This window comes from Phoenix dactylifera, chromosome 16 (assembly GCF_051530095.1).
Source record: "Phoenix dactylifera cultivar Ajwa chromosome 16, Ajwa_hap1_PhDact_Kaust_v1.1, whole genome shotgun sequence".
NCBI lineage: Eukaryota > Viridiplantae > Streptophyta > Magnoliopsida > Arecales > Arecaceae > Phoenix > Phoenix dactylifera.
The window spans coordinates 20,546,391-20,675,305 of NC_143205.1; the positions used below are offsets into that span (position 1 = coordinate 20,546,391).

General features: G+C 38.8%; 10 protein-coding genes, 1 long non-coding RNA gene and 2 pseudogenes across 19 annotated transcripts; 7 read left to right on the top strand and 6 right to left on the bottom strand.

Moving 5' to 3' along the window:
- Positions 1-380: 380 nt before the first annotated feature.
- On the top strand, positions 381-12,108 carry LOC103721861 (MLO-like protein 14). Its single transcript, XM_088712617.2, has 15 exons — positions 381-1,080; positions 2,712-2,769; positions 2,970-3,211; positions 3,438-3,554; positions 5,501-5,561; positions 7,674-7,768; positions 7,986-8,060; positions 8,782-8,867; positions 9,562-9,611; positions 9,808-9,848; positions 9,942-10,106; positions 10,235-10,270; positions 10,483-10,550; positions 10,686-10,746; positions 11,519-12,108. The coding sequence occupies exons 1-15, from the start codon at positions 955-957 to the stop codon at positions 11,921-11,923; spliced, it is 1,686 nt and encodes a 561-aa protein (XP_088568743.2). The 5' UTR covers positions 381-954; the 3' UTR covers positions 11,924-12,108.
- A 1,587-nt stretch (positions 12,109-13,695) lies between these two features.
- On the top strand, positions 13,696-17,983 carry LOC103721872 (stem-specific protein TSJT1-like). The gene is made up of 4 exons (XM_039115170.3): positions 13,696-13,931; positions 16,089-16,326; positions 17,031-17,151; positions 17,642-17,983. The coding sequence occupies exons 1-4, from the start codon at positions 13,735-13,737 to the stop codon at positions 17,878-17,880; spliced, it is 795 nt and encodes a 264-aa protein (XP_038971098.2). The 5' UTR covers positions 13,696-13,734; the 3' UTR covers positions 17,881-17,983.
- A 1,988-nt stretch (positions 17,984-19,971) lies between these two features.
- Positions 19,972-28,913, bottom strand: LOC103721863 (choline transporter protein 1-like). 3 transcript variants are annotated; one of them, XM_039115171.3, is made up of 12 exons: positions 28,598-28,850; positions 28,295-28,404; positions 28,138-28,192; positions 27,135-27,493; positions 26,370-26,515; positions 25,772-25,955; positions 24,402-24,475; positions 24,213-24,326; positions 23,528-23,884; positions 22,526-22,783; positions 21,572-21,799; positions 19,972-20,366 (listed from the first exon to the last, which is right to left on the bottom strand). In XM_039115171.3, exons 4-12 carry the CDS (start codon positions 27,325-27,327, stop codon positions 20,175-20,177), a joined length of 1,746 nt encoding a protein of 581 aa, XP_038971099.2. In that variant the 5' UTR covers positions 27,328-27,493; positions 28,138-28,192; positions 28,295-28,404; positions 28,598-28,850; the 3' UTR covers positions 19,972-20,174. The 3 variants fall into 3 exon arrangements, with proteins under 3 accessions (XP_038971099.2, XP_008810450.3, XP_008810449.3); XM_008812228.6 differs by having other exon boundaries at positions 27,948-28,192; positions 28,598-28,702; XM_008812227.6 differs by lacking the exons at positions 28,138-28,192; positions 28,295-28,404 and having other exon boundaries at positions 28,598-28,913.
- Positions 28,914-36,651: 7,738 nt separating this feature from the next.
- LOC103721864 (E3 ubiquitin-protein ligase RMA1H1-like) lies at positions 36,652-39,740 on the bottom strand. 3 transcript variants are annotated; one of them, XM_039115172.3, is made up of 2 exons: positions 39,567-39,740; positions 36,652-37,716 (listed from the first exon to the last, which is right to left on the bottom strand). In XM_039115172.3, exon 2 carries the CDS (start codon positions 37,690-37,692, stop codon positions 36,928-36,930), a length of 765 nt encoding a protein of 254 aa, XP_038971100.2. In that variant the 5' UTR covers positions 37,693-37,716; positions 39,567-39,740; the 3' UTR covers positions 36,652-36,927. The 3 variants fall into 3 exon arrangements, with proteins under 3 accessions (XP_038971100.2, XP_008810454.2, XP_026666126.2); XM_008812232.6 differs by having other exon boundaries at positions 36,652-37,734; positions 39,567-39,737; XM_026810325.4 differs by lacking the exon at positions 39,567-39,740 and adding an exon at positions 37,892-39,560 and having other exon boundaries at positions 36,652-37,734.
- A 4,204-nt stretch (positions 39,741-43,944) lies between these two features.
- Positions 43,945-48,579, bottom strand: LOC103721865 (uncharacterized). Its single transcript, XM_008812234.6, has 2 exons — positions 48,146-48,579; positions 43,945-44,509 (listed from the first exon to the last, which is right to left on the bottom strand). The coding sequence occupies exons 1-2, from the start codon at positions 48,405-48,407 to the stop codon at positions 44,190-44,192; spliced, it is 582 nt and encodes a 193-aa protein (XP_008810456.2). The 5' UTR covers positions 48,408-48,579; the 3' UTR covers positions 43,945-44,189.
- Positions 48,580-51,809: 3,230 nt separating this feature from the next.
- Positions 51,810-54,912, top strand: LOC103721873 (Calcium-binding EF hand family protein). The gene is made up of 6 exons (XM_008812244.5): positions 51,810-52,320; positions 52,987-53,089; positions 53,251-53,316; positions 53,823-53,993; positions 54,249-54,345; positions 54,537-54,912. Exons 1-6 carry the CDS (start codon positions 51,810-51,812, stop codon positions 54,684-54,686), a joined length of 1,098 nt encoding a protein of 365 aa, XP_008810466.3. The 3' UTR covers positions 54,687-54,912.
- A 294-nt stretch (positions 54,913-55,206) lies between these two features.
- On the top strand, positions 55,207-58,036 carry LOC103721874 (luminal-binding protein 5-like; annotated as a pseudogene).
- A 332-nt stretch (positions 58,037-58,368) lies between these two features.
- On the top strand, positions 58,369-63,952 carry LOC103721875 (luminal-binding protein 5-like). The gene is made up of 7 exons (XM_089927693.1): positions 58,369-58,966; positions 61,449-61,677; positions 61,785-62,002; positions 62,088-62,363; positions 62,822-63,301; positions 63,514-63,656; positions 63,809-63,952. The coding sequence occupies exons 1-7, from the start codon at positions 58,369-58,371 to the stop codon at positions 63,950-63,952; spliced, it is 2,088 nt and encodes a 695-aa protein (XP_089783819.1).
- A 4,561-nt stretch (positions 63,953-68,513) lies between these two features.
- LOC103721866 (acyl-CoA-binding domain-containing protein 1) lies at positions 68,514-79,386 on the bottom strand. The gene is made up of 6 exons (XM_008812235.6): positions 78,335-79,386; positions 75,546-75,651; positions 75,333-75,436; positions 73,447-73,538; positions 70,032-70,129; positions 68,514-68,813 (listed from the first exon to the last, which is right to left on the bottom strand). Exons 1-6 carry the CDS (start codon positions 78,850-78,852, stop codon positions 68,646-68,648), a joined length of 1,086 nt encoding a protein of 361 aa, XP_008810457.2. The 5' UTR covers positions 78,853-79,386; the 3' UTR covers positions 68,514-68,645.
- A 1,541-nt stretch (positions 79,387-80,927) lies between these two features.
- Positions 80,928-92,489, top strand: LOC103721867 (WD repeat-containing protein PCN-like). Its single transcript, XM_008812236.5, has 11 exons — positions 80,928-81,479; positions 81,564-81,707; positions 84,451-84,760; positions 84,872-84,935; positions 85,177-85,290; positions 85,401-85,563; positions 87,901-88,054; positions 88,176-88,765; positions 89,073-89,254; positions 89,685-89,945; positions 91,870-92,489. The coding sequence occupies exons 1-11, from the start codon at positions 81,312-81,314 to the stop codon at positions 92,171-92,173; spliced, it is 2,454 nt and encodes an 817-aa protein (XP_008810458.1). The 5' UTR covers positions 80,928-81,311; the 3' UTR covers positions 92,174-92,489.
- A 1,238-nt stretch (positions 92,490-93,727) lies between these two features.
- LOC103721868 (cysteine protease ATG4B-like) lies at positions 93,728-101,049 on the bottom strand. Of its 4 annotated transcripts, none has more exons than XM_039115174.3 (9): positions 100,548-101,049; positions 98,731-99,159; positions 98,431-98,516; positions 98,265-98,315; positions 97,732-98,117; positions 95,976-96,114; positions 94,618-94,673; positions 94,426-94,496; positions 93,728-94,335 (listed from the first exon to the last, which is right to left on the bottom strand). In XM_039115174.3, exons 2-9 carry the CDS (start codon positions 98,921-98,923, stop codon positions 94,103-94,105), a joined length of 1,215 nt encoding a protein of 404 aa, XP_038971102.1. In that variant the 5' UTR covers positions 98,924-99,159; positions 100,548-101,049; the 3' UTR covers positions 93,728-94,102. The 4 variants fall into 4 exon arrangements, with proteins under 4 accessions (XP_038971102.1, XP_008810459.1, XP_088568970.2 ...); XM_008812237.6 differs by having other exon boundaries at positions 98,731-99,196; positions 100,548-101,036; XM_088712844.2 differs by having other exon boundaries at positions 94,618-94,712; positions 98,731-99,196; positions 100,548-101,036.
- Positions 101,050-102,873: 1,824 nt separating this feature from the next.
- LOC103721869 (molybdate transporter 1 pseudogene) lies at positions 102,874-104,661 on the top strand (annotated as a pseudogene). The gene has a single exon (XR_015974129.2). The product of XR_015974129.2 is annotated as a molybdate transporter 1 pseudogene (transcript).
- Positions 104,662-109,414: 4,753 nt separating this feature from the next.
- On the bottom strand, positions 109,415-114,659 carry LOC113463722 (uncharacterized). The gene is made up of 3 exons (XR_015974057.2): positions 111,530-114,659; positions 111,229-111,398; positions 109,415-111,065 (listed from the first exon to the last, which is right to left on the bottom strand). It is a non-coding gene; the product is annotated as an uncharacterized LOC113463722 (long non-coding RNA).
- Between the last annotated feature and the right edge of the window lie 14,256 nt (positions 114,660-128,915).

Sequence of the window (128,915 nt, forward strand, 5' to 3'; positions counted from 1 at the left end):
TTATTGCGAGACAAGACAAAATGCTCTAATTAATCCATTATCCATGGATTGCTTTGTCCACCACATATATAACGACATTATCCAAACATTCTACAATGGTTATTAACATGCGATGCAGCTGTATCTTAGCAATGCAAGTTGGTGGCCTAGACCCTCAGTATCTCTGGCTCCAGGCTGCAAATTTGGATTTTGCAAAGCTAGAGTTAACAATAAGATTTAATTAATGATACCTGAAGACCTTGAGACAGCAAACAAGATTCAGACCACATCTGACTTCTGCCGTGATCTAGGATCATTTGGGTCGGCAAGGCTTTTTCTCATGGAAGTTGAATACTGCCCAAATTAAATTATAATAACCCAGGGACACTCCTGCCATGCGAATCCCAGAGGCACCTTTGGCAAATACTAAATTATAATGACTTTCTTTTTGTCGTCGACTCCTTGTCCTAGAGAGTGAGACCTGGTGTGAGCCCAAGTTGAGTTCTTGGGATCTCCATTGTCTTGGCTGCGGTTTTTCAGTGGTCCTTCGTCGAGACGCGGAGAGAGCTCTTTTGGGCAATGGCGGTCTCAGAGAAGAGTTTTTGGGCTCTTCTTGTTCGTCCTGTAGTTCTCCCGTAGGAGGGGCTTTTTTTGTCTGGGAATTTGTTAATATTTATGATTTTCCGTAAAAATAGGTGAAAGTTGCGACTTTTGGTGTGGGTTCAGCTGCGGCGTCTAATAGTGTTGTGATTTTGCGGGAAAAATTCAACAAAAAGTTGCGATTTTGGATGCATGCTTTTCTTTTTCTTAGCTGCGGTTTTAGGTTTTTGAGATATTAGAAGGTAGAGGGCCTTCTTAAGCTAGTTTGGTAGGAGGCTAGTGAGGGGAAAAGGAGAAGAGGGATACTGAGTCTTGCTTGGTATTGTAGAGCTGCTGTTTAATGCCTAAGAGGCCCTACAGTAATTAGATATCTAAATGGTGGAACAATCTGAAGAAATGCGGTCACTGGCACTGACCCCCACATGGTCGGTGGCCGCCGTGTTGACAATCTTTGTTGCAGTTTCTTTGCTTGTGGAAAGATCCATTCATCGCCTAAGCAATGTAAGTGGTTCACTAGTCTTGCTTTGTGAATTATTCTGTTGCTTCGATAATTTTTCTTTCTTGAATGCTTGGGCTAATTCTAGCCAAAAAAAATAAAAATGCTTGGGTTAATGGTTTTTCCAGCAATTTTAATGTTTTATGTGGGATTTTCCTTGGTTATTGAAATAGGAACAGGGAAAATGTCTTTACATGTTACTTCTGGGACGTGTTTTTTTTTTTTTTTAATCAGAGTTTTTGCTTCATGGGATGGTAGGGGAATTTAGATCTCTTTGGTAGTTCCTCAAGGTTTGCTTTTCTAGAGGTCACTTGGTTCTTCTTGGACGGCCTTCAGTTGCGTTGGTGCTCTTGATGATTAGTGGGATTCCATTGGTCTGGCCAAGAACAGGACAGGGTGAGGAGAGGTATGGAATAGCCCAATGCCTGACCGCTCGTAGCAGCGTAGTTCAGATGTGTTGAAGTTCCAGACCAACTTGAGTATGTTAGTAGTTTTATTACATCCAAAAGTGAGGTAGCTTCTGTTGGTATGGAATTTGAAGTAATGCTCCTTTCCTTTCAGAAAAAGAGCTGGTTGCTAGATTTCCTTCTCTCTTTTTTTTTCTTTTCATTTTTTCCTTTTTTTGAGGAGGGGAATTGAAGGTTCAACTCACTGCTTTATTGCAAAAAAATGCTAGATTTTCACTATAGAATGCTAGATTTTCACAATAGTTCTTTCCTCTTTACAATTGAATTATTGGAATAACCTTCCTCAATCTTGATTTCCTGATCTGAGAACAAAGATCTGAGATGTCTTTCTGTTCCCCAGGTTTGAATTTCTTCCCCTCACCTGTTGCAATATCTATGAAAATCTCTTTCTTCCAAAGATCTTTCAAATTTTTTATCTTCAAATACAACGCAGGATTTGTTGGTTCTGATGGAGTAAATGATGGTATAACTGATTCTTTGTCTTGTTTATTTTGTTTCAAATTACATTTTCCTGGAAGAAAATTTCTAATTTTCTCTTTTGCTAGGTCCAAACTTGGGATGCTCTATTTTTTCGTTTATCCCAATAGAGGTTTTTTTTTTCCACCAAAAAGTCAAAAAAAAAAATTAACTTCAAGGAATAGCTCAAACATTATTCTGTTTCTACATGATATTATACATCCTCCTCATTTTTATGTTGCATTCTATTACGGAATAAATGTCTCACAGTCGCATTCTGGTATTTCTTAGTTATTGTTTAGGCTTCTCTACTTTAGTTATTATTTAGTGGATCAGAGGTAAGAATGCTACAGTGATGTATTACATTTTCTGGGGTTTGGTATGTTGGATTTCAAGATTTTCTTTCCTTATGGCCCAAGGATATTTTCATTTAGAAGAACTCAAAATCACTGCAATACAACATGGGCATGCTAGCTAATTTGAATTATGATGAAAAGAACCATCTTGTTCTACCAATCATTTTGTTTATTCTTTGCCTCTAATTTGAATTATAAGACCAATCACCAGTGCAATATACCTTAATTAAGGTACACTTAAATGATGGTGCTTTCTCAACCTATTACTATCATAGCATTGGACTAGAAAATCATTTTCTCCAGGCCGCCTCCATTTTGTTCAAGGAAAAGCTAACGGTGTGTCATTTTTTTTCATAGTGGTTGAGGAAAACCCATAGGCACCCACTTTTTGAAGCATTGGAGAAAATGAAAGGAGGTATGCAGTTTTTACTCAGCAGAGGATCCTTCAGGTTTCCTGACAAATGAATCTTATTCACTTCAATTAATCAACGAGAAACAATTGCAACTATATAAAGCTGCAATTCTCCCTGCCCCTTACATATTTGCCAGTTAGTGCATGCTCTTCTTATTATCACAAGGCTTTATTGTCTGACACATTCATCTCCTGTGCTGCAGAACTAATGCTATTAGGCTTTATATCACTGCTTCTGACGGCCACCTCAAGAACAATTTCAAATATTTGCATTGACTCAAAGTTCTATGATGGTAATTTTTCTCCATGCGCCAGAGATGAGGTCAAGGATGCCAAAGATGCAGAGAATGACTCACCCCAATATCACAGGAGACTAATGGCCTTTGTTCTTCACCATTCAGTTAAGAGGACACTGTCTGAAGACAATCAGAAGACATGTACAGAGGCACGTGATTAAATCTATTAAATTATCAAGATCTTATCAGTTACAGATCAAATTCTATAACTTGTTTGTTTCTTATGTCATTAAAAACATCACCGTTCATAGTTACGGTTTGAATTTGTTCTACTTAGAAGCCTGCAGGCACTAAGCTTCAATTATTTTGGTTACTCATGCTTTTGAGCCATCTTTATTACATATCAAAAATTAAAAAAGAAAATCCACTGTGCAGGGTCATGAGCCATTTGTATCGTATGAGGGTCTGGAACAGCTTCACCGGTTTATATTTGTCATGGCCATAACTCATGTATCCTACAGCTGCTTAACAATGTTGCTGGCTATTATTAAGGTTTGCAATTAAGATGTCTTTTTGATTACCACATTCAACAAAATTTGGCAGTCTAAAATGTAGCATCTTTAAATCAGATGATAAAAAGGTTTTTTTGTCTATTACTTGCATACATTTTCTATCCACATATATTTCCTTTTATATTTCCTAAACCAAGCATTCCTTTTTCCTTTTATCCTATTCTCTAGCTTCATAAGTCATGTAGTTGGTGGCATGAGCCTCCAGAGAATGATGTACACAGAGAAAGATGATTCTATGATAAGGCAACCAGGCCAATGTCTACATCTCTAGGTCAAAAAAAGATGATCCTATGATTACAGGAGACTTTGTTTACAAATTCATGACATGAATATGTTCATTCTTATGCATGTCTATGTTCAAAAAGTAGACTCTAGATTAGGTTGTGGATGAGCAAAATTCTTGTTAAAGATTAGTGGGGGTTCTATAACCTTATGATCTCACCACCCATATTTTTACACACAAAGATGAAAATGTGCAGAAATGAATTTATATTTTTGATATTACAGTTTACTTACATGTGTATCAATCTTCATACCCAACTTAACTTGGGGGAACTGAACGATTTTTTTCTTCTTTTCTTCCCCCTCTTTTTTCAGTTGTCACTTGTTGGTGTTTTTTGCAATTTATTTCTCTTGCGGTCTTGCAACATTCACCGGTATGTCTTGCTATGCATCTTGTAGTAGTGGAATGATTGATGGCAAGGTTTGCCAAACTAGTGTCAAGGCTTGTACCGGCTGGCGATTGTTTCGGTACAATACCAATATGTATCGTACTGAGCCAAGGTGTACTAGAGATGAAAGATCAAGAGAAGTGGAGAGGAGAGAGGAAGAAACTCTAATCCTGACCCTAACCCTAGAAGGAGGAAACCAGAGGGGGGAGAGAGAGAAGATGAAGGGGAGATAGAGGGAGAGGGAGGGGGAGGGGAGAGAAGTGTACAGAGGTAGAGGCGCAAGTGTTGGCATCGATTGAGGGTGATGGCATTGTCTTCGACATTGTTTGAGGGCAATGGAGGAGACGAAGGAAGCGAGAGAGAGGGAGAGAGGGAGAGGGAGGGAGGGAGAGAGAATGTGGGGCTTACAGAGAGAGGGGAAAAGGAGAAGGAGAGGGAGGGAGGAGGAGGGGGGAAAGAGAGGGGCTTGTCTTGTCGGTGGCGGTAGCCAGAAGCCCCAAACCCCTAACTGTCGATTGGGGTTAGAGATGTTGGTGAGGGCCTCCATGGCATCGATCGAGAATAACAGCATCGGTCGGCATCGGTTAATATCAAAGAGAGGAGAGAGAGAGAGAGCAAGAGCAGTTGAAGTAGCTGAAAGAAGGGACGAGGCTTTTTATAAGTCGAACCATCCAGATTTCACATCGGCTCAGTTCGGTATGGGAGTTTGGGTCAATTCAGCAAATATTGGTAATTGGTTGGTAGCTTAGGTTCAGTATTAATTTATTCTGGTCTTTCATAAGGAACGAGATACGTGCAACATGAAAATCTTCATTGCAATGCAGCTGCAGCTATTCCCAACTGAATTTGCAGCAGTGCAACCGCTGCTGCTACTTCATTTCTCTACTATTTTAATTCAAAATCTTTTGCCCTGGACTTTGGATGTTTTAAGCTATGGCATGTAACTACATACCAACAACTTGCTAATTTCATGTATACTACTCATCTATACTTCTGTCTGATTTTCAATCCTTTCTTGCTTGAGATTCGATGGATGCAGCTTCCATCATTCGCTAGGGTACATGTGTGACTAAGTGTAGGATCCTTACCAAGCTTATGATTTTGAAACCATGCTACCATCATTTTATTGAGCAATAGTGAAGTGCTCTTAGTATCTCCTTATAAGAAAACATTTTCATAGTTGCAGCCATCTTTTACAATTTCAGATCAATACTTGTATAGGGGCCTAAAGTGGTATGTTCTATGTTATTCTCAGATACATACATGGAGAAAATGGGAAGAAGAGGCTCATCGAGATCAGCATGATTCATATTCTGGTAAGTATTTTTAATGGTGTCCAAAATACTGGCGATAGAGTCTTCTAACAAAATAAAAAACTGTCATAATATTCAAAATGTAATTTATGATACTTTCAATAAATCAGTTAGCAGATGGTGACTTGATGTAACAAGCACAAAAAGCACAGCCATAACATACTAATAATCTACATTAGCAGGCAAGCTAGCATTATCTTGAGCCTTTTTTTTGATTTTAATTCTAGACAACATATCTGAGTAAGAGGAAGGAACAGCATATGTTACATTTCTATTTAGGTTTATCCTTCATAGTCTTGTCTTGCTAACTATATCAAACACCTTGAACAGATGAAGCATTAACTGTATATATGAGTCCGTTGATGATTGTATAGAACAAAGCAAGGTCCGCCGTATCGGGTCCGGTAGGCGTACCGGTTGCCTACCGGACCGGTACGGGCCAGTTCGTACCGTGCTCCGGGCGGTACGAACCGGGAAGCTCTTCCCTGCCGGAACCGGGGAAGAAGAAGAGAACCAGAGAGAACGCGGGGAAGAGAGGGAGGGAGCCCACCTTTGGCCGCCATCGGAGAGCCGCGGAGGGGCGTCGGAGGCTGGTGGGGGGCGGCGGAGCCCGGAGGGGGACGGGGGAACCCGCGGGGGCACTGCGGAGGCCGCGGCCGCGTTTTTTAATTTAGGAATTTTAAGTGAAGTCGGCAAATCGGTTGCCGACTTCACTTAAAAATCCCCAATTTTTTTAATTTGGGAATTTTTAAGTGAAGTCGGCAACCCGCCCCCCACCGGCCTTCGACGCCCCTCCGCGGCTCTCCGATGGCGGCCGAAGGTGGGCTCCCTCCCTCTCTTCCCCGCGCTCTCTCTTTTTCTCCTCGTCTTCTTCATCTCCGGCGAGGAACCGGCCTGTACCGGTTTCAACGGCTCCGGCGTACCGGTAGATGGCCGGACCGGTACGGGCCGGTTCGGCATACGCTGGAACAAAGTTTAATTAGTTGAAGTTAATTACGTGTTAGCATATTACTTCGGCCTTATGCTTATTGCAGCAAGTAGGTTGACAAACATGCGTTTCATTTGTCACAGTCTGTTTCCGGTCAAGAAAGCAAAACTCTTGTAAATATTGCATGCTTATGTGTCAGAATATATTGTTGCAAATGGCACCACCTAAGAGTCCATATTTGTTCTCTCAAGTAATTTTGATTTCCTTGTGAAACCTTCCATCATGGCACTAAATCTAAGATTATCATGTTTGGTTAAAATATCTCCAAAAATTGCACAAAGTTGGAGAGTATTTCCCTATGCTCACCCCCTATGCTTGATTGGACCTTTCTGTGTCAAATCGCCATCCTTGAAGTTCTTTTTTCACTAGATAAAATTCTTGTGGATGCAATAGCCATTAAAGTTATCTGAAGTTTGTCCTCATTTTGATTGGTTGTAGCTTTTATTTCAAGCATTCTTTGTTGGGACTAAGAATGACTGTTTATCTCATTTGAAGAAATGGCCAGATCTTATAGAAGCAATTGCTACAATAATAAGTCTACCTCTGATTTGAGTCCCCCTCTTACAAAGTGCAGGGATCATAGAATGGAAGTGTGGTGCTTTGGCATCACATTATAATTTATTTATCATGAAATGCATATTTATTTCATGACACATTGATTTTTTTTTTTTGGTCAAGAGTCCATATCTACCTTGCAGGCCGGTTGAAATTGCCTGAAATGAGGTTACCATTCTCATAAGAGTGCTTTGGAAATTTTCTTTTGATATGGATGGCATGGATAGTATTGTTTAGTTGCCTTACAGTTGGTGGAAGGTTGTCTCGCAGAATATTGTGCCAGTTCTCTGGTTCAACCACCAATTCTGCTACTTTTTTCACTTGCTCTTGGAGATCTCCTTCGACATAATGCTTCTACTGTCAAGTGGCGATCGCCTGGAGTTTCTAATTGAATGAATTTTTCTTGTAATCAAGGCATTGTTTGAGCTTTTTGCTAGTTGATGTCCTGGGAGTACTAGGAAAATTCTGTTTCTTCCATCTGAAGACAAACAATTTGGAGGGTCATTGGCAGCAATTTTTGTAATCCTCTGTTTTCTTCAATCATCTTTATCTTCTGGTTTATGTATTGACAGAAATCACCAGAACATTGACAATGAGAAGGCAGTCAACATTTGTAAAGTTTCACTTGTCAAGTGCTTGGAGCAGAAATAACTTTGTCGTTTGGATGGTAGGTTTAGTTATGTTCATGATGGTAGTTTAAAGTCTTTGATGATTTAGAAGCCATAGACAATGTCCTGTAATATAGTAGAGAGATCGATCCGAAGAAAATAATCAAATTTAGAAATATTAGGCACATAATGTTGCTTAAATTGTTTATCTTTCAAATTTACTGTTTGCAAGTAACAGTGGTAATGAGAGTTTGATTTATCATGTTTTCTGTGCAGACCTGTTTTTTCCGCCAGTTTGGACAATCTGTTGTACGAGCAGACTACCTTACCCTCCGTAGAGGTTTTATATTGGTAAGCCATCTTCTAACTAGTGAAGATGCTTGGTGGCAGTTTTATAGTCTTCTGTACATTTAGGAAGTAAATTTTGCATATCAGATTTTCAATACTTTATCTATACTCGTGCTCTTTTTATTCTAACAATAAAGAGAAGCTTCTAAGGCAAACTGGTCTCTGCTGTTCCCTTAATTATTTTCCATGAGATTGAGATTGAGGTTGCACCAATCTTGGAATAGGACTCAAGCATATCTTATACATTTCTTAGTTTTGCTCCGTGAAATTTTATTATGTGCTTCTTTCTACTTAAGCATATCTTTTGGTAATAATGTGCTCATTTGGAAATCTTTGATGTTACTTTTGGTCATGTAATTCCTTTTAAATATTTACTGTTTCAGCTAAGGTAATAGAAAATCTCTTCCCTATTCATTTACTGAACTATATCCATTATAAGCCAAAGAAAATATAGAAAAAGAGAAGAAAAGCTTCAAGATTTTATTATGCTTTGGCAAGTCTCCTGGTTAGTTGGCCTAGAGAGCTTTATATCACATATCCTGAAAATGGAAGCTTTCATCATTTCTGATAAGGATGAGCTTGGCTTGTTCAAGTCTAATCTTCTATATTAAATGTATACTTTATTTGCTTATGGCAGAACCACCATCTTCTATATTAAAGATGGGCTTGGCTTGTTGAAGTCTAATCTTCTATATTAAAAGTATACTTTATTTGTTTATGGCAGAACCACCATCTTACATCAAGATATGATTTTCATAGCTATATGATACGCTCCATGGAAGAAGAGTTTAAGAGGATCGTTGGTGTGAGGTAGGTCATAAGTTATTGAGATATTACAATTTCACACAAAATTGGTCTGAGTACCTTTTCTTGTACATCTATTGATGTTCACATAAAACACATATTCATATAATTGGATCTGTAGTTTCTTTAATTTTTTATGTTTACCTCTGAAAATCATCCAACATTTCCATTAGAGCCACAGCCAATCTGGATATTGGGTATTCTTCATCTTTCTTCCATGAATAAATTGTAAATTTTGCAAAATGGCACTTGACCATTTTGAGTGTGAGGTATCCTTGAGAGTAGTAACTTTTACATCATTGAACTGAGAATGATCTAAATATTCTGCCAGCCAGTTTATACTTTTGTAAAAAAGAAAAGATAAATTATTACATTTCAGATCCTGATTAACAGTTGATTTAGCTGACTTTGGACTAGGATCATTAAAATTATAGACATATTTCTCGATTGTTCACGCATGATTTTGGGACCTGGATCCATTAAGTTTTGCACATATTCTTTCCTGGCTAGTTGTTTTTTTTAATCAGTATATTTCTTGTTGATCTTTTTTTAATTGGTCGTCTCTAACAAAACTTGGAATCATGTGTAGAAAGTCAAATACATTGTTTCAGTATTGTATTGAATTATCAGCTTCCTTCATAAACTACCAATTGTCAATTAATAATTTGTTTTTTTCCTCCTTATTTTCTTGCTCTTGCAGTGCACCACTTTGGGGTTTCGTTGTTGCTTTCATGTTATTCAATGTAAAGGGTTAGTTGTGTTCTACTTATGACACATTTTGCCGAACATTTTTTCCTTCTCTGGTGCCACGAGGTTCATAATCTCCAAATATAAAGAAAAATGTTTTTTCTTCTTTTTTTTTTTACTTTTTGAAAGCTCAATTTCATTTTGGCACTCACCTTAGTTTTGTGGTTGCTTATTGTGACAAAAACCACTCACATTGCAGGAGTTAATCTTTATTTCTGGATAGCCATCATTCCTGTCACTGTGAGTACTGGATTGCAGTGTTTTCTATCTATTGATTAAGCAGAATTTCAAATTTAATGCACGATTCTGATATATACCTGTCTGCTTGTGCAGATTGTACTTCTGGTTGGTGCAAAGTTACAGCATGTCATTGCAACCCTGGCATTGGAGAATGCTGGCTTGAGTGGATTTGGGGCTAGATTAAAACCTCGAGATGATCTTTTCTGGTTTAAGAAGCCAGAACTCTTATTATCTCTAATCCATTTCATTCTTTTCCAGGTTAGTTTTTCTTTGCACTTGAAAAGGTTATTATACGTGGAAGTCATCTCTTCCAGCCTTTTGACATGCAAATGCGAAGTAGACAGTATTACTTAAAAAAATTGTTTTTGAATTGTTCATGTCTGCAGAATGCCTTTGAGTTGGCTTCATTCTTCTGGTTTTGGGTACATTTCTTGGCCCTCTCTTCATTTTTTTTCTTCCAACACATCAGATGCTTCCACTTGGAATATGTTATACCTCATTGACTACTCCATATAGATAGCTGGTTTTAGAACTCTTGTTGGGACAGATAACATGACAAGCTTGATTTTGCACACTGCCTACATTGGAGCTTATGTCTGCATGAAGCTGATTGTGTTATCTTATTTATGGACAGTGGCAATTTGGATATAATTCCTGCTTCATCAGGAACCATTTTCTGGTCTATGCACGCCTTATCTTGGGGTACGCTATTGCTGAAAGCAGTAATATTAATATTTTATAATAGTTGAAATCGGTTTGATGTGAAATCTTCAACAAGTAATCCAAAGTTCTCGGATGATTGATTTTATCACTGGCTAAAGCTCTTTTTCTGTTCAGGTTTGCTGGGCAGTTCCTCTGCAGTTATAGCACACTGCCCCTCTATGGATTGGTCACACAGGTATTAAATCATAAAGTGCTTGTTAATTTTTCAGTTCTGGTCATTAACTGCTTTAGCTGTTAAACGAATTTGTATGAGAACGCTGACGGCTGAATCAGTATAATCACAAAACTTTTAAATTTCCATTTTTGGTAACAAATAAAGGGGTGTGAATTGCAAAGCAAAATGCTGGGATGTTTTGGAAAATGATAGGAATCATGGTATGATGAGAATGTCATGATAAAATATTGGAACGGTTGAGAGTATGTAGTTTGGCTTTGCATGAAATGGCAAGGTACTCATATTAAATTACAGATCTGGCAGTTCTTCACATTCATCTCACATTCATTGCTGGTGCTATCGCTCGTCAATGAACTGCCTGTACTGACTCTAACAAGAACTGCCTATAAAATAAACAAGTCCTGATAAATATATTCATGTATGCATAAAACTTTAAGCCCTGTATATCTGCTTTATCCATCCAATTTTAATAGCCGATTCTATACATTTCTTGCAAGATTAACTAATTATAGGTCATGAATAAGATATGTATATACTTATTTACGGGATAATCATCGTACATATTCATTTCTTTACCGCCATTACTTTGTTGATATTTCAACTAGAGATATCTGTGGAATCTTCCAGATGTTTGATTTATTTCAATACACAGCAATTTGAGTTTCTACTCCTTTTTACTGTTTGTGCTTGTCCATCGTCTTGATGAGAGAATTGCTGGAATTTTCCATATGGTCAAGTTCTTTTTACTGACTAGTTTCATTTTGCAAACCAGATGGGTTCAAACTATAAAGCTGCACTTATTCCGCAAAGAATCAGGGAGACTATCCATGGATGGGGAAAGGAAGCAAGGAAGAGGAGGAAGCACCGGTGCGGCATTGGTGATTCAACAATTCATACAGAAACAAGTACGGTGTGCTCTATTGAAGAAGACGAGGAGCTGCTTATGGATCCCTCTGTTAACTCTTACATAAATATTGAGTTGCAACCATCATCTACCACAACTACTACTGACATCATCAGCAATCACTCTACAATTCGTAATGGACATTCTAACTATAGCAGTGCTGAAGCACCTCTTCTCCGGTCCTCAGTGTCTGAACCCTCGTCTCCAGCTCTTTCACTCCTTCGAGGACATGGGATTTCACGGTCAGCTTCTATGCCAATATGGAGGGGATGAATAGAATACACGTGTAAAGATGACGGTTGCAGGAATCTTTGATAACTCTGGGTCTTGAATCTCTTTCCCTCGCCATTTTTCTGTACTTGTATATGAACAAATGAAATTAAAACTAAAACTAAATTCTTGTAAAAAAGAGAGAAACAAAAAAAAAAATGAACATCTCTTATCTTTAAACCTTCTCATACATCCCTGACCTCAAACTGTCTTCTATCTTGTCATGAATATCATCATCATCATCATCATCGTTGCGGCCTTTTACCATCAAAGGCCTGGATGTGGAGCACAAGACCGGTAAACCTCATTGTACTTGAAATTAAGAACCATGAAATGTACGGTTGATATTATCCTTAAGAGCAAGGACTTGTGTTCTAGAGTAAAAAATATTTTGGCTTTAATTATGTTCTTATTGATTAGGGTGAACTGTGAAGACCACAAGGGGTGGCATGCTTGGTTAGATGTACAAGATATACAGAACTGCAGTAATTGTTTCAACAGTGGGAAAGGCTAATCTTGTTCAAAAGGAATGCAAGTTGCGATGGTGAGGGTATAGGGGCAGCGGACTAACTATTAATTTCATGACTTTCTTGGTTATGGTGCTCGACGGCAACACTAGTTCAAGCAGCAACAACAACAATGGAGAGAGGAAGGGAACGGGTTTCCCAGTGGGGTTTGCCATGATGTAAGAAGTTGCGGTGGTGAGAGAAACTTTCCAATTGCATGCACGGGGAAACCATATATTAATTATAGTATATTGATACTAGCAACTAAATAATTCTATGTTATTATATAGGAAAAATTAATAGTTGATCCATCCTTGGACCAGACTATAATTTTTAGTCTCTGTCGGCCAGTTCTATAACAACCAGTCTAGCCGATATTTAACCAGCTTTACTTTTGAGACAAAAATACCCCTTTGTCTTCCACCCTCTCTCTTTTTTCCTGTTTCCAATCCTAAATCCGATTCTCTAACCCACCGGCAATCTGTTTTTTATTTTTTCCACTGTTAATCCGTTTTTCTCGTCGGAAGAGAAAATCCTTCCGCTCTTCCCCTCTTCCTGTAATCTCTAGTTTTCTACTGTAATTTTGCAAGTTCGACTTTATTTTCCTCAGTTGTTCGAGTGAGAATTGAGACTCTAGGGCATTTTGCCGAAGTTATGGTTCTATATCTTTTTGGGACTATCATGTTCCATACTTTGTATTAGGGTAATTTATCATAAATAATTAGAATTTTTATCTTATTTCATATATTAGAATATGTATTCTCTTCATGTGAAAATTGTTATGGTTTATGTGCGATGGATTTATTTTTAAAAAGTTGGCATATATATATATATATATATATATATATATATATATATATATATATATATATACAAATATTGTTGGCCCATGATATGATATGCCAGCGACTAATTTCCTAAACTATATCATCAAACAATGGGCTCACTTTTCTCCACATTTAATGTGGACAAAACATGATACATGGGTAAGTAGTAACTAACTTCATGGAAAAAGGAAAACGCGAATGATACCAAGCTCTACTGCCAGTATGGATCTTTAGTTGAGACTGTTTAATGCTGCTCACGAAAAAAAGGCTTCTCCTTGAACAACCGTGTGTCTTTCTCTGATTACAAGACAAAGGATTCAGTTCAGATGAGTCACTACGTACATCACACGTGTCCGTGTAGAGCTTACGTCGGCAGTATTATGAGTATCGTCTCCTTGTATAAAGAAGGACAAATAGCGAGTCCATCCTGCCATCTTTCCCCTGCTCATCCTTGGAGGCATCGTCGTGGAAAGGAGGAAGGATGCTGGCGGTGTTCGAGAGATCAGTGGCGAAGCCGCCGGCGGAGCTCGACATGAGCCCTGTGTGGCCTGTCCCCTTCGACCGCTTCGAGGCAGAACAGCTCTTCAACGCCATCTTCCCCGATGCCGTCATCTATAATTTCTCCAATGGTAGCTTCATGGCCATCTCTCACTGCATGGATAACACCCAGCATCCCAGGTCTCTCTCTCTCTCTCTATATATTTCTTCTTCAATGGTTTTTTTGATTCTCTAGCTCTATCTTTTTATTCTCTTTTTCTCCCCTGAGTACCTTTGCGTCTGTCCCTTGCAAAGGCGGAGAGTGTCTTTAGTCCCGTATCGATTATTCGTCAATTTTTTTTGAATATTTATACACGACTAATAAATTTAAAAAATATCTTTCAGCTAACTATTTTAGATGAGATCTTGAGATATCACAAATGATATTAGAGCAAACTCAGCATAAAATATGCGAAAATTCGAGCGGATATGGAAGATATTAGGTACTTATACAGAACTAAGGAACGATAATTAATGAGTAGTTATATAAGATTAAAAAATCAAAAATACATTTTGACTGGCTATTTTGGATGAAGTTTTGAGTTAGGTTTTTACAAACATATATTGGAAAACATGCTTACAACACATGATAATCCAATGGAGTTTTTTTAACATTATAAGGTTTATGATTTTTTCCTTTTTTATCATGAAGCAATGCAGCCAAATGCCATCTTTAGGGCTGGAAATCAAAACCTCTTCCGAGCAAATGTCGCAAGAAGATGGGTGTAGCAGTAGACCAAAATTCTCTTGGCATAGTATGGTTGATTTTAACCCATCAAAAGTGATCTTGAAATATGTGGAACATATGGTTGATTAATTTTCTCAAATTTTAGAAAGAAATCATTTAATCCGTATCAAAACAAGAAATTAATGTTCAGAAAAGCTATTAGTTTTCAATAGTGCCTGAACGTTTTCCGCATCTTTTTTTTCATCATATGTATCCAATTTCTACATCCAAATCATAATCGTTACCCCTTTCACGCATAATTTCCCCCATAAAATTCTTAGCATGTTTCGTTCGGGTAATACTTCCAATCCCCATCTCGTCATCATATATGCCCAAAGTGGCACCTGCACCTGTGATGCAGGCGTTTTTTTTTAACTCGATTGGACGTGGCAATCGTGCAAACTGACAAAAATTATGGTCAAACACCGACGCAGCAATTATGCGGACTGACACGTTGAACAGTGTCCAAAAGACCAAAAATAAAAACATAAATTTCCATAATTTTGGATATGTACAGATGAAATTAGGAGAGACTCGAACAAGGCAAGATACTGCTAATAAATAATATATGAGCACATTGATTCTTACGTTTGAATTTCAATTTTGTTAAGCTACATATTGGTAATAGCATTTAGAGGAGAACAAAAGAGAGAGAAAATAGAGGCATTGCCAAAGCCAAGTTAAAAGAAATAGAATAAATAGATTGGTTATGACATTTTGGTTGACAGTTTTGTTGGTTTGGTATTTTTCACTTAATTCAATTAGTGTGGATATGTAGCTTAAATTTTTCGGACTAGTCCTCTTAAAAAATAAGAATAAATTTAAATTATAGTCCGATATCGTAACTATTATAGTGATAAAGAATCAAAGAGCTTAGTTGGTGCAGTTACTTGATATTGGATAGGACTTAGATTTAGAACTCAAAATTTGTATTTATTTATATATATTGGCCATAGTATCGTAAATTATACTAAAATTTTCTCAAAAAAGAATTATACTAGAATTTTGAAAATTTCTAGTATCATACCTCAGATAAGATAATTTGCTCCCTTGAACTATAATAGTTGGCCATTTAAATTAGTTTGGTTGGATATTGTTTGCTAACATATGAAAGCTAACCTGTTAACATCCTTTGCAAATTGCAAATGAAATCAAGAAGTAGATGATCATCATAAAAAGACAGTTTACTAAGATCAAAATTACATGATTTGGATCACAATTGATGGCAATTATATATATATGCTAGTACTAATATAAACAGGTAGACAGATACCAAATAACCTATCAACTTGATCCTTTTTTGGTGCGCGGTGGAAACATACATCAACGTACATATGAGGAAGAGGAAAAATAAAATCTAGAGGATACATCTTAGGTGTTTAAGGAATGGTTTCAAAAACTTAGAAAAAGAAAAAAAAAACCCTATTTTTTTTATTATTTAGGTTAGGTTAGAGAGATGGAGTTCTCTGAAGTCTAAACTTTTCTTGGTGGCTTTTTCTTACTTTGCTGTTTGTTCCTCTTTTCTCAATAATATTTTTAGAGATCTCCATTTCTTTAAGTACTGCAACCAGGTCAGCGGTTGTGGACGACATATATTGTCTCTTTGCCGGATCTTTCAACAACCTTGGTGAGCTCCGTCGACACTACGGCCTCGGCCGGAGCACAACGGAAGCTATGCTAGTTATTGAAGCATACAAAGTTCTACGAGACCGAGCACCTTACCCTCCTGATCAAGTCATCAAGGACTTCAGTGGAAAGTTTATGTTTGTGCTGTTTGATCTGAAAAATGGAACCATCTTTGCAGCAAGAGTAAGTTTGCCTGCAAAAGATATGTTACATGGTAACACTTTCTGATTAAATATGTCTAGCTCTTAAGAAAGTGAGGAAGGAAGATTGTGATATATATATTTATATATATCTTTGAACAAATGAGAAATCTCTAAATTCATGGAATGACGATATTTTTATCATAGCTTAATATATAATTCATGATAACATCTAAAAGATAAACTAGGATATATATGATTTTCTATAGATAAAATATAGGATAATTAATTAGGTAAAATTCATTATTTCAGGGCTTAACAAAATTTTGCAAGAAGAATATTTTTACTTAGACAGTTACCTGGATGGAAAAATTATCAAAATATGGATTATATCGTATAAATTGAAGTTTTTATCGAGCATATAGAATATGCAATTCATATGATTTCATTTCTCTTACTCGTACTTTTTCTTGACTTTTCAACCAAATATATGTTAATGTTCTTCAAATTCTTTCGAAACTTTTGAAAAATTTATGTTTTTTTTTTCTTTCAAATTTGATATGTTTTTCCCTAAATGCATTAGAGGATGATGTCGGACTTGTAACTATGCTCACCATCAATTGCACTAACCTTTCTCCAAAATTTAGTACCAAATTTCTGAAGGAAAGGATGAAGCTTGGCACCGAAGATATTTCAATATCATGATTTATGATGCTTTGCCTAATATCCTCTTTTGCGCATGCTAAGGACCGTGATAGCGACTTGAACTTTGCATGGGGTAAGGTATTGGATGGGTCGCTTGCATTCTCGGATGACCATCAAGTTATACTGGATATGTGTGGGAGATCAAGCACTTTTTTCCCTGCAGGTAAATCCATTTGTCTAAACTTCAATCATCCGTCGAGTTAAAATTGGATTGGAGACAAATATCTCTAGCTAGTGTGCTCGAAAACATTGTGATATTTTCATAGATTCTACAAAAACCATGCGAACTTGAGATGTCTTATATATAATTTCTTTTTGTCATGTATATGATACAAACATACATATATGCAACAATAGAATAGGCAACACCTTTCAACAATTTTATCATATGTCATAATTATATTCTTTTGTCAAAAAAAAGCTTTTCTGTTGATTTTCTTCACTTATTATGCATATTATAGCAATTATTCCATCTTTATTAAAGAATTTTCTCTAAAAAATCAAAAAAATCTTCGTTCTTAAAACATCCTGAGGTTTTGCTTTGCCAACAAAAGTACAAAACAAGATTTGCTGCTGTATTTTATTCAACTCACATACTTATTAGCAAATGAGTAACTGGAAGTTCTCATTCCATTATATGGGAATTTATGCAGGGTGCTTCTATATGAATACTACTGGGCTGGTTAGCTTCGAGCAACCCCTGCACAAGGTGAAGGCGATTAGGTGCACGATGGAGGAACTTTGTGCACCTGGTATCGTCTTCGTGGTGGATCGGTGGTATCGGCGACCTGGCAATATTCCTCGTGTTGGCAGTGAATCGAACTGGAGTGATGCATGCAATACCAGAGAAGATGACATTGAGGAGCCACTCGGATTTGGATGGGGTGAATGACATGGAGAGTGTGGGAGTAGAAGAGAATAACACTTGTGTGCCAGTGAGAACAAATATATTAAGTACTGAGAAGTGATAATAAAGCGCACAGTTTTATTTCATATATCATGGTTACTTTCATGCCTCAGCTAGTTCATCATGAGTAGAATATTTAGCTAATGATTTCATATCTGCTCTTGCATGCAAATTAATTTGATCGAACATCCCTTCGAGCATGCGAGAGAGAGAGAGAGAGAGAGAGAGAGAGAGAGAGAGAGAGAGGATGGGAAAATCGCAATAGAATAACTTGGGAGCACCATCATGCATTGGCTAACACTTTTACGTATCAAAGAGAAAAGTTTTAGAATTGGGCATGCGACGCCAGACTAGTAAGATGATGAAGCTACAGGGTTCATGCTTTCCAACCCTTCTTTTTTCTTAGAAGGCACGTACATCACATGATAAGTGGCTGATATCTAATGGCTGTCTTAACTTTGAGATGGAATAGTTGCAACTACGGCAAATTTTGGTGCCGAAGCCAAAATTACCAATGCTTCTATCTAACGTCGTCAGTCAGCAAAGGTAATTTTTTCTGTAGTGTTGGGATCCTTTCTAATTCAAGATAGAACCAAGAAGGTCTAGATTATAAACGTCAGCTGGTTCATATATTGCAAAGAGATAGGTTATTAAACAGAGTAGAGACAACAGCGAGCATCTAACGACAATAAAGATCAACATTACCGATAACATCGAGATAGTTTCGATGCTCACAATTTGATGATCTCATGCAGCACTAGCCATCAACCACACGCTGAGGCCCACAAGATTACGTAGCCAAACGTTATAGAGTCGTAGTATCTTACGGAGATTCTCGGTGCATGATATGCGGCCTAACCAGCATTCCTGTGCGAAAGCTGTGGCTGCAACGGCTAATAGCTTTTTTAAGGTGGTGACTAAGCTGGTTAGATTGGTGGATTGGACCAAGTAGCTCTACTTACACCCTGTTCCAATTCAATTCAATCCAACTCCACCACTCGTTACGGTGTTCCAAAGACACCAAACAACCCCGTAGAGGATGGAAATCTAGAGGTGGTGGATCATCTATGGCCTCCTATATATAGAGTAATAAATATACGAGATCTCTCACGACGGGAAAGGCCACGGAGGAGGAGGACGAGAAGAAGAGGAAGGGAGAGGAGAGGGGAAGCAGAGCCCCTCACCCTGACCCTATCTTCTCCTGTTCTCCGTCTATTTTGTTGGTCGGCATGGGGGACTTGGAGAGGAAGGTGAAGGAGAAGGCGAGGGAGGTGAAGCTTTATCTCAAGTCCAAGGAGTTCAAGCGTTTCCTGAAGAAGGCAAAGAAGGTGGTGGGGAAGACATGCAAGATGGGCTGGAAAAAGGTCCAAAAGCACTCCAACTGATGGCCTTCTGCATTGTTCGCTAGAGCTCTCCCTTCCTGCATTTATTTTGAAGGTTCTGGTCATGTAAACATCCACCTATCTTGATTGATTCTATTAATATCAGCCTCCATTATTTCCTTTGATCTGTTTATTATCTTTTTTGGGGTGGATCCATTATCTCTCTTTCAGGGGGCTCTGCAGTGCTGCTAGTCTCTCTTTCTTTCATTGGTCAGATTAATCTCTGTCGATGCTTATTAAGAGCACCAACAATGTTAGAAATAACAGCAGCTATTATCTTCATTTTATCGAGGGCCTTGATTTTTCTTTCAATTATCTAGAAAGATTATGTTTGCTCTTTCCAGGGTCATGCAAAAAAATTTGTCTCATCAATGCAGGCAGAAATATATTATCTGCCCTAAGTGTCTTATGAACTGATGCGATGCAATAATTATATCATCAATGTTTCTAAATTCCTATGAAATATAAATACTGAACATCTATAGCTTCAAATTCATGCAAGCTGGTGGGTCCCAGCTAGCCTGTCCAATAGTTTATTTTGAGGATGGCGTATGCACAATTCCATTCTAGCAATCCGGAACTTTATGCTGAGCCCAAAATAACCTTCATACACTGTAAAAAGAGTACCTAGGAGCGAAAGGCTGTTACCACAGCTAGAGGGAAACGAAGATGCAAAAGCTGAAAACTGAGCAAATTGTAGAAAGATCATCCTTACTTCTGGATCAATGGTTATAACTCATGAAATTAATTGACAAGGATGTAATTTAGTATAGGAAGGTGAACTTCCGCAACAAACAGCAAAAAAGAAAAATGAGCGGAAGACGCCGGGTAAAGGGATGAAGCTTTCCCTTTTGGATTGCTGATCTGAACAACATAACAAGAAAAACACACATGTGCTCAAGATCCTTGGGTTAGTCTCTGCGTTTCTCCTTCGCCATCGAGCGTCTCCATGAGAAGGGGAGGTGCGCATTGTGCAGTCCCTTGATGCTCTTCTGCATCTTGGCAGAAGGAGAGGATGATTGTGTCGATCGACATCTCCACAACTGCAAAGAAGAGGGCTGCGACTATATAACCAAGGGCCCAGCATACCTACAGCAGAATGCATGCACATTTAATTTAGGTCTTCCTGGATGGCAGAACATGTCAGAGAGAGCATGTTTATTGCAAATTCTAATAAATTCAGCACAATTCAGTCCATGTGATGTTTGGTTGCTGAAGTTATTGCAGTAAGTGCTGAAGCCATCTGAAAGTCAACCCATAGATAAACAACACAAATGATCATGAGATAAGTGTAGTTGATTTGCCTGTCTTTGCTGCTTAAGTTCAAGTCATCTATGACAGACTCCACTAGTGTCTTGCCCACTTTAATGCCTTCCTCCTTTTTACTTCACTATTAAACTTAAATGTTTTGAAGGACTAGGTCTTGAATCCACCATGACAAGAGGCGTCAGTTACAAGTTTCTCTAGTTCCCTTGATTTTCAATTTCTGAAAAATTCCTATCTACCTCATCCTTATTTTTGCTACAAAAGGAGTTTCATCCTTGCCAAACTGATTTTAAGCCTGCTACTTTTGTGTCATACGACCTGACAATTATCTTATAGATAATATATAGTTAAAATATCTGATTAGTTTCAGCATACAAGTTTGATGGGGATTTCTCCACTAAGTTGTGTATCATGCATATTTATTGAATAGCAAACTATGCTTGCAAAAACAGCTTTTTAGATTCACTAGTTTGCTCGAATGACTTCTCCCTCCATTTTTTTCTGACTCGCATATGAGGTACTGTTAATTAACGCATGCAGTTCCCAAGAGGACATCCAAGTTAATGATGAAGATCAATCTGTTACATATGTTAGTTCCCCATTCATCAAACTTGCTTCCAAAATTTTCACTCAATTTCATGTCCACCTATCTATTCCTTAAATAATGATCTTACCGTCACAGAGTCAAAGAAACCCTCAACGACCTCTACTAACTTTTCAAGTGAAATATTTTATTCTAGCCTAGTTTTAAGGCATTAACTTACTGAACTCACTGATCAGTGGACTACCATCCCATCTAAAACAGCACCCCTACTTGCTATCTTTTTTCCTTTGCTGCTTCATGATTCTCCAGAATTTGTAAGCTCACTCATGGCTCATCTTTCCCGGTCAAAGATCCAGATAAAAGTCTTAAGTCAATTTCTACTATAAAAAAGTAGCTTTAAAAGAAGCAGCAGTAATTTTTTTAAAGTTCAGACAAACGGATGAAGGAAAAGTTAATTGCTACAAACTGGATTCAGGAGCCTTACCAGAACAGGGAACAAAGGGGATGAAATCCTGTTGTGGGCAGATTTATATTTGTGAGTATCCAACATGAGGAATGCAAACAGTGCACAGAAGAGACTGACACACAACTTCCCAAGAAAGAGAATAACATCTCCAATGACATTCACTTTTCCTATGCGCAATATATTATTCATAATTAGACCTGTAGCAATTGCAGATGCTTTGCAGAACCCTTTGCCAGTAATGGCAATCTGTTTGAAATAAGCAAAATTGTCAGTTGTAATGCATGCAATTCAAAGGAAAGTGAGAAAACACAAATTCTGGAACTCATTAAAAAAGAAATCTTGGTATCGATTGTCTTCATTATACTCAAAAGTTCCACATCGCAGGGGATTCACCAATATGGCATTGATATCAATAATAAGAATTAACTAAGAAGTTTCAAAGCCTCGAAAGATTTACTATTCAGGATTTTACAATTCTCCAGCTACTCTGTTATGAGGCACATTAAGACAACATAATACATACTACCGAGTAATACTCAAACTCAGACTTTCTTCAATATTGTAAAATGCTGAAGAGTTTGTTGAGATTTTCAGACATGGAGACATCACTGCCTCCAAGTTTTCTTGTCTAAACTAAATTACCTGTTCTTTTTTTCATCAACATTGTATAACTAAAGCTTGCCATTTCTTCTAAACAAGAGGTTCAAATGCTAAAATGCAGTGTTAACCATGTGCCTGAAAAGCCCATTGATACTTAAAAATGCAAAGGAAAATCAAATATAATCCAAATCTATAAATGTATTGATGTTTACATTTAAAGTCTCACCAAGATAAACCGTAGTGTATCAAAGTTACATATAACTATAAAAGGAAACCATAAAAACAGGAAAAAAATTCAGACTTTATTTTGAAAAAGATGACAAAATTTTCCCGTGCGCCAGATGTAAATTACAGATTTAATCAGAACCTTACCATAATATATGCATTCCGATTCACAGAATTGATGGTCCAATCAATGCACCCTAGGCAGCACTGTGAAGAAGAGGACATCATTTTTCCCATACAGCTTACAGGAGCAGTATCTGCAAGTTTTAACCTGCGGCGGAGTGACTCAAGTATAAACCGAAACCATTCAACAATGGATACAACCAGTGAACCAAGAGCCACAGATCCGAGACTGTAACATAGAAGGCGCTTCATAGAAGAAAATACAGGGAGAAATGGAATCTCCTGCTTTAAGCAATGCAACATCAGCCACTAAGTCAAAAAGGAAAGGAAGAGAAGTTCCTCTTTAAAAGTCTAAAAGAAACATTTAAGATAGGTTTACACAATGCACAGCCCTACATTTCTTTTCCATGTTTTCACCTTTCTGCCTCATAGTATTGCCAATGTTAAGAAATAAAATAAATCATAATATTTCAACATATACTATACGCCCTGCACACACATAAAAGTGGAAGAAAGAATTTTGGCTACCCACATAGGCATTGACTTATACAACGTAAATTGTGTAGCTATCTTTATAAGTAGATAACGTAAAATGAAGAATAAGATTTCTTGCTATAACCCACCTGGAATTCAGTTACTTCAGTAAATAAAGTACATCTACAATTTCAAGAAAAACAAAGAAATCCTTGAATTCCGTGTCCATATAAACGAATCAAAAGGTTTACCAAGCATTAAAAAGCCCATATGTGAATTGACTTCATTCTCAGATATCAATGAAGTACTCTTATAAAAAAGTTCAAAAAAAAAAGAAGCTAAATTGACTAAATGATCAGATAATGATTGGAGCAATTAAGAAAGTCGCTCGATACTATGTAAGGCTTTCCCTCTGGAGAAACCTCCAAGAAACATTACCATATTTTTGGCAAAATATACCCAAAGTGAGTTTATTTTAGGCCTCCTAATTTTCTAACTTTACAAGCATGTACATGAGCCCCATACAGCTTTCAGGTACATAATTTTACTTACCGAAATTTCACCACGAGCCCAGTAATAAGAGGCAACTGATCCAGCAATAACAGTTGACGAGCATGCAATGATGAACTGAGTTGCCCAGTAACACCCAAATAGGTGAAAAAGGATGGAGATTCCAATATGGGGGGTGTAATGGATGCTGTAGCCACAACAACTATCACAATTCACCCTGTTGGACTTAAGGTCATATGAACAGCAATTGGCATTGCAATCATTTCTGATGATCTCACCAGAGCTGAAAAGATGGAGTGCAGCAGAAAACCAAAACATATAGAAGATTGCAAGGATAGAATATGGCAAAATTGGAAAAACAATAAGAGCCTGAACTTCGCCTATGACCTTTGCAGCAACCTGCATACAGATTACAGAGGTTAGACATTGATTTAAGTGATCCGACTAGACCTTTTCTACAGATGCATTAAGAAGATACTGACAATATCATTTTTTTCAATCCACTGTTTTTAAGAAATTATCAAGTCGACTTGGTATTGCCAGCTCGAAAGAGCAAGCAAAAGTCTTAATTTATAAATTTAGAACAATATTCCATTTCCAAAGTGCACGCATGTTTTCAGCTCGATGCATCTGTGTTAAATAAAGGAAGCGTAGAAAGGCCCTACGTATATGGGCACCTGTGTTAAGTGATATTACAGTTGACAGGTAGTTTATACACTATGCTTACCTTCAGAACAGATGTTGCTATAAGAATACGGCGGACAATGGCTATTGAAGAAAGAAATGTGATGATCATTACAACCGTCATAAGAACAGCTACAGCACGAATGTGATTTATTTCCTGGAATAAAATCAGGTGGTAAGCCAGAGGAGAGCAAGTTTTCCTTAACAATTATGCTTACTGGTACAAACTTACCCTCCCACTTATGTTGACATATGGATCACTTTCATCAATGACAACTGAGATGGCATCATGTCCAATCCATCCAGCTAAAAACATGAAGTGGTTGATAAGAAGCAGTGATAAGTCATACAACATGCATCTCTTAAAATAAATACACAAACAAGAAACTCTCATTCAAAATGAAATTTTCATAGTTGAGGCCAAAAGACCTAATCACCTAAGGGTAATAAATAAAAACAACTAAGTTTTCACTAAGACCTGGGATGTATCTTCTTCATCGATCATTTGTTCTCAGGTATCTTAGCATGCTAATATTTACTAGTCTTGGAAACAGAAAATGCATGTTAAAAAGCATGCTGGTCAAGACTAACCTGAACGATCAATGGGTTAACCAAAAAGAATAGTTCAACTAACTAAAAAATCAATTGTTAAACTATGCCAAACATGATCTAGGTTCCAACTTTAGATGGTGTTAAACTCGAATCATGTTCCAAACACCGAAAAGGACACTATAAGATTTTTCAGCTCAATCCAGTAGGAAAATCTAAACAAGCCCTTAGTGTGATGGACGCTTCTATTTTGCACCACAACAGAGATGAAGGTAAAATTGAGTGTATAAGATGAATTTGCAGCAATCAGTGATCATGGGAAAGACATTCTTTAATTTGGTGTTTCTTTACAAAATAAGTCCAACAAAAGGATAGGATAACATAGGATGATTGAATGGCATTTTCTTGGCTCTTCCCTGCCAATGATTTTCCTCAGCTTATAAGAAACCTAGGCAAAGTCAAGCCCCCAGCCTACATGTTTGGGGCCCAAGGAAACTTTATAGAACAGCCCTATTAAATGTCGAGTTTTCAAACAGCTTTAATTTTATTCTCCAAGTTACTCTTCTGACAAGGTATTCTATATTGATAATTGTTAGATTATTATGAGAGCGCTGTGTACTTGAATTATACAAAGAATGTTCTGTGACTTTTCACAGAATGCAAAAACTGTGTACCAATACTAAATAGATGAATAGATGTATTTCTGATTTTTCAAGATAAATTATGGGACCCAAGGTTCGCCGTACCGGTACCGAACCCCGTACCGGTGCCGCACTAGTATAGGCGTACCGAGTGTCGGTACGGTACCGTACGCTCGGTACCGACCGTATCGACATTGGTGTACCGATACCGGTACCCATCGGTACGGATACGGTACGCTCGGTGCCGACCGGTACCAACCGGTACAGCGAACCTTTATTGGGACCCAACTATTATTTATTAGAGTATTAAAGACATTCACATCAAAAGATATATACCAGATGGAAAAAGCCAATTTGTCTGTAAAGAAAAAAAATAAAAGGAAAAAAACATATAAGGCACAGCATATCAGACCTTTTGTGTAGTAAAACATTGTAACAGATATTATAAGGGCATTGAAGAGAATCACTGTTATCCATGTCATTCCAGCAACAAAGTGGCGAATCATTAATAGCCAAATCACAGATAAAAATAGTGGCAGGATTCCCCCACAAACGATCAACACAGGCCATGCCTTTCCAATATCCGCCACATATCTCTGCAGATCACGCAATAGAGCATGAGTGAAGTTTTTCAATCAAATATTGAGGTTCAAAGTGAATGCAAATAAATGCAACTTATATGTCCAGAAATGTCATTTGAGTTTCACCTTGAAAAGGCATGGAGAGGCACCATAAAATGTCTAATAGGCACTTTGCAAAAATCAGTTTGGAGATTTGAGATAGAACTTTTGACAATAGTCCATAAGCATTTTCTTTAAATAAGAAAAAAAAAAAAGGCTGTAAAGCTATTTATGTTTATCTCAAATAATTTCAATTAAAACTGAGCTAGCAAAGGGCACTAAATCAAATTATTTATTTATACTGATAGATAAAGAGCAAAACCAAAAGCAAAAAAATGTAGTCATCAACAATATATGTTTTGGTTATGACTTTCTAAAAGAGTAACCGACCTTTAAGACAGCAGATGGAGAATTGATGGCCCTGTGAATAGTTTTATCTATTAATATGTTCTCCTCAATGGTAACTCCACCCATCTGCTGCCAATGCCTCAAAGAAATGTTGGATGGACGTGCTATGAACTGGCAGCTCCAATAAACTAAAAATATAAAAAGAACAAAAAAATAATTAAATATTCCACAGAAAACTGAGATGAAAATCAAAATTTGAAATGGATGTGTTGAAGGTGGGACTTCATGCATGTTCAGTTGGCACATATAAGTGGAAAGAAAAATAAATGATCCTTCATTTCACTCATGTTGCATTACTTAAGAACATAAGGCAACCAATACTTCCTTTTCACAAAAAAAAAGGGGATATCTGATGTTGGATGCAGAAATGGAAGAAAACCATGCAGATAATTTAAAATCATTATTTCTAGAAAGCATAAGTTCAGACACAGTCTTGAATTATCCCTTCACTTGCGATAAACGACTGCAAAATTGTCCATCTGTTTTCTTGGATTCTTTACCAAGAAACATGTCTTTGCATTAAAAACTCATGAAACCAAAAGAACTGGCCAGTTTAGCTGACAGCAATAAGCCAGTTTAGTTGACAGCAGTAATTTTTTTTACTGAGAAGAATTAACAGCAAGTAACTCTGACCAATGCATTTCTATATTTTGATCCGTTCCAAGTCTTACCTTTTCAGAATAGAGAATCATTACAATTCACAAAGCAAGTTATAACTGCTATAGGTTACAGATCTACCATACTTACCATTTACACTTGGAAATATTATAGGGTAACATGGACCTTGGAGTTGAAGGGAGCTATTCCTCATCTCTGGTGTAAGAAACTCAAAATAATCATAGTCCCTGTCAATCCAATCATCCACTGAGAGGCTAATGTCACCCTCTGGATAATCACAGATGAAGTTGAGGCCATCTTCCGAAGGAATGGGACATTCCATCAAGCAGATACTCTTAGCATCAGCCAGACTGAAATGGCTACTCTTCAAACCACTTTGATAGACCTGGTTAGGATTCAACCAGTACCTAACCTCCAGTTCACGTAAATCCGGGTTAGCATGTTTGTTGCCACAAACATTTCCTTTGTAGTCCAGTCCATAGGTGAGCCTGCACGAGATGTTTTCCTTTGATTAATCAGTCAATCATCAACAAAAAGCAACTCCCAGAAAGACATACTGACTAAAACAAACAACAAGATTTAAAAAAAAAAAAAATCATGTACACATATTAAACCAGAAATTTATTTTGTTTGTACATTTCTCGATTAGTGATAAAGATGTAGACTCAAAAATGAGAAGGAAAAGAAAATTATCTTCTATCTGCAAATGGGTGTATCTGACCTATTACTTGATCATTTGAAAGGTGCAAAGGGAAATAAAAAGGAATAACTCTAGGGCATAAACCGTAAAAAATAAATCTTGTAGATTAATCTTGAATTTTCTCGAGAGCTGCAGAAATTTTTTTAAATAGTCGAAATAAACCCTAAATTTGAGAAGAGGAAACGAAACTACTTCTTATCACCACTAATAGAATGCATCAGCACAATGACCCAAGCCTTTACCCTTGAAAATGGGGTCAAATATCAAGAACAAGTCTCAACCAAGAAGGCTACGGCAGCCATCAAACATAGTCTCCATAAAAAAATGGTGAGATTGATCAACGTGATGCAGCTTGTGCCATATTTGGATCTCCGAACGGATTAGATAAATTCCAAAAGTTCGCATTTTCTGGCACTCAGGTTTACTCGTTACCTAACGAAACAATTGGCGTTACTCCAAGACCTCCCAGATAAATCCGGCAATGCCGCTGCAAAATACTCACAAGTTTCAGTCTTTCTAACATAATCTTGAAGACAAGCCATCTAACACGACAACCAAAGTAAGAAGACACTCAATCAGAGATACAAACCCTTTTCCTCCCATCTTAGGCCATCTTCACCTCAACTTAGAAAATTCTTTCAAAGAATGCAGGACCGAGTTCGTACATAAGTCTCCATTCCCAGAAAGGAAATATCCGAGCTTCCGAAATCAGCAATTCCACCATATAATGAAACCGAAAAACACTCAATCAAAGCAAATTAAGGAAGGCCCATCGGAGGAACCAAAATGGACGTTCAAAAAAGTCGCCTTTTTTTATTAAAAAAAATTCCTTTTTGGTGGGTTTGGGTCTTAAAAAGGGAAAGGGGGGAGGGGAAGGCAAAGAGATTACTACCGAACTGGGTTTCCTTGGTTGAATCCGAAGCTGGAGTTGACGATCATGGCCACCCAGAAGGCGATGAAGATGACGAGGAACACCAAATCCCTGCACTTCCGGTTGTGCCTTATGATCCCATCTCCCATCTCGCCCTCGCTTCCTCCGCCGCCGACGCCGCCCCCCTCCGTCGGTTACCTCCCTATGATCGCCCCAAGCGGCCCCCTCCTCGCCAATCTTTCTTCCTCCAGAGCACGAGAGAGAGAGAGAGAGCAATCGGGAGCGGGGAGCGGCGGGCTGAAGGGAAAGCGACTTCGGTCCGGTGTTCCTGAAGAACATTTTTATTTTGGAAAAGACGGAGGAATTTGTTTCTAGGTGTACTTCTTGACGTTTGTCTTGTTCTGGGGAAGTTCTTAGTGATGTTGTGCGGAGAGTATAGGGTCATAAAAAGGCATGGCTTCTTGGGACGCCATAAAGACCGGGGTTTTGGTGTGACCAAATAAATCTTTTTTTCAAAAAAGTTCTCGTATCTTTTGTCAGATGGCTTTCAAGAATCCGTTATCTTGTCTTGTTTCACTTTCTCTAGGGACAGAACTCGGTGGAGTTGCTCAATCCTAGCCTGGCCAGCTCCTTGAGGAAGTTGGGCGGGTCCAGCTCCTTCAATTTTGATTAGAAAAGAGTCGATTCAAATGTTTGTTGGCCCCTGAGCTGAGCTTTTGCCTTTTGCCTTGGTAAGTTGCCTCCAAGGAATTGTCATTAGCTATCATATATATCAGTGGTTAGTGTTTGTTATTGTTTTATTATTGATCAAACTAGTTTCAAAGCACAGGGCTTAATCAAAGATTGTGGTTCAAAAAAAAGCAAATGATGATGATTTTCTGTTTATATTTTTATTAGGAGGTCCCATGCGAGTGGATAAGGTCTTACCTTGAAAGTAATAGCTGTGCAATGACATGATATGGAACCAACATGGCCTTTGTGAATCTAACGTGGAATCAACTCACCAAACTTGGATTTTAGGCCAACGACGGTTATTAATAGCGGGCAATGGTTGGGATTGATATATTATAAGGATCCATACAGGCGTGTATTTAGTCTCACAATGGTTATTCGCTGGAATGATCTTGACTATTTGTATAGTAACTAAAGAATTCAAAAAAAATTTATGCCAAACCATTTTGAATGAGGTTCCGTATTATGACGCATGATATCAGAGCGGACTCGGCCCATAACTTATGTGGATTAGAGGACAATGTAGCACAGACTCTGAGACAAATCAAAATGCTTATGATTAAAAATTTTGAATAGATTTGAACTCTTAGCCTGACAGACGAGTGTGTTGCTTCGATTGTTAGCATGTGACTGTCAAAAATTTATGCATGTTGCTTATCGAAATCATCTCAATTCAAAATGAAACATAAAAATTAGGGGCTTGCATGTAGCAGGCATGTAGTATTTATATACAACAGCTTTCTTCTTAGGCACATGCTGACCAACTTAATTACCCAACCAACACAGGGAGCAATTCAAAAGGTTGTGGTGTGCTTGCATACGAATCATCCAGTGTCATGTATGAATCAAGATTTGCCACAAATTGCATCTTGCTTCATTGGAAATTAAGTGTACCATCGACATAAATCATTCCTTGATCAAAATAACATGCTTGAATTGTGAAACATTAGCTAAAGGCTATGATGATCATTTGAATGCACTCAGGGATCCACCAACAGTTTTTTTCTTTTTTTCTTTTTTTTTCTTTTTTTTTTTTTTTGCTAATGCGGGTGGATCAGACCTGACGAGACCAGATACACCCAATAAAGTCAGAAAATAAAATACCTCGGAGTGCCAAAGGCAACTCCCCATCGCCACTCCATAAGGTGCCTCCGGAGTGAGAAGTTACATACGCAGCTACCCAATCCGCAGCACCATTACCTTCACGGTAAATATGCTTGGCCTGAAAGGCCCATCCATCCCTCGCCATAACCCAAATGTCACGGAGCAAGGGATGGTCACACCCGCAATGCCTTGGACCCCCCTGGATCCAACTGACAATGGTGGCTGAGTCACCCTCCAGGATAATGGACCTAGCCCGTAAGACACACCGGGCATGGCGAAGGCCTGCCCAGGCTGCTGTCAGCTCCGCGCTGGAAACTGAAGTGTCAAATAACTGACTGCCACCGGCAGCCACAACCCTGGCACACGGGTCCCGGATAACGAAACCCGCGCCTCCCCGCATGCCACCATCCAAAACAGACCCATCAAAGTTGACCTTGAGGAAGCTCGGGGGTGGGGGCTCCCAGGTGAAAAACACCGTACGAGAGGCTGCCGAAGCAGAGTGGGAACCCCAGGTGTCCCGAGCTATCAAGGTCCCTCCAACAGGGATAGTGTAACACAGCTCCGCCGCTTGAGCGCGGGCACTCTCGACAACAAATCGCGGCAACATACGTCGTTCGCTGAAGGTACGAGCATTCCTGGCCAACCAGATCTGGTAGGCAATACAGGTAGCTCGGACAGCCTCCTGACGCAGCACCAAGGACTCCGATCCCTGACGCATGGCCTGTAAGAACAGGTCCCTACATCGCCATACCACCGGTGGAACCCCTGCCAACCGCCAAGTGCCCCTAGCCCATGTGCACCGAAACAGGGCATGGTCCACCGTCTCGGCCACACCACAAGCCCCACACACCAATGGGATCCTCACTCCTCGACCTGCGAGTACAGCTCTTGTAGGAAGACGGTCCCAGGCCACCTTCCAGAGGAACAACGCGACCCTCGGGTGGAGCCCCAATCGCCAGATCCAGGCAAAATTCGGGCCAGGCTCATAATCCTGCCGCAGGATATGGGAGAGATCGCCCATCCTGACCCTGGATCTGGTCGAGGAACCCCACACACGTACATCTGGTCCGCCACTCTGTGGTAACGGTAGTGAACGAACCCGCTCCGCCAAAAACTGCCCGAACAAACGGGCCAACTGAATCTCATCCCAACCAGCCACCCCGGGGGTCATGAGATCACAAACCTGTAGACCCTCCCCAGCCTCGACACTAACCATAGTCGGCCAAAGCCGCAGCGGGAGGCCGTCGACCCATGGGTCTCCGGCTACATCGATGCTACGTCCGTCGCCTATCAGCCATCGGGTGTGACTCGACACCAATGGCAAGTACGTCGCTATCTCACGCCATAGAAAGGAGCATCTCCGCCCTCCTCGGGCCCAGCCCTCCGGGCTTGCCCCCCCATAGCGGATAGTCATAATCCGGCTCCAGAGCCCCTGCGGCTCCAGGATGAGACGGGAAGCATGTTGGGCAAGAAGTAGCTCTCGTCTCTCCAGGAGAGACACCACCCCTAGACCACCCTCCCTGAGGGGAAGACAGATACGCTCCCATGCCACCATGTGCACCCCACGACCCCCTCCATGTGAGCCCCATAAGAAGCCCCGAAGAAGTCGCTCAATCTTCAATAAAACAGACCTTGGCACCACCGTATTTGCCATAAGATAGATGGGCATGGAGCCCAGTACAGCTCGAATCAGCATGACTCTGCCCATCATAGACAGGGACGCTGCCCGCCAGCCCTCTAGTCTGCTCTGAACCCGCTGCACCACCCGGTGCACTCAGAAACTCGCAATCTCCTGCCCGAGATCGGAACACCCAGGTAGGTCCAGGTCCCATCCTGCTCGGGCATCTCCAGAATCCTCCGGATCCCCCGTCGAACCCCGAGTGATGTGCTAGGGCTAAAGGAGATGGAGGATTTCTGGCCATTCACTCTCTGACCGGATACCGTGCAATAGGCAACCAAAACCCTCCTGATAGCCTGAGCATCAGCTACGCGAGCCCGGGTCAGGAGGAGACAGTCATCGGCAAATAGTAAGTGTGATATCGGCTGGGCCCCCGGAGCTGGGACATAGGCCCCCAACTCACCGGCGGCACACGCAGCCCGCAATGCCCGAGACAAGACATCAGAGTAAAAAAACTTAGTAGAAATTTCCCCTAATATTTAAGGTGTGCAGTCCTCTTCCTTTGGACCTGTAGAACATTAATAGTTTATTCAAATACCTTTTAATAATTATTTTGGTAAAATTATACGTAATTTTTCACTCATGAAACCCATAAATAATAATGGTTTATCTAAGAATCTTTATATAATTTTTTTAGTACAGTCAGCCTAGTTTTACAACTTGAGTTGCGGACTGGGCATACTTATGTTCATTTGCCACTGTGTAGTTTAGTTTCTAGTGATTCAACAGGTTATACTCATGTAAAATTGGTATAAGCAGCTGATGACTGATGTACCAAAAAAAAAAATTCTGTAAAATAAATTTTCTGATAAAGTCGGCCAGATGCCGACTAGGCGTGAGACCTGCAACTATTTTTGTTTTATTTAGAGAAATGTATCATTAATGGGTACTTGTTACCTGCAAGAGTACCACAAATGAAAACAAAACTTTGCTTATTAATTCAACTAAGATATGCGACAATTTGATCTCTAGTCACAAACATATCCTTGATATATAAACTACGGATTACTGCTATCCATTAAATATCAGCAACCTACATAACTTACAATCATTAGACATGCTGAAAACAAGTTGTTTTGATGGAATTAGCTAAAACCACATATCATCTATGTGTGACTTCCCACACTGGATTGAGTGTCGTGGTGATCTAAATTTCTCTCGCTTACAAATAACTAGCTGAACAGGAGGCTGGGATTAGCTCAAACTTCATGCTTAAGACTTCCCGTAAATATTGTACAAAATAATGGCTGTAGTTTAAAAAGTCTTCACGTTCAGTTTTAACTGCTCCCGGCATGCGGCCTGCCGGAATTCGATAGTTTTAGACTACTGAACTCGTGCCGCGATTTGAAATCCCGTAACTAGTTCGAACTACGCAATGGACACTTACTTGTAAATTTTGCATTAGATAGGGGGTTACATGAGAAAAGCTTGACGTGATGTTTTAACTGGTCCCCATCATGAGGCCTGCCGGGTGCCGAGCCCTGGTTAAAGTTTGAATCAGGGCGTTTTGCCTGATATACTTTTATAAATATTGAGTTAGTTCCGTCACTCCGATTGCCGATACTAGTTAAGGGGTCTCATATTAAGTTTCAACTATTGCCGTCATTTGGCGTGCCGAGACTGGTTCAAGCTTCTGTCACTGTAATTTTGCCGAAAACCCCCTTTCGAGAGTAATACGGTATTTGAGTTTCTTAGCTTTTAAGTTTTTTTTTTTTTTCCGCTAAATGTATGGTTCATAGAGTTTTCGTATGGATACATTCAAAAAAGTCAAAGAACAGCAGGTCACAAAGCTTTTAAGTCATTTTAGCGCCATCTTTTTGTGGCCTAGATGAGGCCACGCGTCCATATGGATTCCGGTCCCATCAAACTTTATATTAGGCCTTCTCGTGGATGATTTATTATCGTGAAAGCTAGTGTCATCATTGTCTTAAAAAATATTGGATGATGGTTGGCAGCAATACTGGCATCCACAATTTTATCAAACATATTCTTAGACTTAGGGACATAAGAAATGCAATGAGACTGTCCAATGACTATGAGAAATGGGTAATTTTAATCATGTATTGATCTATCTTATAATTCTATATGAATAATCTTAATATTGTACGGAGCAACTAGTAATGCCCTAGCACGATGGTGTACTCACTCCTAGCTGCTCATTATAATCCCTACAACAAACTCTTTTTTTTTCTTTTTTTTTGCGCTAAATGGATGATTCATACAGTTTTAGTATGGATGCATCCAAAAAATTAAAGAACAACAGATCACAAAGCTTTTAAGCCATTTTAGTGCCATCTTTTTGCGGCCTAGACGAGGCCACGGATTACGGTCCATCAAACTTTGTATTAGGCCTTCTCATGGATGATTTATTATCGTGAAAGCTAGTGTCATCCTTTTTCTAAAAAACATTGGATGATGGTTGGCAGCAATACTGACATCCACAATTTTATCAAACATATTCTTGGACTTAGGGACATAAGAAATGCAATAAGACTGTCCAATGACTATGAGAAATGGATAATCTTAATCATGTACTGATCTATCTTATAATTCTAAATGAATAATCTTAATATTGTATGGAGCAACTAGTAATGCCCTAGCACGATGGTGTACTCACTCCTAGCTGCTCATTATAATCCCTACAACAAACTCTTTTTTTTTTGTAAATAGGATATATTACATTATCCTTGAGTAAAATGATAGTGTACCCTTTAATGTCCGGCAAAGTGTTCTAATATGGTATGCAATACTTGTACACTAACCACGTGGATTTTCTTCAAAGTGGGGGAATATCCTGCTAAATGCCCCAATGAAAGGGAGAATAGTCTTATGCTATGTGGGAGTACATGTGAGCCAGTAAGTTATAACTAGAGGTACAAATGGGTCAGATCGGATCACGAGTGACCGGATCTGATTTCTTGTTTGGATTCTAATTTTAAACCCAGACTCGACCCAATAGAAAATCGGATCGGGTTGAGTCCATTGCTACAATCTTTGACCCAACGGATCATTCGGGTCAAGTCAGATCCATGTATAATTCAGACCCAATCCGAAAAATTCGGATTCGATTTGGGTTCGGGTCAACCCATCTATGGCTTCAGAACTTGTTTGCACCCCCGTGGGCCCAAATAATTTTACAAATTCGGATCGAATTGGGTCGTAGGATTAAAATCCCAAAATTATCCAATTTTCAAAAGGTCGGGTCGAGTCGGGTTGGGTCTAAATTCGGTAAACCAAGACCTAACCTGGATAATGGAATAGGTCCAATTTTAGGATCCGACCCGGCTCCACAAATCCTCCAAAACAGATCGGGTCAGGTTTGGGCACGAGTCAACCCGACCCATTTGCAGCTTTAGTTATAACTCTATTCTATCATTTTAGTGGAACTTTATCGTGGAAGAGAGGAAGCTTATCCTCTTCTAATTACTATTTTCTCCCTATTCAATATCTCAGCACTGGAAAAAAAAAAAGAGAGAGCAATTTGATAAAATCCAAACTATCATGAAATCCAATACACATTAAGTGCTCCTATCTCCTATATTTATTTTTGCTCTTATCATGAATAGATATATCCTTCTAATGGCAAAAGAAATATCCCTTTCAAGATCTATTTTGCAACCAAACGCCATTTAAAACTTTGAGGAGCAAGCATGGACCGGATTGAAGTGAGTGCAACAACTCAGTAGGGCACCTAATCAAACTAAATGGGAGATTAATATGAATAATTGGTGTTGTACCAGGTGGAGAAAGTATAGAGTCCCTGCCTGGGTTCTATATCACATAGCCAGTCCGATCTCGCATACCATTTAACTTGTACAGACTGGATCTGCTGTTAAATTTTTTTTCATGGTGAAATATTTTCTCAAACATGATTCTGAGGCCTTCAGAATTCCATCCGGTAAGCCTGCCCCTGTAATCTACCAAAGACCTAAGAATTAGAAGCAGAAAACCCACAAAATGGTTTCATAGGAGACTGCAAAATGCTATCACAAGATCTTGTACTGAATGTTATTCTAAAAGGATCAAAGAAGTGCAATGACATGACATAGAAGTTCCTCTTTGCTCACCCATGATTTTCCCTGGATCCTACCCTGTCAACTCCACACTTCCAATGGTCTCTCCAAGAAATCCTTGCCTATGGCTGGTAGAACCAAATAAACTAACATGTCCACACTTGTAGGAAGACCAAAAAAAGTTTAGATTTTTCTCCAACAACAACAACAACAACAACACACAAAGAAAGAAAAAAAAACTTCAGATCAGTTTAACTTACTTTTCTACGGTCCTTTCAATACGTTGACATTCGAATTAAGGAGTCTTATCATCAGGTCAGTACCAACAGGCATGTCCGCATCTGACGGAGACTTTGTTGCCACATGCAGCGAACAGTCAAAAAAGTTTTTTTTTTAGGTACATAGCAGTCAAAGTTTCAAGGTGAAACACTAGAGCAAATGAGGCTAGTATATTCCCCATCAAATCCTAAACCAATTTCCAATAGTAAATCCAACGTTGACAACAAAAATCCCCACACATAAAGAAAAAGGCAATGGCAGACTGGAAGTGAGCGAAACCCTTTGCATCAATATTTCGTATATTTACATATTCTGGCTTAGGATACAACTTGTCTTTTGAACAGGCCATGAAGTCACTCTGGAAATTCTGGCTAATTTATAATCTTCTCCAGAAATTCTCTCCCTCTGTTTACAAATGCCTGTACTTATCTAAATAGAGCTAAGAACAAGTGGCGATAGAAGGTAATTGCATTTGATTCCTATGGCAGTTATGTACGTGTCTATGGCAAAGGTGTTATATAAGAAAGTATGGAACTTGTAGTCCTTCAGAACAATAACAGGCATAGAACTGCACAGCAGAAGAGGAAGAGCCATAGCTGGTGCAGCGAGCTCTCCACCTGCATCTGCTGCCTCCTCCACCTTGGGCTGTTCATACTTGCTGTTAAATCATACTGGCGGCTCCTATAATACAATCCGGCCTCCTGATTCCGGAACACTGAGGGAAAGACTGCAACAGCTAACTCCCCAAGCACACCACCTGCAGTAGAATGGAACACGGGCGCTGCCAGCAGCGACGAAGGTGCTGACATGAAACCAAAACTGTAAGGATAGTATTGTCGGTGGTGATGGTGATGGGGAAGTTGTGGCTGCGGCATCGGTGGATGGATATCAAAGTGTTCCTCCTCATGAGCACGAGAGGAGGACTGGTGTTCGATAACCGAAGAAATCAGAGCATGGTCTCGGTAAATGGAAGGTCGGTGGGGGATCTCGAGGCTCCGATCAGATTCCTTCTTGTTACCGAGACCACGGCCATAGAGCGGGACAAGAGTGTCCTCCGAGAGAGGGGCCTTGCAGACGGGACACTGCTGAGGGGAAGTAGTCTGGACATGCAACCACTTGTAGATGCAGGGCCAGCAGAAGAGGTGGCCACAGAGGGTGACAACGGGTTCCGACACAAAATCCAGGCAGATGTTGCAGTCGAAGCAGCTATTCGCAGAAGGCAAAGGAGCATCCACCCTGCACTTCTTCGATGGTTCTTTCTCAACCTGAGATTCCTTAATATACCCTTGCATAGTCCCTTCTGCCTCCATGAGCTCTCGAGCACTCTCCAGTATCTGGCAATTGGGAGCAGTCTGTCAAACAAAATGTAGCAGGGAAACTTTAGTCTTCGAAATGCTGGAAGAGTTCTACTAGTAGAGTGGGTTAACAGAGTTATATTCTTCAAAGAGGGCGATATAAATAGTGCCAAAGATCGGCACGCCTATAAGATGCCCATGACACTAAGCTAACCTTCAAACGGGGACCGCAAAGGCTGGCAGAATTTCTAAGGCATAAGTTCAGGAGATGAGGCTGTCTAGCTGATGGACTGTTTGAGGTAAAAGAGTTGCCACGAATGGAGCTAGACTTTGCCGAACTAAGGGTTTAGCATAAAGAAGAAAGTCTTGTTTCTTGCCTGACGGGGACACCATAAAAGCTGATGTAATATAGATAAGATCTCACTTGTCCTGTTCTCCCAAATTGCGTATAAATCTGAATGGAATATAGATATTTCAGGCATGAACGTTGGATGATCAGTTTGCCCTCCAACAAACCATCAAAGACACAGCCATGAAAATGAAAGATTTGGAAGCTCATGCAGAGTTTATCCAAAGGTGGAGTGAGCAAATTTATCTGTTTTGTATGAGATAATGGAAAGGTGAGGATAAAGTGGCTCCTATTATCACTCTGATGTGCTCTCTGTATGGTTCCTTTGTTTACAACAGAAGACAATACCATAGGGAACTTACCTCACTTCTTTAATGCTTCAAAAAACAACATGTTTGTTTCTTTGAGATAGAGATATGGGCATCTTTCTGCCGAGAAAAAAAATTTCTGCTACAGACTTTATTCTTATACTTATATTTTTGTTTTGATGTAGTGCTGTTGGAGATTTTAGAGTTTTTGTCAGGCAGACAACTAATCCTAGAGCTTAACAATTCAAAATATTGACTACAATCAGATATGCTTTTTCAGTAAAAAAAAAAGAGTGCACATAAAAGGTTTCAAATACAGCTGCTAGTTTAACTCTAATTGGAAGGATGGTATTACTTTCATCAAACAAGAAGCAGAGATTAGCATTAGCATAAGTGATATAGACTCCATATATGAGAGGAAAAAAAAAATAGAATCAGACAATTGTAGAAAGATGAAACACCACGATTTCGGGGATGTTGCGAGTAGTAGTAGTTGCTAAGTTCTTGACCGACTATCCGGAGAAATAAACTCTACCAGGGGATGGAAAAAGAAAAGGGAAAACAGATAAAGAACAGTCCTTTTTTTTCCATCAAAAAGAAAAAGTCCCCCCCCCCCCAAAAAAAAAGACATGGCGGCAAAAGTTTAGGTGAAAAGAGAAAGAAGATATTAGTGACCCACGGTTTCTAGAGATCAAGTGACCGAGAAAAGAGCAAGAAAATAATCAAAACCTTTTTTTTTTGTTTGGGGCGGGGAGGATTAACACTTTAATAGAAATTTCTATCTTTTATGTTCTCTTCCGCCCCTCGCCGGCTAATCTCGATTGCTGTTATCAAAACCCCTAGATCCAACGAAATTTGGAATTTCTTGGACGAGAAATGGAAAAGGGAACGAATCCCATCAAACCGAACGCGAAGATGAGCAACGTGTTTCTTAGGAATTAATTAAAGCTCAAACCGCTTCACCACCGGAAAAATTAAAAAAAAAAAAAAAAAACTCAAGTTCCATCATTTCCTTCTCCTTGTGCTCCTTCATCTAAATCAAAACTCTTCTTTTTTCTGGCGATCGACCCAACGGACCATTCAACACTAACAAAAGTAATCAAAATCTAAACTTTCCCCTCAATCGCAAGGAGTTTGCTCACAAAGATCAATCATCAAAGCTGAAAGAAACCAAAAACAACAGCGAAACCCCCCCAACAAGAAAAGGAAACGGAAGCTTCAGAAGAACATACCGATTTAGAAGAAACCAGCGGCTAATCCCCTCTCTCTTTATCTCTCTCCCTATCTATTCCTCAATGCAGAGCTCTTGTGGACGTCAGCAAGGAGGGGCGGCGGATAGTTCCGGCGACGGTGGCGGCAGCGGATAGAGGGCGATTCAGGCGAGCAATGGGCAGCCCCCCTCTTAATTTATCGGCCGTGGACGAGACGTACCGTATCGTAACCATCGCTGGCATCCGGTTCCCATTCAACGTGCCGACAACTCGTGCGCGCATCCGGTTTACTTTGACCGCGGGAAACTGAGTATTATTTATGACTTCTATCTTTTTTTACAGAAGTCCACGCGGATCCGGGTGGCATTAAAAAGTAAAAACCAAAAATCCCAAGCAGATGAAACTACTTTTATATATATATATATATATATAAACAAATGACATACGCCTGTAGCAAATCGGACGCCTAAAAATAAAAAATAAAAAATTTTAGAATATTTTAGATAATAAAGCTACTGTGATCGGTTGGATTCAGGAAGATCTGAGAAATATGAGCACGGACCACTTTTTGCTTCAGAACATACAGATGATGATGAAGGATGGAATGATTTTTCAGACCAAGCATGTATTTAGAGAGACCAACGAGGCATTGAACTAGATGGCTGCCTACACGGTATATATCTTGTAGTTAGAAGAAGGAGAGTTGCCTCGGATATCCTGTGAATTTGTATTTTCTGATTTTATTGAATGTATTCATACACGTATTATATGATGAACTTGCCAAAAAAAAATTCTTCTAATCTATAGCTCTATTAGCCTTCTTATGCTTGATTTGAAAAATAACATAGCCACTTGCCGTGGCCCGCAGGGATAAGCTTGAGTATGGTGTGGTGTTACCTACCTTATTGACAAAAAAAAAAAAAAAAAAAAACTGCATGCTTGCCCGGAGAAATAAGTTATTATTATATCGTGGAAACGCCTCGGACTGCGGGGTTCGAGAATTTGGAAAACAGTACAACGGAAAAGCCGTGGGTTAGGTCCAGTTTTCTTTTCCAGGAACAGCTCTTCTAGAAACAGCTCTTCTAGATATTTTCCACCAAAGAAGGAAACTAATCGCAGAACGTTTCATTTAAGATATTTGCTCTTCTAGAAACAGCTCTTCTAGATATTTGCCCTTGGTTCCCGGATGAGGATTCCGTAGAACGTTTGAGTTGGCAACAATCGCAGAACGTTGCATTTAAGATGTGAGGACCATCATTAAATGCTGAACTTTTTAGATCTTGCCCTTAACCTATGTGGGAAAAAATTTATAATTACCTTGCTGCTAGACTTGTACCAAAATTTAGCAATGAGCGTCCACAGAATGTGTGGTGATGAAGATACCTACTATGTAGTTATATAAAAATATAATTTGAAAAATCCAGGATTCCATATTTTGTCCCATGACCATCTTCAACTAGGGAATGTAAAAACTCCATGAATGATTCTTATATGCTTGATTATTATCCGGAGACCTAACATATCACCCTTGGCCATCACCTACATTAGGTACTGTGTATATGTGCACACAAATCTTGTTCAATTTAGTGTTGACATGATATTGGCCACTATTTTTGAGCTTTAAACTCTAATATATTATTTGTACAAAAGTACGTCATACTATGCTAAATTGAATGGCATAGAATGTATGTTCCGATTTCGTACCAGTAGGCGGTATGAAAATATATCAATTGAGTTGGCTTCCACGCCAAATATATTGATATAATAATAAAATGGTACTGGTGTAGGACCCGATGTCAAGACGACGTGCTTAGTTTGTATAGGCATTAAGTACTTCTCTCTCCATCAAGAGGGATGGAGAGAAACAACAATGAAGCTTCCGGTCGAAGTTGCAAAGAATCAATCAAGAAATGTTATTTAACAGGTAGTTACGAGACCAAGTAAAAGATGTGCATATGAAACATATCATTGTTTTTTTTTTCGGTCTCCCTGCAAGAATTGTCTGTCGGCGGAGTCATCAGTCAAAATTGTTGGGTGGTTTTTTTTATTATTCGCGTTTAAGATGGGATTCCAATTTCATTCTGTTTTTCTCTTTGTTTAACCAACTTGGCACCCCCAAATAAGATAAGCTCATGACGTGTCTCCGAGTCTGGTTCAGCTGCAATTCGACAAGTGGAAACTCGTAATCTGAAAAGGAGTCGATGGATCTCTCAAGGAATCGATTATCCATCCACGCAACACGCTTTTTATGGCACTTAGAGCGATGCATTCCTTTTTTAGGTGCCAAGATGAAAAAATAAGAATCTTCTAAAAAGAGATGAAATCTCTAGAAAATGCTAAAATATCAATTTGTAATACGTGTACCTCACACATCACGACAAGAGGCTTCTCCTTGAGCATGTGGATTGGGCGGCCGGTGGTGAGGACTTTCTTACAAGCGTATTGAAATTTGACATCTCTCAAAAGATGGCTTTTTTTCACCGAGCATCATTAAGCGTCACTAAGAATATGAAGCACATGCAGTTTTTGCGTTAGATTCATTTTTTTTCCTAATATTTTATCAACTATTGCGCGCGATAATTATTATCATATAATTTGCTAAAAATCATAAGTGTATTAAGAACGACGAGCTATGTTCCTAAATAATGGGTTCTCCTATAGGTCGAACAATTGGCAAAAGCAAAAAAATTGCAACATAGATGTTGAAGTTAATTATTGTGGTAGTTCCAAATTTATATGCAGGAAGAAATAATAGAATAATAAGCATATGTTGCAAGTGGTTGATGCATATGATTCAATTTGTTCAAACTTGACGTCCATTAGAATATCTTTGATCTGTCCATTCCTACCCCATGTAGATTGGGCTTAGTTTTCTTTTTTGTCTATTAGTATAGTGCTACAATATCTAATATTAGGGTCAAAAAAGATGTTATTTGCACTTCATTATATTTGAGATACATCATATCCAGAACCAGAACATAGATCAAATTTTCTAGAGCAGCGGTTGCTAAAAGTAGAGATTGTGATAAAATAATAGGGTTGGTGTAAGAATTTATCTATTTTCTTATATTCTTAATTCATGAGAATTGAGAATACATAAAAAAATCTTCTTAGCATATATTATAGGTATTTTTAGTATTATATCGCCAATAATTTTGGATCTCATGGTACACCAAACAAGTTACATGTGGATGTCCAAGGATCTTTAATCACTAGACCATAACATACAATAATCTTAGATCACCATGGATTAGATTATCCCAGAATGAAAATCACCAATAAGTTTATATAACCAAGGCGATCCCCTCTAGATCATCAAAGGCCCCCTAAAACTCTTACATATAAAATATTATATAATAAGGAGATCTCTGGCCAATGCATCAAGTGGTCAAAAAATTAGACAGTCTGATGCATAAGCTAGAAGAACTCCAAATCATATAATTTTTAGTAATGCAAACAGTTTAAACATAATAGATTATATCCAATGACTTGGACCATCAATATGAAACCCCCGTCATCTAATATAGATCTGACCAAATTTGAATAGAGATCCACTCAAGTATAGTCGAATCTCTCTCTCTCTCTCTCTCTCTCTCTCTCTACACACACTTTGTGATGAACTCTTCATTCGCAATAAAAATACCTATTCTATTATTTATTTTATATTATATTTTAAAGCAATTGAAAAAATAGAAAAAACAGCATCCCTGCACAAGTTACATGGTAGTATCACCCTATTTTTCTCCTAATATAGAGAGACAGGAAGACTTCTCAAATCGCCATTTCCGGTTCTTGCTGCCGCACATGCTACGTCATAGTCCTACAGGAAGACAAAAGAAAAGCTCGGTCCCTTTTCAAAGAAAGAGCCCCGCTTTTGGCCCCTCTTACAGCTTCATGCACAGAGATCTCGAACTTTTCTAACGTTGATTCAGGCCTTGGTATAGCTAACTGGTCCAAAGTCTAATGAAGAGGACATTAAGAGATCCCAACCACATTTGTTCCTGTACCAGGTAATGACACAAGATCTACAAAGGCCAAGGACGGGTAACCTCTTAAATGGCACCATACATCAATTATCCTGACAGGCAATACATCGCCTCTAAAAACAACAATAGCAACTGCAATAAAAGAAATATTCTCATATGACAAAACCAAGAATAAGAACATCTAATTGCAGTATTACACAAAGCTGGTCTTCTTCCACATTAATAGATTCAAGCAGATCATATAGCAAGATGAATCAAGTATGTTAGGTGTCATCTGAGGCAAAAAAAAGGGGGTGAGAGAGAGAAACTCGCACAGAACATGTCCGACGCCAACCATGAAATGCACCCAAGAACGCAAGCACATTGCAATTCAAGTAGTTTGGCATGTCTCCAGTATATTTCAATCAAAAACATGTAAACTGGCGGCAGAGAAGCCCAGTTCTTATTTTAATTTCAATTCAAGCATTGTAACTTGCCAATTCTGACATCCCCTAAAGTGAATTGAAGTAATATTGTCACAGGAATGCGACAGCAGTTGTAACCTCCATAACTATATACAAGCCTAAAGAGCAGTAAGGGACAGCAGAGAGAGTATAAACTTCACAAATCTTCTATGACATGTTGAAATAGTCTGGCTACAGGAAAACAAAACAACCACTTACTTCTCTATGAATTTCTCAATGCATGTGACTAGAGTACTCTCAGGCACAGCCCCGATAACTGTATCTTTCTTCTCACCATTCTTAAAAATCATGATAGTTGGAATGCTTCTAACTCCATACTTGGTTGCAATGTCCTGGTTCTCATCAGTGTTGAGATTCAAGCATTTAAGCTTTCCATTGTATACCTTTGACAAGTTGCCAACAATAGGATGAATCATTCGGCAGGGTCCACACCATGGGGCCCAAAACTCAACAAGCACTGGAGTATCACACTCCATGACAAGCGACTGCCAAGTTGATTTTGTCACTTCTGGAACTGTAATTCAAATGACCAAAAATATGCATAGTCAAAATTTGCAGAGCAACAGAAAGTGATCAGGGATCCATGCATATACCTGTGTGTGCACCATATGCACGGCTAATGTACACATTTCATATCGGAGATGGAAAAGAAAGGTTACAGGAAAGAATGGATTTAACATGAAAATACTGTAAAATAACTAAATTGGCCGCTACATTATCTACCTCTAACAAAGAATAAACATATATCAAGCACATGAAAAGAAACCTGCATAAGATATGAAATAGGCTGCCAGGTGAGAATGCCAACCCCAAAAAGATCCTTGGTAGATACAATCTACCCACCTAAGAAAAAGAGTTTCTTGCTATCATATCGTCATCAAACAAAATTTCATTAATATGATTTATCACTAATGATAACCAAACCAAATTTCTAACCTACATCAAATGCAGCCAACCAATCTGAAACCCAACTCTACAATTTCTAACCTAGACATAGTTCAAGTTCAGTCAGGTGAGGTAGACTTGTGTTGGATCAGATCTAGCATGGTCAGGTCTAATCAAGTTAGATCTCACACAGTAAGTCAATTCATGTTACATTGAGCATTGCCGACTTGTTTGGGGCAAGGATTCAGTAGAGTTTGGAAGAAACACAAAGTTTGGTGGTGGGTCAAGAGAACAGTTGGTTAATTTGGTTGTCTTTGGGCTGCTCGAGTTTCCAACTCCAAAACAACTTATTACATTGAGTTAATTTTTAGCAAGCATAGCAATATCTAGGCCCTCCCATTCATATTAACATGGCCCAACTTGTTCCCTAATTAAAAAATCCCATTGAAATATAAAAATAAGTTATAACCTATCCAGTAAAATTTGTTCACAACCATATTTTCAATAAACTTCGAAGTTAAAGACTTTCAAATGGTTTATAAAGAGATTTTTCATCTGCAGGCAGCATGGTTGCACTTTTAAAAGTGCAATATACACAAAGATCCACATGCAAAATTTTTGAAAATTTTTCATCGACTGGGACCTACCAACCTTCACTTGTTTGCCGACGATGTATGCTGTTAGTCCACTATCACTGTTAAACACAGATGCAATTGCTAGCCTTGGCAATGCAGTGCCAAGAATCAGGCTTTGACTTCCAAGAAAGCTACGCAGGCCCTGCACCTATGAAGATCATCACACTCACAAATGACCTCAACCACGTTTTTGATGGGTGGGAACTACAAGACAACAGCCTATCTGAATGGGATTTTTGTGTTAACTTTCCACTCCCTCAGTCGTTGGTCCATTGTAGTTCCCAGCAAAACGTGGTTGAATAGCACATGGGAAGATATTCTTTGCACGAATCTTATATAGATATGAAAGAGACAGAAGACAACATGGATGACCATTTCAGTCCTTCCCTCTCCTTAGCAAGATTAGTATTAGCATTAGGGCTGTGTCGGGCTCAAATAACTCCTGCAAACATTTAATGCAGGGGAAACTACCAGTTCTCCAGCAAACGTTGTGTGAGTGTAGTGTGGAAAAAAAAACAATTGATAGACACCCAACCTGAACTTGGCCCAACTAATGGTCTCTCTCTCTCTCTCTCTCTCTCTCTCTCTCTCTCTCTCTCTCTCACACTCACTCTCACTCTCACTCTCACTCTCTATCTCTATCTCTATCTCTATCTCTATCTCTCTCCTTAACCCAATTCACAGTGCATGGCCGTTGGCCTAGATGCACAATTAATCATCTCTTCCTCTAAGATTGGCATAAAAAGATAACCTCCCACATGCCATTCAACTCTGCTGTACCAGTACTACCAAAACACCAACAACAAAGAAGAGTGGAAAGTTGTCACAAGAGACCCTTCTAGATGGGCTTCTACCTTGGAGTCCCCGGCCATTAAAAATAACCTCTCTTTTATATCTTTCACTAATATGATAATCTTGGTTGATGTTGGGCTTGAAAGATCCCTTGGTGTTCAAAGCTCCACATTGGAGAATTTTTCATCAAAGGATCAAAGCCAGCACCTGCACTTACGCATTCAATGAAACAGACAACCTTACTGTACAAGGGTGACATATAAGGGAATATTGGATTTGCCTGCATTTATGAAAACTCTCAAAATACCTGTATTTTGGTTTTTATGCTTTTCGTACTTTTTGGTGCTATCCATAACCTAGCAAGCCAATGGTGACGTGTGCTGCCTGCGAATAGACATCTCTTTATAGATAATCCAAAAGTCTTTTGTAAGTTTGTTGAAAAATTAATTCTGAACAAATATATTATACCAGATAAACTAGTGTAGATTGTTTTATTACTTCAATAATATTTTTCAATAATTTGATAGATTATTTAATCCACACACTAATGATAACTAGTTAAAGAGACTTCTGTCACGACCATAATCCGAAATTTTAATGCCTCTCCTCTTGTACGTTCAGTGAGTTGCCGGCGCTATTGTTATAAATTCATAATAGTTGTTGCTCTTGCCCCATCTGGAGCAAATTTGTAGCACTGACTACAATCATATACAAGTATAAACTGCATAAGTACATGAAATTGGCCACAAGCATGGATGCATATATACATACCACAAAAGCACTCTTAACATTTTTCCGATATTTGCCAACACCTAGTAACCTATCTAGCTCCTACTATAATCACAGTGGTTTTATAAGATCTTTTCTTGATTTAAAGTGAATAGCAACAGAAACCTCAAGTGGGCATTATTTGTCTTAAATCAGCTAAATCAGATGTATAAAAAATGATAATATTTTAATGTCTTTCTAAAGATATTTAAATTAATATATTCATATATAGAGATTTAATTTTTGTTTTAATCTGTGATCCAATCAAATGCATCATAATTAGCAAATGTCCTACCTTGTATACTTGCTCCTCAGCTTCTCCTTCCCTATCTCTCTACCTTTATCTAAACACGGGTGAGGAAGTGAGGGATAAAAGACAGTTCTCTTTCGAACCAGAACAATGGGTTGATGCAACACATATTGCTTAAGAGAAGAGGTGAATAGCTTCAAAGCAACACATATTGCTAGCCAACTGAAACCAGCTCTTAGGAGGGAAAAAAAAAATAAGAAAAAAGAAACACCAACATTATCAAGTAGCCAAGAGAGTTACACTAAGTTATGAGCACAATTGCTTAAGGAATTGCTGCCAGGATTTACATATCAAACGAGGCTGCAATAAATTTAAGTGCTTGACTTCACTTGAAAGATGCCAATATCACCATGAAATTCCCATATCAGAACAAGATAAAAGGAATCAACGGAGACAGCAAAACACCTTTAACTTTAATCCCCTAAAAACTAAAGGAATATAAGAAAAAAAATCAATATTTATGTGATTAGCTTGACTATCATAATATGCAACAGCAATTATTATCTAACTAATGGCATAAGTATAAAAGGAATCCTAGATATTTGATCATTTAACCATTAAAAGTCATGACCCAATCATTCGAGAAATTATCGTATATATCTAAATTCATTACAACATCAAAAGCTATAAAATATTCTACAACATTCAGCTCTCCATCACTAATCAGTCAAACAAATCAGTAAATAACAAGAAAGCAAAATCCAGGTACAGTTCTCGAAATAAGCTTTCTAAAAGGTACCAAAAAAGTTACGAACTTTACCCTCTATAGCGGCCCGTGGCGCCTCACAAACCACCGATCCATGGCGGAGACCCTTACCGATCGCCACGTTGGAGGCTGACAGAGCCTTTGGACGGCGCGGAGCGATCCTCAAACCCCTAAATTCCGGCAAAAGTCCCATGCTGCGGCGGATAAGAGAGGTGGAAACCGGCGCCGTCGCCGCCCACGGTGCGGATGCCCCAATGATGCTGGTGCGAGGGCGGGGAACCGCGAGCGACTCGAGAACGGCGGCGGCAGGGGCCATTGGAGGAGGTCGAAGGGGGCAAATTTAGAGAAGCGAACCCTGCAGATTTATGGGGGGAAATGAACGAACCCTCGAGAAGCAATGAATTCTAGGGTTGTTGGATTCGAGGGGAGAGATGGGAGAGCAGCGGAATAGAGAGGAAGAGAGAGAGAGAGAGGCGCTGTTGTGAAATGGAGTGCTGACCGAATCCTGATCCTGATAGCGATAATTGTGGTCGGGTTTGGTTTGGGTCTGGATCAGAATCTGCGTTGGGACCCACATCCGGCTACGTTGTGTCGGCTACGGAGGAGTGATTTGAAAATAATGCCGTTATATCTCTATAACAGTCATTATAAGAATTATTATTTTAATCTTGCAACAATTATTTTCATATTAAAAAAGTGCAAACTGATGATTTTAATATTAAAATATGAAATTTTATATGATACGGTAAGTAGCAATATTATAATCACTACGTTGATCCATTTTGCATCATTATATGCGCTACAAAAGGCCCTTTCTTTTTATTGCCAACCCATTTTCATTTTGGATGTGAAAGAATGAAAAGCCATCAACCTGTTTATTGCGAAGATAAAAAACATTATTGCTCACCAATTTAATTCATTCCATCATGTATGAGAATTATATGCAAGGAGAGAAAAAATAGGACCATAGAAAAATACATACAACATTATCGTATTAGCAATCTAGAGCAATTCGCATTATATAAATATGAGCTGGACTTGTCTATACTTAAGTAGATTCCTATTCAGATTAGGTCAAGTTTGGATCGAATGATGGAGATCCCACATTAAAGATCTGAGTTGTTGAATATGATATACTATCAAATTATTTGGATATCATATAACTTGAAGATCCATAGGCTATACATCAATTGGTCAAAAACTCAAATGGTATGAAATTGTGCATTTTTTTTACCACTTGATGCAATAGGCTAAAATTTTTAAAATATATAATTTTTAGTTTACAAGCAGTACAAAAGCAGTAGATCACATCTAATAATTTGAATCATTGATGTAGCACTATAATTTTTTAATCTGGACTCGATTGGATCCAAGTGGGAAACCACTCGAGTGTAACCAAAATTTACCTCGTATAAATATATAGAATAGAATAAAATAGTTAGGTTCAACATGGTTCTTTTTGTTAGAAGCTTGAGGTTTGCTGACGACCGTTTCTCATTCAATATCAACTCAGATAGGTATAAATGGTAATAGATACTATTGAAACTAAATAAAAACAATATCATCCCAAGATAGTGAAAAATGTCCAGTTTCTGATATTGCTTGGGACTTTCTAAGCGAACTTACAACAAACCGATATTTTTAACAAATTGTATAAATACGAAATTGAAATTTGATATAATATTAGAGAGCATGCATAATGAACATGAATGCTATCAATGGTAATCTTTCGATAACACCATATTTTTCCATCCAAAGCACTCTTTCGACTATTTTTGCTTCCAAACAGCAGAAGTTCCATGGCTTTGTTTCAGAATTAGTGTAAGAAAACACAAGTCCCTATCTTGGAAGTGGGAACAAGTTAGAGCATAATCTCCGACAACTTCTTTTATCAACAGTAAATAAAAATAGACCGGCACACAGCCAATGACATGTAACATAAACATAATCCTAGGTGCACAAACAAAAACAAAACCAATGTAGAATGTTTCCTATAATTAAAACAAAAATTAGTACAGAGTTTCGATTGATTGATCAAACGCATGAGAGGTTCTCCATGTACTGAAATGCATTAAGCTATCTAAATTGCATTCCATACTCAACCAAGTCCCGGAGTTTCTTGAAACTCTCATCTCTCAGATTATAAGAGATGATCTCACCAGGTATACGTAAGATTAGTGACTCCTCCCCACTTCCTCCTCTAACATAAACAAAACCAATATTTTTATCCTCCTAATGGCAATCTTAGTTGGGTGGGCAATTACGGGCTCTGGACAAAAGAAAGTGGCTCATTAATGACACTATTAGTTTCATGTAGGCGCCCCAGTTCAGTATAGTTTTTAGGTTCTTTTCTTTTCCTTTCCCTTTTTTGTTGTTGTTGTTGTTAATAGTGATGGTGGTAGTTAAGTGATGTCTACGCCATTGTTCATGGGCATATTAGTATAAATCATGGGCTACGTGCTTTAATTGCTTATTAGCCATGTTTATGGGGGCCCCCTTAAGTGAGGAACACAATTCCCTTAGATCTCAACTGAAAATATCATGTATGGATATCAAAATTATGCACAATATGTCCTCTTGTGCTGAGCCATCTGAATCTCCCAAACACCTAAGCTCAAGCTCCACCGGAAACGGGTGGCTTCAACTCAGGATTATTTAGTAGACCAGTTCAAGGCGAAAATGCTTGATTTCAAGAAACATTAGCTGGTCTGGGAGGTTGCCCGGAAGCTCTCAGCCATTTCCGATCTACAGGGAAGTTTAAGTGGTATTTGGACTAATAATGTTGAAGCTCAAATGCTGCACAACCTGAGGGTGAGTGAGCAGAAAGAATGGGTTCATCAAACAATGGAAGTTCTCATCCAGATGAGAGAGCTCCAATAGTATTATTATGCTATCAAAGTTCTTAACCATATGAGGTTTTATTCTTTTCCCCTAGTATGTTGCCGTGAATCTCCCAGATAACATAGAGAACAACCGGTTCAGGCTTACACACTGCTATACTCATCCGTATGCATTAATTCCAGGTGACCCCGTCCACTGTCTGGATGAAATCTCTCATAAATTATCCCCCATGCTTCCCTCTATTGAGCAAAGATTTTGGTTGGGATGCAACGTATTCACGGAGTGGATGCATGCGTAAAAGAAAGCTTGCATGGCTTTGATATCCAAACTCACTACAAACCTTCATTATTTATGAAACATGGGACACATCATTGCCACCTTCTGGTGTATTTCTTTAGCCTATCTATCTCAGAAAGAGTTAAAAACTGAGCTCAAAGACGTGTATCCATTACGGATGAGACTTAATGAGAGGGAGAGGAAATGCGAGAAGAATGGAGAGAGATGAGGGAGGACCAGTAGAAATATGAGGCCACTTGGTCTCCAGGAATGTGCCAAGCACGTGAGCTGACAATGCTTGCAACCATCCAATGAAATAGATTTCTTGAACGGCTCGAGTCGTTTGACTTCAATTACCCCAATAAAAACCTGTCAACTTTAGTCAATCATGGCATCGAATCCTTCTCTTGGTGCTAATTTAGAATTCCTCTCATCCATTCGCCGGCCGTTTATAACGGTCATATTTGGCGGGAGGCATAAAACGGTCCCAAAGGCGCAATCCCTCCCTCCCGCCACCAGGCAAGCTCCCAAAGTAGCCGGCCCCTCGCCCAGAGAGCCGAATCCTCCTCCACCTCCGGCCAACACCGCCGCCGTCGGAAAAATGGTGAAGCCGGGGGTGGTTTACCTCCTCCTAGCCATCGCCTTCGTCATCCTCCTCTCCTTCTCCCATACGCCTCATGCCAGCCAAAAACGCCGCCATGGCCGCCGTCTGGCCCACCACCATGCCTCCTTCGATCCATTGGTGGATAAGCTCGAGCGGCGGGCCGAAGAGCAGGGCTTGCTCGACCCCGATACCTTTCAGGAGAAGTTGAACGCCATTTTCGATGACCGGGACTGGAGCAAAGTGCCAGAGTTTGGGGTGTTTGAGGAGTACTTCGGCGAGGAGGGCCGGCTCAATGTAACAGAGCGGTTGACGTATCTCTTCCCATTGTTAGATAGGTATCCAGAGGATGGGACAATTAGCTTCCAAGAGCTCGAGGTTTGGAACCGGAGGCAGGCGCTGGACCGACTGATCTACAGCACCGAGAGGCAGATCAAATTGCATGACAAAGATGGCGATGGAGCAGTTACCCTTGAAGAGTTTTTGTCTCATCTTTCCAAAGAAGAGATAGGTCTGCATGATTCTTTCATCTGGCTGTTATAAAGTTTGAATTGCATCTTGTTTATTCTTCTCCTGACATTATTTATGGAAATTTCTTGTGCTTTAAATATTTGGGATCATCAAGAGATGTTCCCTTCCCTTCTGATTAATTATAGCTTTATAGTCAATTCATTATAATCTCCTTCTAGCAAAAAAAAAATTAGAATCTCCACCATAAATTTTTTTGATATTCGTTTAATAACAGCCACATCAGACATTCAACCAGAACATAAGGTCTTAAGAGGAATTATTTGTCTTAGATTCTTCTTCCGATATCAAAATTTAATTGCATAGAACTTTAATTATGAGTAGATCGGAGCTCCACTGTCTTTTGAATAAGTTTCTCCATAGAACTTTTTCATCCCTTGGTTTTCTTTTCCGTTCTATTGATTTTTTTTCATTTTATCTTGCTTCTCTATGAATCATAATTTAATTTTCTTACCTATATGTCTCTTCATAGTTTATGGATATCTAATTAATGCATCATATTTGTGGTTGCATTTGGTTTCAAAATAAGATCGTTTTTAAGTGAAAGGAATAATGAAGTCAAGTTACTGAGAAAAGTTTCTAACAATGTCCTAGCTAATAATTTAGGCACGTTATGATGCTGCTCATTTGGAATGTTTCCATGGTACAGATTGGGACAACAAGGAACGTGGTAAAGGAGGGTGGTGGAAGGAGCAGTTTCTGAATGCAGATAAAGATGGCAGTGGATCGCTTGATAGCACCGAATTTAGGGAGTAAGAGCAGTACCTTCTTTTGTTAAAGGAACTTTGATCAAATACTACTTCATTTTCTTACAAATAATTTATGCATTGTAGTAAGAGCAGTACCTTCTTTTGTTAAAGGAACTTTGATCAAATAATACTTAATTTTCTTACAAATAACTTATGCTTTGTAGCTTCTTACACCCTGAAGATAGTAGAAATCCAGCAATCCAATTGTGGCTGCAGAAGGAAAAACTAAGGTAAATGATGCCAACCCATGAAACATACTGGACATTCAATGTTTTATTAGGTAACTTGCTGTTTCTCGTTATTCTTATGTTTCAAGTTATTTATGCAAAATTTCTATGGCACCAAAATTCAAAATTGATGAAGGTTAATGATATTGGTGTCAATCAAGTTTAAGAGTGCAAAGAAATACCACTAGAGAAGCAAGAGATGTGGCCTCCACGACCTCCACGAGAAAAGATATTTAGGAGTTTCCTGAATAACACTTTGCACAAATAAACGAACAATGAATTATGTGTCTGGCTTTTCTTCTTTTTTTTTGGTAATTGAAGAATGTGTTTCCCCCCTTCTTTGCTAGGAAAAGCATGAACTTTTGGTAGATTTCGTAAAGTTGGCTACCTAATCATCAGTATCTTTGTTCTCCACATTGTTGATGATGGTTCTGATATAGTCTCTATATCTCTTCATTTCAAAAGTCTATTTTTTTTTTCTCATGTTATCTGTGGTTTATGAGGAATAGAGAAATGGATCAGAATGAAGATGGGAAATTGAGTTTCGTGGAGTTTCGTGATCGACTTGATGGCATCTATCTGAGTTTTGCTTCATCTGAAACTGATGGGGCAGATGACTCCAAGCATCATCAAGATTATGCCAAAAGAAAATTTGGAGAGCTTGATGTCAACAAAGACAAGTATGTAATTTAAGATTCCTAGCTCATAATACAATAGATAGAGCCTATTAGTCCTTCAAAATTTTTTATTAAATATTATTCAATCCAATATTTGATGAAGTAATCTGTGCATTGCATGAAGATTTTAGCCCTGATAGGTATCGCTGGCAAATAAGGATCCGTAAACCTTAATAAACTAACTAATTAAATAAGATAAAGCATGTTTGTTTTGGTCCTGGTTATTCACTAATTCTAGGATTCTATAATATCTTTCAGAGTTTTGACAGCAGAAGAACTGAAGCCCATAATTCATCACCTTCAACCAGGGGAGTTTTCTTATGCCATGCATTTCACAAAGTACTTGATGCATGAGGTTAGAATTTATGTTTCTTAATCCGATAGTTCGCTATAACACAACTTAGAAAACGATAATTTGGCATAAATAATCTGAAATTCTCATGTCTATGTTCACTAAAAAAGGATATAAAAGTATATTTTAGTTGTGATTTCGTTCCCTCGAAGTGACTTAACTGCTGAACTTTTCCATTTGCAAATGTGATCTAGGCTGATGATGACAGAGATGGCAAATTGACACTGAAGGAGATGCTAAACCACCATCAGGCATTCTATAGTGCTGTTTTCGAGGAAGGGCCCTTTGATGACTATGATGATGTTGATGATGATTATGATGATGTCCATGATGAGTTCCGGTGACAATCACCATTTGAGATCCCTTTTTTTTTTCAAGAGGGATTTTTGGTGGGACTGTACTACCTTAACAATTTTTGCAAAGAAAATGACGGTTATACCTTTCTCAGAAGCTTGTTTTGTGTCAAGTGTATGAGCATACTGACCTCTTCAGCCAAAAATCATAGCATTAGGATTCTTTTCCAAAACATCTATGTAGCAGGTTGCTAGAAAAAAGAGGCTTTGACAGCAACTAGAAACTCCATTTAGGCTGAGAGCATCTTTTTGTGTTACTTTCAGTTTTTCCTTCTTCCCCTTGTCTTCTTAGATAAAGGGTTGGGGGGGGGGGGGGGGGGGGGGGACAATGTTGAACTAAAATTTTGTTTATTTGTCTTTTGGATTCTTTTTGAAGATTTCAAACAGGCAAGATATATAATGAACAATGTTAAAGAAGAGGCATGCTATTAGTTAAGATAAATACTTGCATCCTAAGCGAGTATTAGCAAATCAAACAGGGATAGCCTCGGATCATCTGATCTTTGTGAAGATGGCAAATTTCGTTACGCATCTTGCTGAAGAAATCTACATTACAATTTGCCTCTCAATTGCCACAGGAGATCAAAACTTCATGTGCAGTGAGCCAACCACTGCACTGAAGAGGCTTTTCTAAGCCAGCAGTAGTTTGTTCAAGAATTCCCTCCAAACCAATCGATGAATTCCCAGATACCAAGTCAAATAACTTTGGTCTAACGTGAAACGGGCCAAAAAAAATCATTTTCCTGTGTTCTTGATTCTTCAAGAATTAGTTCAAAGAAACACAGAGCAAATGTAAAAACAGTGAATAATATTAGATGCTTTAATATAATTCACAGATTATTCCTACTACAGCACAGCTCTCATAGTAATCAAAGGGAAAAAAGCTAAAGGGATAAACAAACTCTCTAAGACAACCTGGAGAAACAATTTTAGTGAGATTATCTGGGGAGCTAAGGGCCACATGCCTGGGTTTGGGGTGGGCAAATAGGAGAAATCTTTAGGCAGGTATATTTCTTAATTCCTGTTTTGTGAGTGTTGTTTACTAATCTAACAAAAGTACCAGCCTTAACAGTGGTTAGACTCTTAAATGCTGCTATGGACTACAAACTTCCCCTCTTGATGTGGTCGCAATATTCAAATCATTTATGCTGTATATAAGCAATCTTCGCACTTATGCATGCGCATACGGTCTTGTATAAATGCATGCATATTTGCGAGCTTCTTTATGCGTAGCTCTCCAATGTTTTAGATCCTTGAATTCAACCTAATGACATCCCCTAAGAAATCTTAGGCGCCAATTATCAAATTATCTAATCAATGTCATCAAAATACATTTTGCTTAATAGTTAATACAAACATGAGATATGGGTATAGATGGTTTCGACGAACAATGAGCTTATTTCAATGATGCTTAGAGACAGGCAACCAAGGATGCTGGCACGATAGCTGGCTTGAATGTTGCTAGAATTATCAATGAACCAACAGCTGCTGCTATTGCATATGGTTTGGACAAGAAGGGTGGTGAGAAAAACATCCTAGTTTTTGATCTTGGCGGTGGGACATTTGATGTCAGCATTTTGACTATTGATAATGGAGTTTTTGAGGTTCTGGCAACAAATGGTGACACCCATCTGGGACGTAAATTCTTGTCTTTTGCTACTTCAATAACTTACTATTATGCAATTTACCCAGATCTAATTCAAGAAAAGAAGATGCTTGCATATATCGTCATTTCTTAATCGGCGCTACTGAGTGAGTTACTCAAACATCTGTTTAACCCTGGGCAAACCATGTGCAAAGATTGGTATACTTGGTTTCCATATTGTGAATACATGCTTGAAACTTGAAATCACAGCCTATAATGTAATGCATAGTTGAGCCAATTATTTGGATTGAGTAACTTTCAGATCTCATCTTGAAATCTTGTTTATTTGTGAGCTATGTTTTTTGATAGCTTTGGAAAATGAAATTTGTCTTCAGTATTTAAATAATTAGTGTAGCTGACTTTATGCAAGCTTGCAAACATAGGTTGTTGGTCTCTTTCTGTCTGAAGATTAACTTCAGACCTTTTTTTTCGCATTTGTTTTGCAGGTGAGGACTTTGATCAGAGAATCATGGAGCACTTTATCAAATTGATCAAGAAGAAGCACGGAGAGGACATCAGCAAGGACAACAAGGCTCTTGGGAAGTTGAGGAGGGAGTGTGAACGTGCAAAGAGAGCTTTGAGTAACCAACACCAAGTCAGGGTGGAGATTGAATCTCTCTATGAAGGCTTGGATTTCTCTGAGCCACTGACCAGGGCCAGGTTTGAAGAATTGAACATTGACTTATTCAGGAAGACTATGGGACCTGTCAAGAAGGCAATGGAAGATGCTGGATTGGAGAAGCATCAAATTGATGAAATTGTTCTTGTGGGTGGAAGCACCAGGATTCCCAAGGTTCAACAGCTTCTGAAGGACTTCTTTGATGGAAAGGAGCCGAACAAGGGGATGAACCCTAATGAAGCAGCTGCATATGGTGAAGCTGTGCAAGGAAGCATCCTAAGTGGAGAGGGTGGTGAAGAAACCAAAGGTACTACTTTTTCCATTACTATTGCTCTGGCTTGATCATGGAGACTGGTACCCCAGAGCTGTAATCATTCGAATGGCAACATAAGAGTTTTCCAGCTGCTGCCAAATTACATTTCCTTAGAACATAAACCCAAATTGATCCAAGTCTTTTAATTTGAAAAATAGTAATTGTGCTGACAAGCTTTCTACTGTCTATGGTTAAACCTGGATGCAGATATAATTCTTTTGGACATGGCACCTGACTCTTGGAATTGAGACTGCTGGTGGAGTGATGACTAAGTTGTGCCCGTGGCAGCTAAAAAAAAAAAAAAACTTGGAGGGATATATATGTAGTTTGACTATATCAAAACAAATTGATATCATAGCATAGATTTGACGTACTAGTTCTCAACTTAGCCGTCGAAAAGGTTTTATATAAATTGGTAAAACATCCCAAAAGATAATTTGGACAAATAAATTTTTTTTAAAAAAAAGTTATTTTCACACATCCATATTTTTTAACAGAAATAATTCAATTTCAAATTACTTGAACAATTTTGTCACTAACCTTAAACATTTTTTACCTGCCGAAGGAATCACTTTACATACCCCAGTGGGTGTCCTAATGCATGTTCAGCTAAAGTTTTGGCTGACTGCTACGCTAAAGTGGAGAATAAAATATCGAATGAACAAGCTACTACCCTCTACTCTCCTAATATGTACTGTATTATAACCTAATTTGATGCTTATTTCAGGTACATGGCAGTGCTCATAAAGATATATTATATTTGATATAAAAAGTACATTCGCTATAAAAAATATATTCACGTAAAGATATCTTTTTGAGTCCAAGTACAAAAACATTGAAAATTTCAGAATTAAATAGAGTTCGTGAAAAATTAAAGTAAGTGGAGGTCAGCACTATTGACCCAATGCTTCCATTCACGTGCAGCGCACGTGCTATCACTAACCGCCCCAAGAAACGGCAGTTATGAAAGGGAGCCTTCCCTGAGCCACCCCCCAAAGCATCCTCCCTCTCCCCGCGCTTTTACTCTCAAAACTCCCTCCTCCCTCTCTCTCCCTACCCGAGAAGAAACCCTCGCCGTCCGCCGTCCCCCGTCCCCATGGGCAAATGGACCTGCCGTTGCCCCCGCCGGGAGCTCTCGTCGCCCGCCTACGTCCCACTCTCGCTGGCGCCGTCCATGGCTGGATCCTCTTCGTCCCAAGACGAGGGTCCCGTCCGCTTCCTCGGAGAATTCTTCGACGAGTTCTTGGAATACATTCGAAAGAAGTACCAGGAACGAGCGAGAGGCCTCCACCGCAACGCTCCCAGCCCTTTCTGGCCGTTCGGTGCCCCTCGGAAGGAGCCGGTGCCGGGCACCGGCCGCCGTCACCCGTCCGAAGACCCCGTCTTCCTCGCTCTACTCCAGTACCTGATCGAGACCACCTACTGGCGAGGCCTCGGCTACCCTCTGAGCAGGGGTCTCGCGCGTCTGTACCTCCGCTCTCTCCGCGGTGACATGGCGGGAGTGGAGGCCTTCGCCCACTTTGTGGACAGCGATGATCCATTCACTGCACACAGGATTCTTGCACTCGGCCGGAAGACCAAGTTTCTTGGCCAGCAGTTTAGAGAGGCGGGGATCAAGTGGAAGGGTGTGCTCGATGAGGTCCAGGAGGATGACGATTCGATCAGGCCAGCTGGCTATGCTGATGATGGCAGCAGTAAGAAATCTTTAATGCTTTTAGATTTTATTCGGTTAAGCAATTGAATTCGTATGGTTCTTTTTGGGAATGCGTTAGGATTAGATTGGGTTTTTGGTATAGTTCGCGATTCTTTAGTTATTGACTCAAAATGGTATAGGCCGCTATTGATCAATTTATATATCATTTGCCATAATTTTATAGCTTGTGACTTAAATTGGATTCTTGATTCTTGCTTTGATGGTATAGGCCTTTGTTGTTTCATTGCCAGATTGCTGAGAACTGATCAATCAATATACCTGTTTCTTTCATTTTATTACATAGCTTATGGTATAGCTTATTCTTTGAGTAAACAAAAGGTTTTGTTCTGTTTCCTGAAATAGTAGCAATTCCTTTGTTGTTGGTTCCAGCTTTGATGCTGTAGGGCTTCGCACCTGGAATTAATTGTTATATGAGTTTAGGTTGAGTTCTTGGTTCAGGACAATGTAGTTATTTGTTGATTGGTTGCCAGATCGCCAAGTGCTGATCAATTCATATGGTTCTTTATTTTGTAATTTATCTTAATATATGGTTTGATGTCCTCTTTATTGTTCAATAATGCAGTTGGTTCTTTTGGAACAGTTGGTGATTTCTTTGTTATTGTTTCTGAATTTGCATTATGGGACGAACACTTGAAAATAATTATTATAACTCCTTATAGTTTTAGATTGGATTGTTGATACAGAACGATGCAGACCTTTATTCATTCATTGCCAGATGACTGAGGGCTGGTCAACTAATATAGCTCGTTCTTTCATCTTAGTTCATATATTATGGTTTAGATTTTCTTGTTTATAATGACTAAATAAAAAGATTTATTCTGTTTCATGAAATAGTTCTTTCATTATTGGTTCCAAAATTGATGGTGTAGGGTTTGATACATGGTATTAATTATCATAGAAATTTACCTTAGGGTTCCTGACTCATATGATTTGGACCTCTATTGATTTGTTGCCAGATTGCCAAATATTGGTCAGTTAGCATGATTCTTTTCATTCATATTCTATCACAGTATACGGTTTAATGTTATATTTATTATTCAATACATGCAATTGGTTCTTTTGGAATAGTTGGGATCAAGATTCGCCGTCTCAGTTCCGGTGACATAATAGTACTGTGTCGGTATGGGATCTTTTCGTCGTGTTTGCTATCCGTACAGGGTACCGATACTAAACCGGTATAATACGGTACATGTTGTACATCCGGTTTAGGCGGGTACGGCAAACCATGGTTGGAATTCTTCTGTTATTGGTTGCAAAGCCTTGGAGACAATTGTTATAGCTCCTATTAGTTTCGGAGTGGATGCTTGATACAGAATGGTGGAGGCCTTAATTCATTCATTTCCAAATCATTGAGGGCTGATCGATTAATTTAGTCCCTTTCTTTCATTTTGTTTCATATTATATGCTACATATTTTGTTGTCATTGTTCAAGAAAAACAAAATCTGATTGATTTCTTGGAATAGTTGGTAATCCTTTTGTTGTTGGCATGTGAATGTGAATGGTGCAGGGCTTGAATGCTTCAAAATGATTAGTGTTTTTATTAAATTCTTTCCAGATCACTGGGGGCTGATTGATTAATAAGTTCTCTTTCTTTCAGTTTTATTTGTCAGTATACATTATAAGTTATTTATTTAAAATCCAAGAATGCAGCAAGATTTGATCATTTTTTTCGGATGGTTAACTTTGTTATAGGTATGCAAATTTGAATTCTGCAAGCTTGAACTCTTGGATAAAGTTGATATATAACTTGTAGTGAGTTTAGATAGTTTTCTTGATTTGGAATGACGTAAACTTGTACTCATCTATTGCCACATTGTTCTAATCTATAAATTTGCTGCAAAATAATTCATAGGTGTAGCACTGATGAACAAGAATACAAGATTCTTAGAGACGAATTTACTGCTTGCTGTATGTAGTTTTAAAAACTATTACATGCTTCAAAAAATATTATAGGTTCCATGCTTCAAAATACATTATAAGCATGCTTTGTTTGCAGTAGTTCAAAGGAGCATGCTACAATCATATGGTTTCATCATTAATATACTGACTTCTATTCTTCTTTTCTGTGATTATGACTTGAAATTCTTTTTAATTCCCTCAAGTAGCTTTATATGTAATTAAAAGGTGCTGGAGTAGCAGGATGTCTGCATTATCTGATCTGATGATGCACTGCATTTCGAGTAGAACTTTTACCTGTGCTTGTTAGGTTTTCTGATTAATTCCTACAAAATCTAACAGCAGTAAAAATGATGCTTAATAATTATCTATTTGACACAATTTTTCATATTTTTTAAATCACAATATAACTGGACAGCAGTTCAGTCATGTCTTTTTTTCTTTTACCTTTTTTTGTCTTTTTTCAAAAGAAAACTGGAGGTGGGTGGACTCATTGATCTTAGCTATGAAAGTATTGGACTTAAGAAAAAGCAGTGATGTATTCAGTTGATGAATTCACTGGCAGGATCTTCGTTGGGATCAACCATTGGGATAGATATAGGAACCTCATACTCATGTGCTTCTGTTTACAAGAATGGCTTGTTGGTGTGCTTACTCAATGATAAGGGCAAGCATGTGACCCCATCGTGGGTGGCCTACACTGATGAGAAGCTAATTGGCGAGGATGCAGAGAATCAGGCAACTGTGAATGCTGAAAGAACCATTTTTAATGTCAAGCGACTAATTGGAAGAAAGTGAGCTTTTTCTCTCAACTGTCAATTTTCTTGATGATCCACTTCCTTTACAGCCTAGCCAGTCAGTAGATGAATCCTAATAATGTTTAAATACACATCATCTCTAGGTTTGAGGACCCAGATGTACAGGATGACATGGAGCTTGTGCCATACAAGATTGCTAACAAGGATGGTGAACCCTATATTAAAGTGAATATGGAGAGTGGTGTGCGGTCTTACATTTTCAGTCCTGAGGATATTGTTGCATATATTATTGCAAAAATGAAGGAGAATACTGAACACGCAGCTGATATGACAATCAAGGATGCCGTTGTTACTGTTCCAGGTAAAAAAAAAAAAAAAACCTTTAGCCAATATCTTCGTCTGTATGCAAAGTTCAGTTATGATCCCTGTTTTTTTCTGCAATACAGACTTCCTAACATATTATATTTTTTTTCTTGCTCCAGCTTACTTCAATTATGCTCAGCGACGAGCTGTCAAGAATGCATGCAGCAAAGCTTGCTTAAATGTGGCCAGAATAATCAACGAACCAACAGCTGCTGCTATTGCAAATGGTCGATATAAACAAGATGGTCAGAAAAACATCCTTGTTTTTCGCCTTGGTGGTGGAACGTTTGATGTCAGCATCTTGAGTATTGATAATGGAGCTTTTGTGGTTCTAGCAACAAATGGTGACAAACTAGGAGGTAAATTTTCAAATATCCTGACAAAACATTTTACTACTGTCATTATCTATTAGGTTACATGTTCTTTTAAAACTGAAAACCTAAAAATAAATATAGAAAATCCATATTGCACATCTGATGGAGCATTTTTTTTTCCCTTTCTAATTAGCACCAGAATTCCAAATTCTACTTGAAGATTATTGTGTAATGTGAATAAATTGGTTACCTGCTTTCCATTTACCTTGGAATGCAGATTTAGAAACTTTCGATTATACTCTGGGACAAAATATTCTAGTTCTAAACTTTGGGTTTTCAAATAAAACATCTGTTATGTATGGGGCGTAATGAGTCAGTGCATCTGACTTGATATAATCACGCACAAATACTGGGTTTTTTCCCATGCTCTAGTAAGGTATGGGAATTTTAATATACTACATACAAAGTTAACTCCTTTTTCCTCCTTACTTTTTGTTTTGCAGGTGAGGACTTTGACAAGAAAATCATGCGCTACTTCATAAATTTGATCAATGAGAGGCATGGAAAGGACATCAGCAGGGACAAGCAGACTCTTGGGAAGTTGAGGAAGGAATGCGAAAGTGCCAAGAGAGTTTTGAGTAACCAACAAGAAGTCCAAGTGGAGATTGAATCTCTATGTGAAGGCTTTGATTTCTCTGAGCCACTGACACAGAACCTGTTTGAAGAGTTGAACGATGCTTTGTTCATCAGGACCATGTGGCTTGTTAACAAAACCATGAAAGATGCTGGACTGAGCAAGTATCAAATTGATGAAGTTGTTCTCACAGGTGGGAGTTCCAGGATTCCTAAGATTCGGCGGCTTTTGGAGGACTACTTTGGTGGAAAGCAGCCAAAAATGGAGGAGGTCGTAGATGAAGCAGCTGCGGAGGGTGCAGCTATAATAGGAGGCATTCTAAGTGGGAACGTCTGTGATTTTACTGAAGGTTTTAGTTTTCACCATAATAGTTTCTTTATGTGCAGTTAGGCTAGTTCTTTGAAACTTCTAATGATTCACATATCTGTATTAGGAGCTGCTCTGCAGCTGTACTTATATAGAAGAAAATTTCCCAGTTGATAAAGGGCTTTTCTAGATGTTAATAATATTGTCAATTATGATAGTAATATTTTTTGTCGTCATAATCAATTGTGTCTGCAGATATGCTTATTTTGGATGTGGAACCTTCTTCCACCAGAACTGAAGCAATGACCACATTGATTCACAGGAACATCATGATCCCACCCAGGGAATCTCTAGTTTTCACCACTTACCAGGATCAGCAGACTACTGACTCCACTCTGGTATGGAAAACTTTTGCTTTACATTTATCTGTTATGTAGCTCTAAACAAATCCCCTTGAAAGTCAGCAAGATGTGAGGGTTTGATCAAGTAAATATGGCTATTGCTGCTTGTTGGTTTTCTTACATTTTCTTTCTTTTTCCATTTTGTCTAGGTCTTTGAGGAACAGAATAGTTTCAGAGAGGACTGCCGGATTCTTAGTAACAAGTGTGCAGCTTGGGCTTGTTGTGGTGGTGTGTTGGTATCAGCAACATTGGTTGCCTTGGCAGTGGTGACATTAAAGTTCACTAGATACTAGACAGGTCCCTTCCTCAACTTCCCTTCTTTTCTTCTTGTTGGTGCAGTTTGACCGCTTATGAATACCTCACAGGGAATTGCATAGGCTGCCCACAAGGTATTACCAAATCATTTTCCAACTACCTAGCGGTTGCCTATTCTTGATGGATTATGTGCAACCTATATCTGCTAGCCAATTTGCTAGCTATCCGATTGTTCTCTTGGTGGATTGAAACAGAGACTACAATAATCTGCTTTTTGTGAGTTTGTCCTGAATTCCTTGGATGATCCTTTCTCTCAGGGATGTTATTCAAAATTTTAAACTTGAACTATTTGATGTGAGTTGGCACGAGTTTTGACATGTTTAAGGTGCCTAAATATCAACCAGTTCGCTTCCTGAAGTATTATATGTTTCCAAGGCTTCAGCCTGATCAAATTGGGGTGGAGAAACACCACCTAAAACTGGTTCATCTTGTTTGGTGCTCTAAACACCATTACCTGACAGCTTTCCTATAAATGCCTTGCATGCTGGATCTCTATGAAAGCGGCACCACCTGTACTTTCCAGCATTATGCTGACAAGCAGTTGTCTGCTGCAGCTTATGCTGTTAGAAACTCCAATTATCCAGCTCCACAGTTGTATCTAGAAAAGGTCATGTAGTAACATGTTTCTTGCTTGCTGGATCATTAGTTATGCATTGATCAGCTTCCTTCTTTATTGTTACTTCACATCATCTGTTCCAATTTGCATATTACAATATCAAATAAGATGATCCTTATGTTAAAACAATGGAATCTGCCACATTGATGATGAAGTGCCTGCAGAAGTTGTTGACCAACTGGACATTGAGTAAGACATAATCCTGTGATTCTATTTGTTGGCATCTTTGATTGTGTTTAAAAACAAACTCCCGATTGTGTGATCTTGGTGCTGGGGAAAGTTCCTCTTCATAATCTTCCATGAAAATATTATTCCTGTTAGATTTATTAAAAGCTTCCATAGTGTTATGATTTTTCTCACTTCACCTGCTGATTAGTGATTGCTTGGGAAATGCATTCGTACATCTGCTTGAATGTCATATTTTAAGCCTAGACAAAATGCCAACTTATACATTCTTATAGTCCCTTGCTGAATTGCAGCAATCTTTTAAATAATATTTTGTGGAGAAAACTGCTCTGAGTCCTCCAACTTTCAAGATGTGCATACACCAAGAAGCCCCTTATTCTTTGTTTGTCGAGGAACCTACCTAATTCCCCTCCAGTGATCTCATGCTAATTGGTATTTATGAATCTCAAACATCATTATCAGGTTTCTCTTAGACTCCTGCACAATACGGATAGATAAGGTGACGCTGGGTCGCCTTGTCTAGTTCTATGTTCCAATCCAAACCACCTAGTAAGGCTTTGGTTAAGTAGAACCATAAAAGCTTCAGTAAACAAGCAATGATAGATCCAAATCATCTCTAAAGCTAGGAAACATGTTCTGCTGAGCACTTGACATACAAATTTTTAGGAGTCTTTCACATGCATTCTCCATATCATATTTGATTAAGAGCTTTTCTCTTAGTGACCTGTTGAATTGTGTGCAAGGCCTCTTGTATGGTCATTGTGGTAGTTTAAGAAGTCCTTACTTATCTTAGTTTGCCTGAATGTTTCCAATTTTATTTTGGTTCCAACTACCCAAAACTGCTTGCGTGAGATCGATTCCTGATTTATCATATCCATAGATTGAAGAATTCTCGTGTCTCCCTTGCGGTTTACTCGAGATTGGTGTAACACTCAGGATCTCATCCAAACTGGCTAGCCAGAAGGTATTATTTAGGTTTTTTGATCTTGTATAATTATCCAAAATTTACTCAGCGAATAACCGATACTAAACACACGCCCGCATGGGTCCTCACATATTTTCCCCGTTCAAGCTCTGACGTCCTGTCAGACTAAGGGTTCAAATCTATTTAAATCTAATCACAAACACCATGATCGGCTCGTGGTCAGCCCTAATAGATCCGTGTTGCAGTGTCCTCTGATCCACATAGGTTATGGGTCGGATCCGCTCTGATACTATTTGTAACAACCCAGGACCTCACCCAAAATGGCTAGTCAGATGATATTATTTGAGTTCGTTGATCCTGTATAAGTACCCAAAATCTACCCAAAGAATAACCGATGTGGGACTAAACACACGCCCGCACGGATCCTCACATGCTCCTCCGTTCAAGCCCTGACGTCCTCATCGGGCTGAGGGTTCAATCCATTCAAATCTAATCACAAACGTCACGATCAGCCTGTGGTCAACCCCAATAGATCCGTGCTGCAGTGTTCCCTAGTCCACATAAGTTATGGGCTGGGTCCGCTCTGATACCATTTGTAACAACCTAAGACCTCATCCAAAATGGCTAGTCGGAAGGTATTATTTGAGTTTCTTGCTCTGCATAATTATCCAAGGTCTACCCAACGAATAACTGATGTGAAACTAAACACACATCCATACGGGTTCTCACAATTGGAATCATTGATAATATGAGGGTCTATGCCCCATGTAGGTTTTCTTGTACTTTTTTTTCTTCTTTTGCATTTTTTTAATGGAACCGAAGTGGATTTTATTAATTTGTATTTCTTGTATCTTTTGTTGACTGTACTCAAAACATGCAAATTGAGGAATTGGAATGCCAGCTTGTTGTTTAAATATCTTTTAGTATGAGAGCTAAAAGGCAGAAAAAATTGATTATCTCTTATATAAATATAATGCTTGGATATTTTTTTCAAAGGAATGCACGCAATCTTATTGGGAAGGAATGCACGCGATCTCATGCAATAATAACTGCAGTTTATTGACTCAAATTTTCCGTGTACGTTAACGTATCCCTCGTGTTATCAGTAAGCAATAAGAATATTTTAACACCGAGGAAATCTGAAGCGTGCAGATATTCATGGTTGTTGTGACACGTATCAAGGAATCATGTTTGGAACGTCCTCATGATACTGGGACATCTTACCGTTCAGCACTTTTGTTGGACGTGATCATCTTTTCTTATGAAACAACGTAGCATGTAAGGGTATATATATGTGGTTGATATATATAAGGGTATATATGTTATTATCATTATTTTTTTATAATTATCTATTCTATTATGATAGTTTTTAAATGTTAAATTAATAAAATAATATATATATATATATATATATATATATATATATATTTTAGCATATAATATTTGTTTTTTTTTCTTATATGTTATTTTTTATTTATTATAATTTGCTAGAAAATAGAGAAAAAGTCATACCATGCACATCATTATCGTGCAAGATCGATATTAATTATGCTGGTATTATTAACAAGAATTTTTATAAAAAAGTTCAACTTGTGCAAGATCGATATTAATTATGCTGGTATTATTAACAAGAATTTTTATAAAAAAGTTCAACTTGTGCGGATTGTTCTGTTTCTTGTATAGATACCGGTATTAATGACACTGGTATTAATAATGAAAATTTCTGCTCAACCACCATTAAAATCAATTACTTATTACATAACAAATTTTTTTTTACATGTATACCCATATAAGTATCTAAAATTACAAGAATAGCCTCATAAATTAGCTATTTACTTGTATACCCTTATAAATTATTCTTCTCACATGTATGCCCTTATAAAAAAAAATTTAAAATTACACATATAGCCTTACATATCTATTACCTGCTTGTATATCGTTTTAAATAATTTATTTTTAAATGTATACCTATATAAATTATCATTTTTTGTGTATACCTTTTAAATTATATTTTTCTGCATGCAAATCCTTTACTTAGGAAAAGTAAATGCACAAAAGGAAATAATTTTTAAAAATATACATACAAATAATTAATTTATGAGAATATATACATAAAAATAATAATTGATAAGGATATATATCCAAATAGTAAATTTACAAGTATATACATGAAATTTCATATATTTATATGGATATATGTATATATATATATATATGAAAAAAAATAATTTATAAAAATTTACATACAAATAGTAAATTTATGAGGTAAACCCATAATTTGAAATATTTATAAGAATATACGTACAAAATATTTTAACAAAAAAATTACTATTTTTATACTTCTATATTGCAGAAAGGAGAAAATCTATATCCTATACATCACATGGATTATACACTGGTTTGATACTAAAATAAAATGCACTACAACAGGCAGTCCGTAAAAGGTCAATATAATAATTTTTGAAATATAATAATATTTCATGGACAGGCCTCCCTTCTCCCGCCTCCTCGATGCGTTTCTGAAGAGTTTGGAGTGGGATAGGCCATCAATTTATAGCTCCATGCCTTCCCGCTGCTTTTATAAAAAAAAACAAAAAGAAAAAGAAAAAATAAAAGGAGGCATCCCGCTTCCTCAGTTCCTCCAGGACTGAAAAAAAAAAAAAACACAGGTCACAACTGTTTTTCATGGTCTAGCCATCAAGACCTTTTGTTCAGAAAAAAACACAGAGTCTCTTGTGGAACACAGGCTAGCAATTTTCATGGTCTAGCCATCAAGACCTGAGCTTCTCACGATCATTCTCGCATAAACCTCTTTGGAGATTCAAAGCATACTTCATAACTTATAATATCAGGCAGATACATATACAAGATAAAAACTTGAAAAATTTTCAGTACTGCTTTGTGAGGGGAAGGGAGCAATGCAAAATAAGAAGGCGAGGGTGATTTAGTTAGCAAGGGTCATAAAAGCCCATCGCAATCCACCAAGATCAAGAGGTGAATTGCCATCATGATCCTTCAAGGTGGGATCTGCATGATGTTTGACAAGCAAATGAGCAATCTCTTCTCTCTCACAAACAGCAGCGTAATGCAGTGAGGTCTGACCTTCATTATCCTACACATAGCACAATAAGAATCAAATCATTTCACCAAGCTTGAATTAAATGAAGATTGAAAATTGACGGTAAAATACAAATGAAAATCTGTTATCAAACTGACTACCTCATGAACTAGAAATTATTGATAATATCAAATAATTAGCCTTTGGACATGGAGATGCTGGAAAGGCCACCACACGGAGAATAATGGAGGAAAGAAAATATTATGCATAAAAAAGATGATTCGTGCACTCCATTTGGCATTTGTCATGGCAATTTTTTTTGTTTGTGCAGTCATGATTCTAAAATTCTCTTAGAACACAACACCCAGAAAACAAATAGCTTTCATGCATGCTGCCAGAGATCGATCCCCTGTTACATGATTTACGTTATCCTCCAGAAAAGCTACATGTTCCAGTCCGGAATCGCATATAAATTTGCTGATACTACGCAACAGCATTTGGACCAAAGTTGTTATTTATATTATATAGCTTGTTTTGTGCTAGTATTCAAACTAAAACACACTTGCTATAAAGCAATGCCATGAATCTGCTCATTCTTTGATAAGCAAGAAATATACATCACGGATCAAAATATCAATCTCTTCCCTACTTTTATCATATAACATGGATCGTATCAAGACCTTACCAACACCACACTTTTGGTATGTTGGCTTGGCTAGTATGCATTGTACAAGGTGATGCATGATTATACATATCCACAAAACTGATCCCTGCTCGAGTCGAACTTATCTGACAGCATCTAAGATTTACTTTTTCAAAAGTATATCATATTGTCTTTAACTAATTGCTTGAAGCTTAAAATATGGTGGCCAACATACTTAAACCATGAAATTCAGTAGAACAGCACATGCATATGTATGAGCATTTATAGCACTTGATTTGTTCCGAAAAACCAAACAGCTTAGAGGTCCAAGAGAAATATATAGCCATCATGGGAAAGATAGCCAAACTAAATGACATCACAAGTTTTCCTAGCATGTCTTTCAGCAACTATAGGTACCCATTTAGCCAGGTCATCTATCCCTTGGCATTTATATGTGCCAGATATGTCAGAATAATCTGACAGAAGACATTTTTATGGAACCTTGAGTGATGGATGCAAGATGCCACAATTTGATCCAGGCAAGAAGTAGTGCTACAGATATAAACAGGGCAGACACAAATGAACTTTTGACCTTCTTGAATTCTAAAATTAAGAGGTTATGCATATACCTTAGCATTCACATCTGCATTCTTGTTGAGAAGAATCTCTACAACACGAATATGGCCACGATCTACAGCCCAATGCAATGGAGTCCGCCCTTCACTATCTGCAACCACCACAAAACAGAGTATGTGAAGAATTAAAACTGATCACTAAATTCTAAGCAGGAAAAGTAATATTTTGCTTCGACATCAGTACATGGCATTTTATATTTGGGAACAGAGTTTGAGATTCTTTTAGCTCTTAAAAATTGTATATGATAACAAGGTCAATGTAAGATTTGGATATGATGCTTGCAAGCATATACAATGCAAGTTTTGAATACTTACTAGTGCTCACAATCAAGAGACAAGGCACCTACAAAATTTAGGTGATGCATTTTATTATACCACTGCCAGAAATTAGATAATTAATTGGGGATAGAAACATGTTGCTACTGGAATAAACATACACAAAAAGCAAACAAAGGCATAAATTTTGAGATATTAAGGTGGAGGACCTTAAAATTTGAGCATACAATACATGCCTTAGGTGCAAGTGGAAACTGGTTGAAATAAATTAGCAGCAAGTTATATTTAAATTGTCTGTACAAGACAAAGCACTTTGCCAGCATTTTGATATTGTAATTAGCATAGGCAGAAATACACACTTTGACATATCTAGTATTTTCTATCGAGAACGCTATGTTATTTACAACCACAGCGTATTTCGGATGCTTGAAGGCCTCGTTGACCCGAAGTCATTTAGAAAAGTTCTTCTTTCTCGATGGTGATCGATCATGGTATCCATAGCATTGCATCTTTTACGGCCAAATCCAGATATTGTTTTGCTTCTCCCGGTCGTCGAGCCGTCGAGCCTGATTGACTCAACTGTTTTCCCTACCCCCTAGCCTCTCACTTCTTTTCGTTCTTCTTCTGTGCCATTGCTTGAATGAAGATACTCGATCAGCCCGACTTTCCCAAATGCCCACCACTGGCCCTTCTCCTTTATGGGTCTTGATTTGCCACGTCTTTTCAGTTGTGGTGGTCAATAGGGAAGAAAGAAATGAATGAATGTCCTTTTGGGAAAATATAGAATGATACACCTATCAAGACAAAATCCAAAGGCGAATATCGTAGGTGCACATATTGAACCAAAATAAGATCTAAGATGGACATCCTGATACGCTGATTTACCATCATACTAAATAGAACCAATGGTGATGGAGTCATGGGAAGAGCCGCTTCTTTTTCCATGAATGCCGAATGGACCTAAACTGGGCAATTCGGCTTGTACCAAACCGATGCCAAGTTGGAACGGTTCAGCGCTCTGTTCTAGTTCGGTTATAATAACCCTCCCAACCCCACGGTTCGACAATTCAAGAGCCTTTGAGGCTCTCTCCTTCGCTCTCCCTCTTCCCTCACTCAGGATCTGCAGCTGCCCGCATAGGCGATGGCCTTCCTCTTTTGCATCGACATCTCCTCCTCTACTCAATCGGCATGCCATAAAACACAATACTCATCCATCTCCAGTCCCCTGAAAACCCTAGCCTTGAATGGAAATCCTAATCACCGAGGATGAGAGAAAGAGAGCGATTGAAATCCTAACCCTCAATCTCTTCTTTCCAAGATCTCAAGCTCTAGAAACCGTAACCTTAATAGTGACCAATGCTTCCACTGAGCTGCCGTCAATTGATCTCCAGGTCTAGCATGCTTGTGCCATCCATGTTGCTAAGCTCCCCGTAGTCGGATCCCTCGTCCACTACTTCCCTCCAGGCCATGCCGAGCAAGCCTCCTCCGGCCCAATTTTCCTGCAATCTCCACCACCGGTGGCCCCCTTTCTTCTTATGCCAATTCGACGCCATGAAGCCTTTGCCAATAAGCCTCCCCCCTCTCCCCCCTCCTCTTTCCTTCTCCCTATCTCCATCTCTTCCTCTCCTCCCTCCTTAATTTTCGGTACATCCCCAAACAAAACAGTATGAACCCATTCCATAACGAACTGGTCATCAACCAGTACAAAACCCTATCCGGTTCGACAGACCTTGATCTAGATGGAGTATATCATGTTCATGGTCAAGAGGTCTCCAGCTCCCTGGCGCATATGAAATCTCCGGCAGGCGTTCTGCTCTCATCCACGCAACGATGACAAGCATTTATTGTGACGATTTACCATCAATGACTCCTTGGGTCAAGAGAAGATCTCCGGCTCCCTGGCGCTTATGAAATCTCTAGTGCGCCCGCATTAATCTCATCTGGTACCCATCCGTCCATTGCCGTTCCGGGGCAAAACAGCAATGATTACTTTCGCTATCGCGTTTCGTGTTGATGTTTGATAATTTTGAAGTTCAAAGAAAATAAACACATGTCTTAATTACTTCCTAACTGATAGCAAGCAGCAATGATTCTAGTCGATAAATGAAGCTGCGCGTTAACCTGTTTCTCTCGGCCGTCTTTTCTATTTCGGATTATTTTTGTATGTTATTATTTAAGAAGAATAATATGAAAGTGTAGGACAAATTAAAATAAATTTGCTAAGAATAATGTATGATACATCGTTTAGTTGTATTATAGGAGAGAATCCAATTTTTAGCTAGCTCATTTACTTATTAAGCAATATTATGAGTTATTGAATTTTAATTGGGACAGGGGGCCTCCTAGTTGTGCTGCTTCATTCTTGTGAGAAAATAGGACTGGGACGGGGTTGGTACTCCGAAACTCATTCATACAGGGAAAGAAGAAGAAAAAAGGAAAGAAAGAAAGGAAGAAAAGATGACAAACAGAGATGACGAAGAAAAAGGAAAGAAAGGAAAGAACAAAGAAAGGGATAAGAAAAACCAAGAAGCAAAAGAAAAGAAAGGAAGGCAAGAAAAAGGGAGGAAAAAGGAAGAAAAGAAAGAAAGAATATGAAAGGAAAGAAAACAAGGGGAAAGAGACAGAGGGTACCTACAGGACACATGACCAAGACTGCAACAAAGATGAGGCGGAACAATGAGGCTTCCTAGTCCATGGAGAAACTGGGACACCCCCATCCTACAGGATTAAAACCTTAATCATATCAATACATACTAAAGCTCAAGTATCCACTAGAGGATATTCAACAATTATAAATGCAAGCTCTAATATTATGAGGCATCATGACAGCCCAAATTGCTATGGTTATTGAAATGGAAACTCTATGACCTTTCATGTCCGATCTAAAGAAGGTGGTTCTTCGAACAATCAGAAAACAAGATAAAACCAAAGACTGAAAGGAATGATAACACTAAAAAAGTCATTGAGAGCACGAAGATCCAGCAATCAATAGAAATACTTAATTTCAAATCCTAACATACTCAATTTCTGCTGGTTTAACAATTCTAACCAAGAAACAAGTGGCTGCAGCAAAGCATAAATTATAGAAGATAACTGTGCTATCACTTAAAGAGATGATCTCAACATCACAAACCTCTCAAGTTCACTGAAACATCATTCTCTATATGCTTGAGAATGTCATCAGCTTCACCTTCTCTTGCAGAAACATGTATGGCGTCTAGCTTTCTGCGAATAAACCAACATAAGAATTCTAAATATGAGTATTTTCAGTTGAATTTCAGTTATCAAAGTTTTGATAAGAGTATTCCGACAATGTGACAACTTGTTAATGCTAGAGAGGTACTCACAACAACTACACAAAGATGTCTAAACCCTACACAGAGCAACAGTTCTGGACATCCTAATAATTGGAATTTTAATTTGTTCCACCTATAACAGCAGTACTTACAACATGCATCTAAGCATCCTAATAATTGGAATTTTAATTTGTTCCACCTATAACAGCAGTACTTACATAACCATCAAATTTTATACTGTCATCAACAACTAGCCTGCAGAATGTGGAGCTTCCGTGAGTTTTCTTCCCAGATATCGTGTGCTAGAATCTATTGGCAAGCAGATCATACAAGTTTTTTCATTCCCATTATGAGGATATTTGATGTTAAAAAATTACAATAGTTGCAGGCCTAGAATCAACCAAGATGGATAAAAGTGGAAAGTGCAAAAATTTACACTAGATTACCTTGAGCCTGTTACATAAACCCATTTTACATTATCATCTCAAAAGTTACCAGGAAGGATTTTGTTTCGTTTGATGAATAGCAATACAAATCCTTGCATCACCATCATGGACCCCCACCTACAAAATTGCAATGGAGCATAAAGTTGACAAGGCTGAAGGACTGGCCATCAACCTAAGGTCAACCATGAAAGAATTGAAACTGGTTACTGAAATAGTGGCAAGGCAACTTTTTGCAAGAGATTCTGCTATGACATCTAGAAAAAGCTAGTTTTTGAGACGACTCTATCTTATTAGTAATAGTATAAGCTCAAGCAGCCACTAATAAAAGGCAATTAACAGTATGCTCGCAGCCAACAGATCACAATGAAGGCATATGGCAGATGGTTAGGCTAATGCATATGCAGATTATCCTAGAAAGGAATAGTAAAGTATGAACTTATAAAATAACTAGAAAATTAAAAGTAAATAAAAAGAGGCTAAAGGACATAAAAGGTAAATAAAGAAACATTTAGGCACCAATTTGAGAACCTATACTAGTGTAACATGATGCATTGAGAAGTTAAATTACAAAATTTTCCTTTCAAAGTACACAATAATATGAATCAATAAGCAAAATAAATACATGATCGATGATTTACGTAAATGCAAAAAGCAACAGTCGATAAATAATTGATTCAAAGTTGGAAATAAACTACTAATTAAAAAGATAGATCAATTTATAACTTCTAGTCGAGATGCTTACGCACCCATAAGAAAACAATAAGAATTACGATCAATCTGCTTGACAAGCCTTACACACCCATCTTCCCTGCCTAATATGTGACCAACCTGAAAGATAAACAAGCCCAATCGGCCTAACCACCTAGGTATACAAAAGCAGCCGATCCACATATTGGATATGCTTAGGAAGTTTGGTCCGAAGGGGGCAACCAATGGAAAAATATAAACCTAAATGACTGCCTAAATTACCCAAGAGGAAGATGATTGAAACATAAACTAACTACTTAAACCTGAAAAAAAAATGCCTTTACATTGTTTAACCAAAAAAAAGAAAAAAAAACAATGTAGCCAAAGGCAGTATCTTATCCTGACTATAGAAGAAACAATCTGTAAGAATGCATCTAGTCTCAATGGAGTAATACAGTTACCATGAAGAAACTCAACTCACTCGTGAAACAAGTGTTAGGAGGGATAGTAACAGAGTAACAAGTAACACCATTCTCAGATACTCAAATAAATACCCGGGGAAAAATTTTAGCAGTTAGTAAGAACCTTACAGATCAGTCTCTGACTCTTCCTCATGAACAAAACTGCTGAAAACTGGCCCCATTGTTCCTTGTGCAGATGAACTAGAAGCAGCAATACCTTCATCTTTCTTTTTCTAATAATCATGTCAAATTGGTTAGGGGAAAAGATAAGTATTAGGTTGCCGATAATTTTGTAGCGAGAAAAAGAACAATGTGAACGAAATTAGAAGTTTAAGAACTCACAGTTGCAGAACCATCCGCCCAAGAAGGATATAACTCACTCACAATTGTAATGTACTTCTGCATAGCATCTTCTGGATCCATAGAACCCAATTTCTGCCATGCATTCCTTGCACATTTCACCAAAAATTGATGTTTTGTATCAATCAAATGCTGAAGAAAGCGAAGAACACAGAATAAAAAGAGCCTTTTCCTTTTCACATTCAACATGGACATAATACAAAGAAAAGTAGAATTTAAATTTCAAATAATAGGTCTAATCAAAAAGACAGACTCAGCGACATTCGAGTAAAATCATGCAGCCTATTTTTCATGAGAAGCATTATTGTCATCTAAGCAGAAAAACTCCAAGAGAAAGTTGAATATGACAAAACAGAAACAATTAGGTAGCATAAATAAATAATCTATTACACAGGCATTTCAAGGAAGTTAGAAAGTTCCTCACCCTCACACTGGACCTGTATCGAAGTGAAATTTTTCACAAGGACTGCACTGTAATGAATCCCATAAGTGAGAATAACAGGTCTCCAAGGGTCATTCAAACCCTCCACACACCCAAAAAAAGGAAAAGAAAAAGAAAAAAGTGATCAGACAATCTGTCTTTAATGGTCACTATATTGCATATGACTTTGTATTTTTGTATAAAGAGTCCAAAAATATTCTGGACCATGTTTCGCAGCAAGATATAGACATAGTGCATGCATCTACATGGTAACGGAGGATAGAAATCTAAATTTGATTAAATGTAATAAAAAGTAGAGCATTTAATTTAATAAAATGAAGTCATCAAAGTTGGTATATTGGAGTATCCTCTTGCGTAAAAAAATATTGCATAATTTATCAATACCAATAGAAATTTGGATCAGTCTCCTTTGACCATGATCGGCGGAACTGTCCCAAACGGGACGATTTGGAGCGTACCAAGCCGTACAGAAAGCTATACATCAAGGTTCGCAGTCTCGGTAATGGATTCTGTACCGGTGCCACACTAGCATAGTATCGGTACAGTACGGTATAGAATTTTTTTGGCGTACTGAGTGTCAGTACGTCATCCGTACTGGGTACCGATACCAAACTGGTACAATGCAATATGTCCCATACCACCGGTTCAGACCGGTATGGCGTACCTTGGCCAACGTTGTGAATATTATGCATTATAGTGGATGCAACATCTTGGGTGCTCAGCATAGCATTCTGTTTTAGACACATGTTTTACCATCAAGATACAGTATCCAACATGCATTTGCTTACAAATCAGTGGCAGCTGTGACTGCTCAGTCAACTTAGTAAGAAGCCTGAAAAAGCACGTCACTTTGGTATCCAGAACCTCACTCCTTTTCCATTAAACGTTACTTGCTAACTTCCAACCAAGGTTACCAAATATATAAATAAACACCAGCAGATGTACATTTTTTTATAATAGATTGATTTCCACGTGTCAAATTTAATTCTACATTTAAGAACAGATCTAACTTAGGACTCCAGCGAACACACGGAAGAAGAAACAACTTAAGTTTCCAATGTTACTTAGTACCACAGTGGGAACGTTCATAGCCCTGAAGAACGACCATGATCCAACTTAATATTCCTAAAACTAATCCTGAAACAGGATTTGAGGCAATGATGACGAAATAAGAGAACAACATAAGAAAGACAAACCTAATAGACTGAAAAAGGATAGGCCACCTTGGGTATTGACCATATATGTGTATTTATATGTGGTTGTTTGTGTCCTTGTGCGGATATATGTGTATGCATGTATGTGGAGAGTCTGTTGCACAGTTTATCAGCAGCTTATGAAGCCAACCTTCTCCAGGACTTTTGATGAACTATTATGTAATAAACATTGAAGAGTTGCACCAATCACTTTGGTCATACTTAAGTATGCATTTCTGACAGACTTTAGGCAAGTTTTGGAGTTGAAGAGTATGGTATAAGAATGGCCATATTCTGTTGACAATTTAATAAAAAACCAATATTTTAAATAGAAATCAAGTCAAAGACATTCTGAATATGATCAAAATCAGATTAGCTAAAACAAAGATAAGTCTGGAATCACCTCAAGTAGAAAAATAATGTGAAAATCACAACAAGGCAACAATTAAAATTTCATTGTCCTCGATATTTTTGCAAAATTTCAAAAATACTGAGGCTTGCTTATATTAATTGAAAAAAGGGGAACATATCAATATTAATGACCAAAATATCCATGTATTTTAACTGGTGATATTAGTGGGACTGAAGTTACTAGACCTCTTGAACATGACCAGCAAAAGCAAGAGAACCTAGATGAAGAGGAAAAATAGACGAAGAGTGAAAATAGATGAGATTTTGCGACATGTGGAGATGAGGCAATCTTTCGTTTAAAGAAGATATTTATGCAAAACCTTTGTCTATGTTATATTTCAATCGAAATTGATTTTACAGAGTATTGCGACATGGGGAGATGAGGCAATCTTTTGTTTAAAGAAGATATTTCTGCAAAATCTTCGTCTATGTTATATTTCAATCGACATTGATTTAACGGTGTACCCTTACAAGTCTTTAACTTCATCTGATTTCCTCTAGCCTAATTTTCAGGAAAGCTATTACAACATTCTATAATTTACATTGTCTAAATTCACCGTTTTATACATAATCCATGCATCAACAATGTTTAAGTATTATAAACCAAAATTTAACCAACTTCGCCGACCAACGAACAGAACCAAATAACCAAACCATTTCATGATCAATTAAAAAGTTCAAAATGCTCACTAATCAATTGAATAATAGCAGTCTCAGAGACATACCACTTGGCCCGAGCTGTGATCTTGAGAGCTGAGGGTTGAGGTGCAGTGCAGGGCCCCTCGGTGGCGATCTTATAGAGCCCGTAAAGCTGCAGCTGTACGTCGCTTGAGACCTTGGCCGATGCCCGGTCAGCAGCAGTTGCAGCCACAAAAGCAGTCGCCGCACTGAACGCCTCATCCAGCTCCGTGCTCTCGATCCCCTCCCAGTCACTATCATCATCGTCTCCCAAAAAGCTCTCTCCTTTCAGCAACCCCTCCTTCTCGGCAGCCCCAGCGCCTTCCTCGCCGACGCTAGATCTGCCATTCTTACCGGATTCTGCTTTGACAGAAGAAATCTGGACCTCGGCTTTGCTCTTGATGTCGGGTTCGATCTCCTGGGATCCGGCAGAGATGTCCCCTTCGCGGACAACCTTGAGGTTCTCTTCTCGGAAGGAGATGACGGTGGAGATAAGCTTGGCGACGAGGAAGGAGAAGATGAGGCCGATGAACACGGCCTGGCCGAGCTTTTGCCAATCCCCCATGGCCAAGCCCAGCTCGAGAGAGGAAAACCCGGCACTAAACTATACGAAAAGTTATAAAAGAATCCAACTTTAGGCACCGGCCAAAAGATGTGAAGCCTAAAATCCTCCAAAATCAGGGTATTTCTCAACGGAGAAGAACGTGGAAATGGCGAATTCAGCAATCCAACAATCGATCGGGAAAATCCTAGATAAAAAGAAAATGGATCAAAACCCTAGAGGTCATATAACCCTAGGGGTAGAGGGAAAGGGTAGATGGAAGCCTAGAAAGTCATAGAGGTTCTCCCAAAGACCGGAAATTTGGCGATGATGAGACGCCGAAAGAGGCCGGCAACTTTTGGAAGCGGGTTTCATGGGGTGGAGAATATTAAAGGATTCGGCATTAGGCTATATTTGATGGATCCGGATCCCCTCCATCCAAACTTTATTGGATTGGACGCCAGCCTTGTAGAAAGCAAAAGGAACGTTGGGGGGTCAAATGGCCGTGCGGAGACGGAGTCGCTAGATCGAGATGTCTGACCCTGGGGGCATGTATTCAGTTCGCATTCATTGCCCGATAAGTACGTATTTATTAGGATTGACACGCATATTTAGTCCCACATCAATTATTTATATTAAAAAATTAAAATAATATTTTCTGACTAGCTATTTTAAATTAGATTTTGAATTATTACACAACCGTTTTATTTATCAAAATTATATTTTTTTTATTTTTTTAGTTAAGATTTTAGAACTGTGCGTAATTTTAGAATCCTCGACCCCCTCTAAACATGACTTGTAGCAAGTCGATTTCTATAAGAAGAGCATTAGGTCAGCTATTGTATGAGGTATCATGAGGAATGGTGCCATGTTGTCACTGATACTATTGCTCGCTGCCTATGCATTAATGCATGAGGAGAAAATGGATGGTGATTTTCAAGTACTTCCTTGCCATTGGTTTTATGAATGTCTTGCTTTTCATTGGTTGTCATTAATCTACATAGCTTATAGATATCTTTTTCAATCATAAGATAGCAAGATCCAATTTCTTCATTCAATTACCACATTCAAGATAACAAGAATTGTTTCAAGCACAATCACGTCGATGCTACTCACTCGGAAAAATAGTTCAAAAAAGTCACTCCGATGTATGGCGTGCTTCATGAGACCAATTTAAAGGAATCCGTGAGTAACATCACATCAGCTAAGTGAAATTTTGTGGAAGGTTGTTCACTCGAGGAACGAACTGGTTTTAAAGCCTCATGTTAAGTACGGAAGATAAGTTCTTCCCCAGGATTGAAAAGATCTATTGTCTATGCTATAAGATATGCTTCTGCGCAGCTTAAAAGAAGAGCAATAGCATATCTGTAGCCCCTTATTTATTCCAAGATATCATGATGAACTACATATGTAGTTTCCTTGGCTTTCAAAGGAGCAACCAAAACATTGAGTGGCTATATATAAGATGTAACCAATATAAAGAGCGAGCAGTTACGTTTAACACTGCTTGAAATAACTAGTTCTACTATTGCACAACCAATGGGAGAATGGAGATCATACTTACTTGGATCAATGGTGGTGATTGCCCTGGTCTGTCAGTTAATGTTGTCTAAGTTCATTTGTCAAAAATTTACTAGGCCATGCGATTTGATATGATTGCATTAATGTTTCCACATAAACATAGACCCCATATGAGTAGTGTAATTTGTTCTAGGTCCACTAAAATCATATCCAACTGATGCTTTTGGAGTCGCCGTCTCTTCCATTGTACAAGTTTAACACGAAAAACATCACTTCTTGCTTCTTTTTGGCATCATGATAGCGTATTATCCAGACAAATTTATTGCATAACTTTGAGACACATATTAACCTCTAAATTTTCACACCTATGACACAATCTCACACATTGGCACCAACTTACCATCCGCATGGCTTTTCTTGAAACAAGTTACCACCTTGCACAAAAAATACCTAGGTTAGGAATTTATAACTGTAAATCAAGAAACCCCAAATATGTATATTAATATATATGTACACAAGGCTGGTTTCTGTTCAAATTTTGGTCACAAGATAATATCGGTTTGGGTCACCGAACTCCTGTTTGGTTGAGTTGGAGATGAATTCCAACCGGATCCGACCCGGATTCGGACTCGTTGGCCGTCGCAATGGGATTCCCATTTCCGCTGGGAATAACTTCGCCCTAAGGCTCTCCCCCAAGAACCTTCAAAAACCCCGAACGGCGAGGGCGCCGCCCGCTCTTTCTCCGCTTCCCTCTCGCCCCCTCCCCAGCTCCCTTCTCCTTAAACCCCGCTTCCTTCGAATACTTCGATCGATCGATTGAAGGAAAGGGTTTCCTCCTCTTCGTCCATGAATGAACTCCAAACCTAGGAGGAACCGAACGATTTTTAGACGTCTCCGAGGGTTTCGAGGCTCTTCTCTCCTATTCCCTAAACCCAGCCCCTGTTCTTCCTTCTCCGTTATTGATGGAGAAGCTGCAGCTCTGTAGGGACTGCTCGGTGGAGTGGAAGCCCTCGGCGGTGGTGGCGCTCGCCACCAGCGCCGACGGCTCGCAGGTCGCGGCCGCGCGGGAGGACGGCTCTCTCGAGATTTGGCTCGTTTCTCCTGGCTCCGTTGGATGGCATTGCCAGCTCGTATGTTTTTGATGCTTCCTTCTTGATTTATGGTCCGATGTTTTTGGTTTTTTGTATAAAGATTTAATCTTTTTTGGCCTGCAGACAATCCAAGGGGACCCTACCTCCAGAGTTTCTTCATTGGTCTGGTGCCGCCCCAGTTCGAAGAGTGAAGGCCCAGGCCGTTTGTTGTCATCGAGCATAGATGGGTCAATCTCAGAATGGGATCTCTTCGGTTTGCAACAGAAGGTTATATCTCTTCTTTGTAGAGGGTTCATGCTTTTTTCTCATGTCAAAATTATTTTTTTTTCACATGACATGACTACAATTCAAGGGTCCTAACTGGTGAGATAGTTTAGTATTCACTGGTTTTGTAAATTGGTTAGGAATGCTTTGTTTTATTTACCACCAATTTCTCATGCAAATATACTTACTATCGACGATCTAAATGCTGTTACATTATGCATAAAGTAACAACCAGAGAAACCTAAGGAATTACTTTGACCATATCCATCAGTATATATTACTTGCCTTCGGAAGCATTATTTACAGCACAGTTCCAGTAGGCAGTTTGCAAATTTCGACAATGAGAATGAAAAGTTCTGATTGTAGTCATAATTCATCTAAGTGACAAAGTTTTGAAGGTTGTTTTTCAAAAGAATTGCCATAGTTTCTGCTTAGTTTAGTCTGCAGCATTTTTCTTGAGGAGCTTCAATGATATGGAGTAGTGCAAGTAGTTACCTAATTTACTGGTTGGGCAGCTAATTGAATTTGATATGAACTTAACTGATTTGCAAAAACATTACATTTTGCACACATGCATATTGGTTAAATCTTGCCTCAATATTCTCATTCCACATTTATCCTCAAGTCCTCTTCATCTTAGTTGTGAAGTAGGGAACTAGGTTACGATGGGCAAACATTCTCTTTTGCACTATACGGGGGCTACCAGGCATTCTTAGGCCTTTGAAATTTACAAGCAGCCATGCTTTTAAAGATCTCAGTTTTCATGTGGGTAACTATCTTGGGAAGAAACCTGATTGGACAACTTGCTTAGAAAGGGAGGGGGGGATTGGATATACATGGAAATAATGTGCTTTATGGGATTGAGAGATATTCTAATTCAAATCTTTTGAGTACTGCAGCATCAGTCTGAGGTTCTTGCTGATGTTGCTTATACAGAAAGACAAGCTTTCCTATACATTGCACCGTGGACAATGTGGTGAATCTCATCACTGTACTTTGAAATTACCCTTTAATTTGCAACAGGGGTTTTAAGTTCGGAGCATAATACCATGGTCATGTGGTTGTGGTTGTGAGAGGTTAGGAACTGATGAATGTTTGAGAGTGGATATGGGGAAAATCATTGGTCTGCTGTCAATACTACTACTTTTAAGACGTGGCACTAGCTTGCTTGACATGCTCTACAATGGCTTGAATCCTGCAATTTGATTGGTTCTCATGTGAGAAACCTACTGAAGTTTTATCCTTTCTCTGCATCTCTTTATTGTTCTCTATTTCCTTTCACCTTGATGCGCTTTCCTTGTATCACCATGGTAATGGGCAATGTTGCCTAGACATGGGACATGGGTGTCAAGTGTCCAATATCTTGAAGTATCCATCACTGCAATCTTAAAAAAGTTGGACATCAGGACATTTAATAATATGCATATATATCTTATGTATCTGAATTTATTTGAAATATCTTGATTATATAATTATTTATTGGGCTTCAAAGTGTTTGAGCTATAGAGGAATTACTAGTTTTGGGCTTTAGCTTCATTTGAGTCTATATTAGTTAAAACATTTACACTTTTTAAACCACTCAATGTGACTTGGCAGCAGACCCACCGTGGAGAGTTTGGGGTGCCTCTACCCATCCGATCACAACACCTCACCTCTCTATTCCGTTGTCTTTTATTTCTCAGTCTCTATCTCACCTTCAAAACCCAACAAAGCCCTGGCTTACTCCCAATCCCCTATGAAACACAAGCTTAATCAGAACCCCCAACCCTAGCTTGCCTGAGAGGAGGAATCATTTGCTGATTGCTGGATTTAGTTGGTGTCCCACCTACTTCAAAAATTTCAGTATCAAGACTATGGGATCATGGAAGAAGTGTAGAATCCCTAGAGGTGGAGAGGAAAAAGGTGTATAGAGCCGTAGCCTCACCTCTACTCTCCCTCCCTCCCCCTTTCCCCTCCATGCTATCTCTCTCATTCATCTTTTATGCTTTTTTGCTCTGCGCAATAGAGAGAAACAAAGAGCCATGTCCATGGCGTTTCCCACACGTCATAGTGTCATGTTGTGTCCATGTGGGTACATGGCAAAAATCGTTATTTTTCCAGTGTCCAGGTGACACTGGTAATAGGTAAAAATTCCCTTTTGTTTTGAAGACCTAAATATTCTTTCTTTCTAACTTCTCCTTCTCTCCCTCTCTCTCCACAAGATTCCAACAAATTGCCATTTTCCTTATCTGTTATCACGTCTCTTTTCTTGTGTCTTGAAACCTTGGAGTGGTATTGCAATGGGATGTTGTTAACACGATTTCTCATGATAAACCACCAGGATTTTGTAATAAGGGTGCACAAAATGTGGTTTTATGCTTTAATGCGGTTCCTCATGATACTTATAAATTGAATTAAAATTAAATATGTCATTCTTGAAGAAAGACCATTTTCTTCTTCCACATTGCAACCTAGCATAATGTCATGACCATACCTTGCTAGTCAAATAACAAGCATGGTTGCTATATTTACTTTCTTCTGAAATAGGAAATGGCACATCAATAACAATTAAAAGAAAGGAAACAGTCAAAGTAAAAATAAAAAAAGAAAACTAACCACAATTTTGTTCGGTCTATTCTTCTTCTTACCATTATTATTTTTTTAATAGTTCTTATACCATGATAGCCTAAAAAGATCTACCATTAGCGGTCATTTTTTATACGCCTTTATGATACTCTGAATGACCTTTACCCTGTGAATTCTGTAGGTTGTACTAGATTCTGTTGGTGTATCTATTTGGCAGATGGCCATTGAACCTTCAGATGATATAGTGCATTCAGAAAAGAATGAGTCAGGGCTTATAGCCAATGGTTATACAAATCATGGTGCTCACAGTGATTCTGAATCTAGTCGAAGTGATGATGATGATGATGATGACTCTGATGAACCTCATGCTGTACCTACTGGAAGCAACAATCAGCGCTTAGCCATTGCCTGTGATGATGGTTGTGTTCGCTTGTATAGTGCATCAGATACAGATGGATTGACTTATTACAGATCTTTTCCTAGAGTTAGCGGTTAGACTCATATACCTATTCCCACACCCCACCCCCCCCCCCCCCCCCCCCCCCTTTTTTCCTTTTAAGCTTTCCTGCGCCAAAAATTTGATAATTGTGTTTTACTTACAGGGCGCATTTTGAGTGTTGCATGGAGCCATGATGCAAAGTTAATATCTTTTGGGAGTAGTGATGGGTATGTTTGACTAATTGTTAACAAATGATGATCCTGAATTTTCAAGCTTGCCTGACTTTCAAAATTTTCAAGCATTTGCATCATCCTTCTGCTGATGCATGGATCATGGAGTTGGTTAAGCTGGAACTCTCTCCTCCCCCCCCCCCCCATCTCCCTTCCCTGTCTCTGTGTGTGTCTGGGTACTCTCATTAAAAATGCTCTTTATTATTAATGCATTTTGCTTATTTATGACTATTTGCAGTTTAATAAGATGTTGGAATGCTATATCTTTTCGTGAGGCTTATCGCATCACAGTTGGGCTTGGTGGCTTGGGTAGTGGACCAGAACTTTGTGTTTGGTCATTGCTGTTCCTAAGGTAGAAGCCAATTAAAATCAATATATTATGCAGAATCTTGGTTCTTGTAACATTCATCTTTCAAATCTCTTATTCTAGTTGAATTAATCCCCTTTGAAACTCTTATTTAGGTGTGGGACCCTTGTTAGTGGAGATAGTACTGGAAGTGTTCAGTTTTGGGATAGTCGTCATGGAACTCTTTTGCAAGCTCACACATATCATAAGGGTGATGTGAATGCTCTAGTCACTGTTCCTAGTCACAACAGAGTGTTTTCTGCTGGTTCAGATGGGCAGGTACTTTTTTTTCTACTACTACATACCACTAAATGCCTTGTTATATGAAAATGCTCTAGTACTGAAGTGGATATATAACTAGTGTTTCTTCTACAATGCATGCATATTTGTTAGGTATTTGCATTCTATAGCTTGTGCCTCTTTTTTTATGATTCTTTGTTGATTAATCTTGGCCTTTGGCGTGGTTAGTGTTAAATGAAATAATAAAAATGCACCAATTTCTAAGAATAAAAGTTTTCTAGATGGTAGTAGTAACTAGCATGATAGAAACAAAAGAACCACGATATGAAGTTATGAAAGAAACTGATAGGAAAAATCTTAGAAAGTTGAAACAATATCCAAGTATCAGGTTTTTGGCCTTAAGATAGGAACTGTACTCGTGTAAGCTATTCCTTGCTTAGAAAATTGATAGATCTTAAGCAACGAAAATTATTATATGCGTAAATTTTAAGAAAGATGATTAATATAATGTGCATTTGTTTCTGCTACGGATGTATATAACAGCTGTCCATGATAGATTATTTGGTGGGAATTAAAGAGAAAAGGCATGTACAATGGGTTTATTTAAATTGCTAAGGATACGAATGAAGGTGCAATGACAGATGACTAGGGCAGGTTGGTGAGTTAGATTTCAAGTTGCAGAAGGTCTACGCCACAGCATATCTCTAAATTCATACTTCTGTGCACTATTCATACGTAAAATCATTTGAGAGCTGTAAGCTGGTTGGGCAGAACCAGATCATAGCCCAACATGTTAATGTTATGAATTTATGTGTCAATCAGATTTGCATAAAACTGACGCACTCTGATCTCATCAAAACAAAACAGTTCAAAAATGTAGTTCTGTAAAATTCATGTCTGTTTGAAACAAATCCTGTCAAAACCCAAAGCTGCTGAGTAATGTGTTGAGAATGAGCCTACATTATAGATTTGATACTAAAAAAAATGCATGCTAGAGCTAGTCCAGCCAATTCACAGTCCTAAAAATTAGGAATAGGTAGTGCAGCTTATGTTGTTTGGTTATGATATTGTCACTAACTAATAAGAAGAATCATTTGATGCCGAATTTGAATATATGGTGGAAAATGTTGGAAGAGGTGAGAAATGGATACACTTTAAGTGGAGTTTATTTGATGTCGATTTGATAGAAACAAAAAATTGGTCTCATTCAATTATGTAGGCAGGAGAAACCTTTGTATGATAAAGTTTGCTATCTTGTAACTATTAAGATAAGGATGGATAGATGCTAGTAGGCATCCCAAATAGAAATAGACTTATTGGTTTGACGTGGTTGATTGCTTAAGCTTTTTGTGTAGTAATTGCATGTCTTGAAAACTAAAGGTAAAACTACTAAATTTCTAACTGATGATTCCTTTTCCAGAGGTGGAGTGCTTGTTTTTTTTCTCGAACAACATACGACCCTGTACAGTTGCAGTTGTAAATATATAATGTACTCATCTACGGTATGAATCTGTTAAACGTAACAGTCTATGGCATATCCAGTGCATATATTAGGCTGTGCTCCCCAGTTAGTTGTATAGTGCTATTGCAGCAGAGCAAAACTTTCTCGATATGTTACAATTGTACTTTTTTATAATTTATATATGATGCTACCAATGATGCAGATGCCCATACAAGCAATAGCATGCTTAGTTCATATTCATATGAACTGTTTCTTGCTGTACTAGGTGGTTCATGTTACACTGTCTCGTCTCATGCACTCACATGATTTTAACATGGTGTGCTACCTACCAAAAATTTTTGTTTGTATGTATGTATGTACATTTGTGTATATGCATATATGTATGTTAAAATACGAAAGTATATCACCTGATACTTTACATGTTTTGGGAGATTCACTTTATGAGAACAATTCGACATATAGTTTACATAGAATTTCATATCAACAAACAAATTATCTTTGGGATAATTTACTAAAGCACATGAACATGCTTGTAATGCGAAATTGGTATGTGAGCTTTGCCTTTTGTTGGTTAAATAGTTCTCCATAGTTAATTTATCAATCAGCTTACATCAATGATCCACATATATTCTTGATTTTAAATATGCAATTGTAAAAAGGTAATAAAAATCTAGCAAGTGGCAAGCTTTGTGTAAAATCTGTCTAAGATTGGTTATATGGATCTAAGTTTGATCTATTAAGTTCTAATACCTTCCAATTTTGATTCTCAACATGAGTGTGGCCCCCAATAAATGAGTGTTGACCTTACTGGCTATATTACTGAGCGCATGTAACCAAACCTTGAAGGCTTGAACAATATCCTTACTATAATTATTTCTTATTTGATTATTTTAATGACTCTTAATGATATCCAGGTTATTCTCTATAAACTCTCTAACGAAACACTTGGTTCTGGGAATGATGAGCTTCCTAAAGAACAAACAACAAAATGGGTGTATGTGGGATATATAAGAGTTCACACTCATGATGTCAGGGCCTTGACAATGGCAGTGCCTATTTGCAGAGAAGGTTGGTCCATATGAACGATTAGCTAAATTCCAGTCTTGCTAGACTTCTTCCTTAAGTTGTTTATGAATTACATTTTGAACCATTGAAGTTTGAACTACTCCATCACTGTTTTATTTGACAGATGCATTACCTGATGAAAAGGTGCCTAGGGTTCGCTGCCGAGAGAAGCCAGTTGATTTTAGTTACCGCAAATGGGCACATTTAGGTGTCCCCATGCTCATTTCTGCAGGCGATGACACCAAGCTCTTTGCTTACTCTGCCAAAGAGTTCACCCAATTCTCACCCCATGATATCTGCCCTGCACCTCAGCGTCCATCAGTGAAGATAGTACATGATACTGTTCTAGATGGTGCTTCAGTGTTATTTGTTCAGTCATCTGTCTGGTTAGATGTTTTCCTTGTCAAAGTAGATGGTAATGTGTCTCCGAGTGTGTCTGTTGGAAGAAGTACAAAAACACAACTTTTGGCTCGCCTTAAAAGCAAGGGATCCCGAAAAATCATATGCAGCACCATATCCAGCACTGGAATTCTCTTTGCATACTCCGATCATGTGAAACCCTGCCTCTTTGAATTAAGGAGGCATAAAGGCGGAAAAAGCAGGTGGTCTATTGATAAATTACAGCTACCTAAGGGATTGCCATATGCACACTGTATGGTTTTCAGTGTTGATGCCTCACACCTGATGCTAGCTGGCCATGATAGAAAAATATATGTAAGTTCATCTTTGCTATACCTCTAATAGTCTAGCTTGAATATAATTAGCTGCATTTGGCAGTTGGATGTTGCAGTTCACTTCACATCATTTTGGATCTTTTCAAGTTCCTTGAGGATGTTTTGCTATCTTAATGTCCTAACCACATTTTTAATCAGCTTGATTTGTGCATGGGCCCTGGTTGGCCGGCTACATTTTTCCATGCACTGTTACTTGGTGCACTTGTTAATAACAACATTCATTTCATGTATGGTATACTGATTCTTATTAGGTTCTTAATTATGTTTCATTTTCTTTGGGACAACAGGTAGTGGATGTGAAAAAATCGGAGCTGGTGCACACCTTTGTCCCCCAACGAAAGGTAGAGGATATGAATTTTCCAGCTAGTGAACCTCCCATAACAAGAATGTTTACAAGTTCAGATGGGCAGTGGTTAGCTGCAATCAGTTGTCTCGGGGACATTTATATATTTAATCTGGAGATATATAGGTAGGCAGATGGTTGACCATTGGGTTTTAAAAAAAATATACAATTGCAGTTAAAGTTACATGCATCACTATTTAGTTACTTTGATTTCTGCAAAAGAAAAATATTATTGCTGAAGCAATTGTGAATGAACACCAGAGGCAAATTCATTGTAGTTATTCTATTCAGATTACTTGATTCTGCAGTATATACTTTTGTCTTCTACAATCTTTGGATGGGTTAGAAATCACTTGTTAAATTTGTCTCATTCTTGTTGTGTGCATATGCTTTTCTGATAGATACCATTTGTTCTTTCTCTAATTAACATTTAGGCTTGCATGTGGTAGATATTGTTGCTATGTTAAACAACTAGACTATGAATTTGCAATTTAATCTTCTGTACATTTTAAAGACTTTCTAGGTCGATTGACATGGGTTCCAATTCTGTTTGCAGGCAACACTGGTTCATATCCAGGTTGAATGATGCTTCTGTTACTGCTGGTGGTTTTCCTCCTAGGAACAGCAATGTGCTTGTCATCACAACATCTTCTAACCACGTGTATGTGTTTGATGTGGAAGCGAAACAGTTAGGTGAATGGTCAAGGTACCACACTTATCATCTTCCTAGAAGATTTCAAGAATTTCCAGGGGAAGTTATTGGGCTCTCCTTTCCGCCTTCCTCACACTCAACTTCAGTTATTATATACAGTGCAAGGTATGACGTGCCTTAGTTATCTGTTTGAATGCATGCACTTGCTTTAATTGCCTGGAGATACATATTTTCCACATTTTATCTTAAGTTCCTTAGTGATTGTTTTTTGTTGTGTTTGCCAAGACTATTGAAAATTTGACATGCATCACTTAATGAGAAATCTTTGGAATATTCTGCCTTCGTTAAGTTTTGTAATATATGTATTCATGTTATCTTTCCCGTGCAAGTGGTTTGATTTGGTTTCGTACACTATGCACTATGATGTCTCCAATTGGCAGGTGCCAAGTAAGTTCTCTTTGGCACACCCCATCATGCTATCAACTTTAGGTATTCCGAATGATCTTTCATGTTGCTTTCGTTTGCTCACCTTTAGGCATTCTGAACAATAATTCATGTCACTTCTGCTTGCTTTGGGCCTTTGTATCGGGGCCATATGGCGTATATTTTGGGTGTGGACACATTTGAAACATGCACAATGGTATGTCAGAATATCTGTAAATCTTAATTACTACGAACCTCATTAATGAAGGTCGCTTTTCTTTGCTTTGAAGATGAAGTCAGGCGAAGCCTGACCACTTCTCATTATGGTAATGAAAAGAATTACTCTCTCAAAGGACAAAAGGAACAGAAAAAAGGTAGGTAGAGAAAAAAAAAAGACTAGGAGGTTCTCTGCATCACCATCCTGCTCAATTCAATCACCTGCAAGACCACAGACCTCTCGAAAAGCTCATGTCTCTTAGGGAACCGATCTTGTCCACTTACCATCTCTAGTTTGCTAAAGAGCCTTTCAGTCTCTTGCTGCTTCTTGCTAGATACTGGACTGAAGCAGTCTATTTGCTATTTCTTTATCTTCCAAATTTGCTGGCTAGAGTTTGGCATGTGCATTGTATAGAGAGAGTTCTTAATGGCTGTGATTTAGCATGTTTTAGTCGTAGTTGGTTCAGTTGATCAGATGTTGACCCATGAGGTTTTTTTGCCTTGACTGGAATTTGTGGCAATTCCCATGGGATGGGAGATGCCTGAATACTGTAGGTAAGATAAGAGTCTGGATGTCAAAATGATTATACATCGTTAAGATCATGTTTTTTTTTTAAAGTTCCAGTAATCAAAGTTTCTCACAGTGTTTGGCTGCAATTTAGAATCTCCAGAAGATAGCAATCAGCCAAGCCATATAACCATTTTGTAGGGATTTATAGCCAACTGTCTTTTTTCTCTAATTTTAGAGATTAGACTTTTTATTTCTCAGAGGGGTGAAAGTGAATGTCTTCAGCGTGTTCCACTGTACCAGTGCATACCATTCCATACTAGGCATACTGTACCATCTCATGTAGGTGTCTTGGTATGTTGGTGCAGTGTCGGTACGCTAAACTGATCTCATACTAAGCATATGGATACCGCATCAGCATGGTATTGGCACGGTGTCCAATATTGAGATGGCGAACCTTCGTACTTTTTAGGCTTCGTAAGGGGCATCACATGATCCAATTCCTTTATATTATAGATAATGTCTAGTGCCAAGGTCTTGCCACCAAAAGCTCTCATATTGCATTCTAGCGAAGTGGACCAGCACATACAAGGAAATAGGGCCAAATTTCTGATGTGCCAATCCTGTTACAATGTAAACTAAAAGATTATAAGTAACTTTGTTGTTTCTATGGTAACTCAGAAACAATGGCAATTGGCAACTGATTGTTGCAAATACTGCACCCTACGTGAAATCCGAACACCAATTGAGTCCTGATTGCATGAATCTATTCATTGCACTACGAAGTGATGCAGGGAAAATGGCAGTAGTGTCTCTATTCTGTATCCAGAAGAATCATTAGCATGTTACAAGATTAAGGGCATCCAGCCCATGTTGGAGTCTGCAAATTTGAACTACTATTGTTACTGTTCGCTCACAGTTTGTCCGTTAACATACATGCAGGGCGATGTGCTTAATCGATTTTGGGATGCCAATCGATCAGGATGATGATGAATATCCAAATGGTTCAGATATATTATTGAAGTATGATTCTAGCAAAAATGCAAGAGCAAAGCGGAAGCGAAAGAATTTTGATCAAGAACCCAGGCCAAATAAGAAAAAGAATTTTGATTTTTGTGCATTTAGAGACCCTGTTTTGTTTGTTGGTCATGCGTCGGAAAATTCTGTTTTGATACTAGAGAAGCGGTGGATGGAGGTTGCCCAAAATTTTGATGCTCCCGTCCATAGACATATATTTGGAACTTAACTGGATACTACAGAAGCGGTGAATGGAGGTTGCCCAGAATTACGATGCTCCCGTCCACAGGCATATATTTGGAACTTATCTGGATACTTACGACCATTTACACAACAATGAGGTCGTCCTGCTCGATCTAAGGTTCCCTTTTTTCCATTCAGGTCACCGGCAACATCGAGAGCGTGCTCTGTAAAATATTTACAAACATTTTCAGGCGGATGACTGCTAAGGTTTAGTATTTGTTTTGTGGGAGAAAGGTAATCCCCTATTTGTTTTTGTAAAATGAGTGAACCGTCAATTTCTGCATCTATTCTTGTTCTTTTTATTGCGGTCCGCTTTAAATTTCATTTAGTTTTCATGTTCCATGACATGAAAAGGTGCATCCTTATTCTGCGCCGTGGGTTGGAGTCAAACTTGCTCCATAGAGCATCTCTAGTTTGAGTGGTCTGAATATTTGTATTTGTTATCAAGTGGCTTTTCAATTTAAGGGCGACAAGAAAAAATTGATTAGTTTGAGCGACTGCGACCAAATGAGGTGAGGTTATGGGCTTAAGGATTTTTTGGATGTTCATGATTGTTCGAAACTTGTAGTTGAGGTTGCATTGCAACTTAGTTGCAGCAGTTGAATTGCAAGGATATTCACTTGTATTCTGAGAGAGACGTCTATGATTCATTTTTCATCAAATATTTTGCAGCAAATACCACGTTGGGGCACTGACATATTTGGAGATGGTGTTCTAGATGAAGCTTGTGGAAGAGGTGAAATGGAGCAAAAGCCGTTCCATCTATCAATAATCAACCTTTATGGATGATGGGATGAGGAGGGATAAGATTGGTGCTGGGGAGAAGGGAGATGAGGTAGGGTTGAGGCAATGGAGAGGAGGGAGATAATGATATGATATAGGGTGTCCAGACTTTGATCGAGATGGAATATAAATTTTTTTCTTCTAAATTAAGATGCCAACTCGAGTGTTTGCTACTCATCTCGGGCTATTTTGACTGTCTGGAAAATAGTCTAATATTTTGAATTACAAGCATCCAAATAGGTAGGTTGGCTCGCAACTACAACTTGAGCTGCATGCAGCTTCACTTAATAGGATTTAATACGGATGTGGAACTCATGGCCTCAGTCTAGCCGACGCATGCGAGACCCAAATGCACCCAAAGTACAACCCTTAATGGTGTATTCAAAATTGATAGTTCGAGGTATTGAATAGTAATTAGTTATTCATCAAGCTATGTTGGCATATTTTTGGATTATTTTTTTCAAGAAACGCAACCGATTAAAAGCGATCTTATGAAGAATGGGCACATATAATATTATACCAGAAAAAAATTGTGTCTGAGGTGGAAGAAAGATGGGTTCGATAGTTTTACTTACAAATAATAATGGAAAAATGCAATTACGTGCTGGGGCCATTGTTAAAACAATTCTGTTTTAATTGCTTTAGATAATATACTTTATGAGAGAACTGAAAGTTAACCGACGTTCCTACAGTCGTATAAGAGTAAAATACGGCTCAGAAGATTGATAACATTGTCGATCAGAAGATTGCCAAATCATTTTACTTCCAAAAAGCCCCAATCAGGATATTCAAGAGGTTGGAGCTGAATCTATTTCCAATAAATCAGATTTGAATGCAATAAAACCTGAATTGTCCCCAGGTAGAAAACGACAACTATTTGGAATCTCACACCAAATATTGTTTTATCGATTGGTCCCCTATGATCGTGAGTTTCAGCTTTCTTTTATACAAGTACAATACCACTACTGCTCCAATAAAATGAATAAATGAGAAGAGAAAATAAATCTGGCGTGAATCAGGTTCATTAGCTGGATGATGTGCGAGGCTGCTGTTTGTCAACAGACGGCAGAAACAAGCAGCCAACTTCAATTTCCAGCTAACCTGGAAAACATGGCTGCAAGCATATTGCTTTTCATAGGATTTGCCACTCGTCGTCGCCTGAATGAGCGTCACAATCTCTGAAGTTATCCCCAGCAAAGGTATCATCCATCCCACTGTTGCCAGCACCACCTAAACTATCCACCAAAGAATCCTGGTGCTGAACCGATTTCGCAGACCGAATAGTCTGAGCAACAGTAAATAGGGGTGCTCCATTTGATTTGTCTTCTAGATCCGAAGCACGGGTGCAGAAATCTTCAAAATCATCTTGAACAATTAAAAAAAAAAACAATGTTAATACAAGCTTCTGGTAGAAAACTATTGGTCATAATGTCAAATCAACGAGGATCAGCTTACCTTTATCTCGGCAATAGAACCCAATGGCCAGAGATGGGTCTATCAGGTCAAGTGGCAAATTTCGGACAGTACTGTAGCCAAAATAAATGAATAAGAATAAAAAACCTAGTCATAAATGGCAACGAAGGGTTGGAAAAGAAGGGCTTCTAAAAAATGGCAGATAATTGAGGATATTAAGAGGATGCAGAATACCTGCAGTGATACGAGGAAGTATCAGCGTCCAGATCATCCGTTTTAATATCAACTGCCTGTTGCATAGATCTTAATTGAATAATGCCCTCAGGACACTTTACAATAACATATTTAATTTGCCGATGCATAGAAAGAAACAAAAAGGTCAAACAACAAAGAGCAGGTGCAAAAGCAATAGTGACGTGGATAAAATGTCTCAAAAATTGAGGTCCAGAAAACTGATTAGCTTACTGATGCAGTATAAAATTTATATTCCAGATCGCAGAATGCCAAAATTGCATATAATAGAGGCAGTGCATATGTGCTTGGCAAAGGTGTCCAACTTGCTCCCACCATATTTCATGTAACAAAGCACATTCTTTTTTCTAGAAAGCCATGGCGACTACCACCTATGAGTCACCAAGTCATATTGGAGGATAGGAGAGAGTAAACTGGTGGAGTATCATGTTATGGAATATGCGAGGGCGGCTATTGCAAGGATTTGAAGATAAAGATAACAATGGCAAGAGAAAAATTTCACGTGCCTAGATATCAAACAATGGCAAATGTGTCTTTCAATACATGACCACAAAAGCAAACGATGAAGACATTTTGCAATTAAGTACTTCATTAACTGCATTGAGATTTTACAATGAATCATATGCTGTTTTTTTAACTTTATGAATAGGGATCAAACAGGTCTAACCAAAATAACAGCTGGAGAAAGAGGAAAGCAACACATGCATAAAGCAACATGGTGTTGGAACTGTTGTTGCACAAAGAGTAGGAACAAGAGACAACTCGACTAGAAGAGAAAGGAAGGGCAGGAGGCAATATTGGAATGTGATAGGAAGCAATAACCACAGTTATTACCTGATGACCCAAAAATACAGCTAGGGTTTCATCTTCTAAATTAAGAGCTGACATAGATTATGCCTATAAATTAATAACATAAAATCAACATGGCCACAATTTGAATAAGCCACAAGGTATCTAGGAAGAGAATATATTATATGTTAGATGCTAATAGAATGAAGCTAGTATCTAAACTCCATTTTTGTTATGCTTCTCATTTTTAAATAACAGTTGGAACAAGTAGGTCTATACTAGCACTGCTACAATCTGAAATGAGCCACACAGTATCAATATTATAAAAATGTCATTAAATACTCATAGAACAAGTTCAGCAAATTTGTGTGCAACCATCCAACAATTTTTCTGTTTAACATTCAGTAATGGCTTCCACCATGTCACACAAATTAAATGGAAGGAACAATAGCCCAGGACATAACCAGTCGGATTTCCAAAAATATGATGAAACATGTAATGATGAGAACAATTGCTTAGAAACGATAATATTTTGGGGTAAAATAATATACCACTTGGACTTCATGAGGATCCAAGTACAATGCCTTGTCATCTTGCACGCCAACAATGTAAGTTGATGTCCCAGGTTTTCCACCCAAAATGCCCAGGCTTTGTGGAAACGTGAATGTTTCCCATAGCAGTGGAATATACCTGAAAAGAAACATGGCATAAATACTAAAGATAGCAGAATGCCAAAAGATTAAAGCTGCAATAATTTATATGTTTGACACACCATATTTACAAGTGTTTAGAGATGTAAATGTTGAAGGTATTCATTTACCTATTAGCTTTATCAGATGCAAACCTTGAAAGAAAGATACATGGTCAAAAGTCCAAATAAACCCATTTTATCATGATACACTAGTATTTTAAACTTGACATATCATCTTGGACTCCATTTGCTTCCATATTTAAAATGTTATATTGTAATTAAAAAAAGGTGAATCTGCTAGGATAGATTTTTTATTTGTTTAAATTGACGTTTGTGTTCTGTTTTAACTGCATCAGCCCTCTTATCAATAATTCAAAACTCCTAGGATTCTGTAATCTCTCTCTCTCTCTCTCTCTCTCTCTCTCTCTCTGTATGTGCACGCGAAAGCCTGCGCATTTATGTATGTGCATAAATTCCATGATACATCATGTCAAAAACCAAAAATTCCATGATGAGTAGAAAGTCCTGGTTAACAGTATCAAGCGACTGTCTGTTATGCCCTAGATCATAGAAAAGTCACCCCAAAACCTTGGGATTCACTAGGTTGATGAGATTAAAAGGAGAATAAGGGTTTGTCCCCCAGACTAAAATATTCCTCATAGACAAGTTTAACCATCATATGCAAATGCCCCATGAATTTTACTTTACAAATGTTTTTCAGAAGAAACTAAGGTTCTTTGATTATAAACTGAAAATAGCGATATTAAACTTGCACACTTTTATCATATGTAACTAGTATATCAGAAAGGAAAAAAATCATCACTGTATTCTGCATCGTAAGGAGGTAATCTGTAAACTTGAAAGCTGACAAGAAATAAGCTATTACTAAAGCAGTACTGCAGTTCAATGTAAGGCAGTGGCATATGCAGAACTAGTCAACAAATCTTACAGATGATAATGAACATTGAATCTGTTTGATTGATTATTTTATCTTGTCCGGATAAGAAAGCAGCAGCTCTACACCTTTTATTTTATATGCTAGTGGCACCTACTTCACAAAAGAAAGCAGCAGCTCTACACCTTTTATTTTATATTCTAGTGGCACCTACTTCACAAAACAAATTGCAAATGATATTATTTTTCAACAAGGGACTAAGTTTATGCAAGTTGATCTCTATATGAAAATATCGAGAATGAAATGGAAGTGCACGTTATAGATTAATCGTGCCTACTACCGCCTAGGCAACCCAGTACAACTTAATTCTATACCCAGCAATCCTGCTAGCAAAATCAGACGACCATATAAGAGCAGTCATTTCATCAATTACTCCAAGCATTCTAATTTCATTGTTTATGACCTGAGAAACAGAGTTCTGCTATGTTAAACTAGTTTTTCTCATAGACCAAGGTTTTTAATTTTAAGCCATAACATGAAACCAATGATTAAAAAAAAAATAAACGGTACTACCTCCTATTTTCACCTAAGTAGAACGATAATACATTATACAAGAATCAAGAACCACAAGATAGTAAGCACATACTGTACACAATGTAGTGATCCAGCTTCATTGAATCACTTTAGGAGAATATCAAAAGCTGACATATATCAAACGTACCTGGGGTTGACCTTTTCTAGTCCAAGGACCAAAGGAACTAGCAAAAGAATAGGCACCCAGGAGATTTGGCCCTTGCTGAAATCAGAACAGAGTCTGGCAGCAACATCAATGCAAACAACTGGAGCCCCGCCTCGTTCTCCATCTTCATCACCCGAAACAACATATACCGCCATGGGCAAGCTTTCTTTTTCTCTGTCAAGGTCAGCTTGCTCTCGTTTAGCACGAGCGAGGGTTTCCCATGTGCGACACATGGCATATGGACCCAACCATGATCCAGCCGCCAAGCCATAGCCCTTCCCAGCTTCAAGCAGATTGTGTAAGGAAAAGGCACACGCCTCCGAATCACCAAAAAGATGTAAAATCTCAATATACTTTGGATCATGTGGCTGCATAATCAACAGGAGACCATGATAAGCAACCACACATTGCAATTAAGGAGCTTCATCACCATCTACATGTGAACAAAAGCAAGCCGTTCTCTTTCTCCGTTCGGAGAGGAACTCTTGTGGATCAATAGATAACATCCAGCTCACCTTCTGTGAAGGCTTCCTCCAATATCTCCCCAAATGATGAAAAAGCAGTGCCTGTTATAATTTTGTTAATGAATAACATATGAAGTTTATTTTACTAGCTTTTAAAGCCCAAACTAACAAACTTGATGAAAGAACAGAGCGCATATGTTCACAAAAAGATTCATACCTGTGCAACAAGCATCTGACTGCTTCTGATCATGCAACCCCATCTGACATCACTAGTCAACTTTGAATAACCAATGGCGTCAAAACCTGAGGAAAAACCATGAGGTTAGAGGTTTCTCTATTTTATTTTTCTGTTCTTGTTCGCATCATAATATTTACACTTATTTTTTCTTTTTTTTTGAAAAAAAATAAAAGAGGGTAAGGGGAGCTAAAGAAGAGCCCTTGACATTGACTAGTGAGGATGTGACGATTGAGTTGGCTATCTACCAATAAAATAAATAACCCTCTTGATAAACCTAACCTTTTCGGTAAGTTATCCAAATTCTTGATGAAAAATCTTCTAAAAATGCAGCAGATCCATTGCCATGATCAGCACCACCAGAAGACTCTTCAGGTGAGAGTTTATAGCGCATGCCAAGAAGCCATATTTCACTGGTTAAGCTCAAAGCATCAGTACTGCTTGTCCCAAGTAAACGCTCTTGGAGCCTCCTCATTGAGCCACCAGCCACAACTTTCTTCACAGCTGTTGTCCAACCATAGCTTCTTGACTTGGTTGCCTTCTTTTCACCAGAATGGGACTCAGGGTGTGTTTCAAAGATGGATAAAGTGGACGCAAAGAAACTTGACAAGAAAGAAGCCTTCAAAGACTTATTGTGACTAGCCTTTTGTTCCGAGTTAGCAGCAACTCTCTCTCTATCTGTAGAATCAGCTGACTGTCCTGCAGGAAATTCTGAAGCCACAACCCTCTCAGGCAAGTCCGTCATTACCTAGCCATTCATTCATATAACCAAATTGGTTCACAGAACCAAAGGCTTGATAAGAAATAAGAATGTTGAAATGTATGTTCCATTGCTAATATAATAGTAATTAAAGGAATAAAAAGGAAGGCCAACATCACTTACTACCCATGGCATCTAGTAACCTCTTATAGCAAGTTATTTCTCAATGGTATATGCACACACTGTAAAAGAGTGGCTTGTACTGCAAAAGTCTACATAAATAATCCATTCAAAGGACTATTCTGGTGTCAAGATATTTCTAGTCTCATCAACTATTTGCCACATAATATTCATGGATTTACATAATTTTAACTAGTATATAGATTTTAGTCCTTCTAAATCCATAAATTTACAGTTGCAGGTGTTTATATCTAGATTTACGCAAAAAAAACCAATTATCAAAATTAACTGTGAATGAAGGAAAAATTTAACTTATTCAACTCTTACTGATGTATAATTGGTTATACATATGGGACAATCACATGGCAATGAAAGCCAATAAGGAACAACTACTGACAAAAGACAACCTCTATTGCTAGTATGGAAATTTTATTTCTTTTCTTCCAAAATAGCAATATATCTGACCCCCTTTAAAATACTTTATAGAAATTCTTTTGCTGTCTAAAATGTTTGGGGACATGAAATCTCAGAGTTTTAATACAGTACTAGGCTTGCCCCTCGTGAGGTAAAAAAAAAAAAAATCAGCTTTCTGCATATTATTGGCTGTATTCAGATGGCGCAATGACATTAGATTATTGCTAATAAGCAAATAAGTACAGACAAGACATAACTTTTCTCGGTGATGATATTTATCTGAAACAGAACAAGGCTACAAATACTTACTTTCTATTTCACTAAACAAGCTAATTGCAAAATATAAATTACTTGCCTCAGGCTTTTTTTTTCCCTCGAAAAGTACACTATTATGTACCAAAAAAAAAAGTACTCTATGTGATATTATCTAAAGCTAGCTCCTTGACTCTTATCTTTTTTTAAAAAAAAAAATAGTACAAATATTTTATTTAGAAAGGTCTTTTTTTGCTAAATTAGCTAATATACACAATCAATTCCTTGTTCATTTGTTGTTTCTTTTCCCTTCTAAAGGCACTCTATCTGATGTTGTTTAAAGCCAACTCTTTTACACAAACAAGAAAGTTCTCATATAGGTACGTCATGATCCAAAAACATTAAGGATTACGATTATGAAACCTATTGTTTAAATCGCAACATCAAAACCATACAACACCTCTATCTAATATCAAAAAAAAAAAATTCTCTCAAAAAAAAAGTCAAAAAGGGAAAATAATAAATGATTTGAAATTGGATATCAGAAAAATACCAGCGATCAATCGAGAAAACGAGACGGAAGCCTTTAGAAGAGATCCCCTCCGCCGGGTCGACCCAAATCCATGGGTGACGCCGGTCTCCCAACCTGGATTGCCCGCCTCCCACGTCCGCTCGACAAGATTTACAGAGGAGAGAAACAGCCCTCTTCTTCTTTCTTTTCGGGTTTTCCGCCCAGCAATTGCATAATTAAAATCGGAAAGGGCAAAAGAACACGATTATAAAATCGTACATCGCATTGGGGCACCGAACTAGAAAAGGATTGGGAGCTAAAAGAACCCCTAGTTTTTGGAGAAGAAAAACGGAGAAAGGAAGAGCCAAGCTATTGCGAGAGCGCGGTGGGATTATTCGTACAGATCTTACAAGTCTTGGCCGGAGAAGGGGAACCCAATGGGAGCTTTTGGAAACCCTAGATATGGCGAGGAGAAGACACGGATGGACAGACTATGGAGTAAAAATAAAGAAAAATAATTCCAGAAGTCCCTCGGTAGACCGTTATTTACCTACAAGTAACTAGCGCTCCATGTAAATTCTACAAAGTCCCCTATGGTAAAAATAATTATGCCAAAGTTTTCTTTAAGGCTCGTTTGGTTCGCGGAAAAAGGAGGATGAAAAATATGGTCAACGAGAAAGTAATGAAATGCCTCTTATTTAGTTGGAGTTTTCAAAAGAGAAACCCATGAGAACATGATTTCCACATTTCATGGGAAAGTACTTTCCCATGAGTCGGAAATCACCCCATTTTTATTTTTCAAAAAAAAATTCTTCAGCATTAAAGAAGCATTAAAGAGGCATTAAATACCTAATTTTATTAAGGGCATAATAAGAATTATACATAACTTTTCCAAAAAAAGTAGATGGCCAACCAAACATAAGCACTTTGTAAATTTGTCATTTTTTCATGATCAACCAAACATACCAAAAGTACTTTCCTAAGCATCATTTTTTTAGAAATTTATTTTCCAAAAATTATATTTATAGGAGGAAAAAAAGCTTTCCGCGAACCAAACCAGCCCTTATATCGAACTCGTACGGACATTTGCGTATATTAATTTATGCGGACTTACTTTAGCATGGTATTTTTTATACGGACCTCCACATGTTACACGTAAGGACTGTCACCTGCAAACGGACGTTGGCATTACTCCATGCGGATTTGCTTCCGCATAGTAATTTTATGCACGTGTGTGCATGCGGCTTTAATATTGGTCCATTAGTTTCCTTAACAATGTGCTATTAATAGAAATCCAATCATAATTAGACCCAATATGTGAAATCTAAAGTAGATTTTAAGGTTTGAAGTAAACTATATCTCTACTATCGTACCAACGCATTGGAAAGGGTAATTCCAAATTGATATAGTAAAAAAAACAATTTGAGATCACTTGCTTAACACATGTATTCATGTTGGAGATGGTTAGAGCAAAGGTAGATGGAGTCATATTAGATTTATGTGCGCCATCCATTTCATATAAAAAAAAAAAAAAAAGGCAAAAGGGTTAAGATTTTGAATTTTAAAATTTAAAAGATACATCCGAAGTATATTTCAAAAATCTATTCATAAAAGTATTTGAACACAGACTATTGTGAAAACACACCAACCAACAAATAACCACAATTTCAAATAAAATGCTATTTATTTTACTTTGAAAATATTCAACAATTTGCCAAACAATTTCATAGATAGATTTGTATTAAAATTCTTCGTGAAGTGCTTGGATGGAGGTGTCCTTCCATCTTCAACAAGTAATATTGTCTTTTGTAAACATTGTTTGTATTGCTGAACAAATTAAAAAATACCTAGCTACATGGTGGGGAAGGTAGGTCTAGAGAGATGGAGATTTTCTTTGGATGACAGATAGGTCAAGAACGCTATTTTTCTACTAAGCTAGTTGCACAAGATGTCCAAATCGTCTTTCGTTCATAACCCAGCCTTTCATTTCTTTAATTTTTGTCCCATATGATATGTTTTATTTAATCAGCTATCTTTACGACGTTTATTTTGGTTGAGATAAATATAAGATGCATTTAGTTCGCAACTTGAATCGATATAAATTTGAATAGAAATCAGAATGGTCATATTTTTCGATATATTTAGTTTGTGACTAAAATTGTAATTGGAATCGAAATAGAATTCGAATTCTAGGTTAGAGTTAGGATTGAATTATGAAGAATTAAGGTATTTTACCTTTTTTTAAAAACAAAAATGAAACTTTCTCGAGCCAAATTACTAATTTTTATTTTTATTTCAGAAAGCAACTTTCTCCAACTAAATATACCTATATATTAGTTATGAATCGAGATCGGGGTCAAGAGAACTACTTTAGTGGGAGGAAATCTATGGGCAAATATCTTTCCCTTGTTTCGACTACAAAGCGATGTCTTCGTACGAGCCTCAGCAACAAATAGCTAAAGGGAGACCTGCATACGATCAATGCAAAGTACAGTAGTACAGCAAGATGCCGAATAGCAACTCTTCGCCATACCTCCATTTAAAATCCCATGTTAGCCTCAAAAACTAACGCCATAAGCCCTCTTTTTTTTGTATGTTGCGTCTCTCACGGGTCGACTGCCATGATCAACGTGGAAGACGGCGAGAATCCCAACTACAAACCGGAGCATCCCGGCGCTCCGGCCAGCCTCCTCGCCAAGGTCCGGGCCAACCTATCCTTCCAGTCAAAATGGTCTGAACTGAACGGTGCCATGGGAGACCTGGGCACCTACATCCCCATCATCCTAGCCTTGTCTCTGGCCAACGGCCTCGACCTCGGCGCCACCCTCATCTTCACCGGCGTCTACAACATCCTCACCGGCGCCCTCTACGGCGTCCCCATGCCCGTCCAGCCCATGAAATCCATTGCCGCCGTCGCCATCTCTAGCGGCCCAGACTTCGCCGTGCCCGAGATCATGGCCGCCGGGATCTGCACCTCGGCCGTCGTCTTCTTCCTCGGCGCCACCAGGCTCATGCAGCTCGCCTACAAGCTCATCCCCCTCCCCGTCGTGCGGGGAATTCAGCTGTCGCAAGGGTTATCCTTCGCGACGACCGCCGTCAAATACATCCGCCACGATCAAGACCTCGCAAAAGGGAAATCTTTGGGCCAGCGGTCCTGGCTAGGCCTAGATGGGCTCCTTCTAGCCATAGCCGCCACCTTCTTTATTGTAGTCGTAAATGGTGCAGGCGAGGAAGTAGAAGATGACAACGAACTCGCTCTTGCTCTTGTCGGATCCGGCGAAGAACAGAGACGACGACGACGGAGGCGATGGAGAAAATTACTAGCCTGGGTACCGTCCGCCGTGATTGTCTTCTTGTTGGGCATCATACTGGCTATAATAAGAAAGCCGAGCGCCGTCGAGGAATTGAAACCAGGGCCGTCAGCGATGCATGTGGTGAAGATCTCCAAGCGTGCATGGAAAGAAGGATTCATTAAAGGCGCAGTGCCTCAGATTCCATTGACGGTGCTGAATTCGGTGGTAGCCGTGTGCAAGCTCTCGACCGACCTCTTTCCCGACAAGCCGGAGGCGACGGCGACATCCGTTTCGGTCACCGTCGGGCTGATGAATTTGATCGGTTGCTGGTTCGGGGCGATGCCGTGCTGCCACGGGGCCGGCGGGCTCGCAGGGCAGTACAAGTTCGGCGGGCGTGGCGGCGGATGCGTGGCGGCGCTCGGGGCGGCGAAGCTGGTCATCGGAGTGGTGCTCGGCGGTTCGATAGTGAAAGTGTTGGTGGAGTTTCCGGTGGGGTTGTTGGGGGTGCTGCTGCTGTTCGCCGGGGTCGAGCTGGCGATGGCGGCGAGGGACATGGCGTCCAAGAAGGACGCGTTTGTCATGCTGCTGTGCGCTGCGGTGTCGCTGGGCGCCTCCAGCGCCGCGCTCGGGTTCGCGTGCGGGATCGTCGTGCATCTGATTCTCGTGCTCAGAAGGTGGTTGATGAAATGATTAGGTTTTATAAAGTTAGTTGTTTATTTTGACATGCAAGCCCGTCATTAGTACTTTTTTTAAGCTTATCTGCATTCCTGCCTATGAGCATCTTTTAGAACACTTTTGTGTCAAGAATCTAATAGGAATAAAGATGAATAAAGATAAATCAAGAATCTGATACTCTACTATTACACCTGTTCATCTCCGCACTCTCTCTTCCTTTCTTCGTCCGCTATCACCCAGGAATGGACTCCATCACCAGAAAAAGAAGGCCGTGGTAACCACTTCCACAGCCTGCCTTAACGTTAGGGATTGAGCTGCATACATATTTGACAAAAGCTGAAATCGATTGGAGAAGCACAGTGCGAACTCAAATTACAGTCGACGGATCTACTTGTGAGTTTGTTGGTTTGCTTCACTGGGAAACATACTGCCGCTGGTCCAACGACAACAAAACCATGGGACTCGCATGAAGTCCCATGTCATGCTGCAAGCTGGATGGGCTGCAAATAGATTTTGTCTTGTATGGATATAATCTTGACTCAATGCAACTCTCGGTCAAACATGCTTAAATGCTATAGAGATAATGTTACTTGGATCTAATTTGGATTTAGTTTTAACTTGAAGCTAAGGATGTAGATATGCACTTAGGCATGCCACTTGACAAGTGAGCCCATGTTATGTTAGATCGAAGTCTTAGCCTACTGGCTTTTTAGGTTCGATTAGCTTCGTAAAACCTTAAAATAGTACTTGTAAGAAGTCTTAAATATAAATTATTGACAAAGGAGGATCTATACAAATAGCTAGGAGAAAATTGGAATGCTATAGTTCTATATGATATAGGTTCAATCAATTTTTCTACGTTTGATTGGATAGATGTTATCTCATTAATTCATACTATATATACATCGCTAAGCCAAAATTTATTTCATTTTGCTTTCTTTTCTTTTGTATTTTTGAGTGTGGATGTGCTAAGTTAAAAATAACATACCAATAAGATATTTTGTAGGGTAAGGCATCATCATTTTTTTTCCTTTTTTTAGGAAATATATTATTTTTGAAAAGATGCAATCATGGTTAATTCTTTAGTTCACAAATGCATATCGTAGTTCATTAAAGAAATTGCAAGAGGCGTAGCGACTTTTTTTTTCTTTTTTTTAACAATAAAGACAACAAGAATCAAGTATTTGATTGGTGGAGAAATGAGCGTTCCTCACAATATTATTCATTCCTTGACACGAAATAGCAAACATCTTAGCCTATGGGAGATAAATTATTAGAACCAAACGATTTCTGTCCAACTTCTTTGCTTAGCAAACATGTTAGAATTTGAATAGAATATGATCCTATGCGAGGAATCCAAAAAATTAATGAAAATAATTAACTTATAGAATTTTTAAAATTATAGGTTCTGATTGTCGATCCTATATGAGCTTTTAGAAAGCTTCATATCTAATGCTTTCATCCAATTTGTTAAAAAAAAAAGAAAACTTTCTATAACAAGCACTAAAAATAGAAACTTATCAATAGATCACAAAACTTGATAGATTGGAAAATTTTAGGAGGGGAAAGCAATTTCCTGCTCTTAGTATTACAAGCAATATGACCAAAATACCCCGATAGTTCTACACAACTCACAGACAGACTTTTCCTTCTTATTTTCTTCGAAACACATGCCTCTCCATTCCTCTCTCTTCAAGGGTTCTCTCTCCACCAAGAGTCCCCAAATTTTCCACCCTGCAAGCCTGCAATCCGAATCCCACCGCTCTGACCCTCGGAGATGGAGAATTCCGGCTTCCTCTTGTGCGAGAAGCTTGACGGCATGGCAAATTGGCTAGGGGCGAGTGTCTTCTCAGCCTTCCTTGCCTCTCTGAAGTGTTGCTTGTGCATCAATCTCAGCACCAACAACAACGAGGAGGCCAAGAACCGCCCTATCATGCTTACCAAGCCTATTACCCTCGACAATGGAAAAATTGATCAAGTTTAGAATATATATATATATATATATATATATATATAAGGATAAGGTTTGAAGCAGCTAGGATTCTAAGATTAGTTTCTTAGGCACTTGATATTCTTGAAGTGGTGGTTGGGGTGGTCCAAGAAACACCAGTAATCTCTCTCAAGATTTAATGCTACTGTTTCATGATATTCGTCGTCTTTTAGGTGAATGCACCTTCCATCAGGCTACTTATGTTTACAGAAAGGTCAACAGTGCAGCGAATTGGAAGGCATCCTATGCAGCTCACCATTCAGACGAGTCTATCTGAGTGGACCAGGCTTCTGTCCCATCTCTCCTGCAGTCTCTTTTACTTTCTGACTTTATGGGCAACAGCCATATCCGTTGTGTGTGAGTCGTCGATATACCAAAAAAAAAAAAAGCTGCTGCCTTTATACATTTACTTTAGAATAACTCAAGAAAACAATCTGGAACCTGAGGAACCTATATAAATTTATTCAAGAGGATCGAGCCTCCAACAAACCTTTACAGCAGCCTCATGTTATCCTTTAGTCTACTCGAAAGCATGAAAGACTGCGATACCATGTACAGCACGTCAACACCCTTGTTCCACAGGTCCATGATCGAGCTCAATGAGCTCAATAGACAGGCAGGTGGTCGAGATACAAGAACCATATAGTCACAAACCTCTTGCAACAAAATTCACGATAATGAAAAGCATTTGGATCAGACGGCACCTGTTGCTTCTGAGTCTCAAAATGTTAAAGTTGTAGAATAAGAAGCTAAGATGATTTTTTACAGACTTTTCAACAAAATAAGTATGTACAACGAGACATAATTTGATATTAAGTTGAAGCGAGATTTTAAAATGGAAGGTGAGAAAATTAGGAACATATAATCTAGATATTCTGAAATCTTGGTAAATATATAAGAGATTAGAGGTTAGTACTGATATAGGAGAAGCTCATACTAACTAGTACTTAATATGTTAATTAGATATTAACTAATAAAAAGGAAGGCAAAGAAAAATCTTTAACAACATCTGCTATAACATAAGGCAAATACCTCGAAATATATTGGCTTGTATCAATATATGGGTATATATGGGTTTGGGTTTGAAAAATAGTGTACTGGTGGATGCCAGCTGGCATTGAATTGTATCAACCTAAATCACTTTTGAGACAAAAGCTTTGAATGAGAAGTCATGGACTCTCCAAATATATTTTAATTAATAGCAATGAGAAAACATATCACGAGTCCACGAAAACTATTACACGTGTCGATTCAGAGAGTCCGCTGTTCTCCTCGTTTTTTGACCATTTCAGGTGATCCCGTGTCAAGATGCATGATCCAGCTAGCCATTGCGTGCGCACGCGAGGACTGGTTGCTGAAGTATTGCAACACCGGAGACCAACACGTTATAACCGTCGGATCTGAATCGTATGGGTGGAATTCTTAAGTGCATTAGCTATCGCGACCCTGCAAATTTTATCAGAGTTTTCATCTTTCTTCTTTTCAAAAAAAAACCCTCCCATCGTCTACGTACGCAAGAAGCTCGCTACTGTGGGGTTTTTTTTTTTCCTGAAAATGCCAAGTAACTCAGAAAAGTCGCCCAAAATTTCGCTCAGCTGGTGTGGCGTATTGTCCTTGGTTCCTTTCGCACTGGCATCGCCAAGCGTGTCATCAATGAAGCAAAATGATTGGTGCAAGGCGACTGGGTGACTTTTTCGAGTGATGTTTCAGAGTTACGGTAGCATTGCTCTTTCCTCTTTTTACATCTTGAGGACGGTTAAGCAATTAAAGTATCATTTAGGGTTTGCTACCAAAATAAGTATCGTTTAGGGATTTTAGAATAATTCTCTCCATACCGACCTTCCAGTAAACGAGAACGCATCTCCCTCTCTCTCTCTATCTCTGATGGCTCCCAAGAAGAAGAAGAAGGGCCGCGGCCGACGGTCCAAGACTCCGGCCCAGACCTCGGCGTCCGATCCCAAACCCACCGCGACCTCCCCCTCTACATCTGCTCCCCCCGGCGGCGCCACCACCACCCAGCTTATCCCGTCGGCACCGCCCCAACCCACCTCCCTTCTTCCATCCTCCGCCTCACAGATCACCACCACCCAGCCTCTCCCCTCGGCCCCGGCCCTACCCATCCAAGAAACCCATCAAGAACGCACTTCTTGCACCTCGGACGGCGCCACCACCACCGACCTCGCCGGCTCATCGACCGCACCCTCTGCGTCGGCGGCGAGCACGAGAACTCCGACACTCTTGCCCATCACGAAAGACTTCATGAGTCTTTTCGGTCCGGCGGTCGATGGCGCAATGGCGGCTATGCAGAGTGTGAAGAAAGATGACCCGACGGACTTGGAGGAGATGGTCGTTGCTTTGTGTGGCTTGCATCTCCGCCAGATGGACTCGGTGCTCTGGTCTTTGCAGGAGTTGGCGGCTATAAGGAACGGCGAGGTGGAGCTGAAGATGGCATCGGAGGCTTTGGCTAACATGGAGGTGCTAAAGAGAGCGGTCGGGGTGGCGGAGAAGCTGTTGGCGGAGAAGCTGTTGGCTGAGAATCAGTTGGTGGAGAGAATTAAGAATCTGGAGGCAAGCGGTGGTTCTTGTGGTGGTTCCAAGGGGGAAGGTGGCGGCCCGGACAGCGGCAGCGGTGAGGGTGATGGCGAAGGTGGTGGAGTTAGTGTTTGAATGCTTGGTCTGCGAATCTTACAAAGTAATTCAGAAGGTAATTACATTGTTCTTTCTTGAATGACTTGGAGGAGTTTGTCTGTTCCATTGTAAGGGGTTTCACTCTTTGGTCATATGGCTGAGAAATGACACATTGATCATGTTCTTGGTCCTGGGATATTAGCTCTACAGGGAAGATTCCGTTCTTCATATTTTGTTTAAATCTTTCTCGCGATTTATTTGTTCTTGTCCAAGAAGATGTATGTGATGAAGTGTCAAAGAGAAGTCATTTTGGTCGTTGAATGCATGACTCTCTCTCTCTCTCTCTCTCTCTCTCTCTCTCTCTCTCTCTCTCTCTCTACTTCTTTGTGAAATTCCATTCTGTTTCGAGGTTATTCGCTGTTATTTCTTTATTTGGAGTCTTCCGTTCCACCATAAGGTTTTAATTCATTCTTTGGTCACACGACTGAAATTAAACTGAGGCATCGTTCTTGTTCTTGATCTTGGGTTAATATATACTTGAGGTGGAAACATTCCAATCTTGCCAATTTGTTTAGATTTTTCTCGTTTCGTAGGTTTCTTGGAGAATGCATCATAAGTGGTGGGAAAAGGCGAATTCATTTAATTCGATGCGGCGCGGCATTTTCTCGTTTTACAGCTTGATTTTGTTTGGTAAAGTCCTTTGTGCGACTGTGCGCATAAAGCTTTTCGTGCGGATTATTTTTTCCGACATAGAAATGCTATGCGGACCGGTGTAGCGTGCAGATTTTTTTTTTCTCATGTGGATTTTTATCTGCATAACAATTTTATGCAAGTGTGCGCGCATATTTTATATAGAAGGCAGGAGCTTTCCACCCCAGGGCGAGGAAGCTTAGGACTTGGATAAGGAGACTCCACCTTCATCGGTCTCTCTCTTTCCCATCATCTGATCAAGATCAGGCGGTGAAAATTTGTTTATAACCAATTATGGTGGACCATCAAATCAAGTTGGCAGTCGTTGATTCAGATTAGATGGTTCGAATCAGAGATAGCTCGTTTTCAGATCATGCTTGACCCAATCCTTGGGTCCCACAGGCTATACATAACCGATTTACCATCCCATCAGCATGCGTGGCCTCAGTTGTTTAGATTTTAAAGTCCGTTTGAATATAAAAATTTTAATAGGTGGATATTTGTAACTTTTGAAGTTGTTTTAGTTAGCATTAATATTTAGTTAATTAATTTCATGCATCCGTTAGTTATTACCACTACAACATCCTTCAACGCGCTCTGCTCTCTCCAATCCGACAATGGTAAATTGGGCTTTCTCTTGTTCTCATAAACCCTATCTCATCCGATGCTTTTGATCGTAGGATTATTAGCAAAAACATTGTTACATAATTCCGATCAAAGGGAACCTCAGTCTTCCCTATAAGTAGTAGTTGGGTTGTTCTCCCTATATAGATAGAGAGCAGTGACATGCCATTTAAGACATTACTGATGGAGCAACGACGGATGACTCTTGCATGGTGGAGAATGGCAACTGGACAGTAGCTCAGGATGCTGTTGATAACATCAAAAGTGTTGTGGCTAAAATCTAACCTCCTAATCATGGACCGACATGTAATATAATTGAGGACCAATTTTAAATTGGATTCGAATTCCTAAGCTGATCCAGATTAAAAAAATCTAAAAAAAGAGGCTCAAGGTATTAGATATGCATCTCAGATTATATACTGCTCTTTTCTTTCCTTTTTTTTTTTTTTTCTGTTGTTACTTAAAGCTCTAACTTAAACATTGGAGGCCTCCGGGTCGGCGACCTTCTTTGCTCTTCTTGCCTTATGTGTAGATTGACCAGCATTCTCTAGACCTTCACTAATCTGAGTTGGTGGCAACAAATCATGATCAAGCAGTTGGGGACTTGTCAGAAGGTGGAAAACCAATGGTGATAATCAGAAGCTCAACGAACGGTGTTGCCTCGTCATAGGGCAGTCTCAATGCTGTTGATGTTTGCCGGCTATGGTGCAGTGGCATAGCAACGGTTCTGATGGTGGCGAGAGGAATGGCAGCACCACCGACGGCAGCACGCTAACTAATGATGGTCGCAAGGGGCAGGGTGACACTTTGCATTGGCGGCCGCCAATGCAGCAGGCTTAGGATCTAGAGAATCTAACTTGATACAAAAATTTGATGAATTAAAATGAGGGATTAACACATGACATTTCAATCTACCCGGAAAAAAAAAAAAAAAAAGTGGCATCGCTCCACACTGAGTTCAACCATGTAACGTTTCCAATCATTATGCAATAACTGCAAAAAGCAATAGAACTTTCAAAGTTTTGTACCTAAAAAGAAACTTGCAAAGTTCAATTTGAAAATAAAACGAGGTTGTCTGTAACGGTTCCATATTTGTTCTGCTATAAGCGTAAATCCATACATACTTGGAACGAAGGCAGTCTCAAGATCATGTGATTGGCTTGATTCAGTGTTTGGCTGCAAACCATACTTCATGATCCTCTCATACCATGCACGCCCTGTATTATTAATATATTTAAGTTACTGAACAAAACTACTAGAAAATCAGATGATTTACAATCTTCATGGTGTGAGGTCCAAGAGACACAGGCCCCGACAGCAGTACTGAAGAAAAAAAACTTGCCAGGGTTCATCCATGAAGTGAATGTAAACTATTTCTCAAGAAAAGAAATGAACCGTTTTCAACTAGAAGGAAAAATACTCACCTCCTTCGGTCCGAAAAGAAATCGCAGCCCTCTCGGGCAAAGCAACCCCAGGCAATTCTCCTTTCCTTTTAATAATAATAGTATGATGATATTTAAATTATTAATTAGAAATCATATACTTCAAGTGATACATTTGAGATTCTAATCTGAACATTAGATCATCCTTTATGCAATTAGAACAGTTGAATGAACAAAAGAGCTACTAAAACATACCAAATGGCCATTTACTGCTCAAGGAAGCACCATAAAAATGATTCAACATCGCCTAGCAATTCAAGAAGCCATCCCTGCCAACCTTCACATGATGTCCTTATCGAACATGTTTGATCATCTTTTGTACTTATAATTTATATTACTTTAAAATGAGGCTTTTATAGGATGAGAAAGTAAAAGGGTAATCTAAGCAATGAGATTCTCTGATATAAATGTATAAGATGCTAAGAAACAAACAATAGTTCCAAGCCAAGAATCAAAGAAACTGTAGGAGAGCAAAGAAGAATAAGTATAATTCAACTTACAGAATTGGCAAGGCACTAGGGGTTAAAAAGTGCATTTGAGTTAATGTAATCAGTCAACAAATGGACACAAGTATAATTTAGAAAAGAAAGTGCCTTGTTAAAGTAGGAGGTTCAATCCCTCACAAGTTGCAAGCTACATATAGCTCATACTTTTCCATCATTAGGCTCCACATGTCTTCCCTCAATTATAAACATAAAAAGAACATCCGGCAATCTTTAAAGAGGAAGATGGTGGTGCCAATCCTCTAACCCTGGACGAAGTTATAACAGAACCTTTAAAAAATATAGGCAAGACTTGGGAAATAAGTCTTCGTTAAAGAGAACATGGATTAGCTCATAAGACAGTTGTTGATTTTGATCTGATTTTGATCAATACGTAATCAATGTGGATCAAGAATCAGCTTTTCGGATTTAAGGGTGCAAGAAAGACATCATGGCATGCAGAATCACTTGAACAAGAAAAACTAAGGGAATTTATTCGCAAGCTTGAACCATTATTTGGTATTCAATATGAACCCAGAGAAGAATTTCTGACTATGGATCATGCTTGGGCTTGGAGGAACCATGGAATAAAGCTTAAAGATGACTATGCCATATAATATGTAATATGTTTTACTGCGAATTGGACCTTACAGACTGCAGGAATTCTAAGATTAGCCCTGCCAGCCATATCTTTAGTTCTTTATCTTTTTTTCTTTTTCTGTTGCCAAAGTCTTAGTTCTTCATCTTTCTTTCTCCTGTTAAGTGATTTGATTAATCGGCTATATCTTTTCAAACTAAACAGAATAAAAATCATAGAGGATGCCTACAAAGAGCAGATTACTTTTCTCTCATGTCCTTTTGTATCCTAACAACAAGCAATCAACCTATCCTAACTGTGACGAGAACATGATCCTCTCAAAAATCCACCACACAAGTTACACCTTACAACATCTTTTCTTTTTTAAGTCTCAGATACACTAGCTGCTGCAAATAAAAAACTAACCATGACTTGACTGCTTGTATTTAATGACAGTTTCAGATCAAATGAGATATATAATCATTTCGCACACATAATATAGACTTATAGTTTCCTCCAAGCATACATTCTATGCTTCAGTCGGAAGCTCTTTTTGACACCGAAAAGTACATCATTGCTTTCCTCGTTTACAAAAGTAACATTCACCTAGTCAAGGTAACCCAACAACCCACCCATTGATCATGATCATTTGCATTGAATTGAACTGAAAATGCCCTTCACATATATATCATTGGTCTTGTTTGGTGATTCTTAGACTGCCCCAACCACCACTTCAAGAATATCAGGTACCTAAGAAACTAAGCTCAAAAACCTGCATGCTCCAAACTGTATGTCCAATGCATATTCTAAACTTGTTCTTCATAAGGATCAATGCACTATCTAATAACCCTAACATCTCCTTGTACTTTAATACCTGAAACGTGGACATAATAAATTCGAATTTTTTCCTCGATTATTATTCAGTGAAGCATTTTGGTGACTCCTAATTAATCAGCCAACTGCTGACTACCCTGTTCCGCACCAATCCTCAAATGACCCCAAACCAGCAAAGATAAACAGTGATATGATACTTAGACCTACATTTTCACATCTTCAAACAGCCTCCGAAAAAATAATAATGATGAATAGCAGACTATTGCTGAAAAAGCATAAACTTATCTATGGAGAACAAGGTTCGACAGACCCCACATATTATCTCAATTATCGAGCTTCTCTAATCATTAATTTCATTCCACATAGTATTTATCATCATCAATATGTGTTCCGCCAGGGGAAAATAAATAAAGAAGTCGAGCTAAAATCAAGCTGACAAAAGTTCTCAAATCTATTTAACTACAAAAATTTTCAGCAAAAGAAACTTGAACAAGACACTGAATTCCACAAATATAAGCAATTTTTTCATCCGAACACGTATCTACTTCTAAATAACGACATCACTTCGGCCGATACCGGATATATTTGAACAGAATAAAAAAGGAAGCATGAATAATTATGTACAAGTTTTTGTACTACTCTACCATTCTGAAAAGTATACAAAAATTCAACAAAATAACAACTTTGCACACCCAAAGAAATTTTAAAGAAGCCACAAGATTATTCAGAACAAGAAAGAAAACAAATTTTCATCTAAACATAGATCTATCCTTATATAACCACATCGAAGACTCTGCAAACAACTAAACCTGACATAGACAAGGAGCATCAATAACATCGTTTACATCGATTACGATCCTGGAAAGATAACACCAGCGAGAGAGGCGGTTTCAGACCCAGGGAGCTTGTCGGAATTAGGGTTTTAGGGACCGGGCTTGGGGGCCTCGTCAGGGGCATCATGGGAGATGGGCTTGGTGAGCATGAGAGGGCGACCCTTGGCCTCCTCCGGCTGGGCGTCGTCCTCGTTGTCGGTGGTGCTGAGATTGATGCACGAGCAGCGCTCCAGGGAGGCGAAGAAGGCCGAGGAGACGCTCGCCCCGAGCCAATTCGCCAAGCGGTCGAGCTTCTCGCACGAGAGGAAGCCGGAATTCTCCATCTCCGGAGATCGGGGCGGCGGAATTCGGACCAGAAGGAGGGGAAATTTTGGGATTCTTGCCGCAGAGAGAAGAATTCTAGGAGAGAGACACCAGGGTGGGCTCAGGGGCGGGGGTTCTTAAGGAGGAGTGGGGTCCGGGGGAGGGGATCGTAAAGAAAAGTAAAGAGAGAAGTAGGTGGGTCGGTGACCGGAAGTATATCGGTCATTTTATTTTAGATAAAGATGATCCTCCGTGTGATTTTTATCCTAAATTAACTGTGTATAAATTTTTAATTTTAAGGGGTGCATGCATTTATTTCTCTTTCCCATTATGAAGTAAGTGAAATTTAATACAAGTAATTATGATAATGAGAATAGGAAAATACATGAACAAAGAATGGCGATATGGATGAGAGGTGGTAATTGTTTCCCTCCTTCTAAAATATACTTATCTGCTATATGAGGCAAGACTGTTCGTTGATCATCACCTATTGGTTTTCCACCTTCTGATGAGTCGTCAACTACTTGATAATGACCATTTGCACGATGATGCATTTTTGTTTGTTGCTACTAAAACTCAGATGGGTAAAGGTCTAGAGAACGCTGATCAATCTACACATAAGAAAAGAAAAGTAAAGAAGGTTGCTAGAGCTGATCCGACCGAGAAGCCTTTAATGCTCAAGTTAGATAGAGCTCTAGAACAAACAAAAAAGAGGAATGAAAAGAGTAGTATAGAATAATCTGAGATGTACATTGAATACCTTGAGCCTCTTTTCTACTTTTTTTTTTTTTTATGTGGATCAGCTTAGGAATTTGAGTCCAATTAAAATTGGTCATCAATTATATTACGTGTCAGTCGGTGATTAGGAGGTTGGATTTTGGTCACAAAACTACTGATGTTATTAGTAGCATCCTGAGCTATTGTCCAGTTGCCATTCCCCACCATACATGCATCATCCAATAGTGCTCCATCAGCAATGTTGCGAATGGTATGCCATTGCGCTCTTTATCTAGAAAGGGAGAACAGTCTAACTGCTACTTATAGAAAAGATTGAGGTTTTCCTTTGATCGAATCAATGTAACAATGTTTTCTACTAACTGTTTTATTAAGAGTAATCCTACGATCAAGATGCATCGGATGAGATGAGTTTATGAGAGAGGGAGAGCCTAATTCGCCATTATCGAATTAGAGAGAGTAGAGCGCGTGGAAGGATGTTGTAGTGGTAATAACTACTAGATGTATAAAATTAAATAAATTTAGTATTTGTACACCTGATGGCAGCTAACTAAGGCCCTTTTTGGGGGAGCTTTTGGAGGGCCAGAAAGTGCTTTCTGGCCCTCCAAAAGTACTTTAGATGAAAAACTGTGTTTGGTAAATTTTTCAAAAAGCTGTTTTAGCTTTTGCGGGAAGCTGAAAACAGCTTTTGGGAGGAAGCTCCAATTTGGAGCTTTTGGGAGGAAGCTGTTTCAGCTTTTTCGGAAAGCTGTATTTTTGACAAAAATGCCCATATTAAAATAACATAATTACATAGTTTGTCCCTTTATAAACCTAAAAATCTGCTGGAGCCAAGAACCCTAGCCGTCAGACTCCCTTCCGTAAGAAAAAGGCATTTTTCTTTTCAATTTTTGTATGCATCTCTTGAACCACATTTTAGAAGAAAATTTTTTTTAATCCTTTTATATACCTTCCAAAATCAATCTATTGTTTTTTTTTATTATCAACCTCGCGGCCCACGCTGAGGTCCTCCTCGAGCGTGGACCACGAAGAAGAGCCCCTGGACCGCGGAAAATTATTTTATGGAAAATTATGAAAAATTATTATGGAAAATTATTTTATACTAATAATTATAATATTTTATACCTTTATTTTTGTATTATACTATAAATATAATATCATATTATATTATATCATAATACATTAATATGTTATGTTAAATAATTTAATATTATGTTATATTATGAAAAATTAATTTATACTAATAATTATAATATTTTATACCTTTATTATTGTATTATACTATAAATATTATATTATACTACATTACATTATAATACATTAATATGTTATTTTAAATAATTTAATATTATGTTATATTATGGAAAATTAATTTATAATAATAATTTTAATATTTTATACCTTTATTATTGTATTATACTATAAATATTGTATTATATTACATTACATTATAATACATTAATATGTTATTTTAAATAATTTAATATTATGTTATATTATGAGAAATTAATTTATACTAATAATTATAATATTTTATACTTTTATTATTGTATTATACTATAAATATAATATATATTACATTATATTATAATACATTAATATGTTATGTTAAATAATTTAATATTATGTTATATTACCAAATATTAATTTACTCTAATAATTATATTACTATTATGCTATATTAACATAATATTATTTTATATTACAATAATATTATACTATATCGTATATTTATGTATTAATTTATGTTATGTTTTATTATGTTCTGTTGTATAATACTATGCAATATCCTTTATGGTAATTTTGTCATACAAAAGTACTTTCTCAGTTTGTTTACCAAACACAAAACAAAGTACCACAGCACTTTACGAATGTAGTTACCAAACAGCAAACAGCTTTTTATAATAGCTCTACTTCAGACATCTCTACTTCCAACAGCTCTACTGCCAACAGCTCCCCCAAATAGGACCTAAAACAACTTATATCCACCTATTAAAAATTTTATATTGCAGCGAATTTTAAAATTTAAACGGTTGAGGCCACACATGATGATGGGACGGTAAATCGGTTATGTACAACCGGTGGGACCCAAGGATCGGGTCAAGAATGACTTGGATACAAGCTATCTCTGATTCGAGCCATTTAATTTGAACCAACGACTACCAACTTGCTTTGATGGTGAACTATAATTGGTTATAAACAAATTTCCCCCATCTGATCTTGATCAGATGTCGGGAAAGAGAGAGACCCATGAAGGCGTGGTCTCCTCATCCGAGTCCTATACTTCCTCGCCCTAGGGAGGTAAGCTCCTGGGTTCTATATAAAATAGGAGCGCACACTTGCATAAAATTGTTATATAGATGAAAATCCACAGGAGAAAAAAATATGTGCACACTTCTTAAAAAAAAAATCACCGGTCCGCATAGCATTCTTATGTGGGGGAAAAAAAATCCGCATAAAACGATTTATGCGCACCGTCGCACAAAGGACTTTACCAAAATCAAGCTGTAAAACGAGGAAATGCCGCGCGGCATCGAATTAAACGAATTCACCTTTTCCCACCCCTAAGAAAACTACGAAACGAGAAAAATCTAAACAAATTGCCATGATTAGAATGTTTCCACCTCAAGTATAGATTAACCCAAGATCAAGAACAAGAACGATGCCTCAGTTTAATTTCATTCGTGTGACCAAAGAATGAATTAAAACCCTCATGGTTGGACAGAAGACTCCAAATAAGAGAACAGCGAATAACCTCGAAACAGTATGAGATTTCACAGAGAAGTAGAGAGAGAGAGAGAGAGAGAGAGAGCGCCATGCATTCAACGACCAAAATGACTTCTCTTTGACACTTCATCACATACATCTTCTTGGACAAGAACAAATATATCGCAAGAAAGAATTATACAAAATATGAAGAACGGAATCTTTCCTGTAGAGCTAATATCCCAGGATCAAGAACAAGATCAATGCGTCATTTCTCAGCCATATATATGACCAAAGAGTGAAACCCCTTACAATGGAGCAGACAAACTCCTCCAAATCATTCAAGAAAGAACAATGTAATTACCTTCTGAATTACTTTGTAAACTTCGCAGACCAAGCATTCAAACACTAACTCCACCATGCACCTTCGTCATCACCCTCACCGCTGCCGCTGTCCGGGCCGCCACCTTCCCCCTTGGAACCACCGCTTCCATCCAGATTCTTAATTCTCTCCGCCAGCTTCTCCACCACCCCGACTGCTCTCTTTAGCACCTTCCGGTTAGCCAAAGCCTGCGACCCCGTCTTCAGCTCCCCCTTGCCCTTCATTTTATTCGCCAACCCCAGCAAAGACCCGAGCGCCGAATTCAAATCGTCGAGATGCAAGTCTTCCGCGAACTCCTTCTTAGCACTTTGCACAAACGCCATTGTGCGAGCGGCCGCCGGATCGAAGAGACTCATGAAGTCATCCTTGATGGGCAAGAGTGTCGGAGTTCTCTTGCTCGCCGCCGACGCAGTGGGTGCAGTCGATGGGCCGGCGAGGTCGGTGGTGGTGGCGCCGTCCGAGGTGCAAGAAATGCGTTCTTGATGGATTTCTTGGATGGATAGGGGCGAGGCCGAGGAGAGAGACTGGGTGGTGGTGATCTGTGAGGCGGAGGATGGAACACGGGAGGTGGTGGTGGCGCCGCTGGTGGGAGAGGAGGTAGAGGGAGAGGTCGCGGTGGGTTTGGGATCGGACGCCGAGGTCTGGGCCGGAGTCTTGGAGCGTCGGCCGCGGCCCTTCTTCTTCTTCTTGGGAGTCATCAGAGAGAGAGAGAGAGAGAGAGAGAGAGAGAGAGAGAGAGAGGGAGATGCGTTCTCGTCTGCTGGAAGGCCGATATGGAGAGAATTATTCTAAAATCCCTAAACGATACTTATTTTGGTAGAAAACCCTAAATGATACTTTGATTGCTTAACCGTCCTCGAGATTTATAAAGAGCAAAGAGCAATGCTACGCTAACTCTGAAATATCACTCGCAAAACTCACCCAGTCGCCTTGGACCAATCATTTTGCTTCATTGATGACACGCTTAGCGATGCCAGTGCGAAGGGAACAAAGGACAATACGCCACACCAGCTGAGCGAAATTTTGGGTGACCTTTCTGAGTTACTTGGCATTTTTCAGAAAAAAAAAATACCCACAGAACCGAGCTTCCTGCGTACGTGAGACGATGAGAGGGGTTTGTTTGAAAAGAAGAAAAGATGAGAACTTCGATAAAAATGGCAGGGTCGTGATTGCTAATCCAGTTAAGAATTCCACCCATACGATTCAAATCCGACGATTATAGCATGTTGATCTCACATAAAGATACAAAGCTTTTTGCAGTTGCACATTGAAGCTATAGAGATCCTTCAGACCTCTTCTAAAATCGTTTAGTTTGTTGTTGTCCAATGGTTTAATAGGTTTAAACCACGGTCTTTTTGTAAAAGACTTTCGATTGCTCTTGTGCTTTTTTTTTTCTTTCTTGCAAATTCTTTCTAAATAGTTTTTGTTGGCTCTTTTTTCTAACAAAGGCTGGGCGGCTCTATCTCCCTCTTCATCTAAAAGAACAATGATGGGTAAATACACAATGGACAGAAATACAGTCCACATCCTCCACAGATTGTGAACAGATCACAATACATATAATGATCTTGAATGATTTCCCACCTGTATAAGGAGTTTGCAAGGAATTTTCCCCAACATCTACTTCCAACAGAGTTTTTATGTGGAACCTCAAGTTTCCAGATCCAATAGTATAAGAGGGAAGAGGGTGATGGGAATTATTGTAAATAAGAAATATGCCAATCTAATTGTGCATGCGTGTGTGTGTGTGTGTGTGTGTGTGTGTGTGTGTGTGTGTGTGTGTGAGAGAGAGAGAGAGAGAGAGAGAGAGAGTTGTATTATAAGAAAGCATATCGAAAAACCAAAAGAAAAAAATTAGGTATGGACGGTATCGAGTCTCATGAAAAGAGGGATGCTTAATTACAAAATCCCATTGGATATTTGAATGAATGACAATAGGTGGGATGACGACATTGCTTATTATGATGTCAACTGAACAGAACGACAGGCTATTTACAATTCTAGATGCATCTAGAGTTGGACATAAGAAAATGTTAAAAAATTAGGAGAGATGGAAGTACTCAAAGAATAGAGATAAACATATTTTATTTTTAGTACTTAATGACAAATTTTGAAATCTTTTACAAGCGTATCATGATTTTATTACTTTCATATTGCATAAAAAAATCACAATACGAGGCTCGTGATCGAGGTAAAAAATATGAAAAAATAAATTAAAAAATGTTTCTCATGCATGGGGCATGCAGATTACTATATTTGTCTAGAGAGCAAATAAGTTTCTACAGGATTCTACATCGACGTACATTACTCTCATTCCCTCATACAATTTTTTTTTTTTTTTTGCTGAAAGACCCTCTGCTCACTTCTCCTATCTTTTTGATTGTTTTTTCCACTTTTCCGGCCACTGGTGCCACCGCCATTTGATGCTGGACCCTTAGAGGGACTCCTCGACGTCTCTACAACTCTTCATGGTGGAGTCATGGCTGCTAGTGATAGCCAAAGGCCAAAAAACAAAGAAACCCCTATTTTTTCATGTTTTCCGGCCTTTTTTTCTCTTATTTTTCTTGCTGCCCGAACGTCCATGGCCACCAACCATTCCCTACTCAATCACTGTCGGCCTGTTGACATTGCCGGACCACCACCATCCCTCCCCGTGCCTTCCCTTCCTCTGTTCTAAAACGGGGAAACGAGCATATGCTCCCCCCATTCCCCCCTCAAAAAAACAAAGAAAAGAAAGAAACAAGAAAAAAAAAACCCTTTCCCCTATTTTGTCCTCTTCTTTCGATTTCTCGCTGCCCAGTCACCGCCATTGGCTGTCCATCACCTCCGGCCGTCGACCATGCTTTATGGCACAATCCCCGATGATCCCAACCTCCCCTTTCTCTTCTAAAAGAGAAGGAGACTCTCTTTCTTGTTTTTCTCTCTTCTCCATTTTTCTCTCTCTAGAAAGGTTCATGGATCTCAGTATAAAGTCCCAACTCTCTATCCCTTGGACCTAAGTTGACCCTTGCAAAGATATCCTAAACCGCCCTACTGCCCGGGCAATATGTTGGACTAATCACCGCGATCCTGTTGAGTATCTCTGAAACCCATTATTGATGATCCCAGTCAAGCAATTTTAGTTTTGATCGAGTCCTTACTTCATAATTCATTGATCGAATTATTTCAATCTCACCCAGCTGGAGCCGCCGCACACTTGACTAATCATCCTCTTTTTCTTGTTATTTTTATATTAAAATTACCGAATAAGAATTAATTGCATATTTAATGTTTTAAATAGGTTTAGCCAATTTGCCTACTATTGAAGGCTCAAAGCGGAGGAGGTAAGCTGACCTTACATTACTTATTAATTTACAAACTATGATATATTTTTCATTGATATGGTTTATTATTGATGGTATCATATTTTCTTAAAATAAAGGATCAGCATAGATATTATAAAATTATATTTTGTTATGAAAAGTAGTTCCATTAATATTTTTAATAAAAATAGTATGTTTATGAAGCACGAATTTTATAATGTGATTTAGTGTTTTTCCATCACTTATGTATATATTTTAAGAAAAAATGTCAATAGTTTAAAGGCTCTCAAATAGCTATTACGATCCATAAAATTAGGAAAGACTGACATGCATAACTAGTTCCATACAAATACCATCAGATTTGATATTGATCATTGTGAATGCTACGGGAAGGATAGGACAAGATTGAAAAGTGAGATCCAGCAGAAGCCGAATCGAATACCCTCCCTATCTATATAGGGAGAATAACCCACCCGCAACATATAAGGAAGATAGATGTTCCTTTTTGATCGGATTCATGTAACACTATTTTTTTGCTAATTATTTTATTAGGAGTAATCCTACGATCAAGATGCTTTGGATGAGTTAGGGTTTATGGGAGAGAGAGAGCGCCCAATTCGCCATTGTCAAATTGGAGAGAGCAGTGCATATGTAAGGATGTTGTAGTGGTAATAACTAATAGATGTATGAAATTAAATAAATTTAGTATTTGTACATCAGGTGGTGGCGGTAAATATTAATGCTAACTAAAACAACTTCAGAAGTTATAAATATCCACCTGTTAAAATTTTTATATTCATATAGTTTTTAAAATTTAAACGGTTGTGGCCACGGATGCTGATGGGACAGTAAACCGGTAATGTACAGTCTGTGGGACCCAAGGATCGGGTCAAGCACGACTTGGATACGAGCTATCTCTGTTTCGAACCATTTAATCTGAACCAACGACTATCAACTTGCTTGGATGGTCAACCTTAATCGGTTATAAACAAATTTCCATCACCTGATTTTGATCAGATGGCGGGTAAGAGAGAGACCAATGAAGGCCTGGTCTCCTCATCAGAGTCCTATGCTTCCTCGCCCTCGGGTGGAAAGCTCCTGCGTTTTATATAAAATATGAGCGCACACTTGCATAAAATTGTCATACAGATGAAAATCCACGTCAGAGAAAAAAAAAAGTGCACGCTTTTATTATTTTTTTTAAAAGGACACCGGTCCGCATAGCATTTTTATGTGGAAAAAATCTGCGTAAAAGATTTATGCGCACAGTCACACAAAGGACTTTACAAAAATCAAGCTGTAAAACGAGAAAATGCCGCGCAGCATCGAATTAAACGAATTTGCCTTTTCCCACCACTTTTTATGATGCATTCTCCAAGAAAACTACGAAGCGAGAAAAATCTAAACAAATTGCGAAGCTTGGAATGCTTCCACCTCAAGTATTAACCCAAGATCAAGATCACAAGAACGATGCCTCAGTTTAATTGCAATCGTGTGACCAAAGAATGAATTAAAACCTTCATGGTGGGACAGAAGACTCCAAATAAGGAAAGAACAGCGAATAACCTCGAAACAGTATGAGATTTCACAGAGAAGTAGAGAGAGAGAGAGAGCCAGGCATTCAACGACCAAAATGACTTCTCTTTGACACTTCATCACATACATCTTCTTTCCTGTAGAGCTAATATCCCAGGATCAACAACAAGATCAATGCGTCATTTCTCAGCCATATATATGACCAAAGAGTGAAACACCTTACAATGGAACAGACAAAGTACTCCTCCAAATCATTCAAGAAAGAACAATGTAATTACCTTCTGAATTACTTTGTAAACTTCGCAGACCAAGCATTCAAACACTAACTCCACCACCTTCGCCATCACCCTCACCGCTGCCGCTGTCCGGGCCGCCACCTTCCCCCTCGGAACCACCACAAGAACCACCGCTTCCATCCAGATTCTTAATTCTCACCGCCAACAGCTTCTCCGCCACCACAACCGCTCTCTTTAGCACCTCCATGTTATCCAAAGCCCCCGACGCCATCTTCAGCTCCCCCTCGCCCTTCATTTTATTCGCCAACCCCAGAAAAGACTCGAGAACCGACTCCAAATCGTCGAGATGCAAGTCTTCCGGGTCCTCCTTCTTCGCACTTTGCACAGCCGCCATTGCGCGATCGGCCGCCGGAGCGAGGAAACTCATGAAGTCATCCTTGACAGGCAAGAGTGTCGGATTTCTCGTGTTCGCCGCCGACGCAGTGGGTGCAGTCGATGGGCCGACGAGGTCGGTGATGGGTTTCTTGGATGGGCAGGGGCGGGGCCGAGGGGAGAGGCTGGGTGGCGGCGATGAGGCGGAGGATGGAACAAGGGACGTGGTGGTGGCGCTGCCGGGGGGAGTGGAGGTAGAGGGAGAGGTCGCGGTGGGTTTGGGATCGGACGCCGAGGTCTGGGCCGGAGTCTTGGAGCGTCGGCGGCGGCCCTTGTTCTTCTTCTTGGGAGCCATGAGAGAGAGACAGAGAGAGAGAGAGAGAGAGGGAGCGAGATGCGTTCTCGTTTGCTGGAAGGTCGATTTGGAGAGAATTATTCCAAAATCCCTAAACAACACTTATTTTGGTAGAAAACCCTAAATTATACTTTGATTGCCTAACCGTCCTCAAGATTTATAAAGAGGAAAGAGCAATGCTACGGTAACTCTGAAATATCACTCGAAAAACCCACCCAGTCGCCTTGGACCAATCATTTTTCTTCATTGATGACACGCTAGGCGATGCCAGTGCGTAGGGAACGATGGACAATTCGCCACACCAGCTGAGCGAAATTTTGGGCGACTTTTCTGAGTTACTTGGCATTTTTCAGAAAAAAAAATACCCACAGAACCGAGCTTCTTGCGTACGTAGACGATAGGAGGGTTTTTTTTTTGAAAAGAAGAGAGGATGAAAACTCTGATAAAATTTGCAGGGTCGCGATAGCTAATCCACTTAAGAATTCCACCCATACGATTCAGATCCGACGGTCATAGCGTGTTGGTCTCAGGTGTTGCGATACTTCGGCAACAAGTCCTCGCGTGCGCATGCAATGACCAGCTGGATCACGCATCTTGACACGGGATCACCTGCAATGGTCAAAAAACCAAGGAGAACAGCGGACTCTCTGAATCAACACGTGTAATAGTTTTGGCGAACTCGTGATATGTTTTCTTATTGCTATTAATTTAAATATATTTGGAGAGTCCATGACTTCTCATTCAAAGCTTATGCCTCAAAAGTGATTTAGGTTGATACAATTATCTTTCACCAATGGCGGGCATCTACGGGTACACCATTTTTCAAACTCAAGCCCATATGTATCCATATATTGATACAAACGAATATATTTCGAGGTATATGTCTGATATAATACCAGATGTTGTTAAAGATTTTTCATTGCCTTCCTTTTATCATTTAATATCTAATTAACATATTAATTACTAGTAAGTATGAGCTTCTCCTATATCAATATCTAACCTCTAATCTCTTATATATTTACCAAGATTTCAAAATAATTTACAAACTATCATAGAACTTTCGTGCATATGGCTTGTCATTGATGATATCATATTTTCTTAAAATAAAGGATCAGCATAGATATTATGAAATTATACTTTGTTATGAAAAGTGGTTCCGTTAATATTTTTAATAGAAGTAGTATGTTTATGAAGCACGAATTTTATCATGTGATTTAGTATTTTTCTATCACTTATGTATATATTTTAAGAAAAAAATATAAATAGTTCAAAGGCTCTCAGGTAGTTATACGGTCTATAGAATTAGGAAAGATCGACACGCGGAACTAGTTCCATACGAATATCATCAGATTCAATATAGATCATTGTGAATGCTACCGGAAGAATTAAACAGAATTGAAAAGTGAGATCCACTAGAAGCTAAATCAAATACCCTCCCTATCTATATAGGGAGAACAACCCAACTGCTACTTATAGGGAAGATAGATGTTCCTTTTTGATCGGATTCATGTAACAATATTTTCTGCTAACTATTTTATTAAGAGTAATCCTACGATCAAGATGCAACGGATGAGATAGGGTTTATGAGAGAGAGATTACGCCCAATTCGCCATTGTCAAATTGGAGAGTGCGCGTGAAAGAATATTGTAGTGGTAATAACTAATAGATGTATGAAATTAAATGAAATTAGTATTTGTACACATGGTAGCGACGACAAACACGGCATGGATATGAGCTATCTTTGATTCGAATCATTTAATCTGAACCAACGACTACCAACTTACTTTGATGGTCAACCATAATTGGTTATAAACAAATTTCCACCTCGTAATCTTGATCAGATGGCGGAAAAGAGAGGGACCCATGAAGGTGTGGTCTCCTTATCTGAGTCCTCTGCTTCTTCGCCCTCCGGTGGAAAGCTCCTGCGTTCTATATAAAATACGAGCGCGCTCTTGCATAAAATTGTTATACAAATGAAAATCCACATGAGAAAAAAATATGTGCACGCTTCTTAGAAAAAGAGGACACAGGTCCGCATAGCATTTGTATGTAGAAAAATCTGCATAAAAGATTTATGCGCACAGTCACTCAACGGACTTACCAAAATCAAGCTGTAAAACGAGGAAATGCCGCGCAACATCGAATTAAACGAATTCGCATTTTCCCAAGAAAACTACGAAACGAGAAAAATGTAAACAAATTGGCAAGATTGGAATGTTTCCACCTCAAGTATATAATAACCCAAGATCAAGAACAAGAACGATGCCTTAGTTTAATTTCATTCGTGTGACCAAAGAATGAATTAAAACCTTCATGGTGGAACGGAAGACTCCAAATAAAGAAATAACAGCGGATAACCTCGAAACAGTATGAAATTTCACAGAGAAGTAGCGAGAGAGAGAGAGAGAGAGAGAGAGAGGGAGGGAGAGAGAGAGAGAGAGAGAGTCATGCATTCAACGACCAAAATGACTTCTCTTTGACGCTTCATCACATACATCTTTTTGACAAGAACAAATATATCACGAGAAAGATTTATGCAAAATATGAAGAACGGAATCTTCCCTGTAGAGCTAATATCCCAGGACCAAGAACATGATCAATGTGTCATTTCTCAGCCATATGACCAAAGAGTGAAACCCCTTACAATGGAACAGACAAACTCCTCCAAGTCATTCAAGAAAGAACAATGTAATTACCTTCTCAATTACTTTGTAAACTTCGCAGACCAAGCATTCAAACACTAACTCCACCACCTTCGCCATCACCCTCACCGCTGCCGCTGTCCGGGCCGCTACCTTCCCCCTCGGAACCCCCACAAGAACCACCGCTTCCATCCCCATTCCTTCTCTCCGTGCACAGATTCTCCGCCAACCCGAGCGCTCTTTCAATTAGCACCTCCATGCTAGCCAAAGGCTCCGACGCCATCTTCAGCTCCACCTCGCGCTTCATTTTATTCGCCAACCCCTGCAAAGACCCGAGCACCGACTTCAAATCGTCGAGAAGCGGGTCCTCTTTCTTCACACTTTGCACAGCGACCCTCGGAGCGAGGACACTCATGAGGTCATCCGCGATGGACAAGAGTGTCAGAGTTTTCGCGTTCGCCAACGACGCAGAGGGTGCAGTCGATGGGCCGGCGAGGTCGGTGCTGGTGGTGGCGCCGTCCGAGATGCAAGAAGTGCGCTCTTGGTGGGTTTCTTGGATGGGTAGGGGCTGGGCCGAGGGGAGAGGCTGGGTGGTGGTGATCTTTGAGACGGAGGATGGAAGAAGGGAGGTGGGTTGAGGCGGTGCCGACGGGATAAGCTGGGTGGTGGTGGTGGTGGTTGGTGGGGCAGAAGGGAAGGCGGAGGATGGAACAAGGGAGGTGGTGGTGGCGCCGCCGGTGGGAGCGGAGGTAGAAGGAGAGGTCGCGGTGGGTTTGGGATCGGACGCCGAGGTCTGGGCCGGAGTCTTGGAGCGATGGCCGCGGCCCTTGTTCTTCTTCTTGGGAGCCATGAGAGAGAGAGAGAGAGAGAGAGAGAGAGAGAGAGAGAGAGAAAGATGCGTTCTCGTTTGCTGGAAGGTCGGTATGGAGAGAGTTATTCTAAAATCCCTAAACGATACTTCTTTTGGTAGAAAATGCTAAATGATACTATGATTTCTTAACCGTCCTCAAGATTTATAAAGATTAAAGAGAAATGCTACCGTAAAATAAACCTTTCCCCTATTTTGCCCTTGTTTTTTATTTTCTCGCCGGCCGGTCACCACCACTCCTGTCCATCACCTCCGGCCATCGACCATGTATTATGGCAAGATCCCCAACGATATTAGCCTTCCCTTTCTCTTCTAAAAGTGGCAAAGACTATCTTTCTAGTTTCTCTCTTCTCCCTCTTTCTCTCTCTAAGCAGGTTCGCAAATCCTAATATAGAGTCCCATCTCCCTATCATGTGGATCCAAGTCGACCCTTGCAAACATATCCTAAACCTCCCTGATGTTGATTAGACTAATCACCGTGGCCCTGTTGAGTGTCCCTAAAACCCCTTATTGATGATCCATGTCAAATAATCTTGGTTTTGATCGAGCGCCTGCTTTATGATTCTGATCGAATTATTTCGATCTGATCCCTTTGGAGCCGCCGCACACCTGACTAATCATCCCCCTTTTCCTGTTATTTTTATATTAAAATTACCGAATAAGAATTAATTACATATTTAATATCTTAAATAGGTTTAGCCATTTTGCCTACTATTGAAGGCTCAAAGCGGAAGAGATAAGTAGACCATACATTACTTACTAATTTACAAACTATTACATGCTTTTCTTGCATATAGTTTGTCATTGATGATATCGTATTTTTTTAAAATTAAGGATCAATATAGGTATTATGAAATTATACTTTGTTATGAAAAATGCTTTCGTGAATATTTTTAATAAAAATA

Excerpts from the sequence above, each read along its gene's own strand:
- LOC103721861 (XM_088712617.2), top strand. The coding sequence starts at position 955 with ATGGTGGAACAATCTGAAGAAATGCGGTCACTGGCACTGACCCCCACA. Across the intron at positions 5,562-7,673 it reads TCAGCATGATTCATATTCTG|AAATCACCAGAACATTGACA; the intron begins GTAAGTATTTTT and ends ATGTATTGACAG. Across the intron at positions 8,061-8,781 it reads TCCGTAGAGGTTTTATATTG|AACCACCATCTTACATCAAG; the intron begins GTAAGCCATCTT and ends TGTTTATGGCAG.
- LOC103721872 (XM_039115170.3), top strand. The coding sequence starts at position 13,735 with ATGCTGGCGGTGTTCGAGAGATCAGTGGCGAAGCCGCCGGCGGAGCTC. Across the intron at positions 13,932-16,088 it reads GATAACACCCAGCATCCCAG|GTCAGCGGTTGTGGACGACA; the intron begins GTCTCTCTCTCT and ends TACTGCAACCAG. Across the intron at positions 16,327-17,030 it reads GAACCATCTTTGCAGCAAGA|GACCGTGATAGCGACTTGAA; the intron begins GTAAGTTTGCCT and ends GCGCATGCTAAG.
- LOC103721863 (XM_008812227.6), bottom strand. The coding sequence starts at position 28,725 with ATGGGAGATGGGATCATAAGGCACAACCGGAAGTGCAGGGATTTGGTG. Across the intron at positions 24,327-24,401 it reads ATGTCAACATAAGTGGGAGG|GAAATAAATCACATTCGTGC; the intron begins GTAAGTTTGTAC and ends ATTTTATTCCAG. Across the intron at positions 21,800-22,525 it reads ATCGGAATGCATATATTATG|ATTGCCATTACTGGCAAAGG; the intron begins GTAAGGTTCTGA and ends TATTTCAAACAG.
- LOC103721864 (XM_039115172.3), bottom strand. The coding sequence starts at position 37,692 with ATGGAGGCAGAAGGGACTATGCAAGGGTATATTAAGGAATCTCAGGTT.
- LOC103721865 (XM_008812234.6), bottom strand. The coding sequence starts at position 48,407 with ATGGCCCCTGCCGCCGCCGTTCTCGAGTCGCTCGCGGTTCCCCGCCCT. Across the intron at positions 44,510-48,145 it reads GCCACGGGCCGCTATAGAGG|TTCCAGAAGTGACAAAATCA; the intron begins GTAAAGTTCGTA and ends TTTGAATTACAG.
- LOC103721873 (XM_008812244.5), top strand. The coding sequence starts at position 51,810 with ATGGTGAAGCCGGGGGTGGTTTACCTCCTCCTAGCCATCGCCTTCGTC. Across the intron at positions 52,321-52,986 it reads TCTTTCCAAAGAAGAGATAG|ATTGGGACAACAAGGAACGT; the intron begins GTCTGCATGATT and ends TCCATGGTACAG. Across the intron at positions 53,317-53,822 it reads CTGCAGAAGGAAAAACTAAG|AGAAATGGATCAGAATGAAG; the intron begins GTAAATGATGCC and ends TATGAGGAATAG.
- LOC103721875 (XM_089927693.1), top strand. The coding sequence starts at position 58,369 with ATGGGCAAATGGACCTGCCGTTGCCCCCGCCGGGAGCTCTCGTCGCCC. Across the intron at positions 58,967-61,448 it reads CTATGCTGATGATGGCAGCA|GATCTTCGTTGGGATCAACC; the intron begins GTAAGAAATCTT and ends ATTCACTGGCAG. Across the intron at positions 62,364-62,821 it reads AAATGGTGACAAACTAGGAG|GTGAGGACTTTGACAAGAAA; the intron begins GTAAATTTTCAA and ends TTTGTTTTGCAG.
- LOC103721866 (XM_008812235.6), bottom strand. The coding sequence starts at position 78,852 with ATGGGGGATTGGCAAAAGCTCGGCCAGGCCGTGTTCATCGGCCTCATC. Across the intron at positions 73,539-75,332 it reads GAAGAGTCAGAGACTGATCT|AAAGCTAGACGCCATACATG; the intron begins GTAAGGTTCTTA and ends GTTTATTCGCAG. Across the intron at positions 68,814-70,031 it reads ATGCAGATGTGAATGCTAAG|GATAATGAAGGTCAGACCTC; the intron begins GTATATGCATAA and ends TGCTATGTGTAG.
- LOC103721867 (XM_008812236.5), top strand. The coding sequence starts at position 81,312 with ATGGAGAAGCTGCAGCTCTGTAGGGACTGCTCGGTGGAGTGGAAGCCC. Across the intron at positions 84,936-85,176 it reads TCTTTTGGGAGTAGTGATGG|TTTAATAAGATGTTGGAATG; the intron begins GTATGTTTGACT and ends GACTATTTGCAG. Across the intron at positions 85,291-85,400 it reads TGGTCATTGCTGTTCCTAAG|GTGTGGGACCCTTGTTAGTG; the intron begins GTAGAAGCCAAT and ends ACTCTTATTTAG.
- LOC103721868 (XM_088712844.2), bottom strand. The coding sequence starts at position 99,193 with ATGACGGACTTGCCTGAGAGGGTTGTGGCTTCAGAATTTCCTGCAGGA. Across the intron at positions 98,118-98,264 it reads GGAGGAAGCCTTCACAGAAG|CCACATGATCCAAAGTATAT; the intron begins GTGAGCTGGATG and ends TTGATTATGCAG. Across the intron at positions 94,336-94,425 it reads GTTCTATTGCCGAGATAAAG|ATGATTTTGAAGATTTCTGC; the intron begins GTAAGCTGATCC and ends TAATTGTTCAAG.